We start from the raw sequence: 144,179 nt of genomic DNA on the forward strand, positions 1-144,179 counted from the left end.
GCCAGGGTACCCTTCCTGGGGACTCTAATGGCTTGCAAGACCCGCCGAGGTGCCGTCACACCTGGTCCATGTTTGTGGAAACGAGTGCCAAGCAGTACCTGGTTGAGGTCTTGTAGGTGCGACCCGGGGGCAGGGTGAAAGCGGTGTCCGGATATTTAAATTAGCCTAATACTCATTTAAATATACTGATAGTGAGGACGTGATCCAGATTCCAAGGGGTGATTCGCGATCAATCTGGTGCGGAGCCCAATTTAGAGCTCCCGCGAGATTTACTTGTTGCACCTAGCGCAGTGTCTGAATCGCGCCCATAGAGTTTGATTTGGCGATAGTGCAGCACACCCCTCTCAATGGTTCAAGCACTGAGGTTGCTCGCTGAGGATGCCAATGAAATGCTGCACTATGACCTTGCTGGTCTGCAGTGACTCCTCCTGAGACTTTGAATGCTGGTATTAGTCATGAGCCAACATTAGCAGGACATAACCTTGGTCCCCGAAAGCCAGATTTCTGTAGCTTTGTCCTTTCAAATAAACTGACAAAGGCACACTGACAGATCTCAGAAACTATTACAAACAAATGCTTTAATGTGTAACCATTTTTATTTAAAAGATTTAATTTGGCAAGTATTTTCTGCTATGTGTAACACAAGAGAAGGCAAATCATGGCAGGTTATTAACTCATTGTTAATTAATCAATTCTTTAGACTGTTATATATTGCAAGCATGAAACCTTTTTTTGTTCTAATCAGCTGAATGTTACTAGATGGCTGAAGCATGCATATCTGCTCATACATGAAATATTTTATATAATTTTACTCTTTTATATAATATTTGAAAGCTCTAACTTTATTAACATGTTCATTGATTTGTAAAGCATAAGAAGCAGCATAAAAGACTGTTTTCATATCCCAGGTTGTTAAAATATTCTAATATTTTTCATAATGTCTTTACAACAGTTTACATAATCTAAATTCCATTCCATCAAAATACCACACCAAACCTAGATATGATTTTGCTTCCACAATAATGTTTCAATTCAATTTGTATTTCTCCATTCTGTGCTGTGGATTTGCAAGTTATTTACCTTTTTCATGATTAACTCTGCCACGAATAATGATAAATTGAAATGACAATGCTTGTGTGAAATGGGGCTTGCAGCAGACATACTAAAATAGGTGGAAAAGTTTGAAGTTGGTCAGATGCCTTCTTTTATTCCCTGATAAAGAACCAATTCCATGTCAGCTAATCTTGAATTGAAGTTTTGTAGACCTCCGATGCCCTCTTGAGACGAGCAACAAAATGTCTTATTAAGCTTTTGCTGCATTTGAGAATTAACTGAGCTTTGAAAGAACTCCTAAATTTGTTTAGCTTTTAGCCACTGGGATACTAATAATATTACATGCAGTGTATACTCTTAACTCCATTTAAAACTCAAGTTCAGTGGTAATAGTTATCTAATCAGATAGCTTTAATGGAGAATATCGGTGATTTTTTATGGAATCATTGAATTTGTTTCTGGTCTAACATCATAAATTTTTAAAAAAAATTTTGAGTACCCAATTATTTTTTTCCAATTAAGGGGCAACTTAGCGTGGCCAATCCACCTACCCTGGACATCTTTGTGATGTGGGGGTGAGACCCACAAAGACACGGGGAGAATGTGCAAACTCCACATGGACAGCGACCCGGGAGAGGATAAAACCCGGGTCCTCGGCGCATTGAGGCATCAGTGCTAACCACTACGCCACCATGCCGTCCCTTAACATCATAAATTTCAGTACGCAATTTACCTTCCAGTAAAACAGAACCAGAAATATCATCCTCTTCCATAACATATCAAACAAATAGTAAATAATTCAAATATAAGCTTTTACTCCAACAGATGATTCGACGTAAATATACATAAGATATTCTATAACTGTTCAGGAATGCCATCAGCAGTTTTCCTTCAGTTTATATTTGAACTTAAAATTACTGTTATTACAGACATTTTGGGCGCGATCTAATAGCCACGCTATGCTGGAAAAGCAGCTCCCACAGCGCAGCATGGCCTTTGAAATCCGGGATCTACCCGGCTCGCAACGCCGCATCAGATTCAACACAATCACGCGAAACGTTACGATGTGAATTCTGCCCACTTTCTGGCACTTCCCGATCACTTTCTGGCAAATCTGCATGTTAGAGCGAGTCAGTAAGTCAATCGTGTCCAAATGTGTTCTCTTCATTACCATTGAGTTCTAACATTTGAATAATATGTTGTAAGATAATAAAATATGTCTACTTTAAGATTGGAATCAATATTTCATAAAATCAAACTCAACCAATACTAAAATATTTCAATTAATTCCTTTTTTTATATGCCATAACAGAAAGCAGGAAAAGATGTAGCTATATATATTTACTAAAGGCGGTACTAAGGAAATTATTAAAGAAACTGCCGAGTCAACTGTTGTAGAAATTCCGGCTGTCCAGTCTTCATAATCTGCGAGAGAAAATAATTTAGTTAAAACAATACCGATAATGCACTTTTAGGTTATAACAGTTATACAACTCACAGCTCTCATTGAAGACTATGGCCGAGATTCTCTGGGGCTGTCCACTAATAATTGAATTCTCAATGGTTAATTGCTAAATCCCACAGCGGGCCAAAATTGGGATTGACGCTGGGTGACAAACCAACCGCGATGCTTCCCGCCCTGCCAGCCATAATGGGCGGGATTCACTCAGCCCATGCCGGGTTGGAGAATTGCCGGGCCTGGTGCGAATCGCTGCCACTGCCCTGACGCCAGTTCGCCGATTCTCTGGTGAGCGGAGAATCGGCGGCATTGGCGCTGTTCCAGTCGGGAGGCGCTCTATGCGGCCCGCCTGCCGAATCTCCGCCCAGGATGGGCAGAGTGGCCGCAAAACAAATCCGAGTCCCGCCGGCGCCAATCACGTGTGGTCTTACCAGCGGGACCTCGGCGTGCATCCTTTCGGGGGCGGCTTGGTGGGGGGGAGGGGGGAAAGGAGGGTCTGACCCTGGGGGGGCCTCCGCTGTGGCCTGGCCCGCGATCGGGGCTTACCGATCAGCAGGCCAGCCTCTCGGGCTGAGGCATCTTTTGCTCCGCGCCGGACCCTGTAGCCCTACTGCATGTTGTGTTAGGGCTGGCGCGGAGAAGGAAGCCAACGTGCATGCGCGCAATCACACCGGTCACAGTGCGCGTGCATGCATTCCCGCCAGTCGCAGCATGCATGCGCAGACCCGTGGCGCCCATTTCATGCCAATATCGGCAGCTGGAGTGGCGTGGGTCGCTCCAGTGCCATGCTGGCCTCCTGTCGGGCTCAGAATCGCTGCTCCTGGGGGCTTGTTGATGCCGTCGTAAAACGCGACGGCATTTACGATGGAGTCAACACTTAGCCTCAGGATCAGAGAATCCCGCCCAATGTGTTTCCCAATGTCCTCGAAGGGCTTCCCGCCCCAACCCGACGGGAACATTCAAATAGCTCATTAGAGCTGTTTAACTCTTATTGATGGGCAAGATGACCAATTCATATGCCAACTGGGATGTTCCAACCCCGCCCTTCCCCACCCTCCCACACTTCCGAGAGTCCCGCTGGCATAAATTGATGCAAATACAGAGGAACGTGATCCTGGTGACCTGCAGTCTGAGGGATGGCAATGGGAGAAGCATCCTTCCAACAATTGCCTCCAGTGCTGAGGTGGGGGGGGCGTCCTTCATGGGAGGTGGGGGTAAGGGGGGCTTGTGCTGTGCTGGAGTTTCTCAGGTTGGGGCTCTTTCCTGCGAAGGTGATTGTTTGGCTACTCTCCCCATCTGCAGCCTTTAAACCTATTAAAAAGTCACTCAGTATCACAAATATCTCTCATAATTAAGTGAAAGTGATCCCATCTGTACCTCTGAACCCTTTAAATGTCTCTTAGCATGCCAAGTTTAAAGGTTTGTGAGGTGAAGGTAAAAGTAGTCCCTTTACAGTGGTGGAAACTTTTGAAGTGGTTTTCTCGCAGTCAATTTCATTTCCCATTAAAGTATTGAAGCCTGTGTGTGTCTGGAAGGCAAAAGCTTTGAACTACATTGTTTTAATTAAATTTCACGTAAAAATGTTTCAAAGGGGAGATTTGGATTGTTAAGTTACATAGCTCTGCAGGGATCCATTAAATCAGGGGAAGAAGTGGTTTCCTAATCGCAGTTAGTTTTAAAAGGCTGGCTCTTTGTTCTCAAGTGCTTTCTAGAAAGAGCAGGGGTTGCTCTTTTTCATATATGTCATTAACTTATAGTTATATATTTATGTATGAACAAATTATTCAGGATGGTCATTTATTTATTAATTATTTCATGAAAGCATTGTGGGGACAGCGCGGTGGCGCACTGCTGCCTCCTGGCGCCGAGGTCCCTGGTTCGATCCCGGCCCTGGGTCACTGTCTGTGTGGAGTTTGCACATTCTCCCCGTGTTTGCATGGGTTTCGCCCCCACAACCCAAAGATGTGCAGTGTAGTTTGATTGGCCACGCTAAATTACCCTTAATTGGAAAAAATGAATTGAGTACGCTAAATTTAAAAAAGAATATAAATAAATATACAATAGAAGCATTGAGTGATTATTTGGACATGTTGTAAGGGTGTTGTTAAAGTTTTCTAATTATCTCAAATTATCACAGCCAATCCGTAACAGTTATAAATGACAACAGAACCCAGAAAGCAAAATTCAGTCATAAATCCCTGCCAGGTCTTTTTGTATAAAAATATACAGAGTTTCAAATCTCAAATTCCTGAATTTCTAAACACCCAGGCGATGGTACAAAAGCAAAATACAGTTGGTGCTGGAAATCTGAAATAAAAACACAAAATGCTGGAAATTCTCAGCAGGTGTGGCAGCATCTGTGGAAAAATAATGTTAATGGGTGAAATCTTGCACTTTGTGCACAGAGTGCTGGCTGAGGCGAGGAAACTGGTGTGTAGCCCTACAGCTGCACAGCCGGGTTTCCCCTTTAGATTCTCTGGCATTCTGGGCAAAAAAAAAGTTGTGGCATGGTTTCCGCCAGCCCTGCTGGTGGGGCAATGCCAGCTCCACAGAGATTGGGGCATGTTTTTAAAGGGCACCTCGATCTGCATTAAAATGGTGAGATGGGAGGAGGTAAAAAGGAAGATGCATCATCCTTTTCACTTGGATGGAAAGGAGATGTGAAAAGGGGAGGGGTTGTGGAGTGACTGAGGAATGGACCCGGTATAACAGAGGCAACAATCCCTTTGGAATGGTTAAAGGGAAGAGGAAGAGGTATTGGAGGCTGGTGGGATGGAGGGTGACAGGGATTTGGGAGGGAGGGAAAAGGATGAAAGAGGAAATACAGGAAGCAGAATGGACACAGAATAGGGCACCACCAACCATACCCAGTCATCCTCCAGTCCCCTTCCTCACCTCTTTCTCGGGTACATTGATGACTGTGTAAGTACTGTTTCCCTATTCTTAACATGACTTAAAATGTTATTGAATTTGCTTCCAATTTTAACCTTTGTATGGTCTATCTCTGACGCTTCCCTTCTGATACTTGACTCCTCTGTCTCCATTTTTAGTGTTAAGCTACCAACCAATATTCACTGTCAGTCTGTTACCTCAAATCCAATTCCTTACATCCTGCTTCCTATAGGAATTCCAGTTTATTTTTCTAGTTTCTTGATTGCATCTATTCAGACACTGCAACTTCCATATTAGCTCTTCCAATATTTCTTTTTCCTGACTGTTGAATCCCAGAGAATATGGTTGATAGGGACCTCAATCATAAACGTTCTATTTATTTCATGCATAAGAATGTTCTTAATCTTCCCCTCCAGCCTGCCAAGCACATGGCACAAGATGCAACTCAGAAGTTATCATTAGATTTAGATTTAGTCCTTAACTCCTTAAACTCTACCTTTGAGATCTCAAACCTACTTCCACTGAAGCAAATCAGGCCAACATGTCTGCTTTCCTGCCTTTCTAATTAGATTTCCTACTTTTAGTTATGGTTGCTGAACAGCATCTGTATTTGTTTAATTATAAGATCACCCATTTCTTTCTTGCAGATTGCCAACTCCACAACCTCCTTTCTGGCCCTTTTTCTGGTGGTGTAACAACATTTCTCAAGACCCTGAATCTTAGCCAACCGTCTACCTCACACTTCAAAATAATGCTGTACTTGACTTTGGGCAATGATGTATTTAAAGATACTTTCAACTACTCGGGGAATCCCTTTCTCTCTCTCTCTTGACTGTGCAGGTGATCAGCCACATTTCCCCTTCTACACTATCCCCATGCAACACTGCACCTGGATGACCACATTTAGGAGACTATGGGCTTAATTTTACCGGCCCCTACGAGGCAGGCTGGGAGGCACAGGGGCCAAAAAAAAATGTTGGCACCAAGTCAGATCAAGTCCATGAAGTGGTGCCAATGTTGGGATATTTTACAATGGCAGGGCTGCAAATGAACAGACAGCCTGCCCCCCCCCCCCCCCCCCCCCCCCCCGGAGATGTCAGATAGCTAATTAACGTGGTTAAATATAGAACAAGAACATAGAACATACAGTGCAGAAGGAGGCCATTCAGCCCATCGAGTCTGTACCGACCCCTTAAGGCCTAACTTCCATCCTATCCCCGTAGCCCAATAACCCCTCCTAACCTTTTTGGACACTAAGGGCAATTTAGCATGGCTAATCCACCTAACCAAAGATCATAGTGAAGGCACTTTTTGCTGTCTGTGATTTCCCATGCATGAAGAGGCCACTAATCATATGGTCACAACTTCCCAGTGGTGAGGTTTACCCTCCAACACCCTGCCCCAAGAATTTGCAAAAATGTTTACTTCATCGGCCTGAAGTCTCTGCATACCTCAGCAACAGTCATCTTTCCTAATGGCTCTTCTGAGGTTTCAGAGCTGCCAGTCCTGTTATTTGGATGGCAGCATGGAAAGTCATCGAGTCATGGTACAGAAAAGGCCTTTCGGCCCATCACGTCTGCCTGCGCCTTCATTTGATGGCAGGCCCGCAGGCTATCCATTAGGTGGCCTCTTGTGATAAAATTGCCAAGTCCACCGAGTGCAACCTGGGAACCCATGTTTCACCCTGACATCAAGGCCTCCACTCACCTGATGAATTTAGTTCAATAACACAAAACCCTTCTATCTTACAGATTGTGCAGCAAATTGCTTCTTGAAGACAGAAATGCAGTTTTTCAGGGACTCAGGGTGTGATCCAGCGGACATAAATCAAATTCCACTTCCAGGCGTGTTTTGGCGAGGTGTTTCTCGGCAGCTGCAGCGCTATACACCAGCAGTCAGCCAGTTCTTTTGGGCCTCGGGGAGTTTCTACCCACACTTCAGCAGATTTCCTGCAAAGGCGCCTTGCAGATTGGGACACCATTTTGTCCAGCTGCCATTATCTCTGCACACCCCCTTTCAAGCCATCCCCTGCTTTCAGGACACAGCCCTTCACCCCTCCCCCTCCCCCAACCTTCCTGTGGCCCCTGGAACCCCCTTACCCTCCTCTCCCTGGGTGGTCCCTGAGCCTCACCCCTGGCAGTGCCAACCTGGGTACCTTGGCACTGCCAGCCTGGCACCTCAGCAGCCCCACCGTGGACACCAGGGTACCAGATATGCAGTGCCAAGGTGCCCAGGTTGGCACTGCCAGGGGTCAGGTGCCAGCAGAAGTGCCAGGGTACTACCCTGCGTTATCCTCAACCACCCGGGGATCACTAATGGCCTGTGAGACTCCCATGGTGCCATCACGCCTATTTTATGTTTGTGGACTCCAGTGTTAAACGGAGCCTGGTTGAGGTCCCAAATGTCAATGCGGAGATTGCGTTGGTTACGGAGGTCAAAGTCAACAGAATATCAAGCGAAACATCACCCAGGACGGAGAATGAAACCCAGACTGCCCTATATAACTGGCTAATGATGCACTTTAGGTCACCTTGAAACCTTGCCTTTGACCCACTTAGTTCTGGTATACACCACCACAATCCACAATGGGTACATAGGGGAACAAAAATAGGAGAAACATTAAGTCATTTTAGCATGTTGTGCTGCCAAACCACTTCAACACACATCTTCATTTTTAAAAAATTCTTCCAACGCAGATAACTTGAAGATAACCCATGAAAAAAATTGGATATATATTTTAAAAGGTTGACTCCCCGGGGCCGGGTAAAAGACGAGTGGCTCATTTAAATCTGCTGTTCTGGATCATGCGAGGGCAAGACCTAGATCACACTGGGCGGAGCTCCACTCCACTGTTGATCAACAGTTCTAGATCAAAAACCAACTGTCATGATATGCAAATATGCAGCTAATGAACACATAGAATAGGACACGACCAATGAGCAGTCAGGACACTCAGAGGTGGTATCTCACTATAAAAGGGATGAGGCACTCACACCCCACCTCTTTCCACAGACCAACATCTACAGAGTGAGACAGGGTGTATCCTCAGCATCACACCCCAGCACGTGGCTTAGAGCAAGGCTGGTTCAGTTAGACCGAGTTACTACATTTAGATTAGCAGAGAGTCAAACTCATTGAGAACTGTGCTAATAGTTCAATAAAACACACTGAACTCACTTCAAAGTCTGGGGAATTTTTTACTCAAAACCGCATCAAGTGGCAGCTTGTGTTATTCCAAATTACATAAGACAACATGATACCGGGAGTCTGTTCAATTTATTTAGTTCAACTCAGCAAGATCCGTGACCACCAGCGAATATATACCGGCACAATGGAAAAGATTCAGGCTCCTCACCAGCTCAGGACCTCCGACAATCTCAGTGCCAACTGGAGGACATTCAAGCAGAAATTTCAGCTTTACATCGAAGCATCAGACCTCAATGGTGCGTTTGATGCACGGAAGATAGCTCTTCGCCTCACCACAGCGGGTGATCACGCCTTGGAAAGATTCAACTCCTTTCACTTCGCCGAAGACCAGGACAAGACAAAGTTTCAGACCATCCTGGACAAGTTTGACAGCCACTGTGAGGTGGACACCAACAAAATCTTCAAGTGCTACATATTCCAGCAGTGATTGTAAGGTAAAGACGAATCCTTCAATTCATATTTAACTAACCTTAGACTGCTAGCGTAATCCTGCAACTTTGGTGATATCACTGACTCCATGATCAGAGACCAAATCATTTTTGGAGTTCACTCTGATCCGCTGAGAGAGCAGTTACTGAAGATCAAGCATATGACCCTGCCAGTCACGATTGAAACATGCACAGTGCATGAGCACGCTGAAAATCGCTATTCCCAGTCCAAAACAGCAGAAAATGATAAACTAGCCTCCCACGAGGCGAAGAGTGTGCAGGCCATCTCCCGGATGCAGTGCCTCAACATTGATGAAAGTGGCCATTTTGCACGCTCTTCCTGGGGCCCAACACGTGCGTGATTCGAACGGGAAAACGAAGCGGCCGAAAATCGCACTGCGCAGGTGCAGACATCTGAGAACCGCACTGCGCATGTGCAACGATGCATGGAGTGTCAGGACGCTGACGTCATGACGTGTCCGAACTGTGGCAACACCCATTTAAAGAAACAATGCCCTGCAACAGGCAGATGCTGTTTAAACTGCGGGAAGCCAGGCCACTATGCAGCCCTGTGAAGATCTGCACCACCAGTCAGGAGCCAGCGCTCCCAATTCCGACAACGGTGCATCCGGAGTGTGCAACAACGCTGACAGGATTCTGATCCCGGCAGTGCAACAGATCCAGATGATGAATGCCTGGACAACGCCTACCGAGTGGGCATTATTACAACGTGTGAATATATCACACCAGACTCATCGCAAGTCCAGTCAATCCTAGCTGTGGATTCCGAGGACGAATGGTGAGCAGTGATGAAGGTCAACCACTGCCCCATCCAGTTCAAGCTGGACACAGGTGCCTCTGCCAACCTCCTCTCACAGCAAACTTCAGACGCATTAAGAAGCCTCCCCACGGTCCCTCCAGCTGCCTGCAAGCTCCTGGATTACAACGGAAATACCATCACGGCACTGGGATCCTGCCATTTGCACGTATCCAACCGCCATACACAAGCATGGTTACGCTTTGAAATTGTTAAGCCGGATAGGGCATCCCTACTAGGTGCGCACGTCTGCAAGCAGCTGAACCTCATTCAAAGGGTTTACACCAAAACATCCTCCCATGTGGATCATCAGGCCGGCATTGGCGACATTCTCGCCCAGTATCCAGATATGTTCAACGGGATGGGCCACTGCCATATCGATATAAGATTCTGCTACGACCTGATTCCAAGCCAGTGGTCCACGCACCACGACGTGTCCCTACTCCACTGAGAGAGCGCCTGAAGGCATAGCTCATGGATCTTCAGCAAAAAGGCATCATATCCAAGGTCACCAAACTGACTGACTGGGTCAGCTCGATGGTGTGCGTAAAGAAGTCTTCGGGGGACCTGCACATCTGCATTGATCCCAAGATCTCAATAAGAATATCAAGTGGGAACACTACCCCATCCCGAAGAGGGAGTGAGATGGCACATGCGCGCTTATTCACTAAATTGGATGCATCACAGGGATTTTGGCAAATCCAGCTGGAAGATTCCAGCAGAAGGCTCTGCACCTTCAACATGCCTTTTGACAGATACTGCTACAATCACATGCCATTTGGCATCATCTCGGCATCGGAGATACTCCATCGCATCATGGAGCAGATGATGGAAGGCATTGTATGAGTTTGTGTGTATGTGGACGACATCATCATATGGTCCACGACCCCTGAAGAACATGTCTCCAGAAGGTATTCCGCCGTGTACATGCCAACGGCCTAAAGTTAAACAGGTCCAAATTATGTTTTGGTACATCGACGCTCAAGTTCTGAGGCGACCAGATCTCACAGCATGGTGTGAGCCCGGACACAGACAAAATCAAGGCCATCGAGGCGATGAAGGTCCCTGAGGACAAAAAGGTGGTGCTGCACTTCTTGGGTATAGTCAAATTTCTGGGCAAGTTCATTCCAAACATGGCCACACACACCACGGCCCTACGCAACCTGGTGAAAAAGTCAACTGCCTTTGAGTGGAAGGCGGCACACCAGACAGAGTGGCTGGAGCTGAAAGCCAAGCTCACTACTGCACCAGTCCTGGCATTCTTCGACCCGGACCATGAGACAAAGATATCCACAGATGCGAGTCCAGATGGCATCGGTGCGGTGTTGCTTCAATGAGATGACACATCATCCTGGGCACCAGTAGCCGACGCATCAAGGGCGATGATGCCCACTGAAACTAGATATGCTCAGATTGAGGAGTGTTTGGGTCTTCTCAAAGGCATCCTCAAATTTCATGATTATGTCTACGGCCTGCCGACATTCACTGTCGAGACGGATCATAGGCCTCTGGTCCACATCATCCACAAGCACCTGAATAACATGACGCCTCGGTTGCAGAGGATCCTGCTTAAATTTAGGAGGTATGACCTCAACTTGGTGTACACACCTGGCAAGGAGCTCATCATCGCTGATGCATTGTCCCGCTCCGTCACCTCACCCAGTGAGCCGCTGGAGATCATCCAGCACATAGAATCACAGGTGCAGCTGTGTGTTAGCACTCTCCTGGCAACAGATGAGAAGGTCTCATCTGTCATGAGACAGCCAAAGACCCCTTCTTGCAGCGCGTCATCCACAACCTCACCAGGGTTGGCAGAAAGGACAGTGTCCACAATTTTACAATGTGAAGGATGACCTGACAGTGATTGATGGTATCCTCCTCAAGCTGGACAGGATTGATATTCCACTCAGTCTCCAGAGCTTGGTGCTGTGCCAGATTCATGAGGGACATCTGGGCATCGCGAAGTGCAGATGCAGAGCCTGGCAAGCTGTCTACTGGCCCGGCATCAGCTGGGACATCACAAACATGGTCCTGAACTGTGCTACCTGTCAGCGGTTCCAGCCAGCACAGAGCAAGAAGACACTCCAACAGCATGACAGAGTGACCTCTCCGTGGTTCAAGGTTGGCATCGACCTCTTTCATGCAAATGGTCGCTACTACGTATTGATCATCGACTATTTCTCGAATTACCCTGAGGTGCTGAAGCTCCTGGACCTCACCTCTCGGATCGTCATCAAAGCCTGTAAGGAGATGTTCTCAAGGCACGGCATCCTAATCACCAACATGAGCGACAATGGCCCGTGCTTTACCAGTCGAGAATGGTCCATGTTTGCCAGGTAATACAATTTCCAGCATGTCATCTCCAGTCCGCACAATCCGCAGTCCAATGGAAAAGTTGAGAAAGGGGTGCACATCGTGAAACAGCTCATCTGCAAGGCCGTGAACTCTGCCTCCGACGTACACCTTGCACTGTTCGCATACAGGGCGACTCCATTATCCACTGGCATGTCGGAGGCTCAACTCCTGATGAACAGGGACCTGCGGACGAAGCTTCCAGCCATACACCTACCCAACCTGGATCACCTCCTGGTGCTGCAGAAGATGCAGCAGCTCAGTGCCCATACCACCAATCTGGCCGTGCTACCCCGGATGGTTGGTGATCTGCCCCGGCTGTCATTGTTATGGCGGATAGCTCCATTGTGAAAAGGAATCAACGGGCACTGCGCAAAGTTGCCTGTCTGCAACCACTTTCTCCTCCATTTCCATATGTTGAATTGCCACCTCCTGATACCTTGCACCACGGGACGACCAGTCAGGCTTCCATCCCGCCTGTTAAAGCGTCGTTGTCCCCTCCGCAACCTCTCCGGAGGTCAACCAGGATCAGATGCAAGCCTCAGAGACTGGACTTGTGAACATTTGTTTTGTTTGCTCTGTTCTGTTGTCCTCCGTCATTCACGTGTAAATACATTCACGTATGCCAACAAAACATTTTTAAAAAGGGGAGATGTCATGATATGCAAACATGCAGCTAATGAACACATAGAATAGGACACGACCAATGAGCAGTCTCACTATAAAAGGGATGAAGTACTCACACCCTGCCTCTTTCCACAGACCAACATCTACAGAGTGAGACAGGGTGTATCCTCAGCATCACACCCCAGCACGTGGCTTAGAGCAAGGCTGGTTCAGTTAGACTGAGTTACTACATTCATACTAGCTGAGAGTTGAACTCATTGAGAACTGTGTTAATAGTTCAATAAAACACATTGAACTCACTTCAAAGTCTGGAGCATCTTTTACTCAAAACTGCATCAAGTGGCAGCTTGTGTTATTCCAAATTACATAACACAACACCAACATACTGTAATTTAATCATAATTTAACTATTTTATATGATTAATATGCTTTAATGAATAATAGAACGTGAAGAGAGCTTTAGGCCCTCTGAAAGAATGAATGTCAAGTCAAATGAGGTTTGACAAAATTGATTTCAGATTAATTTCCTTCCACATCCATCCGTCTGAATGGAACTGATCCTGTCCATTCGAAAATTCACCACCATATCTGAATGATTGCTACGAACAGGGAGCATTAAAAGTAGAATACAGTAGATTATATATTTGAGGAATAGCGATAGACTTTTCTCACTTTGTTATTATTGTGTTCCTAAAGCATTTGTGCAATTCCCACTGATTTTACACACCTTATTTCCCGACTGAATGAGATGATGTTTTTGAATATACATTCTCAGGTGTACTTTGATAGATCTGAAAAAATTAAAAACGTATTGTGTTAATATCTTTTTGATTGTTTCAAAGAACATGTATGTAACTTGTTATAAAAGACGTTTTTTGTTGCAAATTGAACCAAAGTTGCTCTGCCTCATGGTCTTTCAGCCACCACACAAAGATCATGATATGCAGCTAAATGCTATCACGAGGACAACCCAGGGATGCATAAGTCCAATTCAACTAAATGGATGCTGGTGCTGTCCCACATTGCTCAGTCACTGTTCACGCTGTCACCATCGTGCCTTGTGCAACATCAGTCTTCCCATTCACAAAGACTTGAAAAACTTAGCAAGAAAGCATTTAAAATTTTACCGAAACAGAAACAGAAATTAATATTTATACAGCAGGAATTATCCCTTGATTTAGATAGACAGAATTGTAGAATGCAAACATAATAAAGAACCACCGCCTCATCATTCACCCAAAATTAGTTCCACTCTTTGACCTCGCTCAAAGATACTGTCCAGCATGCAACTGAATCTGCATGGGTCATGGATATTGCTGTCATGTGAGAGTACCTTTAAGAAATGGGTGCTTAAGAAATGTAGGTTTAAGAAATGGGTGTTTATCAGTGATGTCAGAGTGTGGGTGGAGCTGGGCTGTCCGTCAGCTTTTTACTTTTGTTTTAGGCTCTTTGCTGCAGGGTGTGTTTTAGTTTCATTTTCAGTGTTGGAGCCAAAGCCAGACCAAGCAGGTGTACTGCTGTTCTCTCTGCCATCAAAAGACTATCTCTCGATCATTTGGTGAATTCAGAATTATAAATGTTCTCAGTAGTGAATGTAAACCTAATGTGCTTCTGTTAAAAGGTGTTTCTTAAGTCCTCTGGATGTTGTTTGGGAAGTTATTAAGCATTACTTAGTGTTGTATTCTTTGGTGGAAGTATTTGAATTGATGGTTGCTCAGATGTTTTAAAAAAGGTTAACTTGAGTTCATAAAATAAACATTGTTTTGCTTTAAAAAATACTTTTCCATTTCTGCTGTACCACACCTGTAGAGTGGGCCGTGTGCTCCCCATACCACAATCTATTAAAAGTTGTGGGTCAGGTGAACTCTATGATACACTTTGGGGTTCTCTAAACCCTGGCCCATAAGAATTGCAGAGACTGCACTTCAAAAATTACTCATTGGCTGCAAAGTGCTTTAGGACTTTCTGAAGTCATGAAGGCACTACATCAATGTACACCTTTCTTACTTTTCCCAACTGGGTTGCCTATATGTTTAGGATAAGGTGCAAGCCTGAAAAGATTATCACTGAATGTCAGAATTGTTACAGCATAGGAGACCATTCGACCCATCTTGTCTGCACTGGTTCTCCAAATCTGCATGTTCCCCGTACCCCTGTACATTGTTTCTATTCAAATAATTATCTAATGCCCTCTTGAATGCATCAATTGAACCTGCCTCCACCACTTCCAGGCCGTGCATTCCAGACCCGAACCATTTGTTACGTGAAAATGTTTTTTCTCGCATCACATTTGGAGCTGACCAAACTATTGTCTCCCAAGCCAACAGTTTCAGCTTCCTCAGTGTTTCTCGGCAAACAGTAGGCTTGGAACACTTTTTGGACTTCTTCTGCATCAGGAATGGAGTGTGTGTCTGCCTCTTGCAAATATTGATTGTGACCGTAGATAGTACAAATTTCACCAGAGATGACATATGTCCATCCCATTTTGACAGGAAATATTAGTCACAGTTTCTCTGGGTTGAACAGCTAGAGTTTATTAACCCTTTCCCATTTCATATCCTAACTTGTCTTTGCCCACCTCAATCCCTAAATGATTTCCACAACATACAAATGAAATCATGCACTTGCATCATTTTAGCTGAAAGTTCTGTTCCAAGACTTTTATCAAGGCAATCATTTAACTTGTTCATCTTGTTACTTATGATGTAATTTCAGGTTTAGAAATAAGACTTACCATTGACTTCACCCGCTTTATGAAGGCTTCTCGTACCTACAATTCACAAAAAGAAGTAACATTTAAAATTAATTCTGAACAAAAGAAGCAAAAGTGCTTAAATTCACAAAAATGAAGCTCAAATGTTTTCACCTTGATCTCTGTGACACAGGCTGTTATTAAAATAAACAAACCCTTGAAGAGAAATGGTAATGTATTGTTATTATCATCTCCAGTCAAAGTTCATGTTATTAAATGCTACAGTATTGGCCCTGATATGTACTTTACCTGAATTGAGTTTAAGAGAACAAAAGCATAATGCTCAAAATCATGAGAATCTTCCGTCAGAGAAAATCCAACGATCCAGGTCAATCCAAAAGTTGGAGTGAGAATCAGGATGGCTTTAACGATTTTTGTAATTGTTTCTTTGTCCTCCTTGTTTCTTATTCCTTCTGATACAGATGGCCTCATTAGTTTCATAATGACCACTATCAGAATTAACATATTGAATCCAATAATGCATCCAACTGGTATGATGAATGTATAAAAGGCGGTGAATTCTCCAGACGGTTTGGCATTTAGCCAACAGACTTTATCCTTCTTATATTTCCCTTTGCTTATGAAGGTTGTGGTTGCAGCGATCACTATTGCGAGGGGGCAAACATAGCCAACAAAAAACGAAAAAGACATAAAGGTTGACTTTCTCACATGATGAAAAACAAAGAGAAGCCGGTAGAGAAGTGTTAGGCTTTGTGTCAGTGTCCAAAAGAATACTGAAAGGAAGAAAAAATGAGAGAATATTGTTGCAATTGTACACAAGGTTTCATTCTTTTTAACAGAATGGATCGCACCAATTAGAAAGAAACATTGGGCAAATAGCAAAGCAATCGCAGTGTTGATGAGGGTGGTGTGACGGAAATGGGTCACACTGGTTTTGACAACTGTCTTCCACACAACAATTTCAACAGTGATAAATAATACCAGGCACCCAATGGAAATCGCCACTCCTATGTAGGTAAGTTCGTCAAGAAATGGAATTAGTCGTTCACTGCGAGACATGAGCACAGAAAAGGGTGTTAAGTGATTGCAAGTGCAGTATGTTCCATTGACAGAAACTTTTGTTTCGCAACCTACAAGTGACCAGCCGCCTTTGTGATAATCCCAGAAAACACACCTTGCAGTTTTCAAATCACCATTTGGTTCTTTTGGAGGAAAAAACATTTTGATAGATACATTAATGTCTGTTTTCTTTCCGCTCGTGTTTACTTTCAACGTAGTCGATTGAACCCGGCTGTTTATGAAGTAATCTTTTGAAAGTCCTCCTGATTTTGTACTTTGGGGTAAAATGTCATCTATATTTAGATACAGGATGCTTGATATTTTGAAAGAATTATTTTTCATGCTTTCTTTCAAAGCTTTGGTATCTATCTCTGCGGTATAGTTTTCAGAAAACCTCTGAAAATAACTGTCCTCGGGTTCAACATCAAATTGTTTTCCTTTTAACTCAATGTTCGGAAATAATACGCTGAATTCTTTTTCAGGTGGCTCAAAAAAGTCACTGAATATTTCAACTGATTTCATTAATAGACTTGAATCAAACTCGACGTTTTCTCTGGCATCCTCTCTTTGTCTTGTTATGTTGCTTGCTATTGAGATAAAATCCTGCAAGGAAATAAAAGTAATACAAGAATATCACAGATGCAGAACCAGAATGATAAATCATAGAGTAAGATCTTCAATAATGTTTAAATGAGAAATCCACCCCAGTTTATGCATGCTATTTAGCATTTTATAACTGATTATCTTAGATGTGGCTGTTTTAATTTTAGTTAAATTTGTTAACTTCCGCTAGGCAAATTAGAGTTACCAAGCCAAAAATCAAAAACCCTTTTGCATTTTTTTAACCAACACATTACACTTACAAGACAAATATAGCACGTTATATGCAGGGTTTGCCTGCAGCAAATTTCAACCCCTGCCTGACAAGGGAACTCCCATAGCTCAATGGCAATACTACCACTCACAACTTTACTTAGACCATTTTGAACCAAATTTATTGCCAAATTAGTATCAAATTTAGATAACTCCATGCTATGCTAGCAAAGAATAATGGAATGATACAGTAAAGGAGGAGACCATTTGGCCCAGTGTGCCTGAGCAACTCTTAAGTACAATGATCTAATTAATGCCACTCCCCTTTTCTTATAGCTCTGTAATTTTTCCCTCTTTAAATATTTGTGCAAATCCATTTTCACCATTACTTTTGAATCTGCTTCCATCACCCTTTCAGGTAGAGTATTCCAGATCACAAAACACTCTGTGAAAAAAAAATGTTTGCCCAGGTCTCATCTGGTTCTATTTTTCCAATCGCTTCTGCACACCAACCCTTCTGCCAGTAGAAACAGTTTCTCTTTATTCGCTCTAAAAGAACCATTCATTATTTTGGACACATGTATCAAATCTTGTCTTTATCTCCTCTGTTCTAATAACAATAGCAACTCCTCCAGTAACTCCACGCAACTGAAATTTCTCAACATTGATAAAATCCTAGTAAATCACCTCTAAATCCTCTGCAAGGTCTGAGCATTCTTCCTAAACTTTGTTGCCCTGAACGGAACATAATACTCTATTATAAGCTCAATCAGTTCAGCATATCTAGGTTTTGCACCCGGTTACTCTATTAATAAGCATGGGATATATGGCACAGAAACAGGTCAATCGGCTCAACAAGTCCATGCTGGTATTAATGCTCCACCTGATCTTCTTCCCACTTTTTTCAACTAACTTTGTAATCATAGTCATCCACTTCCATCTCCCTCAAACACTTGTCTAAAGTGTAGGATCCCATAAGTTGTTAAAAGTTTTCTGAATGTATCCTGCCACCTTGAAAGATTTATGCACGTGCACCCACTTTTGTTCTATAAAATTGTCCTAATTATTTTACATTGCCTCTCATTATTCCTACCTAAATGTCTAATTTCACACTTCTTTGGATTAACTTTCACTTGCTATGTCTCTATCCTCCTGAAGATTTAATATCATCTAAAAAAGTTCAAATTATGCCCTGTGTACAAATCCAGGTCATTAATATACATTAAAAGACCTAGATTACAATTTACCAAATGTATTTTATATCAATTAATGTACCCAAAAGACGTTAGTTTGAGCTTAATTTGAAACTAGACAGAAGAACAAATAATAGCATGTTGACTCACTTAAAATTGTTCTTTTGAAGACAGCATATTTGAAAAAAGCAAAGTTTCATATTTCAAATGTACTTTTATCAGTTTAGATTTCTCAGTAATAGCATTACTGTTACCAGAAAATAATTCTGGTTAGGACTGACCTCGGGCGAAATTCTCCGACCCCACGCAGGGTCGGAGAATCGGCCGGCAGCGGCGTTAATCCCGCTCCCGCAGGGTTTTTAATTCTCTGACCGGCCAAAAACTGGCGCTGTGCAAATCCCGCCGGCAGCCTCTGAAAACAGCTGGCGCCGGCGGGATTTCATTATATTTTTGTTTCCACAAATCTCCGGCCCGGATGGGCCGAAGTCCCGCCGACGTGGCCCGAAAATCACAGTAGCTTTAAAACGGCGTCAACCATTGATGATGGTTGACGCCGTTCAGTGTCGGGGGGGGGGGGGGGGGGGGGGGGGGGGAGGGGGGGGGGGGGTTCCGGCATCGGGGGGTTGCGGCATCGGGGAGGGTTGCGGCATCGGGGGGGGGGGTTGCGGCATCGGGGGGGGGGGAGTTGCGGCATCGGGGGGGGGGGGGTTGCGGCATCGGGGGGGGTTGCGGCATCGGGGGGGGTTGCGGCATCGGGGGGGGGTTGTGGCATCGGGGGGGGTTGCGGCATGGGGGGGTGTTTGCGGCATGGGGGGGGTTTGGGGGCAGGGGCGTGCAGAGAGGGGGGGCGTCGGATGCCCGGGGCCAATGCACCATCGCCCCCCCCTCTGTACGCCGCTGCCCCCTACCCCAACCACCCCCCCTCACCACCCCTACCTCCCTCCAACGCCCCTACCCCCCTCCCCACCACCCCTACCCCCCTCCCCACCACCCCTACCCCCCTCCAACGCCGCCCCCTCTCTCAACTCAACACCGCAACCCCCCCCTCTCAACTCAACGCCGCAAACCCCCCCCTCAACTCAACGCCGCAAACCCCCCCCTCCTCTCAACTCAACGCCGCAAACCCCCCAACGCCGGGTCTGTCTCTCTCCTCCTCCCCCCCCCCCCAAACGCCGGGTCAGTCTCTCTCCTCCTCCTCCCCCCCCCAATGCCGGTCTGTCTCTCTCTCTCCCCCCCCAAAATGCCGGTCTGTCTCTCTCCTCCTCCCCCCCCCCCCCAAACGCCTGGTCAGTCTCTCTCCTCCACCCCCCCCCCCCCCCCAAATGCCGGTCTGTCTCTCTCTCTCCCCCCCCCCAAATGCCGGTCTGTCTCTCTCCTCCTCCTCCCCCCCCCCCCCCAATGCCGGTCTGTCTCTCTCTCCCTCCCCCCCCCCAAAATGCCGGTCTGTCTCTCTCCTCCTCCCCCCCCCCCAAACGCCGGGTCAGTCTCTCTCCTCCTCCTCCCCCCCCCAATGCCGGTCTGTCTCTCTCTCTCCCCCCCCCCCAAAATGCCGGTCTGTCTCTCTCCTCCTCCCCCCCCCCCCCCAAATGCCGGTCTGTCTCTCCCTCCCCCCCCCCCCCAAAATGCCGGGTCTGTCTCTCTCCTCCTCCCCCCCCCCCAAACGCCTGGTCAGTCTCTCTCCTCCCCCCCCCCCCAAATGCCGGTCTGTCTCTCTCTCTCCCCCCCCCCAAATGCCGGTCTGTCTCTCTCCTCCTCCTCCCCCCCCCCCCCAAAACGCCGGGTCAGTCTCTCTCCTCCCCCCCCCCCCCCAAATGCCGGTGTGTCTCTCTCTCTCCCCCCCCCCCAAATGCCGGTCTGTCTCTCTCCTCCTACTCCCCCCCCCCCCCCCAAACGCCGGGTCAGTCTCTCTCCTCCCCCCCCCCCCCAAATGCCGGTCTGTCTCTCCCTCTCCCCCCCCCAAATGCCGGTCTGTCTCTCTCCTCCTCCTCCCCCGCCCCCCAAACGCCGGGTCAGTCTCTCTCCTCCTCCTCCCCCCCCCCCCCCCCCCAATGCCGGTCTGTCTCTCTCTCTCTCCCCCCCCCCCAAAATGCCGGTCTGTCTCTCTCCTCCTCCCCCCCCCCCCAAACGCCGGGTCAGTCTCTCTCCTCCTCCTCCCCCCCCCCCCCCCAAACGCCGGGTCAGTCTCTCTCCTCCTCCTCCCCCCCCCAATGCCGGTCTGTCTCTCTCTCTCTCCCCCCCCCAAAATGCCGGTCTGTCTCTCTCTCCCCCCCCCCCCCAAAATGCCTGGTCAGTCTCTCTCCTCCTCCTCCCCCCCCCCCCCCCCCAACGCCGGGTCAGTCTCTCTCCTCCTCCTCCTCCCCCCCCCCCCAACGCCGGGTCAGTCTCTCTCCTCCTCCTCCCCCACCCCCCCCCAAAAAACGCCGGGTCTCACCACTTCCGCAGCTGGTGAAACTGACGCGTATCGCGTCAGTCCGCTGTTGGCCCCTCCGGGAACGGAGAATAGCCGCCTAAAAGAAGGCCCCCACGCCGGAATCATCTACACCAATTTTGCTCGCCGGAAATCGGAGTTACGACGGTCTGCAGAGAATTTCGCCCCTCAAGTGGGTTGTACATGACAGGTTTAGCTCAGTTGGCTTGACAGCTGGTTCATGATGCCAATTTTGTGGGTTCAATTCCCGTACTGGCTGAGGTTATTCATGAAAGGCCCCGCCTTCTCAACTTTGCCCCTCGTCTGAGGTGTGGTGACCCTCAGGTTAAATCATCACCAGTCAGCTCGCCCCCTCAAAGGGGAAAGCAGCCTCTGGTCATCTGGGGCTATGGTGAACTTACTTTATTTACATAACAGGTTGCACATCTTTTTATGCTGAAGATGGGTGCATTATAAATATAACTTGTTATATTATTCTGAGAATAGTTGTCAGTTTAATGTACTTCAGGTGCCAATTTCCCCTCCATGTGTCTTTCCCTAAAAGTGTTTTTATACTCTATTTTTATGCCCTATTTCTTCCACTCAGGTTTCCCACTTGGAACATGCTTTAAAACAGGCAGTTTTTGTCATTGAATTCATTCAAACAATAATGTAGAGCACACACACGGAATTACTTTATATTATAGTCCCCAAAGAGTAAATCAGAAATTCCTCGTCCATAATATTCTGTCACAAGCTATGGGTAGGCATTTTATTTTTAGTTAGCCATTCATTTATGTGAGGATACAGGTAATTTTACTTTCTTCCAGCTGCTATTCAGTCCCATAAGCCATTGACCAACTACTATGTGTGTTCGAGGCAAAAGAAACAGATCAAAATTAGACTATTCAATACTTGTAACTCAAAATAGCATCAGAAATAAGTCTGACACTATACTGGTTCAGGTTCTTTTTTCTTTGGAAAATATTTTATTGAGGCATTTATAATTTTAACATTTTCACATTTTAAACAACAGAGATCCATCACATGCAAAAACCACACAATAACAAAATAATATACTTGAAGAAGTCGATGAATGGCTGCCACCTCCGAGCGAACCCCTGCAATGAACCCCTTAAGGCGAACTTAATCTTCTCTAGCCGAAGAAACCCTGCCATGTCACTGACCCAAACCCCAAATTTGGAGGCTCCGAGTCCCTCCATCCCAGCAAAATCTGTCTCCGCCCACCAGGGAGGCAAAGACCAAAATGTCGGCCTTTCTCCCCCCCCCTGGGCTCCTGGATCTTCCAACACTCCAAATATTGCCACCTCTGGACCCGGAGTCACCCTCCCTTCCAGGACCTCTGACATGCATCTGAGAATCCCTGCCAAAATCCCCTCAGCTTTGGACACACCCGAAACATATGTACATGGTTCGCAGGATTTGCCCCACACCTGTCCTCAACCTCCTCAGCTGAACCTTGAACTGGATCAGGCTAAATCTGGCACACAACGAGGATGCATTGACTCACCTCAGGGCCTTCTCCCATAGCCCGACTTCCAATTCCACTCCCACTCTTCCTCCCACTTCCTCTTCACCTCCCCGATTGGGACCCCGTCCCACTCCATCAGTTTCTTATATATTTCTGAAACCCTCCCTTCCATAACCCCTATTTTGACATCACCTTATCCTGCAGTCCCCTTCATGGGAGGCGAGGGAAGCTCAGGACCTGCCTCCGGACAAAATCCTGTACCTGCAGGTACCTGAACCCATTCCCACCCGAACTCCTCTAGCTCCTCCAGGTTCGGGAAACCCGCCTCAATGAAGAGATCCCCAAATCTCTCAATCCCTGTCTGCTGCCACCTCCTGAAGCCCTCATCCAGCCCCCTGGAGCAAACCAGTGATTGTCACAAATCGGTGACCACACCAACACCCTGTCCAGTCTAATGTGCTGCATCCATTGCTCCCACACTACCACTACCACTGGGCTTGTGGAGAACTGCGCCAGTGAGAACGGCAGAGGTGCCGTTAACTTCAGACTCGTGCCCTTTCAAGATGCCGCCTCTACTCGCTCCTACACTGACCCCTCCCCCACTACCCATTTCCCAACCATCAAAATATTGGCCGCCCACTAGTAATTAATAAAGTTAGGAAAGGCCAAGCCCCCCTCCCCGCTCCCCCCACTCATGAAGGGCCTTCTTCACCCTCGGGTTTCCCGGCCCATATAAAATCTGAGATCGCTGCATTCATCTTCCTGAAAAATGCCTTGGGGATGAAGAATGGAAGTCACTGAAACACGAACAGCAATCTCGGGAGGACTGTCACTTTCACAGTCTGTACCCTCCCTGCCAATGACAACGGGAGCACGTCCCACCTACAGAAGCCCCCTTTCATTTCATCAATCAACCTACCCAAATTTAGTTCATGAAGCTGACCCCAATCCCTTGCCACTTGAATCCCCAGGTACGTAAAACGCCCTCACACCACTTTGAATAGTATCTCCCTCAGTCTCCTCTCCTGCCCCCTTGCCCATATTCAGTTTGTAATCTGAGAACCGACCAAATTCCTCCAGTATTCCCATAATTCCTGCAATCAACCCCAACGGGTCTGTTATATACAGGAGCAATTCATCCGCATAAAGTGAGACCCTATGTTCCACCCCCCCCTCTCACTATCCCCCGCCAGATGTTCGATGCTTTCAGCGCCATTGCCAAAGGCTCGATGGCCAGGGCAAACAGTAGTGGGGAGAGTGGACACCCCTGCCTCATCCCCCGAAACAGACTAAAATACTTTGATCGAACCCGGTTTGTCCTTACATTCGCCACTGGTGCCTGATATCACAACCGAACCCAATCCACAAATCCCTGCCGAACCCAAACCTTCCCAGGACATCCCATAAGTACTTCCACTCCACCCGATCATAGGCCTGTCCTGCATCCATGGCCAACACCACTCCGACCTCACCGCCCTCTGCAGGCATCATTATCACATTAAGGAGCCGCCTAATGTAGGACATCAGGTGTCATCCCTTAACAAATCCTGTCTGATCCTACCCTATTAACCCGGCAACACAGTCCACTATGCATGTGGCGAAGACCTTTGTCAGCAGTTTCGCATCCATATTTAGAAGGGAAATTGGCCTACAGCTCTCCAGATCCTTATCCTGCTCCAAAATAAGGGAAATCGATTCCTATGATAACATTGTGGGGAGCACTCACAGCTCCCTTGGCTCATTAAAAGCCTTTACAAGGAGCGGCCACAACAGCCTGGAAAGTTTTTTATAGAACTCCACCGGGTATCCGTCAGGTCCCGAGGCTTTACCCGATTTCATCGCCCCCCCTCCCACCCCCAGCCCGTCTATAACTTCCCCCAGCCCAATTGGGGCTCCCAACTCCTCTACCAACTCCTCATCTATCCTCGGAAACTCCAGTCCCCCCCAGAAATCGTTTCATACCCTCCTCCCCGGCTGGGGGTTCCGATTTAAACAATCTACTATAAAATTCCCGAAACACATCATTCACCCCCACCGGATCCAGAATTACCTTCCCACACTTTCATCCCTCACTTTCCCAATCTCTCTCGCCGCCTTCTATTTCCTCAGCTAATATGCCAGCACCATGCTGGCTTTTCCCCCATATTTATACACCGCCCCCTTCACCCTCCTCAGCTGTCCGTCCGCCTTACCTGTGGGCAAGAGCCCAAATTCCAGTGCAGTCTCTGACGCTCCTTCAGAAACCCGTCATCCGGAGACTCCGCGTACCTCCTGTCCACCTGTAAAATTTCGCCTACCAGCCTGTCCAACTCCACCTGCTCAGTCTTCTCCTTATGGGCCCGAATTGAGATGAATTCCCCCCTAATAACCACCTTCAGTGCCTCCCACACCACGCTGGCTGAAACCTTGCCCAAGTCATTGATCTTTATATATCCCCGAATGGCCTCTCTCACCCGCTCACATGCCTCCTCTTCTGCTAACAGCCCCACATCCAACCTCCATTCTGGGTGCTGGGCCTTTTCTTTGCTAAACTGCAAGTCTACCCAGTGCTGGGCGTGGTCTGACACCACAATTGCTGAATATTCAGCATCTACTACCTCAGCCAGCAGCGTTTTATCCATCTAGGAAGACATCTTATGCACATGGGAGTAAAATGAAAACTCCTTACTCATTGGTCTCGCAAATCTCCATGGATCAACCCCCCCCCCCCCCCCCCCCCCCCTCCATGCGCTTCATGAACCCCTGGAGCTCCTTTGCCATAGCTGATACCTTCCCAGACCTGGAACCCGACCGATCCAGCCTTGGATCCAGGACTGTGTTGAAATCTCCCCCCATAATCATTCGATATGAATCCAGGTCCGGGATCTTCCCCTGTACCTGTCTAATAAACTCAACATCATCCCAGTTAGGAGCATATATATTTACCAATACCACGGCCATCCCCTTCAACTTTCCACTAACCATAACATATTTATCCCCCCCCCCCCCCCCCCCCCCCCTCCCTCCCCGGGTCCGCTTCTATATTCCCCACCTCGAATGCCAGCCCTTTATTGACCAGGATTGCCACCCCACATTGTTTTAAAGTCTAATCCCAAATGAAACACCTGCCCAACCCATCCCTTCCTTAACCTAATCTGGTCCCCCACCTTCAGATGTGTCTCCTGCAACATGGCCATGTCTGCCTTCAGTTCCCTCAAGTGCGCGAACACACGGCCCTTTTGACTGGCCCATTCAGTCCCCGAACATTCCACATGACCAGCCTGGCTGGGGGCCAACCACCCGCACCCCCTGCCGATCAGCCATAACCTCTCCTAGGCCAGTCTGCGGCCCATGTCCCGCACCTCCCCTGGCCTGTCCTCGGGCAACTACCGTCATCAACCCTCCTCCTCCTCTACTTTGAAGGTTCCCTCCCGTCAGCAATCTAATCCCCACTACCCAACACTCCCATTCCCACACCCCCTCCAGCCACCCCCCCCCCCCCCCCCCCCCCCCCCCCACCACATCGATCTTCAGCTCACCCTCCACTTTGTTTCCGTGAACAAGCCCGCCCAGCTAGCCTGGCAGCCCTGCCCATGACACCTGGCATCTTACCCCCCACTGATACCCCTCACCCCGCTTTTAGTGCAACAGTCAAAATAAAGGCAACAAGTTAAAACAAACAATCCCCCTCAAGGTCCGAACACAATGCCCCACACTTCATCCCTTCACAAAGCACTGTATACCGGCCTAACCCCAAACAGAACCGAAGAAACGGAAAAAAACAAAAAAATTCGAACAACATAAATCCAAAGTTTTTCAGAACTTAGTTCAGTTCTCCTCAGTCAAAGTTCAAGATTCTCCTTCCCCTGTCAGTCCATTCGCCTTCATAAAGTCCTGCCTCCTCTGCTGAGCCAAAGTACAACTCCCTGCCCCCATAGCTCCTCCATTGATGAGCCAGGTACAGTAGTCCAAACTCAACGCCCTTCTTGTACAGGGCCGTCTTGACCTTATTAAAGCTTGCCCTCCTCTTTGCCAGCTCTGCTCCCAGGTCTTGGTACACCCGAACCTCGACGCATTCCCATGTGCATCACTGCATCTGTCTCGCCCACCTCATAATGCGTTCCTTGTCCAGTAACCGAAGCAATCGTACCACCATTGCCCTCGGTGGCTCCCCCCCCCCCCCCCCCCCCCCCCCCCCCCCCCCCCCCCCCCCGGGCTTGCACATCAGTGCGCAATGGGCCCAATCCACCTCCAACGGCTGGTCAAATGTACCTTCCTCAAGCACCTTCACCAGCATTTTACCAACATACGCACTGATGCGCGATCAATAACCACTGAAACAAAGGAGTAGTCCGAATTGAAGGCTTTAATCTACAAGATGTTTCCCCAGCAGCTTGAGTACAGAAAGAACGATGGCTGCTGGGAACCACGAGTTCTTATACCCCACCTCATTGGGCGGAGCTACCTTACGTCTTGACCAATGAGAAAGCAACACTTGGGCCAATGAGCAGCGAGCCTTCTCCACCAATAGTAGCTCACACTCCCAGGTACCGTAGTACCTCTAGTCATACTCCGACATGCACTTGCATCCAATCCTTTGATTCCCTCCGGCAGACCCACAATCCGAATGTTCCGGCTCCAAGACCAGTTCTCCAGATCCTCCATTTTCTCCAGCAGTCTCTTTTGCTGGTCATGCAGCATCCCAGTATCTGCTGCCATCAAGGTGGACTGTTCTTCCTCTCCCCCGCCAGCTCCTCCAACCTCTGGATCACCTGACCATGGGTCTCTAGCCTCGTCTCCACGCGGTCACCACCTCCTTGATCGAGTCCGCCGCCCGCGCCAGGGCCTCTGCACTTGCCTTCCGCTGTTGGGTGAATTTCTCAATCAGGAAGCTCACCAACTGGTCCATCAACCACTGAGCCGACAGGGTCAGACCCTGTCCGCCCTCCATCCCCGCGTGAGTTGTCCGCTCCTCATTCGCCACCGCTGCCTGGTTCATTCTTTTCCGAGTACTTCTGGACCTCAGATCCATAAACTAGGGGCCACTTTCATCTGCTCTCACTGCTGAACGTTTTTCCTTCAAAATTCCTGTGACAAATCAGCGTAAAGGCTCTCACTGACTGTATGTCCCTTCTCTCGCAGATCTCCATCCGATGGGGCCAAGGGACCACCTCGGAGTAGAGCCCCGTGGAGACCACCATCAATGCTTTCATCCACACCTTGCACCAGTGCAGAGACACACACACCTCAGTGGGCTACATTAGTGGACATGCTTCTGGGGCACAATCTGGTGAGCACTGCACAGATGCTGATGCACATCGGCTGGAGTCAAGGACCTCCAGGGGAGTCAGCAGTCAGAGGTCTGCAGCACCCCGGGACTCAGCTAAGTGCCAATCCGGTGCCGAGCTTCTGGACCAGGCTATCCCAGAGCACACGCAGTGGCTAGGGTGTGGCCATGAAATTCAGACGACGTTGTCAGTGACACTCCAGTGAATCTGTCGCCAATTGGAGGAATCTCAAAGGCTGCATACAGATGGCGCTGGCACTGCGTGGCACCAAGGCCAATACAGCTGCGGGTGGCAACTGCAGCGGAAAGCCTGGAGCATGATTTCTGCACCATGAGTGGAGGTGTCCAGTGTGTGGCTCAGTCAGTGATGGCCATGGCTGACCGCCTTGACTGAATGTCCCAGTCATTCAGGGAAGTGTCGCTGACACAGGGATATTGCTGAGGCACTACAGGGCATGTCCCAGTCACCAAGGAGCATCGCTGAGGGCGTCGACACCATGGTGCAGACAACGTGGAGCCTCCAGGACTGACAGCAGCAGATGGCCCAGAGGCCTCCGGAACTCACTCCAGCTGCCCTTCCATCCCATGGAGTCCCCCAGGGCCCATCCGGCACCTCAGGGAGGAGACAGCACTGGAGGCCAACTCAGGGCCATCCCCCTGGGAGATGACACAGCCTCCAGTTCTTCCGAATACTCCCCCCTCCTGATACCGGTGCAACCACGGGCATCGGGCAGAGGGTGGCACGGCGATCCTAATGGCACCAGAAGTCAGCCGTGATCCTCCGGCTAGAGGCCCTCCGCAGGACGTCTACCAAGGGTATCAAAGGTCACAGAGCATGGAAAGCAGCAGGCTGCCTCCACCTATGATGTGCATCCCAGGGTCACACCTAGACATAGCACTAGACCACGGAAGATCAAGGAAATTGAGGAGTACTGAGTGGATAATGGAGGCATTGATGGGAGAGAGAATAAAGAACAAGGAAAATTACAGCACAGGAACAGGCCCTTCGGCACTCCCAGCCTGCGCCGATCCAGACCCTTTATCTAAACCTGTCGCCTACTTTCCAAGGATCTACTTCCCTCTGTTCCCCGCCCGTTCATATATCTGTCTAGATGCATCTTAAATGATGCTATCATGCCCGCCTCTACCACTTTTGCTGGCAAAGCGTTCCAGGCACCCACCACCCTCTGTATAAAGAACTTTCCACGCACATCTCCCTTAAACTTTCCCCCTCTCACCTTGAAATCGTGACCCCTTGTAATTGACACCCCCACTCTTGGAAAAAGCTTGTTGCTTTCCACCCTGTCCATACCTCTCATAATTGTATAGACCTCAATCAGGTCTCCCCTCAACCTCCGTTTTTCCAATGAAAACAATCCTAATCTACTCAACCTTTCCTCATAGCTAGCACCCTCCATACCAGGCAACATCCTGCTGAACCTCCTCTGCACCCTCTCTGAAGCATCCACATCCTTCTGGTAATGTGGCGACCAGAACTGCACGCAGTTATCCAAATGTGGCCGAACCAAAGTCCTATACAAGTGTAACATGACCTGCCGACTCTTGTACTCAATATCCCGTCCGATGAAGGCAAGCATGCTGTATGTCTTCTTGACCACTCTATCGACCTGCGTTGCCACCTTCAGGGTACAATGGACCTGAACTCCCAGATCTCTCTGTACATCAATTTTCCCCAGGACTCTTCCATTGACCATATAGTCCGCTCTTAAATTGGATCTTCCAAAATGCATCATCTCGCATTTGCCTGGATTGAACTCCATCTGCCATTTCTCTGCCCAACTCTCCAATCTATCTATATTTTGCTGTATTCTCTGACAGTCCCCCTCGCTATCTGCAACTCCACCAATCTTAGTATCATCTGCAAACTTGCTAATCAGACCACCTTACCTTCCTCCAGATCATATATGTATATCACAAACAGTGGTTCGAGCACCACTAGTCACCTTTCTCCATTTGAGACACTCCCTTGCACCACTACTCTCTGTCTCCTGTTGCCCAGCCAGTTCTTTATCCATCTTGCTAGTACACCCTGAACCCCATGCGACTTCACTTTTTCCATCAACCTGCCATGGGAAACTTTATCAAACTCCTTACTGAAGTCTATGTATATGACATGTACAGCCCTTCCCTAATCAATTAACTTTGTCACTTCCTCAAATAATTCTATTAGGTTTGTAAGACATGACCTTCCCCGCACAAAACCATGCTGCCTATCACTGATAAGTCTATTTTCTTCCAAATGTGAATAAATCCTATCCCTCAGTGCCTTCTCCAACAGTTTGCCTACCACTGACATCAAGCTCACAGGTCTATAATTCCCTGGATTATCCCTGCTACCCTTCTTAAACAAAGAGACAGCATTAGCAATTCTCCAGTCCTCCGGGACCTCACCCGTGCTTAAGGATGCTGCAAAGATATCTGTTAAGGCCCCAGCTATTTCGTCCCTCGCTGCCCTCAGTAACCGAGGATAGATCCCATCCGGACCTGGGACTTGTCCACCTTAATGCCTTTTAGAATACCCAAAACCTCCCCCTTCCTTATGCCGACTTGACCTAGAGTATTTAAACATCCATCCCTAACCTCAACATCCGTCATGTCCCTCTCCTTGGTGAATACCGATGCAAAGTACTCATTAAGAATCTCACCCGTTTCCTCGGACTCCACGCATAAATTCCCTCTTTTGTCTTTGAGTGGGCCAATCCTTTCTCTAGTTACCCTCTTGCTCCTTATATATGAATAAAAGGCTTTGGGATTTTCCTTAACCCTGTTAGTAAAAGATATTTCATGACCCTTTTTAGCCTTCATTGCAAACTCCTGGGGTTAGACTTCAAATGTGACCTCCAGAGTCTAATATTTAAATTCGGCGGCCCTCACTGTCTGCAGCCTCGCGACCCTCAAGGTTATTCCCCCGTCCTTGTTTGCAAACCTCACCCCGGATTGCAAACCTGTCGCCACCAGGAACTGACGGTACAGTGCCCAGGACCGGACCTTCATCAGGTCCGAGGTCCAACGGCTTATGAAGGAAGGGGTCATCGAGGCTAGCAACAGCCCCTGGCGAGCACAAGTGCTGGTGGTAAAGACCGGAGAGAAGAATAGGATGGTCATGGACTACAGTCAGGCCATCAACAGGTTTACGCAGCTGATGCGTACCCTCTCCCCCGTATATCCGACCTGGTCAACAGGATCGCGCAGTACAAGGTCTTCTCCATGGTGGACCTCAAGTCTGCCTACCACCAGCTCCCCATCCACGCAAGCGATTGCAAGTACACTGCGTTCGAAGCGGACGGGCGGCTCTACCATTTTTTAAGGGTTCCCTTTGGTGTCACAAACAGGGTCTCGGTCTTCCAAAGGGAGATGGACCGAATGGTCGACCGATACAGTTTACGGGCAACCTTTCCATATTTCAATAATGTCACCATCTGCGGCCACGATCAGCAGGACCACGACACCAACCTCCGCAAATTCCTCCAGACCGCAAAACTCCTGAACCTAACGTATAACAAGGATAAATGTGTGTTTAGCACCGACTGCCTAGCCATCCTCAGCGACGTAGTGCGAAATGGAGTGATAGGCCCCGACCCGGAACGCATGCGCCCCCTGATGGAGCTCCCCCTCCCCCACTGCCCCAAAGCCCTCAAGCGCTGCCTCGGCTTTTTCTCATACTAGGCCCAGTGGGTTCCCAATTATGCCGACAAAGCCCATCCCCTCATGCAAACAGCCACATTCCCCCTGTCTATGGAGGCCCGCCAGGCCTTCAGCCGCATCAAGGCGGATATCGCAAAGGCCACGATGCGCGCTATCGATGAGTCCCTCCCCTTCCAGGTCAAGAGCGACGCGTCCAATGTAGCTCTGGCAGCCACCCTCAACCAAACGGGCAAACCCGTAGCCTTCTTCTCCTGAACCCTCCATGCTTCCGAAATCCGCCACTCCTTGGCCGAGAAGGAAGCTCAGGCCATAGTAGAAGCTGTGTGACACTGGAGGCACTATCTGGCCGGCAGGAGGTTCACCCTCCTCACAGACCAACGGTCGGTGGCCTTCATGTTTGACAATGCACAGAGGGGCAAGATAAAGAACGACAAGATCTTGTGGGGGAGGATCGAGTTGTCCACCTACAACTACGACATCTTGTATCGTCCTGGGAAGCTGAACGAGCCTCCCGATGCCCTGTCCCATGGCACCTGTGCCAACGCACAAGTGGACCGCCTTCGAGCCCTCCACGCAAACCTCTGCCACCCCCCGGGGTCACCCGCGTGTTTCACTTTGTAAAGACCCGCAACCTACCCTACTCCATCGAGGTCAGGACAGTCACTAGGGACTGCCACATCTGCACGGAGTGCAAGCCGCACTTCTACCGCCCCGAAAAAGCGCATCTGATTAAGGCTTCCCGCCCCTTTGAGCGCCTCAGCATGAATTTCAAAGGTCCCCTCCCCTCTACCAACTGCATCACGTACTTCCTCAACATGATTGACGGGTACTCCCGCTTCCCGTTCGCCATCCCCTGCTTTCTTAATCACCTGTTGCACCTGTAAACCAACTTTTTGCGACTCATGCATGAGCACACCCAGGTCTCTCTGCACAGCAGCATGTTTTAATATTTTATCATTTAAATAATAATCCCTTTTGGTGTTATTCCTACCAAAATGGATAACCTCACATTTGTCAACATTGTATTCCATCTGCCAGACCCTAGCCCATTCACTTAACCTATCCAAATCCCTCTGTAGACTTCCGGTATCCTCTGCACTTTTCACTTTACCACTCATCTTAGTGTCGTCTGCAAACGTGGACACATTGCCCTTGGTCCCCAACTCCAAATCATCTATGTAAACTGTGAACAATTAAGGGCCCAACACTGAGCCCTGAGGGACACCACTAGCTACTGATTGCCAACCAGACAAACACCGGTTAATCCCCATTCTTTGCTTTCTATTAATTAATCAATCCTCTATCCATGCTACTACTTTACCCTTAATGCCATGCATCTTTATCTTATGCAGCAACCTTTTGTGTGGCACCTTGTCAAAGGCTTTCTGGAAATCCAGATATACCACATCCATTGGCATCCCTATTATCTACCGCTCTGGTAACGTCCTCAAATAATTCCACTAAATTAGTTAGGCACGACTTGCCCTTTATGAACCCATGCTGCGTCTGCCCAATGGGACAATTTCCATCCAGATGCCTCACTATTTCTTCTTTGATGATAGATTCCAGCATCTTCCCTACTACTGAAGTTAAGCTCACTGGCCGATAATTACCCGCTTTCTGCCTGCCTCCTTATTAAACAGTGGTGTCACGTTTGCTAATTTCCAATCCGCCGTGAAAGTTTGGTAAATTATCACTAGTGCATTTGCAATTTCCCAAGCCATCTCTTTTACCACTCTGGGATGCATTCCATCAGGGCCAGGAGACTTGTTTACTGTTAGCCCCATTAGCTTGCCCATCACTGCCTCCTTAGTGATAACAATCATCTCAAGGTCCTCACCTGTCATAGCCTCATTTCTATCAGTCACTGGCACGTTACTTGTGTCTTCCACTATGAAGACTGACCCAAAAAACCTGTTCAGTTCCTCAGCTATTTCCTCAATTCCCATTATTAAATCTCCCTTCTCATCCTCTAAAGGACTAATATTTACCTAAGCCACTCTTTTTTGTTATATAAATGTGTAGAAACATTTAATATCTGTTTTTATATTCTGAGCAAGTTTACTCTCATAATCTATTTTACTCTTCTTTGTAGCTTTTTTAGTAGCTTTCTGTTGCCCCCTAAAGATTTCCCAATCCTCTAGTCTCCCACTAATCCGTGCCACTTTGTATGCTTTTTCCGTCAATTTGATTCTCTCCCTTATTTCCTTAGATATCCACTGTTGATTTTCCCTCTTTCTACCGTACTTCCTTTTTGTTGGTATAAACCTTTGCTGAGCACAGTGAAAAATCGCTTGGAAGGTTCTCCACTGTTCCTCAACTGTTTCACCATAAAGTCTTTGCTCCCAGTCTACCTTAGCTAGCTCTTCTCTCATCCCATTGTAATCTCCTTTGTTTAAGCACAAAACACTCGTGTTTGATTTGACCTTCTCACCCTCCATCTGTATTTTAAATTCCACCATATTGTGATCGCTCCTTCCGAGAGGATCCCTAACTATGAGATCATAAGAACATAAGAACATAAGAACTAGGAGCAGGAGTAGGCCATCTAGCCCCTCGAGCCTGCTCCGCCATTCAATTAGATCATGGCTGATCTTTTGTGGACTCAGCTCCACTTTCCGGCCCGAACACCATAACCCTTAATCCCTTTATTCTTCAAAAAACTATCTATCTTTACCTTAAAAACATGTAATGAAGGAGCCTCAACTGCTTCACTGGGCAAGGAATTCCATAGATTCACAACCCTTTGGGTGAAGAAGTTCCTCCTAAACTCAGTTCTAAATCTACTTCCCCTTATTTTGAGGCTATGCCCCCTAGTTCTGCTGTCACCCGCCAGTGGAAACAACCTGCCCGCATCTATCCTATCTATTCCCTTCATAATTTTAAATGTTTCTATAAGATCCCCCCTCATCCTTCTAAATTCCAGCGAGTACAGTCCCAGTCTACTCAACCTCTCCTCATAATCCAACCCCTTCAGCTCTGGGATTAACCTAGTGAATCTCCTCTGCACACCCTCCAGCGCCAGTACGTCCTTTCCCAAGTAAGGAGACCAAAACTGAACACAATACTCCAGGTGTGGCCGCACTAACACCTTATACAATTGCAACATAACCTCCCTAGTCTTAAACTCCATCCCTCTAGCAATGAAGGACAAAATTCCATTTGCCTTCTTAATCACCTGTTGCACTTGTAAACCAACCTTCTGTGACTCATGCACTAGCACACCCAAGTCTCTCTGAACAGCGGCATGCTTTAATATTTTATCGTTTAAATAATAATCCCGTTTGCTGTTATTCCTACCAAAATGGATAACCTCACATTTGTCAACATTGTATTCCATCTGCCAGACCCGAGCCCATTCACTTAACCTATCCAAATCCCTCTGCAGACTTCCAGTATCCTCTGCACTTTTTGCTTTACCACTCATCTTAGTGTCATCTGCAAACTTGGACACATTGCCCTTGGTCCCCAACTCCAAATCATCAATGTAAATTGTGAACAATTGTGGGCCCAACACTGATCCCTGAGGGACACCACTAGCTACTGATTGCCAACCAGAGAAACACCCATTTATCCCAACTCTTTGCTTTCTATTAATTAACCAATCCTCTATCCATGCTACTACTTTACCCTTAATGCCATGCATCTTTATCTTATGCAGCAACCTTTTGTGTGGCACCTTGTCAAAGGCTTTCTGGAAATCCAGATATACCACATCCATCGGCTCCCCGTTATCTACTGTACTGGTAATGTCCTCAAAAAATTCCACTAAATTAGTTAGGCATGACCTGCCTTTTACGAACCCATGCTGCGTCTGCCCAATGGGACAATTTCTATCCAGATGCCTCGCAATTTCTTCCTTGATGATAGATTCCAGCATCTTCCCTATTACCGAAGTTAAACTCACTGGCCTATAATTTCCTGCTTTCTGCCTACCTCCTTTTTTAAACAGTGGCGTCACGTTTGCTAATTTCCAATCCACCGGGACCACCCCAGAGTCTCGTGAATTTCGGTAAATTATCACTAGTGCATCTGCAATTTCCCTAGCCATCTCTTTTAGCACTCTGGGATGCATTCCATCAGGGCCAGGAGACTTGTCTACCTTTAGCCCCATTAGCTTGCCCATCACTCCCTCCTTAGTGATAAAAATCCTCTCAAGGTCCTCACCTGTCATAGCCTCATTTCTATCAGTCACTGGCATGTTATTTGTGTCTTCCACTGTGAAGACCGACCCAAAAAACCTGTTCAGTTCCTCAGCCATTTCCTCATTTCCCATTATTAAAACTCCCTTCTCATCCTCTAAAGGACCAATATTTACCTTAGCCACTCTTTTTTGTCTTATATATTTGTAAAAACTTTTACTGTCTGTTTTTATATTCTGAGCAAGTTTACTCTCATACTCTATCTTACTCTTCTTTATAGCTTTTTTAGTAGCTTTCTGTTGCCCCCTAAAGATTTCCCAGTCCTCTAATCTCCCAGCAATCTTTGCCACTTTATATGCTTTTTCCTTCAATTTGATACTCTCCCTTATTTCCTTAGATATCCACGGTCGATTTTCCCTCTTTCTTCCGTCCTTCCTTTTTGTTGGTATAAACCTTTGCTGAGCACTGTGAAAAATCGCTTGGAAGGTTCTCCACTGTTCCTCAACTGTTCCACCATAAAGTCTTAGCTCCCAGTCTACCTTAGCTAGTTCTTCTCTCATCCCCTTGTAATCTCCTTTGTTTAAACACAAAACACTAGTATTTGATTTTACTTTCTCACCCTCCATCTGTATTTTAAATTCCACCATATTGTGATCGCTCCTTCCGAGAGGATCCCTAACTATGAGATCATGAATCAATCCTGTCTCATTACACAGGACAAGATCTAGGACCGCTTGTTCCCTCGTAGGTTCCATTACATACTGTTCTAGGAAACTATCGCGGATACATTCTATAAACTCCTCCTCAAGGTTGCCTTGACCGACCTGGTTAAACCAATCGACATGTAGATTAAAATCCCCCATGATAACTGCTGTACCATTTCTACATGCATCAGTTATTTCTTTGTTTATTGCCTGCCCCACCATCTCGTTACTATTTGGTGGCCGATAGACTACTCCTATCAGTGACTTTTTCGCCTTACTATTCCTGATTTCCACCCAAATGGATTCAACCTTATCCTCCATAGCACCGATGTCATCCCTCACTATTGCCCGGATGTCATCCTTAAATAACAGAGCAACACCACCTCCCTTACCATCCACTCTGTCCTTCCGAATAGTTTGATACCCTCGGATATTTAACTCCCAGTCGTGACCATCCTTTAACCATGTTTCAGTAATGGCCACTAAATCATAGTCATTTACGATGATTTCTGCCACCAACTCATTTACTTTATTCCGAATACTACGAGCATTCAGGTAAAGTACACTTACGTTGGTTTTTTTACCTCTGTTTTGAATCTTAACATCTCCAGTTTTATTCCTTTTGTTATTACTGGGCCTATTCACTGAGCTCCCCTCAGTCACTGTACCTTGTACTGTCGCCCTTATGGATTTCTGACTATGTCTTCTCTGCCTTGCACTTTTCCCCTTACTTCCTTTTGTTTCTGTCCCTGTTTTACTACCTTCCAACTTCCAGCATTGGTTCCCATCCCCCTGCCACATAAGTTTAAACCCTCCCCAGCATCATTACACAGGACCAGATCTAGGATTGCTTGTTCCCTTGCAGGTTCCATTACATACTGTTCTAGGAAACTATCGCGGATACATAAGCACCGGCATCGGATGAAGAATACAGGGTGTCGTGTTAATGAGGTCAGTCCATAAGAGGGTCATTTAGGAGTCTGGTGACAGTGGGGAAGAAGCTGTTTTTGAGTCTGTTCGTGCGTGTTCTCAGACTTCTGTATCTCCTGCCCGATGGAAGAAGCTGGAAGAGTGAGTAAGGCGGGTGGGAGGGATCACTGCTAGAGGGATGGAGTTTAAAACTAGGGAGGTTATGCTGCATTTGTATAAGGTGTTAGTGAGGCCACACCTGGAGTATTGTGTTCAGTTTTGGTCTCCTTACTTGAGAAAGGACATACTGGCGCTTGAGGGTGTGCAGAGGAGATTCATTAGGTTAATCCCAGAGCTGAAGGGGTTGGATTACGAGGAGAGATTGAGTAGACTGGGACTGTACTCGTTGGAATTCAGAAGGATGAGGGGGGATCTTATAGAAACATATAAAATTATGAAGGGAATAGATAGGATAGATGCGGGCAGGTTGTTTCCACTGGCGGGTGAAAGCAGAACGAGGGGGCATAGCCTCACAATAAGGAGAAGTAGATTTAGGACTGAGTTTAGGAGGAACTTCTTCACCCAAAGGGTTGTGAATCTATGGAATTCCTTGCCCAGTGAAGCAGTTGAAGCTCCTTCATTAAATGTTTTTAGGATAAAGATAGATAGTTTTTTGAAGAATAAAGGGATGAAGGGTTATGGTGTTCGGGCCGGAAAGTGGAGCTGAGTCCACAAAAGATCAGCCATGATCTCATTGAATGGCGGATCCGGCTCGAGGGGCCATATGGCCTACTCCTGCTCCTAGTTCTTATGTTCTTATGTTGTTCTGTAGTTACATTGTATATCTTGTGTTGCCCTATTATGTATTTTCTTTTCTTCCCTTTTCTTCCCATGTACTTAATGATCTGTTGAGCTGCTTTCAGAAAAATACTTTTCACTGTACCTCGGTACACGTGACAATAAACAAATCCAATCCAATCCAATCCAAACCAATCCAATATCCCAGAGAAGTTTTTATAGAGCTCCACTGGGTACCCGTCTGGCCCTGGGGTTTTACACGACTGCATGGCCATCAGACTCTCCATTATCTCTTCCAACCCGATCGGAGCCCCCAGCCCTTCTACCAGCTCCCCGTCCACCTTTGGGAAATTCAGTTCCTCCAAGAAGTGCCTCATCCCCTCCGGCCCCGCAGGTGGTTCCGAACTGTACAGCCTGCTGTAGAAATCCTGAAACGCCTTATTCACCCCTGCTGAATCTCCAACCATACATAGAACATAGAACATTACAGCGCAGTACAGGCCCTTCGGCCCTCGATGTTGCGCCGACCTGTGAAACCACTCTAAAGCCCATCTACACTATTCCCTTATCATCCATATGTCTATCCAATGACCATTTGAATACCCTTAGTGTTGGCGAGTCCACTACTGTTGCAGGCAGGGCATTCCACGCCCTTACTACTCTCTGAGTAAAGAACCTACATCTCACATCTGTCCTATATCTATCTCCCCTCAATTTAAAGCTATGTCCCCTCGTGCTAGACATCACCATCCGAGGAAAAAGGCTCTCACTGTCCACCCTATCTAATCCTCTGATCATATTGTACGCCTCAATTAAGCCACCTCTTAACCTTCTTCTCGCTAACGAAAACAGCCTCAAGTCCCTCAGCCTTCCCTCATAAGATCTTCCCTCCATGCCAGGCAACATTGTGGTAAATCTCTTCTGCACCCTTTCCAATGCTTCCACATCCTTCCTATAATGCGGCGACTAGAATTGCACGCAATACTCCAAATGCGGCCGCACCAGAGTTTTGTACAGCTGCAACATGACCTCATGGCTCCGAAACTCAATCCCTCTACCAATAAAAGCTAACACACCGTACGCCTTTTTAACAACCCTCTCAACCTGGGTGGCAACTTTCAGGGATCTATGGACATGGACACCGAGATCTCTCTGCTCATCCACACTACCAAGAATCTTCCCATTAGCCCAGTACTCTGTCTTCCTGTTATTCCTTCCAAAATGAATCACCTCACACTTTTCTGCATTAAACTCCATTTGCCACCTCTCAGCCCAGCGCTGCAGCTTATCTATGTTCCTCTGTAACTTGTAACATCCTTCCGCACTGTCCACAACTCCACTGACTTTAGTGTCATCCTCAAATTTACTCACCTATCCTTCTACGCCCTCCTCCAGGTCATTTATAAAAATGACAAACAGCAGTGGCCCCAAAACAGATCCTTGTGGTACACCATTAGTAACTGGACTCCAGTCTGAACATTTCCCATCATCCACCACCCTTTGTCTTCTTCCAGCTAGCCAATTTCTGATCCAAACTGCTAAATCACCCTGAATCCCATGCCTCCGTATTTTCTGCAATAGCCTACCGTGGGGAACCTTATCAAACGCTTTACTGAAATCCATATACACCACATCAACTGCTTTACCCTCATCCACCTGTTTAGTCACCTTCTCAAAGAACTCAATAAGGTTTGTGAGGCACGACCTACCCTTCACAAACCGTGTTGACTATCTCTAATCAAATTATTCCTTTCCAGATGATTATACATCCTATCTCTTATAAACCTTTCCAAGACTTTGCCCCTAACAGAAGTAAGGCTCACTGGTCTATAGTTACCGGGGTTGTCTCTACTCCCCTTCTTGAACAAGGGGACAACATTTGCTATCCTCCAGCCTTCTGGCGCTATTCCTGTAGACAACGATGACTTAAAGATCAAAGCCAAAGGTTCCGCAATCTCCTCCCTAGCTTCCCAGAGAATCCTAGGATAAATCCCATCCGGCCCAGGGGACTTATCTATTTTCACACTTTCTAGAATTGCTAACACCTCCTCCTTATGAACCTCAAGCCCTTTTAGTCTAGTAGCCTGTATCTCAGTATTCTCCTCGACAACATTGTCTTTTTCCTGTGTGAATACTGACAAAAAATATTCATTTAGCATCTCTCCTATCTCCTCGGACTCCATGCACAACTTCCCACTACTGTCCTTGACTGTCCCTACTCTTACCCTAGTCATTCTTTTATTCCTGACATATCTATAGAAAGCTTTAGAGTTATCCTTGATCCTACCTGCCAAAGACTTCTCATGTCCCCTCCTGGCTCTTCTGAGCTCTCTCTTTAGGTCCTTCCTAGCTAACTTGTAACTCTCGAGTGCCCTAACTGAACCTTCATGTCTCATCTTTACATAAGCCTCCTTCTTCCTCTTGACAAGTGTTTCAACTGCTTTAGTAAACCACGGTTCCCTCGCTCGACCACTTCCTCCCTGCCTGACAGGTACATACTTATCAAGGACACGCAGTAGCTGTTCCTTGAACAAGCTCCATATTTCCATTGTGCCCATCCCCTGCAATTTTCCTCTCCATCCCATGCATCCTAAGTCTTGCCTCATCGCATCATAATTGCCTTTCCCCCAGATATAAGTCTTGCCCTGCATTATATACCTATCCCTTTCCATCAAACATAATCGAATTGTGGCCACTACCACCAAAGTGCTCATCTACCTCCAAAACTAACACCTGTCCTTGTTCATTACCCAGTACCAAATCCAATATGGCCTCGCCTCTTGTTGGCATATCTACATACTGTGTCAGGAAACCCTCCTGCCCACATTGGACAAACGGACCCATCTAAAGTACTCGAATTATAGTGTTTCCTGTCAATATTTGGAAAGTTCAAGTCCCCATAACAACTACCCTGTTGCTTTCGCTCCAATCCAGAATAATCTTTGCAATCCTTTCCTCTACTTCTCTGGAACTTTTTGGAGGCCTATAGAAAATCCCTAACAGGGTGACCTCTCCTTTCCTGTTTCTAACCTTAGCTCATACTACCTCAGTCGACGAGTCCTCATCAAACTTCTTTTCTGCCACCGTAATACTGTCCTTGACTAACAATGCCACCCCTCTCCCTCTTTTACCACCTTCCCTGAGCTTACTGAAATATCTAAACCCAGGCATCTGCAACAACCATTCCTGTCCCTGCTCTATCCATGTCTCCGAAATGGCCACAACATCGAAGTCCAAGGTACCAACCCATGCCGCAAGTTCACCCACTTTATTCCGGATGTTCCTGGCATTGAAGAAGACACACTTTAAACCACCTTCCTGCCTGCCGGTACACTCCTGCAACTTTGATTCCTTACTCATGACCTCACTACTCGCAACCTCCTGTATACTGGAGCTACAATTCAGGTTTCCAATCCCCTGCTGAACTAGTTTAAACCCTCCCAAAGAGCATTAGCAAATTTCCCCCAGAATATTGGTACCCCTCTGGTCCAGGTGTAGACCATCTCATTTGTAGAGGTTCCACCTACCCCTGAATGAGCCCCAATTATGCAGGAATCTGAAACCCTCCCTCCTGCACCATCCCTGTAGCCATGTGTTCAACTGCTCTCTCTCCCTATTCCTCGTCTCGTCAGCACGTGGCACGGGTAACAACCCAGAGATAATAACTCTGTCCTGGATCTAAGTAACCAGGTTCTCATCTCCGTCATTTACTTTCCCTATCTCCCTAGCTGCCTCCCTCTTCCTAAGCTGCTGTGCAAGCATTCTGCTGGCCTTCTCTCCATGTTCGTAGATCCCTCCCCCTCGCCTTTCTCAGCTGCTCCACCACCCTCCCTGTGGTCAGCAAGCTAAACTCTGTCTGTAACCTCTGCCGTTCCCTTAAAAGCCCTGCCTCTGGGGTCTCTGCATACCTCTAATCATTCTGTAGTACCTCCTTTACCAGTCGTCCGTCTCTGCCATGTCCACCTTCTCCCTATGGGCCTTGATCGAAATCAGCTCCCCCCTGACCACCGCCTTCAGTGCATCCCAGATCACCACTGCTGAAATTTCCCCGGTGTCATTGACCTGCAGGTAGCTCTGAATACATTTCCTCAGCCGCTTGCACACCCCTTCATCGGCCAAAAGTCCCACACCCAACCTCCAGTGCGGGCGCTGGTTACTGTCTTTACTAACCTGTCGGCCAACTCAGTGCGGAGCATGGTCTGAGATTGTGATCCACAAGTACCCTGTGTCCACCACCCCAGCCAAAAAGGCTCTGCTCAAAATAAAGAAATCTCTCCGGGAGTACACTTTATGCACGTGTGAGTAGAAGGAGAACTTCTTCACCCTCGGTTGCCCAAACCTCCATGGATCCACACCCCCATCTGCTCCATAAATCCTCTTAATTCCTTTGCCATTGCTGGCACCCTGCCCGTTTTCGAGCTTGACCGGTCCAAGCCAAGGTTCATAACTGTGTTGAAGTCCCCTCCCATGACCAGCCTGTGCGAGTCCAGGTCTGGTATCTTCCCCAGCATCCTCTTTATAAACTCCACATCATCCCAATTTGGCGCATACACATTTACTAATACTACCTGCTCCTCTCTAGCTTCCCACTGACCATAATGTACCGACCTCCCACGTCCGAGACTATTCTACCCGCCTCAAACATCACCAGCTTATTGATCAGGGTTGCAACCCCTCTAGTCTTTGAATTTAATCCTGACTGAAAGACCAGCCTTTCCTCAGTCTAACCTGGTCCGTTACTCTAAAGTGCGTCTCCTACAACATTACCACGTCTGCCTTCAATCCCCTAAGCTGGGCGAACACACGTGCCCTTTTGACCGGCCCATTTAACCCTCGAACATTCCAGGTGATCAGCCTAGTTGGGGGCTCATTGGTCTCCCCACTCCGCTGATCAGCCATCCCCTTTTTTAGGTCTGCCTCCAGCCCGTGCTCTGCGCCTACACCGGTCCATCCCCAGGCAGCCCCCGCCCCCAAAAGGCATCACAAACATCTTTCATAAAACGCAAAACGGGAAACTTTTTACAAACATAGAGAAACAAAAATTCTCAGTCCTTCGCCAGCCCTTTCTTTTTCGCAAAGTCCAACGCGTCCTCAGGTGACTCAAACTGGAAGTGCTGATCCTCATGCGTGACCCAGAGACGGGCTGGGTATAACAGTCCAAACTTCACCTTTTTCTTGAAAAGGATCGACCTAATCTGACCTGCTCTCCTCCTGGCCACCTCTACACTCAGGTCCTGGTAAACCCGCAGGATGCAATTGTCCCATTTACAGCTCTGTGTCTGCTTGGCCCACTGTAGAATACGCTCCTTATCCGAGAACCGTGGGATCTCACCAGCATTGCCTTTGGGGGAGTCTCCCATATGCGGCTTCCTCGCGAGTGCTCTGTGAGCCCTATCCACCTCCAAGGGTCGGAAGAATGCCCCATCCCCCAGCAGCTCAAAAACATATCTGCGATGTATGCCCCAGCGTCCATTCCTTCGGACCCCTCCGGGAGCCCGACGATTCTTAGGTTCTGCAAGTGAGACCTATTTTCTAGGTCCTCCACCTTCTAATGGAGCTTCTTCTGCTGGCCTCTCATTATCCCCACCTCCAGCTCCACCGCAGTCTGATGTTCCTCCTGCTCAGCCAGCGCCTTCTCCACCTTCTGGATCGCCCAATCTTGGGCGTCCAATCTATGCTCCAACCATTCAATCAACTCTTTTATCGGGTCCCAGCAGTCCCGTTTCTGCGTCGCAAAGCCTTCCTGAATGATTTGTATCAGCTGCTCCATAGACTGCTGGGTCGACAAGCCCGAGGTCCGAACCTCCGCCATGCTGTCTTCTGTTGCAACTACAGCCCAAGCCTTCTCTGTCTTTTTGTTTCTGCCCTTACGAACACCTAGTCCTTCTCTCCATGCACCGAAGTGGGAATTCAGTATACAATTGCCTCTGTCTTCAATTTTACAGTTCAAGTCCGGTAGAAAATCAGGGGAAAAGTTCCAAAAGTCCGACCCGAGCGGGAGCCACCAAATGTGTGACTTACTCCTTCATAGCCGCCACCGGAAGCTTTCTATTGTGTGCACTATTGAAACATGTTACACCTGATACTCATGAGACCTCTGTCACATTAATTTTCACAGTGGGCGTGCCTGCACTCCCACCCTTGTTGCCCTCTGCTCTTCCTCCCCCCCAACCCCCGGACCCCCCGACCTGGCCCCGATGCAGCCCCCGACATGGAAGATTTCAGCCCCGTGACCAAGCCCAACCCACCTGCTGGGGTGTTCCCCACTGCCCTCTGAGCACTTGGGCAACAACACTGGTGGTGCCATTAAGCTGCATGTCCGTAAAAGGAAATGGGTACTCACCTCCTCAAGTCCCCATAGCAGCCATTGTGCTTGTTTCACGTTTTTGGAAAGGAGTACTAAACAACTCTGGCATGATTTCTCACTGGGGAGCCGGTTAGATCCCAGGAGGCCGTGAGATTTGAATTCAATCTCGCTAATGACATTAAAATTAATGCAAATTGCGGTTTATGAATTTCTCGCGAGTTCCGGAACTCGCCATTGGGAGCAGGCCGTCAGATAGCAAACTGGTTCGCACCCGTTGCGAATCTCAATTTTGGCCTTTTCCTCGATCTAACCGGATCACCCAGACCCCAGCCAGTGATAAGAAACAGAAAGATTTTACTAAGTTTGTTGGGGACCCTCAAGGCATACTGAACCAACGCTTTACCCTAGGATACAGATGAGCAATGACATGATAAGATAAAATTATACATCAAATATTGTTGGAACAATTATCTTAACTTCGGCATATTACTTAGAACCAATATCCTTTTAGTTCCTTCAACATTGTATCAAATGCAGGTTTCAATTGGCAGCTTATGAGCTTTGGTCTTCAGTAGAACAAAACAAAATAACTTACTGATATAACGGTGCTATTAAATGTAGATTGTGAATACTCTGCCGCTAATGTAAGTTTATCCAGAATGTGAGTTGAAGCAATAGCATCTGCAGTATCATTGCTCTGAAGGTGAATGTTAGTTAGATTTCTCAATATTTCCGGCAGCTTTTCAGATGTTGAACCACGTCCCTCCTTCAGTTCCTGAAAAACAGTACAAACCAATTAAAATAAAATTATTTCTAGACTACCTTCGATGGCCGACATCTAAGTTTAGGCCTTTTACAATGAAGATCTCTTATGGTGTTTCTCCTGGGGAGCGTTATAACAATAACACCGTTTATGTCATGTCAGAGACAATGTCAAAGCCACTGATTTGTGTTGGCTAATTAAATCAAATTCCATTTTTATTAAATTACAGTTTGTCTTGCTTTACCTTGCACTATGTGGCCATAGCTCTGCTCATTATTTTGTGAAAATTGTAAATTAGTAGCCCGCATTAATATACCAATTGTACTCTTGTGATGTTGCACATTTTGGATAGGCTGAATCTTGGGGTCCTATCAATATCAGGAATGGAAGTGGGTGGGACCTCAACATTTGCTGGCTTCCCTACCTCATTCTCAGCATAAGATGGGCAGGCAATTAAACTCATAAAGAACCCTGTTAACGGTAAATTTAGAAGACCAACTGGGATTTTCCAGTTAGCCCCCTGTTTCCCAACATAATATTTTGAGGTCAGCACGGTGGCACAGTGATTAGCACTGCTCCCTCACAGTGCCAGGGACCCGGGTTCAACTTCAACCTTGGGTGACTGTCTGTCCAGATTTTGCACATTTTTCCTGTGTCTGCGTGGGCTTCCTCCTCGTGCTCCGGTTTCCTCCCATGGTTCAACAATTAGGTGAATTGTCCAACGTTTAGGTGAGGCTATGGAGATAGGGAGGGTGAATGGGTCTAGGTAGGGTGCTCTTTCGGAGGGTCTGTGCAGGCTCAATGAGTCGAATGATGTCCTTCTGCACTATAGGGATTCTATGATAGCAGGATGGGGGGTGGGGGGTCGCTGCAGATCAACTGCCCAGAGGTAGACACCCAGCATCTGGCTGCTAACAGAGGTAACATAGAAGGCTGATGAGGGTAATTCTGTTGATGTGATGTACAAGAACTTCCAAAAGTCATTTGATAGGGTGCTGCACACTTGTGAACAAAGTTGGAGACCATGGAATAAAAGTGCCAGGAGCACCATGTTTAGTAAACAAAGAGCAGTGTTGAAAGATTTCAGCCTGGAGGAAATTTATTGTGGAGTTTCCCAGGAACGGTGATAGGAACCCTATTCTTCCTGATATACATTAATGTCCTAAACCTTAGTGTACAGGGCACAATTTTGAAATTTGCAGATGATACAAAACTTGGAAGTATTGTGACCATGGGGAGGGTAGTTCAAAAGGATATGAATAGGTTGGTGGAATGGGAGGACAAGTAGCTGATGAAATTTAATGCAGAGAAGTGCAAATTGATTGATTTTAGTAGGAAGGATGTGAAAGGCAATATAAAATAGCGTGCAATTCCAAATGGGGTGCAGAAGCCTAGGGACCTGGGTGCATATGTGCATAAACCATTGAAGGTGGCACGACAATTGAGAGTGCCGTTAATAAAGTACATGGCATCCTGGACTTCATTAATAGCGGCAGAGTACAAAAGCCAGGAAGTTATTTTAAAACTGTATAAACACTGGTTCAGCCTTGTAATAACACTTACGAGACCCACAGGGATACACCAATCGATCTCTCTGTGAGACTCATAGGCCGGGATTCTCCGATCTCGCTCCGGGTCGGAGAATCGCCGGGGGGGGGGGGGGGGGGGCGTGAATCCTGGCACGTCGCTCCAACGCTGGGGCGATAATTCTCCGCCGACCGGTCGGGGGCCGTTGAAAGCGGGCCCCAGCCGATACTCCACGCTCGACGGACCAAGTGCCCGCCGAGTTCCAGCGGCATCATTTGCGTATGATCCTACTCGGAGGGACCTTAGCGTTCTGCAACCATTTGGCGGACGGGCTCATTCCGGGGAGGCCTATGATCCTCCACGCTGGGCCCCTGTAGGGATCAGCCATATTACCCAAGGCCAGCGCGGAGACAGCTGTGGAGGGCATGCACACCCGCGCCAGCTGTGGCGCGCATATGCGGACTCGCGCCGGCTGTGGCCGGTCGGCTTCAAGCAGCACACAGCACTCCAGCAGCGTTCTAGCCCCCAAGGAAGGGTGAATGCCTTTGCCTGGAGGATGTTGACGCTGTATTCTAATGCCAGGATTTCAGACAATCCCAGCCATAGAATACGAGCTTCTCCGCTAGTGGGTGGAGGCCCGCCCAGCTGGAGCTTATTACCTTACTCTCTAAAAACTGGCTCGGCCTGGGAATGGCAACTCAGTTAGTCCCGACCAGGATCGTTTGTGTTCTATGCCACCATGGTGGCCGCATGCTAAAACTAAAATAAAACTCCAGTTAACTCACCTTCTCCATCTCCAGGATCTTTATCAGCCCTAGCTGGTGTATTGCGACCAGTTCTGGGCACCACACTTTATGAAAGACGTGAAGGCATTAGAGAGAGTGCAGAAAAGATTTAGAATAATTATTCCGCAGCTAAGGAACTTCAGTTACATAGAAAGATTTGAGAAATTGGGAGTATTCTCCTTGCAGAAGAGAACATTGAGAATTGATTTGATAGAGGTATCCAAAATCATCCAAGGTCTGGAGCAGATATGGGGGAACAGTCCCTGTTGGTGGAAGGATTGAGAACTTGAGGGCATTTTTAAGATAACTGGGGGGTTAAAAAAAGCAATGTGACATGAGGAAAAACTTTTTCATTCAGTGAGTGGTTAGGGTCTGGAATGCACTGCCTGAGAGTGTCATGGAGGATGGGTCAATTAAGGCTTTCAAAATGGAATTAGATTATTATCTGAAAAGGAAAGAATACAGAGCTTTGGGGATAAGGCAGAGGAGAGGCACTCGATCAATTGTTCCTTTGGAGTGCTAGGACAGATATTATGGGATGAATGGCCTTCTTCTATGCTGTAACCATTCTGGCTATGGGCGCTGGTTTAACAAGATAGTGAGAACAAAAATTGTTAAGCAAGGATGATAAGTGATATAGAACAAAGTTGGGTAAATGGAGTTGAGGTACAGAACAGCCATGATTGAATTGAATAGTAGAATGGGTAAGACAGTCTATTTCAGTATCTATAATTCCAGAAGCGGAAGAAATGAAAGGAATAGAAGATGGATTCAGTGATTGAGCTGGTGTTCAATCGGGAAGTTGTAGAAGACACGGTCATTTAGTATTTCACCATTCCTCCTCCTCTAAACCTTCTCCTTTCATTCCCTCCCCTTCTCACTCTCTACTCACATTCCTGTCACCCTCATCCTCTCTATCTTAACCCGTTCTTTTCTCCCTTTCTTATTGTTATGAACAATGTATAATTTTAAGTTGAAACTTATATATGTATAATATATATAAATATATTACTTGTATGTTAAGAAAGGTAAAATGGTTCAGATTCAATAACGTTTTGTTTATTAACCTTGGTACTTGGGTGTCGGGATAGACCTGTCACTGAAAGTTCAGGTCTTTTGGGTTGTTTATAAATATATAAGTATATGTGAGCTTTAACAAACACAAAGAAGTGAAAGAGTTGGATTAAAGGGGTGGAAGTTCAGTGGTCCAGGAAACAAATCAAAACCAGGCAGGAATGTTGGTGAACGTTGTGCTCAGGTTGAATAAACTAACTTCTTGAATAGTTTGGACACTTTGGACTTATCAGCCATCTCAGTATGCATTGAACTAAAGTGGGAGCATGTCCTCCTCGATTCCAAAGGATTGCTGAAGAAGAAGGATGTCTCGCCTACTGTCTATGAGTAATCTGATTTTAAATAGCTGAAAATGACCTTCATAGCAATAAAGAATCAATTTCTAGTTACATTGATGCACAAAAGTCATTTTCTTAGTAAGTTAAGTAAAATCTAAATGTTTTTAAAACATGTCAAAGGAAATGCTTACTTTTCAGAGCCTTCCGGATCCTGGAACCATGATGGCTGTGATCAGCGGGATGGGGGGTGGTGTTGGGATGTGGGCAAGAGCAGTTCAATGGCTGGATCTGGCGTTTTTTGTGTAGTCTTTTTTCGAACAATGAATAGATAACAGAAGCACAATTTGTGCCGAACATAATTTGAAATTACTCCATTTTTTTGTACTGGCCTGGCGGAATTCAGAGGAATTGCACCAAAGCAAAAATGCAATTTTCTGTCCAAGATCTGTGGAACTTGGGAGCAGACGTAGGACCAAGTTTAAAGTAAGAGATGCCATGAAGTAATTCATGCAGCAAGAGGTGAACAAGTAAATCACGGCGAGAGCATCACAATAAAAAACAAAATACCTTGGCTAAATTCAATAATGTCACAAGTTTTTTTCTTGTACAGTTGAAAAACACCTCGTCCCATTTACCATCCTTTTTACAAAGTCTTATTATTTTTCCAACTTTTTGATCTTCACACGATTTAGTGCTTTCTGCATACTGGCTAGCTTTGGTAGTTATCCAAGAATGACCCCGATACTGTTCCTTTTCGCATGATGTGTCATTATCTGAGCAAATATTTAGAAGAAAAAATAAACAACAATGAGTGATTACTGTTTAGTTCCTTTTCTACTATACACATTTTTCATATCTTTTATTTTCTCCCTTTTGCTCACCCAGAAATTGTGCTGTATGAATTCTGTTCCATAACAGGGCTTTGCCTAAGGCAGGGGTGGGCAAACTTTTCCGTGCAAGGGCCACATTCAGAAATTCACAATTTTAAAGGGCCGCATAGTATATTAAGTAAAATAATTAATATTTAAAATAGCCAAAATAAAAGGTTTTTAAAGAAAAAAAAGCAATTAATTTTTATTAATTAATATTTTAAAGTAGAAACTTCACATGAAACACATGTTGTGCCGAGCAATGATCACCCTACTCAAGTCAACGTATCCACCCTATACCAGTAACCCAACAGCCACCCCCCCCCCCGCCATTAACCTTAAATAAAAAAAATAAAAAAAAATTGTTTTAAATTTTTTTTTTAATGACTTGATCTTGGTGGGCCGCATAAAGACCTTTGGCGGGCCGCATGCGGCCCGCGGGCCGTAGTCTGCCCACCCCTGGCCTAAGGTGATCTTCTTGAACACCTCCTTGGTTAATTCTACATCCTCCCACTATGTGTTACTGTACGCCTAAACATCAATGTGTTGTATTATGCACCATTAATATTCTAGTATACTTGCTATTCATTAAAAAGAAAGAACGTCAACACACTTAACATGTGTACCAATATTACAATGTATATTTGCTTTATTCAGATCAAGTCCAAGGGTTTCCTCTGTCTTATAGAAAATAATAGGAAAGATATTATGGGCACAATTCAGTGACCGCGTTATGTCTGACCCGGATCCGGAAGCAAAGGGTGAATCGCACAAGAGCCCCAAATTGGGCTCTGGGCCGGGCGGTGGGCCAATCAAGAGTCACTCAACTCGCTCCTCCTGCTGTAATCTAACCTCGCCATCAGGCTCTTTTAAAACCCAGGCCGCCAAATTCACCCTGCGCCCTGAACTCAATGGCCACACCTGGCAGACCTTGCTAGGGCACCATTTAACACTAGTCCACACAAATGTGGACCAGGTGTAATGGCACCTCGGAGGACTCGCAGGCCATTGGAGATTCCCGGGTTGTCGGGGACAGGGCAGAATGGCACTCTGGTACTCCTCCGGCAACTGGGCACTTTGGCACTGCCAGCCTGGCATCCTAGAAGTGGTACCCAAGCACCTTGGCAGCACCAATCTGTTACTGCCAGGTTGGCACGGCCAGGCATCAGGCCTGGGGGGGGGGGGGGGGGGCTTTCCAATTGGAGGGGTGTGACTGGGGGTTCCCAGGAGCCTTGACAAGGTTGGAGGGTTAAGCGGGAGGGGTTGATATGAGCTATGGGATCTGGTATCTCATCACTCAAGCGCACCGAGGCCACAGACCCGCAACCCATATATGTCTTTCACTTTAATTTTCAAATGTGGCTGAAAATGAGCACACTATAGCCCAGTATAATGTCTCACATTAAAAATGTAAAAATATACAAAACTTGACAATTTAATAAGTAAGACACATCGACACATTGTGATCAAGTTGAGTCGAGTAATTCAATGTGATAAGAAATTCTAAACCAAGAAAACAATGTGATAATTAGTAACTATCTAATTTAGGCCCAAGCAAACTGGTGCTCAGCAAAAGGTTTGAGAACTCTTGGGCAGGATTCTCCTTTCCGGAGACTAAGTCCCCACGCTGGCGAGAAAACCGGCGCCAACCACTCCGGCTTCAACAGCCCCCGAAAGTGCAGAATTCTCCCCACTTCTGGGGGCGAGGTGGACGCCGGAGGGGTTGGTGCCGCCTAGCCGGCGCCGAAGGGACTGCGCAAGTTCACGCATGCGCCGAAGGGGCGGCATGATCTCGTGCATGCGCGGAACCGCCGGCGTGGTTCCGCACATACGCAGACCGGCCTGCGTATTTCGGCACCGAGGGTTGTCTTCTCCGCGTCGACCGTGACAGAGCCTACAGGGGCAGGCGCAGGAGAAAGAAGTGCCTGCACGACACAGGCCCGCCCACAGATCGGTGGGCCCAATCGCGGGCCAGGCCACCATGTGGCCCCCCCGGGGTCGGATCCCCCTGTGACCCCCCCCCTCCCCCACCCTGAGAACCGCCCTGTGTGGGACCATGCCTAACCCACACTGGTGGGACTGGCCAAAAATGGACCGCCCCTCGGCCCATCGGGGCCCGGAGAATTGCCGGAGGGGCCCCCCGACTGCTAACGGCCTCCGACTGGCGTGATGTGAACCCTGCCCCCACCTGAACACCGGCACCGGACAATACAGCAGCCGGTGTTGAGGCAGGATTTGCGCCAGCCCACGGGAATTCTCAGACCCGGCGGGGGGTCGGAGAATTCTGCTGCCTGTCTTCGCTCCCTCTCTTCCCCCCACCCTCGCCACCACCATCCCAGCTTCCCTGTCTCGACAACAGCACAACCCCTAATAAGGTGTTTGAGACAAGTCTTAGGGGCTAGTTTTGCACAGTGGGCTAAACAGCTGGCTTGTAATGCAGAACAAGGCCAGCAGAGTGCAGGTTCAATTCCTGTACTAGCCTCCCCAAACCGGCACCCGATTGTGGCGACTGGGGACTTTTCACAGTAACTTCATTGAAGCCTACTTGGGACAATAAGTGATTATTATTAAGTCTTGGGAAAACAGGAAGACAGACTGCCCTCATCTTTGGCAGCTGCACAGGATCAGAGTATGTTTGACTTACCATTGAGGACAGTAATAACTATAGCCACAGATGTGTTCTGCTTTTTTGGATTCACAAATGTGCATGTATAATTAGTCGAGTTGTTAAACATGTTACTTATTTTAAGTTTTGAGCACATGATGTCTTTGCCAGTTGGCACTGATGCATTGACATCTCTACCTGAAAATAAAAAAGAATAGACTTGCATTTATATAGTGTCTTTTATATCCTGAGGATATCTCAAAAAATGTTACAGCAAATCACATACATTTGAAATGTAGTCACATGAAGAATCACAACAGTCAATTTGTACATTATCAAGCTCTCAGCAGACAGAAATGCAATAATGATCACATCATCTTTTTTGTGATTTTGATTGAGGGATAAATATTGACAAGGAAACCAGAGATAACTGCCCTGTTCTAATTCAAAATAATGGCATCAGATCTTTTATATCCACTTTTGAAAACAGACAGAGCATTGATATAACATGTCATTTGGAAAATTGCCTTTCAGACACTGTCGGACCCTCTCGAAACTGCACTGAAATGTTCACTGAGAATTGAACCCACAAGCTGTGACAAAAGTGTTATCAATGGACCTATTGCAGATGGTCCAAATAAACGAAAATATAATTATTATCTTGCACTAGTGATACACCACTACTCAAATTAATAGTGTCACAGACAGATTTTAGATGCTTTATTTTATTGGCTCATGAACATTTTATTTATATGGGATAATGTGTATTTCCTACCCTTAGGATCGCTGAGTCAATTTGAGGATCCCAGCAGCAAGTTTATGTGTATTTAAAATGAAGAGGGTATTTTCATGTCTCACACTTCCCCTGGAGATTAATCAAAATGTATATTTCACTCACTTGTCTCACCTACATTGTCACATGGGTGGCACGGTAATGCAGTGGTTAGCACTGTTGCTTCACAGCGCCAGGGACCCAGGTTCAATTTACAGCTTGGGTCACTATCTGTGCGGGGTCTGCATGTTCTCGCCGTGTCTGCATGGGTTTCCTCTGGGTGCACCGGTTTCCTTCCACAAAGTCCTGAAATATGTGCTTGTGAGGTGAATTGGACATTCTGAATTCTTCCTCAGTGTACTCAAACAGGCGCTGGAATGTGACGACTAGGAGATTTTCACAGGAACTTCATTGCAATAAAGCCTAATTGTGACACTAATAAAGATTACTTGTACATAATATTGGATACAGGTGAAGATATTTCAGTGTAGGCCTTAGGTTTTATAGTTAAGTTGATGATTTGGCTGAATGAAATGTTACGATCCTAGTTGATGTTACAACTTGATGGGAGGGGACTTCCGCTGGCATAGGCTAGCAGGGCGACCGCAGCAAGAAGAGCTCCTGCCGCTGGCCACGATTTGCGGCGATTTTGGGGATTTCCCCGAGTCATCACTCACCCCCCGACTATCGTCGGCCTTTGGGGCCACCACGGGCAGCTAGCAGGGCCGGTTTAAAAGGTGAGGTGTCGAAGGTAGTTGTCTGGGAGGCCCTAAAGGCTGTGGTGAGGGGTGAGGTAATTTAGTTTAAGACCAGGGTGGATAAAGAGTAGAGGTTGGAGCAGCAGAGGGTAATAGATGTGATGTTGGAGGTAGATAGGAGTTATGCAGACAATGGGGACCCAGCGAAGCTGGAAAAGAGGAAGGAATTACAGGCGAGCTGCGACCGACTGTCCACCAGGAAGGCAGTGCGCTAACTGAGACAAGCAGGGGGTGCAGTTTATGAACATGGAGATAAGACAGGTATATTAGCAGGTCAGCTCTGGAGGGAAATTCTTCAGGTGAAGTACAGGGCAGTGAAGTTGGTGGTGGCGCCGGAGCTGATTAACAAGGTTTTTGAGGAGTTTTATGAGAAGTTGTACAGGTCAGAGCCACCCAGAGGAGACCGTGAGATGCAGGAATTTCTAGATGGGTTGGAGTACCCGAGGCTAGGGGAAGGGGACAGGGCTACATTAGAAGGAGCAATAGTGGAGCAGGAGATAAAGGATGCGATTGGGAGGATGCAGTCGGGGAAGGTGGCAGGGCCGGATGGGTTTCTGGTGGAATATTATTTAAAAATTCAAGGATAAGTTGGCATCCCTGATGGTGGGGATGTTTGAAGAGGCGATAGGGAAGGGGGTGTTGCCACAAACCTTGGGGCAGGCATCGATTTCACTGGTTGCTAAAAAAAGATAAGGACCCGACAGAGTGCGGGTCCTATAGGCCCACATCACTTCTGAACGTGGACCCAAAAGTATTGGCGAAGGTACTGGCGGGTAGGCTGGAGGAGTGCCTCCCGAAGGTGATAGGTGAGGATCAGACAGGGTTCGTGAGAGGGAGGCAGCTTTTTTTGAACATTAGAAGGGTTTTGAATGTCGTTATGGCACCGGCGGAAGGGAAAGAAACAGAGGTGGTTGTGGCATTGGACGCCGAGAAGGCGTTTGACCGGGTAGAATGGGGGTACTTGACGGCAGTTCTGGAGCGGTTTGGGATTGGACCAAGATTAGTGATCTGGGTAAAGCTATTATATAAGGAGCCGTAAGGCGAGTGTCCGCACAAATAACATCAGCTCGAGATACTTTTCTCTCCACCGTGGGACGAGACAGGGATGGCCTATGTCTCCCCCCACCTGCTGTTTGCACTCGCGGTTGAGCTGTTGGCTGTCGCATTAAGAAGTTCGGGAGCATGGAAAGGAATAGTGGGGGGGAGGATAGAGCATAGGGTGTCCTTATATGCCGACGACTTGCTGCTGTATGTGTCGGAACCAAGTGCGTCCATAGGAGGGATATTGGAGCTACTGCGAGTATATGGGTTTTCTTGGGGTACAAGCTGATCCTGGACAAGAATGAGTATTTTGTGGTGTCTCGGCCAGGGGGTTGGGGCATGGGTTGGGGGGGCTGCAATTCCGTAGGGCGGGGACTCACTTTAGGTATTTGGGGGTGCAGGTGGGGGGGGGGGGGGGGGGGGCTCCGCAGGTACAACATCACTAGTTTGGTGGGGAGAGTGAAAGCTGATCTGGCAAGGGGGGATGGTCTCCCTCTATCACTGACGGGTCGGGTACAGACGGTTAAAATGAATGTGTTGCCGCGGATTTCTGTTTATTTTTCAATGCTTACCGATTTTCCTGCCAAAGGCGTTTTTCAGGGCGATTGAGGGGAGGATTACCTCATTCATATGTAAGAAGTCTTACAACACCAGGTTAAAGTCCAACAGGTTTGTTTCAAACACTATCTTTCGGAGCATTGCTCCTTCCTCAGGTGAATCACCTGAGGAAGGAGCAGTTTTGTGAATCACCTGAGGAAGGAGGGGGGGTTGTGTATATTAAGGGTGACTATGGGTGACTATGACATTCACCTGAGGAAGGAGCAATGCTCCGAAAGCTAGTGTTTGAAACAAACCTGTTGGACTTTAACCTGGTGTTGTAAGACTTCTTACTGTGCTCACCCCAGTCCAATGCCGGCATCTCCACCTTATTCATATGGGGAGGGAAGGTGGCCAGAGTGAGAAAGGTGCTGCTACAGAAGGGAAGGCAGGCAGGGGGTTTGGGCCTCCCGAACCTGATGTACTACTACTGGGCAGTGAATGTGGAGAAGGTGCGGAGCTGGGTCAGAGGGGTTGATTCCCAGTGGGTCAGAATGGAGGAGAGTTTGTGCAGGGGGTTGGGACTGAAAGCACTAGCAACAGCGCTGCTCCCGATGGCTCCGGAGAAATACTCGGGGAGTCCGGTAATAATAGCTTCATTGAGAATTTGGAGGCAGTTTCGCCAACACTTCGGGTTGGGGGCAGGGTCAAGGGAAATGCCGATTGGGGGGAACCACAGATTTGATCCAGGGAAGTGGGATGGAAGTTTTCGGAAATGGGAAGAGAAGGGGATTAAGACACTAAAAGATTTGTTTCTTAGGGGCCGATTTGCAGGATTGAGGGAGCTGGAAGCGAAGTACGGGCTGGAGCAGGGAGAAATGTTTAGATACATGAAGGTTCGAGATTTTGTCAGGAAGGAGATACAGAGCTTCCCGGAGGAACCGGCCTCCACATTGCTGGAGGAGGTGCTGACGACAAGATGACTGGAGAAGGGGGTAGTGTCAGCATTGTACGGAGCTATTTTAGAAAAGGATAAGCACCACTGGAAGGGATCAAAGCAAAGTGGGAGGAAGAGTTGGGAGAGGATATGGAGGAGGGGTTCTGGTGTGAGGTGCTCCTGAGAGTAAATGCCTCCACCTCGTGTGCGAGATTGGTGCTGATACAGCTGAAGGTGGTATTCAGAGCACACCTCACGAGGGCGAGGATGAGCTGATTCTTTGAAGGAGTAGAAGATGGGTGTGAGCGTTGGGGGGGGGGGTGGGGGGGGGGGGGGGTGGGGGGGGGGGGGGGGGGGGTGGGGGGGGGGGGGGGGGGATAATCACGTTCATATGTTTTGGTCCTGTCCAAAGCTAGAGGAGTACTGGAAGGAGGCTTTTAGGGCAATTTCCAAGCTGGTGCACGTGAAGCTGGATCCGGGTCCCCGGGAGGCCAGGATTGGAAACGTGTGCGGAGGCAGATGTTGTAGTCTTCGCCTCACTGATCGCCCAAAGGCAGATCCTGCTGGGTTGGAGAGCAGCCTCTCCACCCTGTGCCCTGGCGTGGCGGGGGGACCTGTTGGAATACTTGACCCTTGACAAGGTTAAGTTTGAACTAAGGGGAAGGACGGAGGGGTTCTACAATTCATGGGCATCATTCATTATGCACTTTCAAGAACTGGATAACATTGAACATTAGTTGGGGGGGGTGGGTGGGAGGGTTGGGGGGGGGGGGGGTTGTGTATATTAAGGGTGACTATGGGTGACTATGACATTCACCTGAGGAAGGAGCAGTGCTCCGAAAGCTAGTGTTTGAAACAAACCTATTGGACTTTAACCTGGTGTTGTAAGACTTCTTACTGTGCTCACCCCAGTCCAACGCCGGCATCTCCACATTATGGGTAATCCCTGATTCTTTTTTGTCATTTGTTTATGTAACATGCGGGCTGATGTTTGGGGGTTGGTGGGAGGATGGGATCGTTGTTATTGTTCTGGGGATTGTTACTGATTATTGTTTATTGTTGGTGGGTGTAAACTTGGGAGAAAATGTGAAAAAAGAGGAGAACAAAAAATATTTAAAAAATAACTGGATGGGAAGAGCCCAGAATGGAACTCTGGCTGAAAGATCGAGGGAAGGACTCTGGGTGGTATTCTCCATTTTAGCGGCAGAGTATTGACGCCGTCGTAAACGGCGGAGTGTTTTACGACGGCGTCATCTGGCCACTAGGAGCAGCGATCCCTCAACCCACAGGGGGCCGAGCACGGCCGTGCGGCGAGTCCGCACATGCGCGCCATGGCTGGCACGGGTCCCGCGCATGCACGTGGGTTGCCGTCTCCGTGCCGGCCCACACGCAACTTGGCGAGGTAGGACCACACGTGAACAATGCCGGCGGCACTCAGCGGAACTCGGCGGAGAATAGCGGCCCGGCGTCAAGTGGCGTGGTGGAATTTGCCGGCCGATTCGCCGGCAACCAATCGGCCCAGCAATTCCCTGACCCAGCGCAAGACCATAGAATCCCGACCACTGTTTCTGAGACTAAGGGCCCAATTCTCGGGAATATTTTTGACGTGTAATCGTGAGCGGGAATTGCCGCGTGCTTACAGGCGCTCGGCCCAGCGAGGCCGGCAACACAATTCAACGTTAATCGGTCCATTTAACGAGGCCTCATTCGCTTCTCGCAACAAATGAAGGCTCGTCAGCTGATTTGCCGGCACCGCACTTGCCAGTGCCAAGGAAATGTTAGTGGTTCGGCATCTGGGGCACAATTGGGTGAGCACCACACTGCTGCTGATGCACAGCAGGTGGAGGCAGGAATCCCCAGGATAGACAGCAGTCAGAGGTCTGCTGGATCCCAGGACCCAGATGGGTCCCAACCTGATGCTGAGCCTGTGGAACAGAGTTACCCGGAGCTGATGGAGAGAGTGGGGCCGGGACGTTGAGAGGGAGATGTCAGCGACATTCCACCAGATCCGTCCCAGACATACTAACCTCGGAGTGCACTTTAGTGAAGAGGCTCTTGGGACCACTATCTGGGTCACACCATACAACTGATCCGGTACAGCAAGTGGAGGTAGGAACACCCAAGGGGTGGACAGTCGGTGGGCAGTCTGACCCCAGGGACTAGCTGTCGCCCAGACGGGTTTCGGGCTTCTGGAACGGACAGTCCCATCGATTGTGGAGATGCAGTCACAGAGCCAGGGACTACATGCGGGGTTGTCGACGAGCATCAGTTGGAGCAGTTGGAGGGGCCGAACCGCGTGCAGCAGCAGGAGGTAGTCACCGAACCGTGTCACCGAAGCCAACACCGCACGGATGGCATCCGGAGTGAAGGCACTGGATGCAACAGTTTTGGTTATGGATCAGCATGTCCAAGGGCTGGAGCAATCTGTGCAGGTGCTGGCTGAGGCACAGGGCATGGCTGCCACCTTTCAGGCAACTGTGTGCCAGAGCCTCCTGGAGACTGCAGAAGTGCTTCTGAGTGTGGTCCAGTCACAGCGGGCTATGGCTGGGAATGTTGGTGGCATTGTCCAGGCGCTGGCCAACGTGGCACAGACATAGAGGGAGGTGGCCGAGTCCCAGAGGGAGATGGCGCAGTCACTGACTGATGTGACACAAACCCAGAAAGTGGTGGCACAGTCTATTGGTGATGTGGTGCAGTCCCAGACGGAGATGGTCCACTCCCTGTGCTCCATGGCCGTGAGCATGCAGACCCTTATTAAAACCAGAGCGGGCTTCAAGGACTGGCAGCGCCAGATCGCGGGCGAGCATCAGGGGATAGCTCCGCTCGCACCCCCGTCCTATGGAGTTGCCCGTGGGCCATCGCGCACCCAGATGGAGGAGTAGATGATGGGGCCCATGCCGGTGACTCCCACAGGGAAGGTGCCAGAACACCGCAACACCTCGGACTCTCCTCCACTCCTGTCCCTGGTGCATCTGGTGGCCAGTGGGCAGAACAGGGTGGCACCACGGTACCTAGGATTTCTGAGCAGAGCAGGACACATCCCGGCTCGGGCACTCCATAAGGCGGCCGCCAATAGGGATCCCGGTCGCAGGAATCACAGCAGGCCGCCTCCACTCCTGCTGTACCATCTGGGGATCCACCTAAATGAAGCATTACAGCCCGTTAAGGCCAGAAAGTTAGAAACTAGTTAGGTTGGCCTGAGTGCAGGGCACAGTTTAGTTTTAGGGGGCTAATGCACAAATCTGTATACACATTGTTTTCCCACAGTTACAACCTGCCTCGGTGCTCTGTCAGATGGGTGTGAGGGGTGGGCCTGGACTAGGTTGGCCAGAGAGGAGGGGGGTGAATGGGCATACGTTGGGGATGGCCTGGGGCTCTCACCCTCCTCCCCCCCCCCCCCACCTGTCCTGACCGTCCCCTCCCTGCCACCGCAGGGGTCCGATGGGACAATGTGATGGAATGGCCAGCACTCATGCAGGGATCACACAATGTGAACAGTGTTTAGTGCTGCCATGGGCAAGGGTCAGACATTGTCGAACGATGTGGAGCACAAAGCTCATTGCAGAGCGGGTTGTCATCATCCTCTATCCCATGAACCAGACCCGTGGTGTAACTGCCAACCAAGGGCCCACACCCCGTAATGTGGCAGGTATGTATCACAGAGAGGGGGGGAGGAGGCCGCCCCAATGCGGGCGCGACCCTCCTCAGCATCATACTGGAGGGCCTCTCCATATCGATCCAGGCACCTGAACCGCATCTTCAGCAGGTTGAAGCACCACTCAATCACACTCCTGGTTGCTATATAGGCGTCGTTGTAGTGCGTCTCTGTGTTGGTCTGTGGCCTCCGGATAGGCATAATCAGCCATGACCGCAGAGGATAATCCCTGTCACCCTGGAGCCAACACTGGTCACATATCAGCTGCAGTTCATCGAGTGGAACCCCATTCGGTTTGTATACAGCGTCCGTTAGCTGCAGATGTCCTTAAGGAGACGTGCATCCCGTCGACCACCTCCTGGAACTGGGGCATCCCTTCGATGGCGGCAAACCCTGCTGCCCGGGCATCCTGGTGGGCTCCGTCCACATTGAAATGGATGGATTGATCCGCTTGGGCCTATAGGGCCTCCGTGACAGCACGGATGCACCTGTGCACCGAGATCTGTGAGATCCCGGACAGGACCCCATTCGGCGCCTGGAAGGATCCCGTGGCGCAAATGTTTAGACCGATCATCCCCTTGATGGCCACCAGGAGCGAGTGTCCTCCCCCGTAGCCCCGGAGTGCCAAGTGTGCCATGGTCTGGCAGTTATGTCACACTATATCCCCCTGCTCAGCCGGATTCTTTAATGGCATGCCTGGCCCGGCAGGTCCTCGATTGACAGGTACTGCCGGTGCACACAAAGCCTCATCTGGCACCTCCTTTGCACCTCCTTCTTGGCCTTTTGGGTAGCCAGCCTCCATCTGCTGCAGCTTCCTCCTCCTTCTCGAGCAGCTCCAGCTCGTACAGCCACTGGGCATCTCCCAGGGCTCTGGCGACTAGGAGGAAGACCATCATCCAATATCCATTGTCTATAGGATGTGAAAGGCTAAATGTTAGCATGGTGTGTAGCCCCAGGCCCAACCAGGTCCAATGGGCTACATGGTGGCCCTGGTTGGCACTGCGGTTCTGCTCTCACATCCCATCTCTGCACCCCGGTCCCATTGTTGCCCGGCACCGTGGGGCACAGTGGGGGCCTCTGATGTTGGCACCATCAGGGAACCATCAGCTGGTACTCCTCTTGCACTGCGGCCCCCAATGTCCCCATAAGGGCTACAGTGGATGTTGCCCTGGGTGGTCCGCAGGTGGGTGGCTGCCAGGTGGGGGGAGTACGGTGGAGGGTTGGGTCTGGGGTGGTGGGTTTGATGGCACCATATGGCGGTGTCACTCTGCAGAACCAGGGGCCGAGGTTGGGTGGTCAGTGGGGTGCGTAGCAAGGTGGCTGCTTGCAGGGCCGCGGCAATGCGGTCCGTGGACCTGGACACCGCCACAGCCTCGTTGGGGGGGGGGGTCACCCTGGCCACTCGACCTGTTCACCGTCACTCTCCCCCTCCCCTACCTCTGGCAGGGCCCTTCCACCACAGCCAGCCTGGCCAGTGTGTGGCTGACAGCCCAAAATCATGTCTCTCCATATCGTACCTCCTCTTTCTTTCCTTTACCAGCCATGAAGCTGGTTTCACAATTTCTAAAAGCACAAGGAGCACTGCAGTCGGGAACTCGGCCCATCAGCGGAGGTGAATGCCGCGGACCCGGAGAATACCGGTGATTACTGTACGTACATCTTCTGGAACGCCATTGATGCGCTATCAAGGTGACGGAGAGAATTGTGATTTGCCATCAAAATCGGTTGCCGCCACAATTTTGGAGTCGCATCCTATTCTCCGCCCAATCGCATTTTTGCGATTTGGTTGTCAGTCCAGGAAAATTTTATTTTTTTCATAATCAAACATGGAGGAACTGAGTTACAGGACTGCTAATTAGTCTTAAAAACATGAAAAAAACGTTTATTACATGAAAAATTTGCTAATTGTACAAGACTCTGTTACTCCCCCTTTAGCGTACCAATTACACAACGGTTTTAGGATTGAGCAGGCCCCAAATGTGGTCCACATACGTACCAACACCATAGGTAGGAAAAGGGATAGGATGTAAAGCAAGAATTCAGGGAGCTGGGTGGAAACTTAGAGCTAGAACAAACAGAGTTATTATCTTTGGGTTGTTACCCGTGCCACGTGCTAGCGAGAGGAATAGGGAGAGAGAGCAGTTGAACACGTGGCTGCAGGGATGGTGCAGGAGGGAGGATTTCAGATTCCTGGACCCAATTGGGGCTCATTCTGGGGTAGGTGGGACCTCTACAACCGGGATGGTCTACACCTGGACCAGAGGGGTACTAATATCCTGGGGGGGGGGAAATTGCTAATGCTCTTTGGGAGGGTTTAAACTAGTTCAGCAGGTGATTGGAAACCTGAATTGTAGCTCCAGTATACAGGAGGTTTAGAGTAATGAGGTCATGAGTAGGGTTTCAAGTTGCAGGAGTGTACCGGCAGGAAGGAAGGTGGTTTAAAGGTGTCTACTTCAATGCCAGGAGCATCCAGAATAAGGTGGGTGAACTTGCGGCATGGGTTGGTACCCGGGACTTCGATGTTGTGGCCATTTCAGAGACATGGATAGAGCAGGGACAGGAATGGTCGTTGCAGGTGCCGGGGTTTAGATATTTCAGTAAGCTCAGGGAAGGTGGTAAGAAAGGGGGAGGGGTGGCATTGTTAGTCAAAGACAGTATTACGGTGGCAGAAAGGACATTTGATGAGGACTCGTCTACTGAGGTAGTATGGGCTGAGGTTAGAACCAAGAAAGGAGAGGTCACCCTGTTAGGGTTTTTCATAGGCCTCAGAAAAGTTCCAGAGATGTAGAGGAAAGGATTGCAAAGATGATTCTTGATAGGAGCGAAAGTAACAAGGTACTTATTAGGGGGACTTAACTTTACAAATATGACTGGAACACTACATTTCGAGTACTTTAGATGGGTCTGTTTTTGTCCAATGGTGCAGGAGGGTTCCTGACGCAGTATGTAGATAGGCCACACGAGATGGCTGAGGCCGTATTGGATTTGGTACTGGGTAATGAACCAGGATAGGTGTTAGATTGGAGGTAGGTGAGCACTTTGGTGATAGTGACCACCAATTCGATTATGTTTACTTTAGTGATGGAAGGGATAGGTATACCCGCAGGCAAGAGTTATAGCTGGGGGAAAGGCAATTATGATGTGCGATGAGGCAAGACTTAGGATGCATCGGATGGAGATGAAAATTGCAGGGGATGGGCACAATGGAAATATGGAGCATGTTCAAGGAACAGCTACTGCATGTCCTTGATAAGTATGTACCTGTCAGGCAGGGAGGAAGTGTTCTGGGGAATAATTATTTTTTAAAAAGGGCAGCACGGTAGCATGGTGGTTAGCATAAATGCTTCACAGCTCCAGGGTCCCAGGTTCAGTTCCCGGCTGTCTGTGTGGAGTCTGCACGTCCTCCCCGTGTGTGCGTGGGTTTCCTCCGGGTGCTCCAGTTTCCTCCCCAGTCCAAAGATGTGCGGGTTAGGTGGATTGGCCATGCTAAATTGCCCGTAGTATCCTAAAAAGTAAGGTTAAGGGGGAAGTTGTTGGGTATAGGGTGGATACGTGGGTTTGAGTAGGGTGATCATGGCTCGGCACAACAGGGCCGAAGGGCCTGTTCTGTGCTGTACTGTTCTATAAGTGGCGAGCGAGGGAACCGTGGTTTACTAAAGCAGTTGAAACACTTGTCAAGGGAAGACGGAGGCTTATGTAAAGATGAGACGTGAAGGTTCAGTTAGGGCGCTCGAGAGTTACAAATTAGCTAGGAAGGATCTAAAGAGAGAGCTAAGAAGAGCCAGGAGGGGACATGAAAGTCTTTGGCAGGTAGGATCAAGGATAACCCTAAAGCTTTCTATAGATATGTCAGGAATAAAATGACTAGGGTAAGAGTAGGGACAGTCAAGGACAGTAGTGGGAAGTTGTGCATGGAGTCCGAGGAAATAGGACAGGTGCTAAATTAATATTTTTCGTCAGTATTCACACAGGAAAAAGACAATGCTGTCGAGGAGAATACTGAGATACAGGCTACTAGACTAGAAGGGCTTGAGGTTCATAAGGAGGAGGTGTTAGCGATTCTGGAAAGTGTTAAAATAGATAAGTCCCCTGGGCCGGATGGAATTTATCCTAGGATTCTCTGGGAAGCTAGGGAGGAGATTGCTGTGACTTTGGCTTTGATCTTTAAGCCATCTTTGTCTACAGGAATAGTGCCAGAAGACTGGAGGATAGCAAATGTTGTCCCCTTGTTCAAGAAATGGGGGTAGAGACAACCCCGGTAATCTAGGCCAGTGAGCCTCACTTCTGTTGTGTGCAAGATTTGGAAGGTTTATAAGAGATAGGATGTATAATCATCTGGAAAGGAATAATTTGATTAGGGATAGTCAACATGATTTTGTGAAGGGTAGGTCGTTGCCACACAAACCTTATTGAGGTCTTTGAGAAGGTGATCAAACTGGTGGTATGAGGGTTTAAAGCAGTTGATGTGGTGTATATGGATTTCAGTAAAGTGTTTGATAAGGTTCCCCACGGTAGGCTATTGCAGAAAATACAGAGGCATGGGATTCAGGGTGATTTAGCAATTTGGATCAGAAATTGGCTAGCTGGAAGAAGACAAGGGTGTGGTTGATGGGAAATGTTCAGACTGGAGTACAGTTACTAGTGGTGTACCACAAAGACCTGTTTTGGGGCCACTGCTGTTTGTCATTTTTATAAATTACCTGGAGGAGGCGTAGAAGGATGGGTGAGTAATTTGCAGATGACACTAATGTCGGTGGAGTTGTGGACAGTGCGGAAGGATGTTACAAATTACAGAGGGACACAGGTAAGCTGCAGAGCTGGGCTGAGAGGTGGCAAATGGAGTTTAATGCAGAAAAGTGTGAGGTGATTCATTTTGGAAGGAATAATAGAATGACAGAGTACTGGGCTAATAGTAAGATTCTTGGTAGTGTGGATGAGCAGAGAGATCTCGGTGTCCATGTACATAGATCCCTGAAAGTTGCCACCCAGGTTGAGAGGGTCGTTAAGAAGGCGTACGGTGTGTTAGCTTTTATTGGTAAAGGGATTGAGTTTCGGAGCCATGAGGTCATGTTGCAATTGTATAAAACTCTGGTGCGGCCGCATTTGGAGTATTGCGTGCAGTTCTGGTCGGCGCATTATAGGAAGGATGTGGAAGCATTGAAAAGAGTTCAGAGAGAGGAGATTTATCAGGATGTTGCCTGGTACGGAGGGAAGATCTTATGAGGAAATGCTGAGGGACTTAAGGCTGTTTTCGTTAGAGAGAAGAAGGTTAAGAGGTGACTTAATTGAGGCATACAAGATGATCAGAGGATTAGATAGGGTGGATAGTGAGAGCCTTTTTCCTCGGATGGTGATGTCTAGCACGAGGGGACATAGCTTTAAATTGATAGATCGATATAGGACAGATGTCAGAGGTAGGTTCTTTACTCAGAGAACAGTAAGGGCATGGAATGCCCTGCCTGCAACAGTAGTGGACTCACCAACACTAAGGGCATTCAATGGTCATTGGATAGACATATGGACGATAAGGGAACAGTGTAGATGGGTTTAGAGGGTTTCACAGGCCGGCGCAACATCGAGGGCTGAAGAGCCTGTACTTGCGCTGTAATGTTCTATGTTCTATGTTTTCGTCACTTGCCTGGATGAATGCAGCTCCAACAACACTCAAGACGTTTGACACAGTCAGGACATCCAAACCGTTTGATTGGCACCCCTTCCACAAACACTCCCTCGTCCACCGACGCACCGCAGCAGAAAAGTGTACCATCTACAAGATGCACTGCAGGAACTCACCAGGGTCCTTAGGCAGCACCTTCTAAACCAACGACCAATACTATCTAGAAGGATAAGGGCAGCAGATGCATGGGAACACCACCACTTTGAAGTTCCCCTCCAAGTCACTCACCATCATGAGTTGGAAATATATTGCCGTTCCTTCACTGTCACTGGGTCAAGATCCTAGAACTCCTTCCCAATAGCACTGTGGGTGTACCTACACTTGGTGAACTGCAACGGTTCAAGAAGGCAGCTGACCACCACCTTCTCAAGAGCAATTAGGGGCAGGAAACAAATGCTGGCCTAACCAGCGACGCTCACATCCCTTAAAAATGAAAAGTCGACCATAACCTGTAAAAGCATGGTCCACGGACTCCACCAGGTCGCAAAAAGGATAGCTATCTTGGGAGCCCATGAATCAATGCAACCAATGGTTGTTTGGAACTGCTGCATGCAACACCTTCATGGTAAGGGGGAGGACTCCTCTGTAGAGGGAACTCCACTCCGCAAATGACAAGGCACCCGCAGGTGTGACCAGTTGACAAGACGAGGGCAAGGACTTGAAGAGTGAGCAGCAGCCAGACGAGAAACCCTTCTGTGCAGGTGGTGAAAGGGCATAAGGATAGCCAGTATTGGGCTGTGGGATTCGGATCTCAAGAGAACGTTCAGGGCCAATGTGAAATTCCATCTGAATGGGGCTGCACTCGACAGGAGTTCACCCCACACTTGCACCTCTTCAAGACCACTCTCCAGTATACCCCCCAAAAGATTTTATGCATTGTTCTGCTGCACCCTCCATAACTTGGTGCTGCAACGGGGCGAGAAGCTGGGAAACGGGGCGGGCGATGATGACAGATCTTGCAGCAATCAAATGAGAGTTGGGAGGCACAGAGAGAGAGCAAAAACTGATATGGAATACATAACATAGGTGCTCACATACTACATAAATGCTCAAAATCTAAAAGTTCCTAATATCATCTGTGCCCATGCTGTGGTGCCATAATTTCTTAACCTGCCCAACCCAGCTACTACATCTTGATATCTCCCCAGGATCCAAGCTGAGGTGGAGGCCTGCTGCCTACCATGCTCTGTTGCCTGAGATGACTTTGATGGGCGTCCTCTGGAGGGCTGAGAGGCTGAGACCTGGAGGGCCCCAGCCTGCCTTCAGGCAGCACCTGTGTGGTAATGCCACTCTGCTCGGTATGTGGGGCTGGACCTTTGTCGGTCACAGGAACGGGAAGTCAGATGGATGAGACACACTCAGGGTCACCTAGGTGGAAGGCCCTGGGCTGTGCATCAGCTGATCCTTCCTCCTATGTGAAATCAAGGGCCTCCTGAGTTTTCTCCGTGGGATAGCGGGACAGCTGGAGTAAGATCCAGAAGGCCCACCCTCCTCTGGTGCTGGCACGCGGTGGCTGTCCACAAGTGCCTGCAGCATGCACTTGATGTCCTGCATCATTGAGTTTGTCCTCTTGAACCATGGTGGGGACATACCCCATTATAGAGTGCAGGTCCTGCACCAAGGTCTTCATTGCAGGAGTCATCCTCACAGTGTTAGCCTACTTGTCTCGGAGTGACGGCACCATTTTCTCAGAAAGAATATGTTGTGCCTCCTCCAGTTACCCTTGCAATCCAAGTAGTGAGACAAAAATTCCTTCCTGATGTTCCTAACTACAAGTCCCTATGGATTGCACTCCTGTGCAGGACGCTGACCAGCGCTTCCACAGCTTCCCATGCTGTGTTTGGTGACCTTACTCAATGGCCTTCACCCCGATTGAGAGTATACCTCTCATGCTAAAGAATGCCACTCCACTGGTCAGTGCTCCCTCGAAGAACCAGCAGCCATCCCTTTGGCTAGACTTCGAACAAGTGCAGGGGAGGCGTTTAATATAGCGCCCCTCCCTCCCCGATTGAAATGCTGTTGATCCCTGAATGGGCACATAAGAGCCATCTCATCACTGGCAAGGCGTGAACATTAAAAAAAATAAGTGCTAATAGTCCAGTGTGAAACTGTGCCGATGGGGATGCCATGATTCCGGTTTCCTCGCCCACAGCAACACAGCCAAACAGATGAGAAAATTCCACTCTGGGACTCAGAAGATTATAAACTGTGACTAGTTGAAGATTTTCATCACTTTAAAAAAATTTTTTAGAGTACCCAATTCTCTTTTTTTTTCCAATTAAGGGGCAATTTAGAGTGTCCAATCCACCTATCTTGTGCATCTGTGGGTTGTGAGGGTAAAACCCATGCAGACTCAGGCAGAATGTGCAAACTCCACACGGTCAGTGACCCGGGGCCAGGATCGAACCCAGGTTCTTGGCGCGTGAGGCAGCAGTGCTAACCACTGTCCCATTGTGCCACCCTGAAGATTATGATGTGGCATTTCGAGATCACAAAATAGAAGAATTTTAACATTTTCATTTCAGACAAGAAATCAGAATATTTAACAGGTGTGCAAATATAAATAGAAAAGTATTCATACTTTGACTGAGAACAAACTTTACTAAAAACATGACATAATATATCCTACCTAAGCTTCCTTCTTTCCATATTACATAATACTTTTCTTCATCATTTTTGATGCAACATTTAACTTCCTCTTCTAATTTCGAGCCTGGCTTCACCAATGTATATCCTGCTTGAAATGGTGTTATTTCCTCAGGCAGAAGATAAATCGTTGAATCTCCACAAGCTTCATGTGTCAGTGCTCGATTTGAAAAATGGAATCGACAGCAATAATAACCTGGCAATACAATAGGAAACAAAGAAAACACATGCTCAGTAAAAGTATGGAAAAACTGGCATATACCCACCAAGAACAGAGAATACGATGGTCCTCCTTTGGGAATAACTTACCCTTCTCACTTTGCGAATCGCAGGTAAGCTTGATCGAGACATAAATTCAACTGATATTCACAATTGCACAGCATCCAAATGAGAGAAATAACATTGAGACGATCTCCTGCCCCCATAGCCTCGCCATCACTAATAATAATAATTGCTCATTGTCACAAGTAGGCTTCAATGAAGTTACTGCGAAAAGCCCCTAGTCGCCACATTCCGGCCCCTGTTCGGAGAGGCCGCTACAGGAATTGAGCCCGCGCTGCTGCCTTGTTCTGTATTACAAGCCAGCTATTTAGCCCACTGTGCTAAACCAGCCCCTACGTGCAGATGAAACCCTTACCTGTGCCATCTCTGGATTCGACTTTACCCAACATTCGCCACCCTCCAAAAACTTCATCCGAAAGTCTTGCTTCCTTGACCTATCCCCCACCAAGTTCCGTTCACAAATCGAGCCCTTCAAAATCTTCTCTAAATCTACAACTTTCTGAAATGTCTCCATTCCAACTACAGCCTCCTGTGCAGCCCCCACTACTTTCATCCCACATCTGGTGACCATGTCTTCAGCTGACCAGACACAACACTCCACAATTTCATCTCCAAACCTCACCCCCCCCGACCTCCCCATCGCCCCATCTCCCCCAAAACCTATGGGAAAACTCATCTCTTTGACCAAGCTCTCAGCTTCTTTCGCTCAGCATTTATTTTGTCTCATGATACTTCATTGAAGCACTTTGAATTGCTTTCCTCCATTAAAAGTCTATGGAAATGCACATTGTGTTGTAATGTGTTGTATGTGTCAATAAATAGTGTGTGTGTGTATGTGGACAATGTTCCTAACTATATGTATGGTGCAAAGATGTATTTACAGGACTATGTACAGGGAAACTAAGCTATATACAAAATAAAGGTGCCTGGTGCAGAGAAATAGTATGCAACAAAATGAACGAGAACAATACTATACAAACCAATAAAACGATCAAACAAGGCAGGGAAACAGCTCAGAGAGTCCTTAAATTTGAGAAGTTTGTAAATTCAGTCTCTGAGGTGGGCAACGAATTCTGGTTGACCGCCTCAAGGGTGGGTCGAGAGCTGCCAGTTCAGGAGCAGGCTGGACTGCATCACAGTCGGGAGGAGGCAGAGTGACAGGAAGCTCTGCATAGTCCGTGGCAGGATCAGCAGGAGGGCGAGGCAACACCGGAGGATCACGAGGCGATTGTGGAACGAGGCGAAGGGCGCGTCGATTGCGGCGCAGAATGGAGCCATCTGGTAGCCGAACCAGGAAGGAGCGGGGGGCCACCTGCCTAAGGACAACAGCAGTTGCCGACCAGCCACCATCCGGGAGATGGACACGAACATTGTCATCTGGAGTGAGAGCGGGGAGATCAGCAGCACAGGAATCATGAGTCGACTTGTGCTGCGCCCGAGACGTCTGCATTTTGAGAAGAACTGGAACATGGTCGAGATTTGGTACATGGGTAAACGGCACCATCGTCCTCAGGGTGCGATTCATTAATAACTGTGCGGGCGACAGGCCAGTGGACAGTGGGGCGGAGCGATAGGCCAGCAAGGCTAGATGGAAGTTAGACCCGGCATCGGCGGCCTTGCATAGGACTATGTGAACTCCCTTCTCTGCTTTGCCGTTGGACTGGGGGTACAGGGGACTGGATGTCACATGGGTGAAATTGGACCGGCGGGCGAAGCTGGCCCATTCCTGGCTGGTGAAGCAGGGGCCATTGTCCGACATCACCGTGAGCGGGATGCCGTGCCGAGCAAATGTTTCTTTGCACGCCCGAATGACTGCGGATCAAGTGAGGTCGTGCAATCTTATCACCTCCGGATAGTTTGAAAAGTGGTCTACAATCAGAACATAGTCCCTACTCAATGTGTGGAACAGGTCGATGCCCACCTTGGTCCAAGGTGACGTGACCAACTCATGGGGCAGCAGTCTCCCGTGGTTGGGCCGGCTGAAAGCGCTGGCAAGTGGGGCAGTTGAGTACTGTGTTGGCAATGTCGTCATTGACACTGCCATGATACGGCGGAGCCAAATTTGCCGCATGCAGTTGCGTCATTGCGTTTGTTGCATCACCACGCATGCGCGGTGCGATCAGGTGTGGTGCGCGCCTGCGCATTACGTTCGTCGACATCCCCTCGTTCGGTGCGCCCAAGCGCGGGAGTCCGTGAAAAGCGCGCGAAATGGCCGCCCTCATCCAGGCTGAGGCCCTGGCGTGGTTTGATGACTTGGACCAGTTCTGCCTTGTGCAGAGCTTGCCGCGCCGTTTCAGCGGCCTGGATGTGGGAATACCGATTAGTGGCGTGTTCATGCAGCACGCAGGTCTCGATCGCAATCGCTAGGGTGAGCTGCTTGACCTTAAGGAGCTGCTGGCGAAGGGAGTCCGACTGAACACCGAAAATGATCTGGTCGCGTATCATGGAGTCGGAGGTGGAACTGTAGTTGCAGGACTGCGCAAGGATACGGAGGTAGGTGATGAAGGATTGGAAAGGTTCGTAAGCGCTGCTGGAAGATATAGCGCTCAAAGCTTTCATTCACCTCAATGTTGCAATGACTGTCAAACTTGAGGAGGACTGTCTTGAATTTAGATTTATCTTCAACATCGACGAAGGTGAGAGAATTGAAGATGTGGATGGCATGGTCCGCGGCCATGGAGTGGAAGAGAGCAATCTTCCTGGCGTCTGAAGCAGCTTCCAGGTCTGTGGCTTCAAGGTAGAGCTGGAAGCGTTGTTTGAAGATCTTCCAGTTGGCCCCTAGGTTATCGGTGATGCGGAGCGGCGACGGCGGGCGGACACTGTCCATGTTGCAGGATGGCTGTATATTGGTGGAAGGCAGATCACTTGCAGGTAGGTCTAAGAAGTTCTAACATCCCTCAACTACTGGCACCATGATGTGTTGGGTGCTCTGGATCCATGAGACACATACAGGCCACCAACACTTAAAATAGTACAACACTATTTTATTAAACTATAAACTATTGAACATACTATTGCTGTGGGTTAACACGATGTTAGATTAACTAAAGACCTGAGCGTATCCGAACCAGTCTGATCACTCAGCACACGGTGAGAATCTGTGCTGTAAACTATAAGCTCTGTACTTCTGAAAGGCTGCATCCCGAATGAGCGGGAAAACTGATGCCCTCTGTCTTTATAGTGAGTGTGCTCTAACTGGTGATTGGCTGCGGTGTTATGCATGTCGATTGGTCCTAGTGTATGTCCATCAGTGTGTGTGTCTGCACCATGATATACTGGTGTATATTATGACACTTCTCTTTGTCCTGATGAGTGAAAGATGAAAAGTTTCAACAACGTGGGCAGGATTCTCTGATCCTGAGGCTAAGTGTTGATGCCATCGTAAACGCCGTCGCATTTTCCGACGGCGTCAACATGGCCTCAGGATCAGCAATTCTGGCCGCTCCAGTTGCTATTCCGGCATCAATTGGGCATCGCGGGGTCCACGCATGCGCAGTGGCACTGGCGCCAACACACACATGCGCAGTGGCTCCCTTCTCTGCGTCGGCCCCGATGCAACATGGCGTAGGGCTAAAGGGGCCGGCGCGGAAGAAAGGAGGCCCCCAGCCCGAGAGGCCGTCCCGCCGATCAGTGGGCCCCGATCGCAGGCCAGGCCACAGCGGAGCCCCCCCCTACCTGGGGTCGGTCCCCACCTCCCCCCACCCCACAATCCGCCCCCGGACCCTTCCACGCTGAGGTCCCACCAGCTAAGAGCAGGTTAGAATGGCGCCGGCGGGACTCGAGTTTTTCGGTCTGGCTGCTCGGCCCATCCCAGGCGGAGAACCCGTAGAGCGGCCCCCGGCTGGCGCCACGCTGGGGCCAATGGCGCTCATTCTCCATCGGGATAGCATGGTGCAATTCGCGCTGGTCGCAGCGATTCTCCGGCCTGGCCCCAGCTGAGAGAATCCCGCCCCATGTCTCTCATTTCAGGCGATGTTTCAGAATGCTGACTATTTGGCTACAGAGGCACTGAGGACACTTATGTTGAGTTCTCACTTTTCAGTTAAGTTGAATTCACAAAGGATTGTCTCAGGCCCAGGTACAGATAGACGCATGTTGCCTTGCGGGCGCTGGCTGGTCCAGCAGCATACTTCATTAACAGAAAATGATTCCACTCCCTGAATCTTTAACTTGTGTGCGAGCACCACCTCCAGATCAAGCACGTGTGAGTATGCACTTCCCCTGGAATCTGCATGACAGCTACATCCTGAGGCAGTCAGAGACCTCTAGCATCTTCACGGACACCTGAGGATGACCGGTTGACTCTGGAGGATAAAAGGTACCCATTTAGGATCTGGCTAATATTGCCAGTGCGGAAGCCAGTGACCGATGTGGAGACCCGATATAATGAGGCCAAAGCGGCCACATGGGCTGTCATTGAGGTTTGTATCAGACTGCTGAAAATGTGGTTCCAATGCCTCGTCCGCTCTGGTGGTGCCCTGCAGTACACCCAACATAGGGTTGGTGCCCTGCAGTACACCCAACATAGGGTTGGTGCCCTGCAGTACACCCAACATAGGGTTGGTGCCCTGCAGTACACCCAACATAGGGTTGCCTGCTGTGTAGTGGTCTGCTTGCCCTCTACATCTGGCACAGCAGTGGGGCGACGAGCTGGAGGTGGAGGAGGAGACACATGCGGCCTCGTCAGAGGTGGAGGACAAGGAAGGGCTGGAGGGCAAGCCCGGGAAAGGATCGCAGGAACACCCTGATAATGGAGGACAGGAGGCGGCAGCAAGGGTCTGGTATGCCCTGGGAGCCAGGGAGGCCCTCATTCTTGCCCACGTCTCATAGGACTTGGCTGCAGCCATCATTGCACCCCTCCCACCTACCCATCCACCATCCCACCCACCCACCCACATTCACCTTGTTCCGCCCTCCCAGGGTCTGTGTTACATCACTCCAGGGTGATGGGTCTGTGTTGGCACTGTCAGCGGGTTATGATTCAGGAGGGTACTGTTAACCCACCGTGAACAGAGCTCCAATGCTCCTCAGTCTATGCCATTGTCCGACTCCTGTCTGTCTGCTGACAGCGTGCTCACACCCATCACGTGCGCATGGTATGGCTTCGTGGGGGAGGTCCAGATCTAGGGCCACTGTGCCTGTAGCCGATAAGGTGTTGACGTTGAAGAGGTACCATCAACAGTATCATTCGATGCAGGAATGCATTGACTTGTGGAGGGGTTCGAGCGAATGAGGTTGGAAGTAACGTGGCGTCACCGGAGTCACCAGTGGTCTCCCAGTGATCGTCGAGTGCCTCTACACACTAGCTGAGGTCTGTCACATTGCACGTCTTGCATGGGAAGTGGAATGCTGTCGTCACTCGTATGTGCCCTATGTTGAAGTTGAATAATACTGTCTATACTGGTTCTGGCCAAATGCTTGCATCTGATAGGAATATGCCGTCTGGCCAGGCTGGGGTGCAGCAAATCCTGGGCTGTAACTAAGGCATCCAGTCAGTAGCGCAGATTGCGCTTGCTGTAGTCCTCCTTTGGTCTTGATTCCATTAGTGGGCAATCCGTAGTGCTGGCCTGTTTGAGAAGATGCTGCATAGACTGCTGGCTGCTGCATGCCTGAATACTGGGTTTGTCCAGCATAAGCTGTCATTGACTGCACTGCTGGTGTGGAAACAATGTGTGGGCATGGCTTGGGAGGATATAGCTGTGGTGAATATTGGTGTATTCCTCTTGGACTGTAGCATCTACTTGTTATTACTGACCCAGTGTAAGTGTCAAGTGATCCATCTCCTGTCGTTGTGGCATCTGCTGTCACCCTGAGCGTGCCGTCACTGAGGTTGCGGCACTCCCTGTCTGGAGTAACGTCCGGCTTACGTGAATCAGAGTCGGCGTTTGGTTGCTCCCCATCTGGAGTCTGGTCTGTTTCACCTGAGTCAGTGTTGGTTTGTTCATGCTCCCTGTCTGGAGTCTGGTTTGTGTCACCTGAGTCAGCTGTGGTTTGTCGGTGCTCCCTGTCCGGAGTCTTAGCAGGTTCACTGGAGTCAGCTGAGATTTCTTGAAGCTGCACGTCTGGAGTCGGAACATACAGGAATGCATTGACTTGTGGAGGGGTTCGAGCGAATGAGGTTGGAAGTAACGTGGCGTCACCGGAGTCACCAGTGGTCTCACTGTGATCGTCGAGGGCCTCTGTACACACTAGCTGAGGTCTGTCACATTGCACATCTTGTATGGGAAGTGGGATGCTGTCGTCACTCGTCTCACATACAGTGGGTAGAGCCTCAGTAGCTTCTTGTTGTTCACTTGGGCTGGGTAGACTATCAGAGTCATCTTCTGGTGGCTCATACAATGTGGGTGGACTGTCATTGTCTTGCTGTTGTTCTTCATTTGGGCTTTGACTGTCATCGTGGCTTTGTTCTTCACTGGAGCATGATAGACCGTCACGGTCGTCCTGCTGTGCACTGGAGCGTGGTAGACTATCATAGTCTTCTTGCTGTTTACTTGAGCATGGCAGACTTGCATCGTCTGCTGCTAGTTGGTCAGAGGAGGTTGCTAGACCCTCATGGTCTTGTTCCTCGGGACTGCGCGTTGAAGTCTTGCATTGCTTCAATCGTGGAGGCTGTCCACGAGCTCGCTGTGGAGGCTTGTGACACTGGAGTCACTTCTTGTTCATGCAAGGACTGCGGTGTGGAGTCTTGCGTGTCTTATATCGTGGAGTCGGGAACCCTTAGCGGTGTGTGGACCACTCTCTGTGTGGCAGCAGGCCGCTCTCTGTGGGCTTGTACCACTCTCTGTCTCTTGGTGTCAGGTCTCAGCATCATCCTGCACTCACAAGTCGGGATGTCGTATATGCTGGGCTGAAGATCCTCAAATGCGAAGACTGAATCTGCGTCTGCGTCGGATTCAGTACGGGGTTCGCCATTTCTAATGAAAAAACCTTCGTCTGAGTCGTAGTCCTCCAGGACCATATCATCACTGTTTATGTCGGAGCTGGCATGGGGCTCGCGATGTCCAGAGAATATATAAAGGTCGGTGTCGAAGTATTCAAGGTCTGAATCATCGGTTTGGGAGTAGGTAACTGCTTGTTGCAGGGTTCTTCGGAGGTTAATTTCATTTTCTGGTTCAATTTGAGACATTGTGCTGTCATTCCAGGTGAGAGAGGCTTGTTTTACGGCTTTAAGAGATTTTTTTCGGGATTAGGGACATTTCCCCTTTAAATGGGCATGGTCCAGGGCCTCTGACGTCATGCCGCATGTGACGTCAGACGTAGGAAGCGTTTGCACATGCGCATATCGCTGTTCCTGTACTGGGGGACGTTTTTGCGATTGCGCATGCACGGCTTCTCGCGCATGCGCAAACGGACCTTTCAGTTCTGTGCGGAATGTCCGCCAGTTTTCGCGGAGATCGCCGTGGCACTAGAGCCGCTGCGGAACCGGGATCTCGAACATCTCGCCTGGGTATTGTTGCTGGTTGTCACTGTACGCTGAATTTCAGCTATATGGATTGAAACAGTTCACCCCTAGTACCATGTCTTGTTATGCTCTAAGCGTAACATAAGCGGCTTCCTTGTGGAGCACTTGACAAAGGAAATAACTTCAACACGTTTATTAAACTATTTACACTTCTATTACTCGAGTTTGACACTACTGTTAATCCTTCTATAGCTACCCAGACTGACTAACCCGTCTGCTACAATCCACGTGGTGGGAGTGATATTGAATCAACCCTGTGTCTATACTCACTGACTGTCTCCACTGGAAAGAGGCAGATCATGTGTGTGGTGTCCTTTATATATGGGTTGGTGTAATGCCCTCCTGTGGTCGTGTCACCTCTGTGTGTATCGTGAATGTCCATTGGTCGTGTCCTATCGAACTGATATATTGGTTGAGTGTCTGTGTGTCATGTCTCTGGTGCTCCCTCTAGTGTCTAGCTAGTCTACATGTATTTACATTAACCCCTTGTGTATTTACAGTGATGCGCATCACCACAAATAACTTTATGAACATGCAGAAACCACTATCTGTCTCCCAGCTCCTTCGTCAGTCTGAGATCATCTGATCTAACATTCACTTATATACTAATGAGACTCCTAGTGGTCAGTCGGTGAATTACAACACAACCATGCTATCACTACAATCTGATCTCTTCACACATCTTCTCTACTCAGTAGTATTATACTCCTTCATGCTTCAGCCGGTGCCGGTGTCTATATATTTACATTGTGTATTTATGTTTGGCCAATGTGTTGTTTTCATGTATGAAATTATCTGTCTGGCCTGTAAGCAGAACAATACTTTTCACTGTACCTCGGAACACGTGACAATGAACAAATCCAATCCAAGCTGAGCCTGATGCTTTGGGAAGAAACTGCAAGTGACTCTTTTTGGAGTGGGGAGGTTAGGAAATAGGAGGGGAGAAGCTGAGAGCATCAGCCACAGTGGTTATTCAACTGGACTTTGGCCTAGTGGATGTGTTTGTTTTTAATATTGCAATTTCCTTCCAGCAGTTCTCTGCCAGCCCTTTGGAAAGAGCAGCATGTTGGTAATGGTGGGCACCATGCATTCACCTCTAAAGAGGTTAATGTTTCAGATGAGTAAGGGGGGGGGTTGTTCGGTTACGGGTATAGGGTGGATACGTGGGTTTGAGTAGGGTGATCATTGCTCGGCACAACATCGAGGGCCGAAGAGCCTGTTCTGTGCTGTACTGTTCTATGTTCTAATGTTTACTGCTGACATTTGCTGTTAAGAATTGAATGCAATCTTAAAATGAGCATAAGCGATAGAAATAAACCCTAAAACAAAATAGTGTCCACATCCTACAGAAAGTGGAGAAATGTCAGGAAATTATTGCATCGAATTTTGGAGTCATCAGTTAAGTATCAACATGTGATTCACAATTTATGTTTGCTGTAATCTTATTGCAATTTACCTTACCTTTCCAAATTGAAGTTGCATTTATATGAAGTGTGGACGTAGATTCAATATCGTTTGTAAATCTGTAATAACGATCAGAAATAATTGCTTCCTCATAATCTTCGCTTCCTTTGATGATCCAAGATACCTTTTCTACGTTGTCTTTAATATTACATGTTATCGTTAAAGGTTTGTTATACCAAACATTTGGGGAGATTTTCATCTTCACCAGTCCTAAAAGAAAATTGACATTTGTTGAAAGGGCCAATATTTCACCACAGCTTCTTAAAGCACACTTTAAAAATGACCATTCCTCAGCATCATCACAATTATAATTGTGGAGGCATTTCGTGGAAACTGGACTCGTCATATAGAGGCCTAAGTCATCAGTAATGGGCGGCACGGTAACTCACTGATTAGCACTGTTGCTTCACAGCACCAGAGACCCGGATTAGAAATCAGTCTGTGCAGAGTCTGCATGTTCCCCCTGTCTGAGAACGCGCAGGCTCCTCACAGACAGTAACCCAGCGGGGAATCGAACCTGGGACCGTGGAGCTGCGAAGCAACAGTGCTAACCACTGTGCTACCACTGTAACACTAACTGTCTGAGGGGCTGGGAGATCTCAAATTGAAGCTTAAACTGAGAGCATTCGGTATAACACAGCCAGAGTGTTGCTGCACAGAAATCAGGTAAACAAAATGCCTGCAAACATTCTGATTTAAAGCCCAGTAGTAACTCAGGCAGGCAGAGGTTCCATCTGGTGGTAAAGGAGTGGAAGCACATCAACCTGAAGCCCGTGTAAAGTTCCACCTGGTGGTAGAAGGGCAGAATTGCACCAACCTGGAACACTTGTATACAGCGTCATCTGGTGGTCAAAGGACAAAACTGCGCTGAGCTGAATCGCTTGAATAAATCTGTTTCCCAGAGGCTTGCAGCAGTGAAGATTAATCTGGAACCTTTTCCCTTGATCCCCATTTTTGAAATCCTCTCCAACCCTTATTATGCGTCTATCTTGTGTGTGTCTGGATGGAGGATGGGCCTGTAACTCATTGGACGTCGGGGGTTGAAGATATCAGAAAACACAAATTATTGGTTAATTCACTTATGTAGGGACTCTGGGGTCTGGAATTGACTGTGTACTCACGCAGGGTGTCATAACAAGATGAATGTGCTACACAGGTTCCTCTTCCTATTCAGATCCCGCCCAATCTTCATCCCCAAGGCCTTCTTCACTACGCTAGACAAAGCAATCATAGCGTTTGTGTGTGTGGGGAAGGGGGGGGGGGGGGGGGGAGAACTGGTCATGGCCCTGCTCCCATTCCCCCCAGCCAAATACTCAAGGAGCCCAGTGGTGGTGGCTACACTGAGAACATAGAACATAGAATGATACAGCGCAGTACAGGCCCTTCGGCCCACGATGTTGCACCGACATGGGAAGTCAAAAACTAAAGGCCATCTAACCTACACTATGCCCTTATCATCCATATGCTTATCCAATACTTTTAAATGCCCTCAATGTTGGCGAGTTCACTACTGTTGCAGGTAGGGCATTCCACGGCCTCACCACTCTTTGCGTAAAAAACCTACCTCTGACGTCTGTCCTATATCTATTACCCCACAATTTAAGGCTATGTCCTCTCGTGCTAGCCACCTCCATCCGCGGGAGAAGGCTCTCACTGTCCACCCTATCTAACCCTCTGATCATTTTATATGCCTCTATTAAGTCACCTCTTAACCTTCTTCTCTCTAACGAGAACAACCTCAAGTCCATCAACCTTTCCTCATAAGATTTTCCCTCCATACCAGGCAACATCCTGGTAAATCTCCTCTGCACCCGTTCCAAAGCTTCCACGTCCTTCCTATAATGAGGCGACCAGAACTGTACGCAATACTCCAAATGCGGCCGTACTAGAGTTTTGTACAGCTGCAACATGACCTCATGGCTCCAGAACTCAATCCCTCTACCAATAAAGGCCAACACACCATAGGCCTTCTTCACAACCCTATCAACCTGGGTGGAAACTTTCAGGGATCTGGAACATGGAAGCAGCTCAGGCACCACTTCGGACTGAGAGCAATGCCCGCCATGGCCCCCATCTGTAAGAACCATAAATCCCCCCCCCCTCCCGGTGACACACGATGCCACCTCCAAATGATGGAGACAGGACGAGAGGACGCTAATGGTAATGGACCTATACATAGATGACCGAGTAGCGACACTGGGAGATCTGACGGACAAACATCAGCTCCCGAAACAGAACAAGTTGAGATATATGCAGCTAAGGAACTTCCTCAATGAGGAGACAATAACATTCCCCTGACTACCAGGATACTCCCTACTGGACAGACATCTGACCGTGGGTGAACGAGGGGACGGCAACATTTGACTTTAGGAAATATTGTCTGATTGCCTCCACTATATGGTTTTGTTCTGTGGATGACTAGAAACATTTCCTGCTTTGCGGCTGCTTCAATGGTTTTGGTGCCACAGCTGGCTGGATTCCTGCCCGAATTGGTGTATGGCACTATTGTGTGCACTCTGCAGCCCCTATGAATCTTTTTCAGCACTACCTATGGCCAGCACTATCTACACTGTTAATTTAAAATTGATATTGACTTTTGCCAGGAATGGGCACTGTATGGCATAATTGCTCATGTAACAACTAACCGATGCCACTGTATGGTTAGTTAGGGTTGCTCCAAACTCACAATGCTTTGATAATTGCTTGAATTTAGTAATCCCATTTCTCAGATGCAGAGCTCAGGACCCCGCTGGTCGCCATGGAGGAGAGACGAGGCACCCAGTTCCCTGGATGGGAAGGAGGCTGCCACGTGCCGCTATACACTGGGTTTGGGTTCAGGTGGCAGGGGCTGTGAGTGCTGTGGGCCTGAACAAGCTGCACAACCACCTCAGGGTGTCTAAAGTGAATAACCAGCACCATGTCCCTGGCACCAACCCCTTTCTCACAAACTTGCAACCGCCCCCATCAACCCGGAGGGCGACCGAACCCCACACACCAGAGGTCTTCTCGCATCCAAGCCTGCACCACATGCCAACAGCCTTACTGCCGCCCTGGCCGCAAAGGCCACCAGCTGCCCACCCCGTGTGCTGCCAGAACTGAGCCCCCACTGAGTTGCGGTATCCCTACGGCACACGTGGCACAACCCCCACTACTCCCCCCTCTCCCACTACTCCCCCCTCTCCCACCACTCCCCCTCCTCATCCACTACTCCCCCCTCTCCCACTACTCCCTCACTACTCCCCCTCCCCAGCACTCCCTCACTACTCCCCCTCTCCACTACTCCCCCTTTCCCACCACTCCCACTCCCCCACCACTCCCCCTCTCCCATCACTCACCCTCCCCCAGTACTCCCCCTCCCCAGCACTCCCCCTCCCCCAGCACTCCCCCTCCCCCAGCACTCCCTCACTACTCCCCCTCTCCCACCACTCCCCCTCCCCCACCACTCCCCATCCCCCAGTATTCCCCTCCCCCAGCACTCCCCCTCCCCCAGCACTCCCTCACTACTCCCCCTCTCCCACCACTCCCCCTCCCCAGCACTCCCCCACCACTCCCCCTCCCCCAGCACTCCCTCACTACTCCCCCTCTCCCACCACTCCCCCTCCCCACCACTCTCCCACCACTCCCCCTCCCCAGCACTCCCCCTCCCCAGCACTCCCCCTCCCCATCACTCCGCCACCACTCCCCTCCCCAGCACTCCCCCACTCCCACCACTCCCCCTCTCCCAGCACTCCCCCAGCACTCCCCCTCCTCCACACCACTCCCCCTCCCCAACCCCTCCCCACACCACCCCTCCCCACCCCACCTCATTACTCCCCCTCCCCACCCCACCACTCCCCCTCTCCCACAACTCCCCCTCTCCCACCACTCCCCCTCCCCCAGCACTCCCCCACCCCACCTCACCACTCCCCCTCTCCCACCACTCCCCCTCCCCAGCACTCCCCCACCACTCCCCCTCCCCCAGCACTCCCTCACTACTCCCCATCTCCCACCACTCCCCCACCACTCCCCCTCTCCCACCACTCCCCCTCCCTCACCACTCCCCCTCTCCCACCACTCCCCCTCCCCCACCACTCCCCCTCTCCCACTACTCCCCCTCTCCCACCACTCCCCATCCCCACCACTCCCCCTCTCCCACCACTCCCCCTCCCCAGCACTCCCCCTCCCCCAGCACTCCCTCACTACTCCCCCTCTCCCACTACTCCCCCTCTCCCAGCATTCCCCACCACTCCCCCTCTCCCACTACTCCCCCTCTCCCACCACTCCCCCTCCCCCAGCACTCCCTCACTACTCCCCCTCTCCCACTACTCCCCCTCTCCCACTAGTCCCCCTCTCCCACTACTCCCCCTCTCCCACCACTCCCCCTCTCCCATCACTCCCCCTCTCCCAGCACTCCCTCACTACTCCCCCTCTCCCACCACTCCCCCTCTCCCATCACTCCCCCTCCCCCACCACTCCCCCACCACTCCTCCTCTCCCACCACTCCCCCTCCCCAGCACTCCCCCACCACTCCCCCTCCCCCAGCACTCCCTCACTACTCCCCCTCTCCCACCACTCCCCCTCCCCACCACTCCCCCTCCCCAGCACTCCCCCTCCCCAGCACTCCCCCTCCCCCATCACTCCCCCACCACTCCCCCTCCCCAGCACTCCCCCACTCCCACCACTCCCCCTCTCCCAGCACTCCCCCAGCACTCCCCCTCCTCCACACCACTCCCCCTCCCCAACCCCTCCCCCACACCACCCCTCCCCACCCCACCCCATTACTCCCCCTCCCCACCCCACCACTCCCCCTCTCCCACAACTCCCCCTCTCCCACCACTCCCCCTCCCCCAGCACTCCCCCACCCCACCCCATCACTCCCCCTCCCCACCCTACCACTCCCCCTCCCCCACACCACCTCACCACTCACCCTGATATATTTTGCCAACCGGGCATATAGAGCCTCCGGCTCCCTTCTGTGGGGTTACTGTGGGCATTACCCTTGGGTGGACCGCATGATGCCCTCTGTTGGGTGGTGTGTGGTTGTGGGTAGGGTGGGGGTTGGTGGGTGGAGGGAAGGGCTGTGGTGGGGGCACCCATATGGCTGATGTCGCAGTACTCTACCACGGGTCATGACGGGCGGTCAGTAGGGTATACAGCAGGATGGCTGATTGTAGCCCGCGGCGATAGTTGTCCGTGCCTGGACACCCAGGTCCCAGGGCAGGGCACACCCTAAACCCCACTGCCCATTGCCTGGTCACCCCCCCCCCCCCCGCTGCTCCCCCTTGCCTTGGCAGATGCCCCTCCCACAGCTAGCAATTCCAGCAGCCGGACCGGCAGCCCATGGTTGCGCCTCTGGGAACATGGGGCTGGATTCTCTGATTTGAAGACTAAGTGTTGACGCCAGCATGGGAACAGTGGTGTTTTATGCCCGGAAAATAGGCGCAAAAGCTGCACTGATCCTCCGTCTGGTGGGGGGCTAGCAGGCACGCAGCGTAAAGCCACCGGATTTAGCTATGGATGCGGCTGGAGAATTGCCGGGTCCTTGGCCACGCCAGCGCAAGGCGGCAGCCTTCAGCAGCCACACCGTGCGACATGGCGCTGACCGCGGACTGACCCAGCCTGGTAAAAACCTTTGACCAGGACCGCCACCCCCGGACCACCCCCACCAGTGCCCCAGCCCCCGCCAAATCCCCCCCCTGCCCGACTGTGGCGGCGCTGCCACAACGGGTTCACGAAAATAAATAGCATGAGTGACCCAGGCCATGGGGAACTCAGCCCATCGGGGGCGGAGCATCGGTGGAGGGCCTCAAGTGACGTAATGAGGCTGTCCCGATGGCGTACTCTATGAGTACACCGTTTGGAGGGGTGGAGGATCGCAAAAGCGGCACCATCCCTGATTTCGGCGGAAACGGGGATTCTCCGGCCGAACGCGATTTCGGCGTTGGAGACCGGAGGATCCCGCCCAGATCTCTTTCCCTCAGCAACCACTGCATCTGTTTCCCAATTTTAAAAAATTTAAAAACCATAATAAACCTCGCCATCGGGAATTTCTCCTGGCGGACACGGAGCATCGCGGGAGCTCCAGAGGATACTGGGTCTGACCCGTGAATGATATGCCAACGGCATTTACTGTACACGTGACATAGAACTCATTCACGCCGTTGTCGAGGCACCAGAGCACGGCACTCCATCGGAGCCTGGCGCCAGCCTCAATTTTCAGCTGATGCCTGATTCTCCGCCCGATCACGCCTTGCGATTCCGCAGTCGCTGGATGGTGAATCCCATTCCAGCTCTCCGTGAGGCAAAGTGGACATATTCACCCAAAGAGAGGCATTCTAGTGAGTATATTTTTTTCCACCAGTCTTCTGTTGAAATGCAATACTCTCAGGTGTATGGCTCAAGGCAGTACAATGATCACTTATCTTCCTCTTCAGATGTGCAAATATCGTGCTGGAGGCTGCTTAAGTTGAACAAATGCACTTTATTTACGTAGTTGCTTCATTAGCTGGATGCTTCAAGTTAGTCCATAGTACACCCTTTCTAACTAGGAAAACCTCTCCCCTTAGAGAGAGTCCTTGTACTCAGCATTTATTGGTTGTTCAGACCATGTGACTCTTACACAGTAAAGGCTGGTCTTAAAGTGACAATCACCACGACTTACAGGTAGCAACTTTTGACATTGCAGTAGCCACTTTCAGTCATTATAGCATAAGGTGCTTACCTGTTGTCTTCACTTTAAAGGATTTTAAATTCACCGGAATTATTTGATTGATCAGATTGGCTGCATCTCTGACATGGCGCATGAAACTTTCTGACTTTATCTCTCCATTGAGTGTAAGATTATAGTCCACTCTGCTGTCATTCACACTATAAAATAGAAAATGTGAATGCCTTTTAACCAAACATGTCTCAGCTTCAGAGAGCTTAATGGAGGGGATTTTAACACCCCCCTGCCTGATAGAAACTGGGCAGAGCTGTTTTAACACTGAGAATCTGTGATGTTCAGTGGCTCAGGTGGCCATCGCGCCAATGTATGAATTAGAATTCCTTTTGTTCAGATAAGAGCCAAAGTCAATTTTCTGCTGACTGGAACATCAGATGGTCTGACCATTAAAACAGGTCAAAGCAGAGGCGGAGATATCGAAATGTTAATAAAACGATTCTGCGAGCGATGCCAGGAAGAATACAGCTATTCCCAAGATTAGTTCCAGCACCTTTCCATGCATTCCCCCAAGAGTTAAAGTTTCTCAAAATAGAATACAAAAATTTCTCAAACTATTGTTGCCTCATGTTTTGATGCTAGATTTTATTTTAAAATGTAGAACAAAGAGAACTGCTGTCTCCAAACCCTCGCCCCCATGCCCCAACCACCTCCTCCTAGCAGTTTTGAGGAGTTAAGATAAAATAGCAAAAACAGTTACATTCAGACTCGTCACCAGCATCTCAAAAATGAGGCTCAGCATCATTAACAAAAAGAACACATGAATAAAAGAAGTTTTGAATTGATTTAGCTCAGGACTTAATTGTATCAATTGAAGTTAAGTGCAGTCAGATGGAGGGCGTTGATTGGATCATTACTTAAGGACATATAAAGAGACACACAGGTCTAGGCAACAGGCATTTGAGAGGGTTGCCTGAAGCGGATGACTGCCCCGCTATCACGGCTATGTTCGTGGGGAGGGAAGCACACGGTGTCAGGTCTTCCGTGACCAGTGGGCCCTGTGGAGGCTGGGGCGCATCACCATCCCTGTAAATGATGTGGAGATGCCTGCGTTGGACTGGGGGTGAGCACAGTGAGACGTCTTACAACACCAGGTTAAAGTCTAACATGTTTGTTTCCGACACTAGCTTTCGGAGCACTGCTCCTTCCTCAAGGGAATGAAGAGGAATGTTCCAGAAACATGTATATAGACAAATTCAAAGGTGCCAGACAATGCTTAGAATGCGAGCATTAGCAGGTGATTAAGTCATTACAGATCCAGAGATAGGGGTAACCCCAGGTTAAAGAGGTGCGAATTGCCTCAAGCCAGGACAGTTGGTCCGATTTCGCAAGCCCAGGCCAGATGGTGGGGGATGAATGTAATGTGACATGAATCCCAGGTCCCGGTTGAGGCCGTACTCATGTGTGCGGAACTTGGCTATTAGTTTCTGCTCGCCGATTCTGCGTTGCCCCACGTCCTGAAGGCCGCCTTGGAGAACGCTTACCCGGACATCAGAGGCTCTGCAAATTACCTGCAACTGCTCGCATTCTAAGCATTGTCTGGCATCTTTGACTTTGTCTATATATATGTTTCTGGAACATACCTCTTCATTCACCGGAGGAAGGAGCAGTGCTCCGAAAGCTAGTGTTTGAAACAAACCTGTTGGAGTTTAACCTGGTGTTGTAAGGCTTCTTACTATCCCTGTTAATGTCATTTTAGTTTAGTTAGTTAAGTTTCCTTTGAAGATTAGATTTTTTTTATTGCAGTACCCTACCAAGGGCTGTCACCCCTCTTTAATGTGTTCCTTTTATTGATCATTTTTTCTCTATAGCATATAAAGAGATACATACTGACAAGGGGAGATGGTGGCGTAGTCGTATTGTCACTGGACTGGTAAACCAGAGACCTAGAGTAATGCTCTGGCGACCCAGGTTCAAAGCCCACCACTGCAGATGGTGAAATTTGAATTGAATAAAAAAATCTGGAATAAAAAAAGTCTCATGATGACAATGAATCGATTGTCATAAATCCCACCTGGAAATCTTCCGTCCTTCCCTGGTCTGGCCCTACATATGACTACAGACCCATAGCAATGTGGTTGACTTTTAACTGCCCCCTCAAGGGCAATTAGGGGTGGGCAATAAATGCTGGCACAGCCTGTGATGCCCACGTCCCATGAACCAATAAAAAACAGTAGAGTCAGGATCTATACACGTGCAATATTTTAAACTATCTCAAGTAAAATAAATGCAGTTACTGCGGATACTGGAAATAAAAACAGAAATTGCTGGAAAAGCTCAGTAGGTCTATTGAAGGAAGGCCTGAAATGATAGCTTTGCGATGGAGGTGGAGAGGGAGTGAGTTGAGGTGGAAGGGTCAGTTTTGCGCTCGGGGATCTGGAAGAATGAGTTGCCCTCAGGCCCCTACTGAATTTAATGGAAGGAACTGACCACCATTTTTTGACTCCAACCTGACGGTAGCTGCTCATATTGAGTAGCTGGCAATCCACCTCCTGATGATAGGCTGCTTATCTGATCTCTGAAGGAGATGTGCTTCATCTAAGGAAAAAATTGGCAAAGAGGCAAGAGAAAAAGAAAAATCCCTGCAACAGCTGTCAAAGAGCCATTGCGTTAGAATAAATGCATGTTTTGTAGCCATGAACTTTAATTCAATCCAGGAAAAATTACCTCTGTATTTCGACACACACAAATCCAGTCAAGTTACTGTATGAATTGGCAAGCTGCAAACAGTGGAAATACATGACAGTTACTTTCAAAAATATAATTCAAATGTTTGTATTAAAATAAGTTATTGCCAACAAATATACATAGTTCAGAATAAAATCCCATTAATGTTAACCATAGTACACATGCAATAATATGAAGATGCCCAAACCTCCAATGCAGCCACTTGGAATTTCTATTGATTCTTTCATTTTTAATTTCATGTATACATTTTGGCAAAAAAAAGAGGAGAGGAAAAACATAAATGGTCCAATTTTAAAGGCGGTGCAGAAACAAAGAGACCTGGGGTGGGATTCTCCGTCCCTCCAGCTCCGTTTCCCGGCACGGTGCGGCCCCATCGGCAGCGGAATCCTCCGTTCCGGCAGCCGGCCAATGGGGTTTCCTATTGTGGCCACCCCACGCTGTCGGGAAACCCACGGGCACAGATGCGTTGCCGCCGAAGTGGAGGATGCTGCCGACGGAGAATCCCACAGCTGGCGTTTGCCCAGACAAAGCATTGAAGCTGACAGGAAAGGTTGAGATAACCGCTGAAATTGCATTGGCTTTTTCAATGGTAGTGCAGAAAGCAATGGGAGTTAAAATAGAAGCAATATATTGCAGATGCTGGCAATCTGAAATAAGAAACAGAAAGTGCTGGAAATACACAGCAGGTCTGGAGACATTTGCGAAGGTAAAAATAGAGCTAATATTTTGAGTTGAATATGACATTGTTTTCAGAACTGAAGGAGGGTACAAATGTAAGAAAACAGAAAATATTGGACAATCTCAGCAGGCCTGACAAAGAGGCATCCAGACTCTAAACTCTAGCTCCCTTCTCTCTCCACAGCTGCTGTCAGACCTGCTGCGATTGTCCAACATTTACTGGGGAGTTTTCAGATTCCAGCACCCGCAGTCTTTTATTTTTATCGGGTAGAAATGTGATGGGTGTACGCTGTTGAAAAGAGGAGGGGGAGGAAGGACAAAGGGAAGGTCTAGGATAGTTTTGAGGAAGAGATTGAATGACAAAGGTGCGATTGGAATAAAATGCAACGGGAGTGGTCATGGTTGTAGTCAAGAAGCAAGGCATTTGTCCAGAGTGAGCGTGAAAAGCAGAATAATGAACAGCTCTGTCTGAAAGCAGAAGCAGAAAGATCAAAATTAAGACTGGAGCCTGGCAAAATATCATCAACATGGGTTTGAATTTGTTGAACTCAGTGTTAAGTCCAGAAAGCTGTAAAGTGTTTAATAGGAATTTAAGGTGCTGTTCCTTTAGCTTGCATTGAGCTTTGGTAGAATGCTATAGCAGGTTGTTGAGGGCAGGAAGATTGAGAGCAAGTTGGTGAGTTCAAACTGCAAACAACAGAAGCTCTGGATTGTGCTTGCGGACTAAGTGGAAGTTTTCCGCAAAGCAGCCACCCAGTCTGGTGTTTGGTGTCCCCAGTGTATAGGAGACTGGATTGTGGTAGATGAATACAATATAGTAAATCGGAAGATTAAATTGCTGTTTCACCTGGAAGGTCCGTACTTCTGCTCTCATCCCTCCCCTTCCCTCCCAGTACTGCGATAGGGTTTTCCTTGATCTGGGGCCTTAATGAGGGTATGGTGGAGATTCAACAGAATATCACCAGGAAAATCTTCAGTACTGCATGGAGTTGAGATTGGGTTGCTTCACTTAAACCCAATAGGCAAATAAGAACTAGCATCAAGAGTACCATATGGCTTCCCAAGCTTGTTACACCATTCATTAAGGTTATGGCTGATTGTCTCTCTTAGGTAAACCTTCACACATTATCCCCAAATTTCTTGCTTCCTTTAATATCTAAAATTCTACCAACCTCTATCTTGAATATTGTATAGATCTGGACCGGAACCCCAATTTTAGTTAAGACGCTGGACTAGAACCCATCTGTATGCATTTGGTAAAACTGGAAGGAAATGATACTGTACCACAGGAGTAATAACACTAACCAGTAGACAGCATACATCTTAAACACAAACTTTAACTTGAACACAGAATTAAGCATTTTAGCAACAAAGAAATAGCTTAAGAGTTAACAGGTAAAACATCTTAATTTGCTTCCTGAAACTTGCCTCTACATTGCAATTAAGAAAACTCATATATTTCAGATACCATTTATGCATACAGTTACCAATCAGATTTTACTTGCTTATCATGGTGCAGAGCCCTTAAAGAGAGAAACCTGTTTTTAGGATCAAGCTGAAAACCTTCTGCTCAGCTTGGAACCCTGGAAGCAACTCCTTTGTCCGTTTTTGGCCAGTCCCACCGGCGTAGATCAGCGAGGTCCATACCGGCAAGACCTGGCTCTGCAGGCGGCCTGCAGTGTCCTTGGGGGGGACGCAGAGGGATCTGGCCCTGGGGGTGCCCCCACGATTGCTTTGGCCAGCGATCGGAGCCAACTGACCTACGGGCTGGCCTGTGCCGTGGGGGCACTCATTCCCTCCGTGCCGGCTGCTGTCAACCTCCGCCATGACGGCAGCGGAGAAGAACCCCACTGCGCATGTGCTGGGATGATGCCAGCACACGCTGGTGCTCCCGCGCATGCGCCAACTCGTGCCGGCTAGCGGAGGCCCTTCCGCACCGACTGGCGCGGCACCAACCCCGACGGCGCCGGCCTAGCCCCTGAAGGTTCCGGGCGGTCCGACGCCGGAGTGGTTCACGCCACTCCTCGGCGCTGGTACGGCCCGCCCTGCTGGGTAGAGGAGAATCACGCCCGTAGTCCCTCCCATTAGGTACACCAGCTGCACTCAAAGCACAGAACATTCCTTTCTTTCTTGTTAGAAGACATGTCTTTATTTGTTTAGCCCGGCTCAGATTGTTACAACATTAGCTCTCTATCTGCAAACAGGTGAAATAGCTTTTAATCACAGCTCTAGCAGACATATTGGGGGCGATTCTCCAATATTGGGCCCAAGTGTTTGCGCCGTCGTGAACGCCGTCGCGTTTCACGACGGCGCGAACTGGGCCCAGGTACGACGGATTCTGGCCCCCACAGGGGGCCAGCACGGTGCTGGAGCGGTTCACGCTGCTCCAGCCTCCCATTTGGTGCCGCGCCAACCCGCGCATGCACATGGGACTTCTTCAGCTCGCCGGCCCCGACCCAACATGGGGTTGGTCGCGCCAGAAAGTAGGCCCAGGGGGGGAGAGGCCGGCCCACCGATCGGTGGGCCCCGACCGTGAGCCAGACCCCATCGAAGGCCCCCCCAAGTGAAGGAGCCCCCCCCCCCCACAGCCCCCCCCCCCCCCGGACTGTTCCCACAGAGTTCCCACTGGCAGCAACCAGGGGTGAACAGCGCCGGCGGGACTGTCGTATCGGCGCGGCAGCTCGGCATTTCCGGGCCGGAGAATCGGCGGCCGGTGTCACGCAAACGGCGCCGATTCTCCGCACCTTGGAGAATCGCGCACCGACGTCGGGGCGTCGTGGCACAGTTGCGGCGATTCTCTGGCCCGGCGCGGGCCTCGGAGAATCGCCCCCACTGTCTGCAAGCATTTTAATCTAAGTTTGAATAATATTATTGCAAAAATAGAATGCATAAAGAATCACAATGTACTCAAACACTGAGCGTACGCATCCCTATGGAGCAGAGAATTCCAAATCTCTTAGTGAAGAAATTTCTCTTTATCGATGACCTAAATAGCCGATTCCTTATTCTAAATCTGTGAGTCTTCTAGATTCCCCAGTCAGGGAAATATCCTCCCAGCATCTACGCTGCAGTCAAGCCCTTAAGAATTTTATATATTTAATGTGTGATCACTTCTCATTCGTCCAAGCTCCAAGGAATATCGACACAGTCTCGCCTCACAAAACAGTCTCTTCATCCCAGCAACCAGTCTGGTGAAATCCCTCTCAGCCAAGTGTGTCCTTCCTTAGTTAAGGGCTGTATATAGAACTCCTGGTGTGGTTGAGAATCAGGAGAGTGAGGAGCACTCAGATTTAAACAGAAGCACAGCAGAGCAGCAACAGAGAAATGGCAGGGAGGTTCAGGAGAAGGTAAATTTAAAGCAACAAGGGAAATGACAAGGATATAGGGCAAGAGTAAAAGTGAACACGCCATAGTTTCAGATTACGCTTTCCCTTCGAGGGGTGATTGACTGGTGGTGATGTGACCCGAGAATCACCACACCTCAGGTGAGGGGCAAGGTTGAGAAGGCAGGGCCTTCATGAATAATCTCAGCTGGTACGGGAGTTGAACATTGTTGGCCGCACTTTGCATCGCAAAGCAGCTGTCTAGCCAACTGAGCTAAACTGAGATGGCAACTTGTGGGACTACAAGCAGTTTCCAGAGTTGATGTGCCGGAAACGCAGGATGCAGAGAGGTCTGGGGTCTCACAGGGGAGGCTGAGGTGGCTGAGGGTTGTGATGACAAGGACTGGTTCGGGCGAGCCCTGAGTGGGGCAAGTTTTGAGGCCATTAAATGACCACTTGAGGGCCTGAATTGGGGTTGCACTGGACCTCAACCCCTCATCCCACTTCATAAAATTGCAGACAAGTTGGGGGCAGCTGGTAAGATGACAGACAGGCCATATGAGGAATTTGATGTCCCCCCATCAATAACGGCCCCCACCCTCCCCACCACCAACCCGCCTGCAAACTTGTCAGCAGGAGCCCTTAAATTCTGCTCAGAATAAAGGTAAAGATATTCAATCCGAATTAAGAAAGCACTTGCAATGAAATAGATGTGTTTGCTTCGCAGATGAAAATAAATATCTTTGATCTGATAACCATTGTGGAGGCATGGTTGCAGAGTGACTTGGATTGGGCATTCAATATTTCCAGGGTACTTAACCTTTAGAGAGATAGGCAAAATGGAAAAGGAGCTGCTGTGATAATCAAGGAAGGGCTAAAACCAGTGAAGAGAAATAATCTTAATTTGGAAAATCAAGATGTAGCATCAGATGGGGTAAAGCTAAGAAACAAGGAGAGGCTGAAGAATGGGGCGAGCAGTTAAGAGGGCCCTTAGAGCAGTAGTGTCAGTGAGAATAAATCAGAAAGGATAATATTGTAATTTTGTGGTTCTTCATCTTCATATCGGTGGGAAAATCAAACGTTCGATTAATACTCTCGGCGCGAAAGGTGTTTTGTGTAAAATTATTCCCATAATGTCCAATTATTGTTTTTAGGGAAAGCCTAAATCATACAGCATGAGTTTTGGATGTACTTTTAAACTAACAATAAGTATCACAAAGATGATAAAGTTCACCCAAATCAGTCAACATCAAAAATATTGGTGATGCACTTGAATGAAACTATGCTTTGACAGCCGTGACAGCTTTGACAAAGAGTCATTGGACTCGAAACGTTAGCTCTTTTCTCTTCCTACAGATGCTGCCAGACTTGCTGAGACTTTCCAGCATTTTCTCTTTCGTGAATGAAAATATGTCTTTTCAAAGAAAAACCTCCACTATTAAAATTCTAATACTGGATCATTTTGTAAATTCAGAACATTTCTGATTTACTTGCTTAAGCCTGACTGTAAGATTGCCAAATAATTTAGCACAGACTCAGATTATAGGGGGCCGGATTCTCCGTGAGCTGACGCCGAAATTGCGAAACGCGATTGGGCGGAGAATAGGCTCCCATGCCAAGATTGCATGGGTGCAGATTTGCAAGGGTGCCAAAAGGCAATTCCCCGTCACCTCATCAGTAGCATCAGTGCGGTCAGGATTGCGTGTACAGTAAATATTGTTTGCATATCATTAGCGGGCATGACCCAGTATTCTCCGGGGCCTCCGCGATTCACCGTCTCTGATGGGCTGAGTTCCCGATGGCGTGGTTCACTTGTGCTTTTAAAAATCGTGAAACCGGCGTCGTAGTTGAAGAGGGAGAGAGAGGAGGTAGGATACTGAAAGGCGTGACCGTGGGCTGCTGGGCCGGACACTGGCTGGGGTGGGTGGGGTGCCTTGCCAGGGCTGGGGGAAGAAAGGGGTGATGGGAGAATGGGCCATGTGGCCGGGCTGATCCCGCCATGGGACTGGGGCGGTGTCCAAGGTAATGCTGGACTGCAAGAAATCCATCTTGTTCCGCACCTCACCTTGGCCCCTGGTTCTGCAGGGTGACACCAGCAGTGTGAGTGTACCTAGCCCCGCACCCCACCCTATGCCATACCCCCCCCACCACCCAAAACGGCTGCCACACGCTGGCGGGGCGTCAGGCGGCACATCCAAAGGCAACGGCTACTGTAGCTATTACCAGGGCACCGGGCAGAGGCTGCGGAGCCTACCCCTGGGAAGGGCAGTGCCAGACGATGGTACCCCTGGTATCAGGGGTGGGCATCAGGACCAGTGGCCCCTTCGGTACCAGCCACCGACAGAGCCAGGGGTGCGGGGATGCGGGGGGAGGGGGGGGGGGGGAGGGACATGCCGGGGCGTAGCCCGCAGTGCCAACCAAGGCCACCATGTAGCCCGCTGGACCTGGTTGGGCACAGGGGTATGCACCATGCTAACATGTTGGCCTTTCACCCCCTGCAGACAATGGATATTGGAATTCAACCAGCAATGGTGGCCTTCCTCCTAGTCGTCGCAGCCCTGGGGGATGCCCTGTGGCTATACGGCTCTGGCTGCTCGAGGAGGAGAAAGCTGCAGCAGCGGAGCGTGCAACAGAGGAACAGGAGGCAGCCACTCAGGATGCCCAACAGGCCGAGAGGGAGGAGATGCCAAGGAGGCGCCGCATGAGGCCTCATGTGTACCGCAGCGCCTATAATTCGGGGACCTGCTGGACCGGGCATGCCGTCAAAGACTCCGGCTGAGCAGGGGGAACAGTGTGACATATCTGCCAGATCATGGTGCACCTGGCACCACGGGGGTATGGGGGAGGACACCTGCTCCCGGTGTCCGTCAAGGTGTGGATCGCCCTGAACGTTTACACGACGGGGTCCTTCCAGGCACCGAGTGGAGACCTGTCTGGGATGTCACAGACCTCAGTGCACAGGTGCATCCATGTCCTATATGGCCAGGTGGCTCAATACATCCACCAGGATGCCCCGGCGGTGGAGCTCGCCACCATCGGCGGGATGCCCCTGGTCCAGGGGGTCCTGGACGGGATGCATGGTGCCCTATAAGCACCTGCAGATGACAGGCCGCTCTACACAAACTGAAAGGGGTTCTGCTCGGTGAATGTGCAGCTGATATGTGACCATCAGCTGCTCATCATAAATGGCTGTGCCCGTTACTCAGGCAGTGTGCACGACTCATTCATCCTGGTACACTCGATGACTCCTGACATGTTTTAGATGCACCCTGGCTGGGGGGTTAGCTCCTGGGTGGTGACAGGGCTTTTCCTCGCTGTCATGGCTGATGACGCCTATCCGGAGGCAAAGACCGGCTATATCGAACCCCGTACAGCAACCAGGGGCGTGATCGAGCGGTGCTTTGGCCTCCTGAAGCTGGGATTCAGGTACCTGGACCGCAATGGAGGGATCAATCAGTATGATGCTGAGAGGGTCGCCTGCATCGTGGCAGCCTGATGCGTCCTCCACAACATCAGAGGGAATGTACTGGAGGAGGAGGTGGAAAACCAGTTTTCGTTCAACGGGGGAGGGGGAGGATGGCCAAGACATGGAGCCCAGGCAGGCACAGGAGCCATACGACGTGAGCACCATGGCCAATAAGCACAGGACGCTCTGATCGCCTCCTGGTTCACGAACTTGGAGCGGGGGAGGGTACTGGCCAGAGGCACGGACACCTCATCAACCCTTTCGGCCACTACCCCCACCCCGCTCCTAAAGCTAAACAGTGCCCTGCAACCGTGCCAACTTAACTAGTGTCGACAGTGGCCTTATGGGACCTAATACAATGTCTTGGTGGATTTCCAGACAGTGCTGCAGGAGTACAGGCAGCCTGCTGTCATTCCTGCCCTACGTCCTGGGTCCCTATTGGTGGGCATTTTCTGGGGCGACTGAGCCTTGATGGGCCCGGCTGCTGCTCGGGTGCTGCCCTGTTCTGCCCACCAGATACACCAAGGACTGGCGGCGGGGGAGGGGGGTGAGGGGTGGGTGGGGGGGGGGGGGGGGGGGGAATCCAAGGAGTTGCGCTGTTCCGGTATCTCTCCTGCGTGAGTCACCGGCCTGGGCCATATCACCTCCTCCTCCCTCGGGGTGACCAATGGCCCCTGTGCTACTCCATGGGACGGGGGTGGGAGAGGAGCTATCCCCTGAGGCTGCCACGCCACCTGGCGCCACCAGTCCTGGAGGCCCGCTCCGGTCTCGACCAGTGTGTGCGCATGCTTGCAGCCATGGAGCAGAGGGAGTGGACCATCTCTGTCTGGAACTACGCCACATCACCCATTGACTGTGCCACCACCTTCTGGGTTTGTGTCACATCAGCCAGTGACTGCGTCATCTCCCTCTGGGACTGGGGCACCTCCCTCTGTGTTTGCGCCGTGCAGGCCAGCTCCTGGGCAATGCTGCCGACATTCTCAGCCGTAGCCTGCTGTGACTGGACCATGCTCAGAAGCACCACTGCAATTCCAGGTGGCCCTGGCATATGGTTGCCTGTCAGGTGGCAACTCTGTCCTGGGCTTCAGTCCCCGCCTGCACTGAATGTCCCAGGCCTTGGACATGCTGATCCATCGCCAAAACCGTCACCCCCAATGCCTCCGCCGTGGATGCCACCTGAGTGGCCCACATGGTCGGCACCACCTCCTACTCCTGCACACGGTTGGACTCCTCCAACTACACGTGCAGGTGCTGGATTCTTGTCGACAACCCCTCATGTAGTCCCTGGCTCTGCGACTGAATCTCTACAATCGATGGGACTGTCTGTTCCAGAACCCGAAACCCGTCTGGATGGCAGCTAGTCCCTGGGGTCAGCCCACCCTCCGACCGTCCGCCCCCACGGGAGTTCCTACCTCCACTTGCTGTACAGGATCAGCTGTGTGGTGCGTACCAGAGAGTGTCCGAGGAATCTCTTCACGAAAGTGGTCAACTGAGGCGAGTGTCTCTGGGATAGTGGAGGGTGTTGGAGACGTTGTGACGGGAAATCTGTGTCATCCTCAGACTCGGGCTCCGGGGTGTCCTCAGTCTCGGGTCGAGGGCTGCTGCACAAGCTGCTCTTGTCATCGGTGCTCAGCTAACTGGGGGACTCCAGTTGTGGCACTGGCTGGGGGCGGGGGATGCCAGATGGACCCGCCCCATTTCCAACAGCTCCTGCAAAACACATGATAAGACGCATGCTTAGACCGCGGGCCGGGGATGGGGGTTGGCAGGGGGGCTAGTGGTGGTGGTGTGGATGGGGTGGTATCAGATGAGGGTGGGGCTGAGGGTGGTGTGGGGGTGAGGATGTTGTGGGGGTGGTGTTTGGTGGGGGGAGAGGTTTGACACATGTGTCACGGGGAACTGTAATTGAGCAGGGTCTCATTTCCTCGCCCGCGGCCGAACTCCACCATGGCGGCCTCCCTTTCCTCCAGTCCACAACCATGTCCAGGGCCCTCTGCTCTGCTATGGGGAGAGGCCACAAGTCTGGTGATCCCCTCCAGTCTTCTCCGGCAGTTATGGGTGGAAGGGGGGGAACAGAAAACGACAGCGGCAGACAGTCCGACGCATGCAGCCCAGGGGGTGGGTAGCTGGTGGCCTCAGTGGCCAGCGCATAGTGGCTGGTATGGGTGCCGGCATTTGGTGCAGGGTGACGGTTTGGCCGCCCTCTGGGTTGGGGAGGATAGGGTTATGGGTGTGTGGGACAGAGGTTAGTGCCACGGGCACAGTGCTGCTTCCTCACCCCGGCCACCCTGAGGAGGTTGTGCAGTTCCTTCCGACACTGGACGGTGGTACTCACAGGGCTGACCGCCTCTGCCATCTACGCCTAGGCACGGTGACTGGTGGCATCTGGCAGGCTCCTTCCCGGGCTGGGGTACAGGGTTATCTGCCTCTTCTCCATTGCATCCACGAGGGTCTCCAGCTCTGCGTTGGTGAACTGCGGGGCTGCACTTCTTGCTGCCATCTTGTTGGCTGGGGTGGTGTGTGTGGGGGGAGTGCAGTGTGTCTGTGTGGCTGCAGCTTGTCAGCCTCCTGAGTGTCAATCACCAAACCGGTGAATCTGGCAGCGTTTCTCATTGGAATTGATTGTGTTCCAAGTGGTGCCAGTGCTGGCCCCTCAACAGTCACTGAATCAGTCCAGGTGCGGCACCAGTTTTGCTGTCGCGGAACTCCACAAAATTAGTGCTGGCGTCAACACATTGGGCTGGATTCCCCGATTTTGAGACTAAGTGCCGATGGCAGTGTGGGAACCGTGGCGTTTCACGACAGAAAAAATGGCGCAACAGCTGCACCCATTCAGCTACTTTAAATGGGCTTGCACCATCGCCACATGCGACACAACTAATTCCATCGAAAATGGTGCCGGATCCGCCACACGATTGGTGCACATGAGGCTCACACTCCGCAGCCGCAGTTAAACGATCCATTCCCCCCCACACACGCCGTCAACAATATGGCTGGAAGGAGAGCCACGCCACGTTCCAGGGACGCTGAGCTGGTCAGCCTCCTGGACACCGTGGAGGAGAGAAGGATGACCCTGCACCCCAGCCTGGGAGGAAGGCTGCCAGGAGCCACCATTCGCCGTGCATGGGCGCAGGTGGCAGAGGTGGTCAGTGCCATGGGCAACGTGGTCTGGACTGGCATGCAGTGCTGAAGGAAAGTCCACAACCTCCTAACGGCGGCCAGGATGAGTTAGCTGCACCATGTCCCCGGCACCAACCCAGCCCCCCCCTCCACCACACACACACACCGGTAACCCAGCCACCCCCCCCACCCCCCCGCCCGCCCTCTCCCCCCCCCCCCCCCGCCCGCCCTCTCCCCCCCCCCCCCCCCCCCCCTCCACCCAGGAGATGGCTGAACCCCCACCCAGCACCACACTTAAAAAAAAATACACTTAGAGTACCCATTTTTTTTTTCCAATGAAGGGGCAATTTAGTATGGCCAATCCACCTACCTGGCACATTTTTGGGTTGATAGATAGAATTTACTGTGCAGAAGGAGGCCATTCAGCCCATCGAGTCTGCACCGGCTCTTGGAAAGGGCACCCTACCCAAGCCCATACCTCCACCCTATCCCAATAACCTAGTAACCCCACCTAACACTAAGGGCAATTTGGACCCTGAGGGCAATTTATCATGGCCAATTCACCTAACTTGCACATCTTTGGACTGTGGGAGGAAACCGGAGCACCTGGAGGAAACCCACGCACACACGGGGAGAACGTGCAGACTCCACACAGACAGTAACCCAAGCCGGGATTTGAACCTGGGACCCTGGAGCTGTGAAGCATTTGTGCTAACCACTATGTTACCGTGCTGCCCACGGGGGGGAGGACAGAAAGAGACCCACGCAGACACAGAGAGAATTTTTTTAATGATCTTACATTGACACTACAATGAAGTTACTGTGATAAGCCCCTAGTCGCTAAATTCGCTCCTGTTCGGGTGCACAGACGGAAAATACAAGATGTACACTGAGGGCAAATTCAAATTCAAGAAGGGAAGCACGGTAGCATAGTGGTTAGCACTGTGGCTTTATAGCACCAGGGTCCCAGGTTCGATTCCCCACTAGTGCGGAGTCTACACGTTCTCACCGTGTCTGCAAGGTCCCAGACAGGTCCGCACTCGGCGATATGAAGGACCTCATCGCATTGAAGTTCAGGGCAACCATCACCTTGATGGACATCGGGAGTCCTCCCCCATACCCCTGCTGTTTCAGGTGTGCCATCATCTGTCAGATGTTTCCCACTGTGTCTCTGCTCAGCCGGAGTCTCCGACGGCATGCCCGGTCCAGCAAGTCCTCGAATGACAGGCGGTGTCGGTACACATACCGGCGGTGCCGGTACACCCGAGGCCTCATGTGGAGCCTCCTTGGCTTCTCCTCCTCCTCGCCTGTTGGGTGGCCGACCCTCCAGCCTCCGCAGCTGCCACCTGCCCCTCTGCAGCCCGTTCCTCTATAGCCCGGTCCTTTGCTGGCTGTTCTGCTGCCTCAGCTTCCCCTCAGCTGGGGGTGGGGTGAGAGGGTGGGCGCACCCATACGGCCCGTGTCACTGTGCAGAGCCAGGGGTCGAGGTGGGTGGTCAGTGGATGCGCAGCAAGATGGCCGCTTCATGGCGGACACAGCCCGCGGAACAGAACCACAAAAATAGTGCCACCCTTCGGCCGGCTCACCCACAGTGCCGCCAGCCCTGAATAAAGCCCGCAGATCGGCCTCCCCCGACTGTTGCGACGCTAGACTGAGTCCGCAGCCACCAGGCTGAGTTCCCGATCGGTAAGACCACATGTGTCCTACGCTGTAGGGAACTTGGCCGGTCAGGGATGGAGCATCGCAGGGCAGGCCTCAGACAATGGCCTGAGGCTGTGGATATGGTGTGCGGTGTACTCCTAGAGTACGGCGCCTTTCAGGAGACGGAGCATCGTGAAAGCAGCGCTGCCCCTGATTTGTGCCGCCATCGTGCGCATGCGCGGCCACAGACCCGGCAATGCTCCACACCGAATCGGCAGCTAGAGCTGGGAGCTCTACACTGCCTGGTCACCAGCCCCTCCCAGAGCAGAGAATTGGTGGCCGTTCGGAGCAAATGTTGCTGGCGTAAAACACCAGCGTTTTCACGTTGGCGTGGGGACTTACCAAACGGAGAATCCAGCCTACACAATCCAGCCCAAGATCTTTCATTTGATACGTGGAACTGGATTCTCCATTTGGGAGACTATTTAGCAATGGCCTGAGGCCGTGGAGATAGCGTGCAGCGTACCGCGAAAGCAGCGCCGACCCCCGATTCTGTCGTCAACGGGGATTCTCTGCCCCATCACCGAACTCTATTTCGGCGTCGAGGATCGGAAAATCCAGGCCATGTTTTTTTCTCAAGAGCCTGCCTCCTGGTTAGAAACTTGAGGTATCGGTCAATATGATAGAAATGTCAGAATTGGTGACCTTAAAAAGCATATATAATTTCCTTCTAAACTATTTAGACATTAGAGAATATCTTATCATCAAAAGTAATTAGAATTAGTTGTACTTACTTTTCAGAGCCGTATGAACTATATTATGTTGGAATATACATACCATTGTTGTCAAATTCATGGAGAGCATTGAACTGTTGCATGGAAGTTTACAAGTTTCATTGATTTCAAATGAACCTTTTGCCGTAACTGCAAGGAAACAATGGAACGAAGATATACTTTTTGCTACAACAGTTTTTTCAAACAGAATTTAGGTCTTAATACAGCTGAAAGCCTTAAATCCCAGTCTCCATTCCACCATGGAAGTTATTGGGCTGGATTCTCCGTTTCAGCGGTTAAGTGATTCCCGGAAGCTTTACGATGCCAAAATCGGTGCGTCACACAGTAAAACACCCCGCTCCCATGCCAGAAATGGCCGGAGAATGGCCAGGTCCATGGCCGAACATGTGCACAGCGACGACCTGCAGCAGGTGTGCCATACAACATGGCACTGGCCGTGTGTGGACCTGACCTGCCATATAGGGCCCCACTGGCCACCACCCCACCAGTCCCCCCAGCCCTCGTGGAAGGCCCCCTGGTCAGCGCACGGCTCCCGGCCGATTGTGGCAGCGCTGGGCCGAGTTCGCGGCGGTCACGCTGGGTTCCCGAGTGCTCAGACCACACGTCAACTGCGCAGTTGGGAACTCAGCCTATTGGGGGCGGAGCATCGGGGAAGGACCCTCCGATGACCAGCCAACGCAATGCGGCGCGCAATGCGATGATGCCATTTCAGAGGGGGCGGAGACTTGAAAACCAGCGTCAAACCGGCGCCGCCCCGGATTTGGCTGTGGGAAGGGATTCTCCGCCCGATCACATGTCTGACTTGTACCTTGAAGATAGCGAACAGGCTTTGGGGAGTCAGGAAATGAGTTTTTCAACTCCGGATTTTCAGTCTCTGAGCTGTTGCTGTAGCCACAGTATTTATCTGACTGTTCCATCGGGAGATTTGTTTGATATAATTTACATTCTCTGTATCTGAGAAATAGTTGCATTAAAGGTTATAAATTGCCACAAACATCTCCCTAGACCAATTAATGCAGCCTCGAGACACCCAATATAGGAGTTGGCATCATTCATTCAAATATCAGCAAAGTAGATCATTGTATTGAGTCAGCTCAGGATACCAAATCTCAGATATGTTGATAAAATACAAATCAATACAAAGTGACAATACAGACGAGCCTTATTGTTCATAATACATTTATACGCTATTCTTTGTTTACCAGAACCTCCATTCCCTGACCAATCACTATTTCCAATGCTTTGGATTTACATATTTTGCACATAAGCATAGTTTTAAAACATTGGCATGCTATCTGAAAATAGATTACTAAATAATATTTATTCCTTACTATTTGTAGTTGTTGTTACAGCCTCTTTGTGTTACGCCATTGATTGCTGAAATTGAGAAGCTTATTGGAAAGTATAGTTAAACTAAAAGGACGTTGGAGGAGCAAACACATCAAGAAACAGAGTTTAGGTGTTGTTGAGCTTCAATTACAAAAGTTTTTCTATTGATGTAGAAAGCAAAGACCGAGACAGTGGTTTCCTCTTGACGTAATCACCATTGAAGAATCAGTAAGGGTCCATGTTGGGATCCTTAATGCCAATGATCAGCCACGGCCACTTAGTCAACAACTTGATAGTTGACAAAGGGTCACCTGGACTTGAAACGTTGGCTCTTTCTCTCCCTGCCAGACTTGCTGAGACTTTCCAACATTTTCTCTTTTGGTTTCAGATTCCAGCATCTGCAGTAATTTTCTTTTAACTTGGCAGTTGAAGCAGTTGTCTGAAGCAAGATCATAGATCATAGAATTTACAGTGCAGAAGGAGGCCATTCAGCCCATCAAGTCTGCACCGGCTCTTGGAAAGAGCACCCTACCCAAGGTCAACAACTCCACCCTATCCCCATAACCCAGTAACCCCACCCAACACTAAAGGCAATTTTGGACACTAAGGGCAATTGATCATGGCCAATCCACCTAACCTGCACATCTTTGGACTGTGGGAGGAAACCGGAGCACCCGGAGGAAACCCACGCACACACGGGGAGGATGTGCAGACTCCGCACAGACAGTGACCCAAGCCGGAATCGAACCTGGGACCCTGGAGCTGTGAAGCGATTGTGCTATCCACAATGCTACCGTGCTGCCCCAAATGATGTATGGCTCTTTTAATTTGCTGTGTGCCATGCACTCAACCATCAGCAGCATGGTTGGTAGGGCTGAAGCGGCCCAGCACGTGGAAGTTTGAAATTGTTTCAGTCAGTCCCGGAAGAGTTGGCACGCTCTTCATAAATAACCTCGTCAGCCTAATTTACATAAAATCAACACGTCACAGATGCAATCGGGAGAGGGAGGGAGACAAAAGGGCACATCTCACCCCGCGCTAGCAGAAGGATGCAACTCGGTCATTTACACTTGAAGTCTGATTCTGCAGACCCCCATGATGCAGGGTAATGGAGATGCATTCAATTGTGAAGAGAAAGATAGATCAACAATCCACCAAGCAGGGTAATGGAGATTCATTCAATTGTGAAGAGAAAGATAGATCACCAATCCACCAAACGGCTGTCTCTGGAGTAATAAAACGGTCAATCACTGATACCATGTATTGCTTTGTGAAACTGCTTCGGGGCCCTACCCATTCAGTTTTTGTGATCACTTCCCCAATTAATTACGACCTTGTGAGTGGGATCTTAAAATATTGCCCGATAATCTGCCTCCAGGTAGCTCACCAACTGAGAGGAATCAAAGCCTCAGCAGTGTTCCTTGGGTAAGCAGTTCAAGGAGATCGGGAAGGAGGCTGATTGGGAGCTGGCAAGCTGGCAAGGCCTGAGTGGATGCCTATTAAATTAGGTGCTCAGGATGGCAGAGTGCTGGTCATCAGAAGGTGCTATTTGAAGAGGACAGAGAATATTTGAGTGGGGGGGGGGGGGGGATTATGAGGGAGGAACGCAATGGAGGCTATCAGCAGCCAACATGAGCAGTGCACTGGGAATACATACCCAAAGATGCTGGCCAAGGGCCGGTTGAAAATCAGGCCTAATTTACATAAAATCGACACGTCACAGATGCAATCAGGAGAGGGAAGGAGACAAAAGGGCACATCTCTCCCCGCGCAAGCAGAAGGATGCAAATCGGTCATTTACACTTGAAGTCTGATTCTGCAGACCCCCATGATGCTTTGACCCTCTCAGCCGGGATTCACGAGGGTGTGGATTGGTCCAGGTATTTGCAAGTGTGGCCCTGATGTGGTGGACCCTACGGTGGGTCAAAGGGGCAGTGCATGGCGGAGAGACCCCCAAAGTTCATCGGAAGCCCTCCCAAAGTGCTTTGACTTCCTCTTTTCACAGCAGAAAGCATTTAGCTGCTTTTGATATGCTGAGGACTTAACAAGCTCAGCAAGAGTGTTTATGAACATTGTGGTTCGCATTAAAGCAGGGTAATGGAGATGCATTCAATTGTGAAGAGAAAGATAGATCAACAATCCACCAAGCAGCTGTCTGTGGAGTAATAAAGCGGTCAATCGCTGATACAATGTATTGCTTTGTGAAACTGAATGGAAGATTTGCATTTCAAAGGCTATCAAGAGATTTCAAGCCCTTTGAAGTGCACTGAGCATTCGAGTAAGCCTCTGACACTTGCAACAGCTGCTGCTTTGAACACTTTTATCTTCTGTAGCAGATGTTAGGAAAGGGTAAGTGAAAATGCAGTGATTTTTCACTATTGCCTGGACTGCTCCAGTTTTCAGGCAGGGGTCTCTGATGGGACTATCTGATGGGGGTATCAGATGGGATGGTCTTTGTTGAGGGTCTCTGTTGGAGGTCTCTGATGGGGGTCTAATGGGGGTGGTCTGATGGGAAGGTCTCTGTTGTGGGTCTCTGATGGGGGGTCTGATGGGGGTCTTTGATGGAGCAGTCTATTTGGGAGTCTCTGTTGAGGATCCCCGTTGAGGGTCTCTGTTGGAGGTTCTCTTTTAGGGGGTCTCTGATAGGGGTCTCAGCTGTGGGTCTCTGATAGGGGGTCTCTGATAGGGGGTCTCATATGGGGGGGTCTTTGTTCAGGGCTCTGATGGAGAGGTCTGATGGGGTCATCTCCGTTAGGGGTCTGTTTTGGGATTCTCTGTTGCATTTCACTTTTGGGGTTCAGATGGGGGTGTCTAACAGGGGTCTGGATCATCCTTCTGTGTGCATGCTGTGGGGGAGGTGACTTGTTATTCCAGCATAGTTGGAAAGAGGATGCCCCTATTTGTCAGTGGAGGGGGGGGGCAGTATTTACATTGTGGGGGGAAGGGGGGCAGCTGCTGGATCTCGGTAACGGACCCCCGCTCGAAATGGCAGAGAGAGAATCACAAGCTGTGTCCCGCTCCTAGTGCCAGCGGAGATGATAAGCAATTCTATTCCAATGGAGCACTTAGGACGGATTCTCTATTCCCTGACGTCAATTTCGTAATCGGCGATCGGGCGGAGAATCCATTTTGATGCCAAAATTGGGGGCTGCGCCTGACTGATGCAGGTTTTGTATGCTCCGCCCCTCCGAAACAGCATCATCGCATCGCGTGCCGCACGCAAGCCATTGAGACGGCCTCAGCGCATCACTTGAACGCCCCTCCCCCCGATGCTCCACCACCGGTGTCCCGAGTTCCCGACCGCGTAGTTGCCGTGTGGTCTCAGCGGTAGGGAACCCGGCGTGGCGGCTGCGGACTGTGTCCAGCGAGGGCTGGGTGGACTAGTGGGGGGTGGCCAGGGGGTGGCCAGGCGGCACTGTCTGGTAGGACGGGTCCACGCATGGCCGGTGCCATGTTTTATGGTGCGACCGCTGCAGGTCGTTGACGTGCGCATACACGGCCACAGACCCGTCCATTTTCCAGCCATTTATTTATTTTTTATTTTTAACACTTTAAAAAAAAAAAATTTAAAGTACCCAATTCATTTTTTTTTTCTAATTAAGGGGCAATTTAGTATGGCCAATCCGCCTACCCTGCACATCTTTGGGTTGTGGGGGCGAAACCCACGCAAACATGGGGAGAATGTGCAAACTCCACACAGAATGTGACCCAGAGCCGGGATCAAACCTGGGACCTCAGCGCTGTGAGGCAACTGTGCTAACCACAGCGCCACCGTGCTGCCCCTCTGGCAGTTTATATCATGGAAGCCGGGGGTTTTACGCGGCATGGCTGCGAGCCCCTCACCGCTCGCAGGATCGGTGACGGGGCGCCGTTGATTTTTCTCACGAAAAACACCACAGATCCTCCGCACTTAGCCTCAGGAACTGAGAATTCAGCCCTTCATCTCCTGAACGGAGAATCCCTGCCCGATGGTACAAATCTACAACTTGAAATTTTAGTTCTTTTGTGTTGGATTTTATGATCGAATGTGCCTCAAAATTGAGAAACTTGAAGCTGCATTGCTCCACTTTCTATTAGTAAGGATTTTCACAGCAATAAAGCATTCTATCAGAGTTATCTTCATGTTGCTTTGGAATTTCTTTTCCTACTTTTAAACTAATTTCATCGAGTTTGTGAAAGATCAACCGAGCATTTAGTTTGTACTGAGGAATCAAAACTGAGGGATTTTCCTACTGAGCTACGCTGAATTCCATTGTAAAGGAATAGCTAAAATTAAAAATAAGTATTCTTCCCGACAAATGAAGGAGCTGCGTTCTGAAAGCGAGTGATTCTAATGATTCCAAACAAACCTGTTGGACTTTTAACTTGGTGTTGTGAGACTACTTACTGTACCCACCCCAGTCCAATGTCGGCATCTCCACATCATTCCTTACAAACATTATTTCATGCAGTTCAAAGAATTGAATGAATTACCTTTCTGAGTTAGACTTGTGACATTTGCAGGATAGAATCCTATTTTATCCATTTCCAGATGACTACTGTCACAGATGGTCACGTTTGAACAATTCATTCTTGAAGGCTGTTCACAGTGCTTGGTATTGTTCTGCACACTTTCATAGCAGATTCTGCACATTATTTCGTTGCCATTGTAATTACACTCTAAACAAATACAATGAACAGTCAATTATTAAAATCCTAAAACATGCTTTGAACCATTTTAAAAAGACAAGTGTATATTCTATTAGCAAATATGATTATGCTAATATTACATTCTATCAGAAATATCTTCAAATTGTTATACTTTCTTTCTTCTATAGTAAATTAATTTCCCTGTTAAATGTTACTGCCTCTTCAAACCATGAGGATATCTGTCATCAAACCAGTGGATGGGAAAAGTACAAGTCTATAGTCAGCCTAGCATCTTTTTAAATGTGTATATTTTCAAGGCATTTTTGGTTTGCACCAGGGTACTGATGTTGGAAATTTAACTTTTTTCTACATTTGAGGTCTAATGTTTACATTGTTTACCGTCAGTCAAGGTATCAGGTTAAACTCCTCCTGCTCTCATTGGTGTGCCATTTTTAATATCCTGTTTGCTGCATTTTAATTGAGATATTGGCTGTGATTTTCTGTTTCTGTTTGCAATGGGCATCATGGCTCCACATTGCCAGGGATCTGGTGCCACATTTGCCACATTTCCCATCGCCTGAATTTGGTGGGCCTGGCGCAAAATGAGCTTCCTGTGGTGATATGATTTGCATAGCTGCCTGCCATTGGTGCAGAACACCGGCTTACCATTGGCCCTGGTTGGTCATGTGCCTCTCGACCGATTGGTTGAGACCAGTCATGTGACAGCTCTCCGATTGGTCGAGAGGCTGAGTTAACCACGCCTCCATACCGAGGTATAAATAGTCGGAACGCCAGGCGGTCGTCCATTTTATTGTAGGCAACCGCAGGGCTAAGTTCTAGCTTATTAAAGCCTAACTTTTGTATAGCAACTCGTCTCTCGTGCAATTGATGGCTCATCACTTCCTGATTGCAGTTTCACACTGGATGGCTAATTGCCGGGCTGCCAGCATGAAATGGGCACTGAGAAAGGCTCAGTGTTGTCGGGGAGGGCAGGAAGAGTGCGGACTCTGAGAAAAGAGGGTGGGGGAGGGGGTGGGCAGGCACTTCTAATGGGCTCCCTCAACGGGACAACCACTGCAGAGCTCGGGGAGCTGGAGACCTTTGCAAATTAAATCCCAATGATGAAAGGTAGCACATTCAAACACAAACCTCAGACCCCAGGCAACTTTTAAAATATTATTTCAGCGCTGACATCTCATCCTGCCCTTTTGGTTTGAGGTTTCAGCTAAAATATAAAGGCTGCCTGACCGATTGACCCACCTGGCAACTGTAAATGTAGATGAACCACATAATTGGTTTCAATTGGACCCTTAATGGGCTAAATTATCTGCTTGATTACTGGCAGGCACACGTCCGATTCTCGGCAACACCTGCAGACCGAGATATCGCATGAGTGTGCTATTAGGTTGGAAAGAGCAATCGCCGTCTTCTTTCACAATTTCACATGCTTCTGGGTGGGGCACACATCCGCCTGAGCGATGTAAAATTTTGGCCTAAGAATTGGTGCCACAGGGCTGGGTGGGCATCCATGGCCAATGGCTGGGAAAGTAACTACCACACTGACCTTCTAAGCCAGTGACTACTTCTGTGGGATCTCTCAAGTGTCTTTGCACAAATGCATTCATGTGGTCACAGATGGTTTTTCTTGCCAAGGCTACAGTTACATCAACGTCAACAGAGATCAAGTAAGGCAGCACACCAGACTACAGCAGGCCACTGAGCCTCTCTGAGATTTCCAGATTCGCACAGGTACAGGGTGCCGTTGACTGTACTAACGTGTTTACAAGTGCTCCTTGGCAACAGGCACTCCAATACATAAACCGGAAAGGCTACCACTCACTCAATGTACAGCTGCTCTGTGACCATAATCAAACTTATCATGCATGTTTACTCTAGGTACCAAGGATGTACACATGACTCACACATCTTGAGTAAATGGCATAACTTGGACATCTTTGAGTGACCACACAGGATCCAGGGCTGGCTTCTTGGTGAAAAAGGCTACCCACAAAAGACATGGCTGATGGTGCCCATGCGATGGCTCACACCCATGCAAAGAGAAGGCATAACGAGGCCCATGCTGTACATGAGCATTGAGTCATGGCCAATCCACCTAACCTGCACGTCTTTGGACTGTGGGAGGAAACTGGAGCACCCGGAGGAAACCCATGCAGACATGGGGAAAACGTGCAGACTCCACACAGACAGTGATCCAGTGGGGAATCGAACCTGGGACCCTGGTGCTGTGAAGCCACAGTGCGAACCACTATGCTACTGTGCTGGCCACAAAGAACAGGCTTCAGCTTCAGTCCACCCTTGCTCCTATCCCAACATCTGAAACAATGTTGTGAATTTCAGGAGCACGCTCAAAGACTCTGTTGCCCACCACAAATCATTTGGAATTAGTACCAGTGGCCTCAGTGAGTGCTCAGGTGTAGGGGATGCACAGCGCCTGGCACCCTACCTTGTGATGAGAACCTTGTCCCCGCATAAGGCACAACTGCAGTGGGAGAGACACTCAGTTTTGGACAACTGAGTGCCTATAATGTGGCAGAGTTTCATCAAGGTACTGCCATTTTCTGGTGAGCTTAGCAGATGTATACTCTAAAAGTCAAAACCACGGTTGGCTAACAGCACACAGACTGAGTATGGGCTCATAGCATGGACTGGAGCAAGAAGCCTGGGGCGGGTTCCTTCCTTTCAGAGACTAAAGTGCTGTTGCTGGGACTGTATCGGCGATGCTCTACGACCACAAAAGTGGCATCAGTCCCGGAGCAATTCACGATCCATTAATTGACGAGTATCGGTGCCAGGTACAACTAGTGCAAATCCATGGCATCCAATTCGCCAGGGTCAGGATTGGCACTCAAGAGGCTGACAAGCTGCAGCCGCGAATAAACACACTACCTCCCACACACACATACTCATTCCAGCCAACAAGGTGGCACCCCGGAGAGCGGCACCTTGTTTTGCAGAGGCAGAGTTCGAGACCTTGCTGGACGCCATGGAGGAGAGGCATGGCTCCCTGTTGCCTGGGGTGGGAAGGAGGCTGCCACCCACCGCCATACACCATGCCCCTGGCACTGACCCCCATCACACACACCCATACACGCCCCTGCCACCCAAAGGGTGACCGAACCACACCAGCCGGCCGCACCCTACCCTGCACCACATGTCAACACCCATTCAGCCTGCCATGGACGGGTGCCCTGCCCACACAAACCAACAGCTTCCCAACCCCTGTGCTGCCCGGGTCCGACTGCCTAACACTGTGAATTTTCTGTCCCCCCTTGTCCCAGGAGAAGACGGCACACAATCACAGGGGGAGAGAGAAGACTGGAGTGGACCGACTGTTGCGGAGCAGCGGGCCTTGGATCTGGTCAGTGGGCTCAGCTGACAGTTGCCGAGGTGGAGGTCAGCATCGGGGAACCAAGTTGAACCCCTGCTGAGTTGTGGTGTCCCTATAGCACATGCACCATCATGATAGAAATTAGGTTTGAAAGGTGATGACCTTGAGAGGATTGTTATCACTAAGGAGGTAGTGATGGGCAAGCTAATGGAGCTAAAGGTAGACAAGTCTCCTGGCCCTGATGGAATGCATCCCAGAGTGTTAAAAGAGATGGCTAGGGAAATTGCAGATGCACTAGTGATAATTTACCAAACTTTACTGGACTCTGGGGTGGTCCCGGTGGATTGGAAATTAGCAAACGTGACACCACTGTTTAAAAAAGGAGGTAGGCAGAGAGCAGGAAATTATAGGCCAGTGAGCTTAACGTCGGTAGTAGGTAAGATGCTGGAATCTATCATCAAGGAAGAAATAGCGAGGCATCTGGATAGAAATTGTCCCATTGGGCAGACGCAGCATGGGTTCATAAAGGGCAGGTCGTGCCTAACTAATTTAGTGGACTTTTTTGAGGACATTACCAGTGCAGTAGATAACGGGGAGCCAATGGATGTGATATATCTGGATTTCCAGAAAGCTTTTGACAAGGTGCCACACAAAAGGCTGCTGCATAAGATAAAGATGCATGGCATTAAGGGTAAAGTAGTAGCATGGATAGAGGATTGGTTAATTAATAGAAAGCAAATAGTGGGGATTAATGGGTGCTTCTCTGGTTGGCGATCAGTAGATAGTGGTGTCCCTCAAGGATCCGTGCTGGGCCCACAATTGTTCACAATCTACATAGATGATTTGGAGTTGGGGACCAAGGGCAATGTGTCCAAGTTTGCAGATGACACTAAGATGAGTGGTAAAGCGAAAAGTGCAGAGGATACTGGAAGTCTGCAGAGGGATTTGGATAGGTTAAGTGAATGGGCTAGGGTCTGGCAAATGGAATACAATGTTGACAAATGTGAGGTTATCCATTTTGGTAGGAATAACAGCAAACGGGATTATTATTTAAACAATAAAATATTAAAGCATGCTGCTGTGCAGAGAGACCTGGGTGTGCTAGTGCATGAGTCACAGAAAGTTGGTTTACAGGTGCAACAGGTGATTAAGAAGGCAAATGGAATTTTGTCCTTCATTGCTAGAGGGATGGAGTTTAAGACTAGGGAGGTTATGCTGCAATTGTATACGGTGTTAGTGAGGCCACACCTGGAGTATTGTGTTCAGTTTTGGTCTCCTTACTTGAGAAAGGACGTACTGGCACTGGAGGGTGTGCAGAGGAGATTCACGAGGTTAATCCCAGAGCTGAAGGTGTTGGATTACGAGGAGAGGTTGAGTAGACTGGGACTGTACTCATTGGAATTTAGAAGGACGAGGGGGATCTTATCGAAACATTTAAAATTATGAAGGGAATATATAGGATAGATGCGGGCAGGTTGTTTCCACTGGTGGGTGAAAGCAGAACTAGGGGGCATAGCCTCAAAATAAGGGGAAGTAGATTGAGGACTGAGTTCAGGAGGAACTTCTTCACCCAAAGGGTTGTGAATCTATGGAATTCCTTGCCAAGTGAAGCAGTTGAAGCTCCCTCATTATATGTTTTTAAGGTAAAGATAGATAGTTTTTTGAAGAAAAAAGGGATTAAGGGTTATGGTGTTCGGGCGGGAAAGTGGAGCTGAGTCCACAAAAGATCAGCCATAATCTCATTGAATGGTGGAGCAGGCTTGAGGGGCCAGATGGCCTACTCCTGCTCTTAGTTCTTATGTTCTTATCACCTCCCACCACCCCTCCACCGCCCCACCCTAGCATCCCACCACATACCCAACCCGCGATCCAATCATGCATCATGTCTTGTGTTTTGTAGGATCACCTGACGACAAGGTGGGCCCTTCTGTGGCTGCCCTCGCCCCCCCCCCCCTCCCCAGCCACAATCTGAGGACATATCGAACACCAGCCCGCGACACCCCAGAGCACCATTCCGGGGACAACACCGACTTTCCATCCCAGCTGATTCCAACATCCTCCAGCATCCCAGAGATGGGCGTCTGGGGCACTATCTGGTGCGCTCAACACACCTGCAGCAGCACATCAACTGGAGGTAGGCACTCCTGAGGGGGCGGACAGTTGGATGGCGGCTCGACCCCAGGAACCAGCTGCCATCCAGACCAGTTTCAGGCTTCTGGAAAGGGCAGACCATCGATGTTGCCGATGTAGATACAGAGCCAGGGACTACATGAGGGGGTGTCAGTAACCATCCAGAGCCGGCAGGTGTAGTTGGAGGAGTCCAACTACCTGCAGGGGCAGGAGGTTGTTCCAACCATGGATGCTACCCAGGCCAACATTGAATGGGTCTGCGGTGGAGGCCTTGGGGGCGAAGGTATGGCCATGGGTCAGGATGTCTAAGGCATGGGTTACTCTGTGTGGGTGGTAACTGAGGCACATGACTGGGCGGCCTTGTCACAGGCAGCCATATGGAGATTGCAGCGACACTCCAGAGATTAGCCCAGTCATAACAGGTCATGGCTGCGGGCGTCGATGGTATTGCTTGGGTGCTGGCTGACCTGAGCCAGTCACAGAGGGAAGTGGCACAGTCCAGAGATAGGTGGCCCAGTCCATGTGCTCCATGGCTGCGAGCATTGAGACTCTTGTCAAGGTGAGAGCGGGGTTGGCGGGGCTGCCTCCGGAGCTCTTAACTGCCGCACATCCATCCCGAGGAGCTGCCCGAGGGCCTTCGGGTGACCCCCGCAGTGAAGGTGCTAAAACACCACAGCACCTCAGACTCTCTCCATCCTGTTGCTTGGTGCATCCAATGGGCAGTGGGCAGAACAGGCACCACACCACCTGTATTACCCGAGCGGGTCCCGTCAGCTCCAAAGGATGGCTGCCAAAGTGGACCCAAGTCACAGGGCGGGAATCAGAGCAGGCCGTCTCCACCCCTGATGTACCACCTGAGGACCCACCTAGATGGAGCGTTGGGGCTCGTAAGACCAGACCCTTTATTCTTCCTTCCAAAGGACATAACTTCACATTTTTATAAATTATATTCTATCTGCCAAGTTTTTGCCCACTCACTTAACCTGTCAGAATCCTTAACCTACTTAACCTACAGAATATAGATTCTTTTTGTCATCCTGACCACTTGCCTTCCTGCGTTGTTTTGTGTCATCCACAAACTTGGCAAGAGTATATTTAATTCCCTCAGCACGGATCCTGCTGTAGTTATAGGTTGCCATCCTGAAAATGTCCCTCATCCCAACTCTCTGTCTTCTATTAGTTAGCCAATCCTCTATCCATACACATATACTACCCCCTGAAACCATGGTCTCTTATCTAATTCAATAGCCTTTTGAGTGATACTTTTTGGAAATCCAAGTATATTACATGTATTGGTTTCCTTTCATCTATCCTGCTCATTACCAGCTCAAAGAATTCACATAAATCTGTCAGGCCATAATTTCCCCTTCATGAAGCCATGCTGATCCTGATTTATTATATAATGTATTTCCACATTCTTTATAATGCACTTTAACATTTTCCCAAAGACAGATATTAAGCTCACTCGCCTGTGTTTTTGTCTCCCTCCCTTCTTGAATATTAACAGTTATCCAATCAATGGTGGCAAGCATTGCTACCTCTCAGCACCAGGGACCCGGGTTCAAATCCGGCCTTGAGTGACCGTCTGTGTGCTGTTCGCACTTTCTCCCCATGTCTGTGTGGGTTTCCTTCAGGTGCTCCGGTGTCCTTCCACAGTCCAAAGAAGTGCAGGTTAGGTGGGGTTACTGGGATAGGGTAGGGGAGTGGGCCTAGGTATGGAGCTCATTCAGAGGGTTGGTGTAGACTCGATGGGTTGAATGGCCTCCTTCAGCACTACAGAGATTCTATGGCTTTGTCCTATGATTTAATCGTCAGGGACTTTTCCAGATTTTAAGAATTCTTGGAAGATTACAACCAATACTTATTTATTTCACTAAGTTAAACCATCGATTCTTGCTGATCTCATTTGGACAACATGTGTTTTAAAAAGAAATCCCACGAGCTTTAGGCAGTTGTCCTTACCACCTGTTCAACTAGGCAGGTTAAAATTATAGGTAGTTATTTCCAAGGTGGGTAAGTAATCTGAATGACTTTAACTGTCCACACGGGGGAGGTTAAATTCATCCCCAACTTAACAAATTTTAGCTCATGTAGTAACATCATTGTGCAGCAATAAACATAACTTACCATCCGTGATGTTCAAATTATGTATTGTAAGAATAGTCGTTGTTCCAGGGATATTAACGCTAAAAGGGAAAACTATTCTTTCCACATAGTCAGCAATGGTCTTAAAGTTAGTGTTTCCTAAATTCAAGTCTGCATAATAGAACCCTTTTGTATATTGGATGTCTGAAATATGAAAGAATGCAAAGAATGAGTTACCTCAATGTAAATATTACAGAAAGAAAATGGATGGGAAAATCATCTTGGAAAGTAGCACAAACTGGTCCAAAATAAATTGGTGGCACATTTCAAACACCACTCCATTTTCTTTTCCTTTGAAGTCAATTGAAGTATCAATTATAAGCTGATGTACGAACTACCAGATTTCACTTTTTGTATGAGACATTCAAACAAGACCCCCATCTGTAGCTCAAGTTAGAAATTCAATCTATCTAAATTAGAGCTGGGGAATTCTTACAATGTCACCACCAACATCTATCCCTCAGCCAATAGTTTTGATTAGCTTCTCATTTATCTAATTTGCTGTTGGCGGGCATTGCATTGTACACAAATTGCTTACCATGATTGCCGATGTTGCAACAGTATGCAAGTATAATTCTTAATTGCAATGATAACTAAGTTTCTCTTATATATTTATTTTGTTGTCATCGGTTTGCTAATGAAACATGGAATATGTAAACAGTAAGAAGAAATAAAGTTATCTGTCATTAAAATTATTGATCAGAAGAATCCTTTGAAATATCCAATACTGCATTTTTTGTGCTTTGTTATTTGACAGTGAAATTACTAGGCATCATGAAATTGGGCATGTATTTTATTTCTTACCATTTGTTGTCCTCTCATTTCCATCAGACTGTGCATCACGTGAATAACGGGAAGCCTGCAAATTAGACAAATAATCTTAAGAATGAGCAATGTGATTTTCAAAGATGAGTCATTCTCCTATGGCTGTGCTTTTCATATCCACCATTGAAGTTTCTTCTAATTCAGTGGCACCTGGAGGCAGTTTATATTTAGCAAAGGTTTTCAAGGAACACAAAGGACAAAGGAGGAGAAGTAAGGACTAGGGAATGTCGTAGCATTGGATGCAGGATAATCAATCAGAATACCATTATTTTGTTACTTTTAATCCGTTGATAATGATGAGCCTTTGGGGAAAGAGAGTTGGTATTAAATTAAAAAGTTGCTATAAGGGGAGGTGTAGCTAAGTTAAATATCGGGATCTGGGTTTAGACATGAATATGTAAATAAACTACTTATTTTCATTAGAACGTGGGCTCGATTCAGCTCTGCAAACAGCCCACTGCATGCAAATAGAGACGGAGAACAAAGCCAGGTCTACAGCACATCCTCTCGCGTCATCACTTCCTGGAAGGTGATATTTGGCCCAGGATGGTGATGGTAAAGGCTCGAAGGCCAGGTATAACAGAACTATTCTAACAGTTATACTAGGAATATTATATAGATATATATATGAAAAGTGATTTCTTACACTTGATTCCTGGGCTGAGCAATGCTGATCTGCCTCAACTTTTGAATAGGACAGGGGAAGCAAAAGGCAGTAAACCACAGTCACAAGGATCATATCCACAGTTTTGCTCTTGGTCTGAAAGAGAAAAATAAACAATAATAGGATGATAGTGTAAAAGTTAAATGTCAAGGCCACTACTGTCTTGTTTTATACTAATAGTTTTGGGCAGCAGGGTAGCATGGTGGTTAGCATAAATGCTTCACAGCTCCAGGGTCCCAGGTTCGATTCCCGGCTGGGTCACTGTCTGTGTGGAGTCTGCACGTCCTCCCCCTGTGTGCGTGGGTTTCCTCCGGGTGCTCCGGTTTCCTCCCACAGTCCAAAGATGTGCGGGTTAGGTGGATTGGCCATGCTAAATTCCCGTAGTGTCCTAATAAAAGTAAGGTTAAGGGGGGGGTTGTTGGGTATAGGGTGGATACGTGGGTTTGAGTAGGGTGATCATGGCTCGGCACAACATTGAGGGCCGAAGGGCCTGTTCTGTGCTGTACTGTTCTATGTTCTATGTTCTCACATGAAACTATTGAAGCATTGAGGAGAAGCAGGGCAATTGCGCTGGTGCAAGATTAGGTCAGAAACTGGGACAACTTGGTGATGTTATACCTGGAGTGTACACAGGCCCTGAGTTAAAGCATTTTCAGCCCTAGAATAGGGATACCCTTATAGGTGGCAGATGTGTAGCATGGTGGCACAGTGGTTAGCGCTGCTCCCTCAGCACAAGAGGCCCGGGTTCAATTACGTCCTTGGGTGACTGTCTGTATGGAGTTGGTGATGATAGGTAGATTATCATCTGTTTACAATATGAGTCGTTCACCATCACTGTAAATTCTATGACCTATGATCTGAATGTGTATGATAAGTTCTATGTTTTACAGTTGTAGTTCTAACACCTGACCAGGTGGGGTGAGTACGGAGTCCCAAGACCCGGATACACCATGGGGGCGATTCTCTGCTCCACGGACCAAGTGCCCGCGCCGTCATGAACGCTGTCGCGTTACACGACGGCGCGAACAGGGCCCGGGCACGACCTATTCTGGACCCCACAGGGGACCAGCACAGCGCTGGAGTGGTTCACGCCACTCCAGCGTCCCTCCGCGGTGGCAAATGGGTGCTGCACATGCCACTTGGGGCAGCTCAATCCTGCACTTGCGCAGTTGGGCCGCGCCATCCTGCCATGCGCGGGGAACTTCTTACGCGTGCCGGCCCCGACGCAATATGGCATGGGTGTTCAGGGGCCGGCCGTGATGGAATTTAGGCCCGGGGGGGAGGGGGGGGGGGAGAGGCTGGCCCGCCGATTGGTGGGCCCCGATCGCGGGCCAGATCCCTTTGGAGGCCCCTTCCAGTGAAGGAGCCACCTTGCCCCCCCCCCCACCAAAGGCCGCCACCTGAGCGTTCCCGCAGAGTTCCCACCGGCAGCGACCAGGGGTGGACGGCACCGGCAGGACCCAGTCGTGTCGGAGCGGCCACTCAGCCCATCCGGCGATTTTCCGAGTGGCCCGGCACGATTCGTGTGCCGCTGGTTTCGGGGGGTGCGAGAATTGTGTGCACGGGTCGGGGCGGTCTGGCGCGATTCACGTGGCACCCCGCCGATTCTCCCACCCAGTGTGGGGGAGGGAGAGTACCGCCCCATGAGTGGGATTGTCCGACACCGAAATCGCGTTCGCCGATTGGCCGGAGAATCAATTTTTACATCAAAATTGGGGGCGGGGTTGTTTTTCCAATGCTGACAGCGTGGGACACGTGTCTTCTCACTTTTTGTAAACCTGGCGTGGCAGCTGCGGACTCCGTCCAGCACCGCCACAGTCGGGGATTGGGGATTGGGGGATTGGGGGAAGAGGAGAAATGTTCCGCTGGCAGGGGTAGCTTCGGCAGGGGCTGGGGGGATTGGTGTGGAGTGGTTTGGGGGAGGCGAGGGGAATTAGGGGGATTACAGGGGGGCAATTTTTGGCAGGCCGGGTCCTTGGCAGAGCATCGGTGCAGGGGCCGCACCGGCTATTTGGTCATAAGACCAGACAGATCCTGTGGACATAGCCGCAGAATCGGAGAATCCAGCCCATTGTATTCTTTCAGAAGATCTTTATAAGGAGTTGATAATAGTCACAGATTAGAGCAGCTCTGTTGTATCTTAGTGTAAATTAGTGACATTTATTTCCAACGCTATTTATCTTAGATATTTTAGTTATTCATTGGTGTAGTGTTAGTAATAAATAACTTTGTTTATAAAACAAAGTCTAATATTCTTTGTTCACACGGCAATACCAAGATTCCACAGCAGTCCAATCAAAGAACATGACAGAGTTTACTCTATTATAGGGCGCAATTTTCCGCAAACATTTCTATGTGTGGTAGCGATCAGGAATTGCCGTCAGCTTCCCAGCGCTCGGCAGAGCGATGCTGACAAGGCAACGCAACGCTAACCTGGGGAGGCTTCGAGATGCCATGGAGGCCAGGGGGGATGTGCTATTTCCCCGAGAGTCCAGGAGAGTGAGCCAAAAAGCAGCCAGTGCTGCCTGGAATGAGGTGGCAGCAGCTGTTAGCTCGGGGAGTGTGACCTTCAGTGCCGGAAAAAGATCAACGACCTATACCGGGCAGTGAGGAGAACCCCTCCGAGGAGAGCTCCCCGTATTCACGCCAGAGCTGTCATCCCCGCCCCCCCACCAGCGCAGATACCAACACCTCGATGGGAAATGTTAGCGGACAGTCTTCTGGGGCACGATCTGGTGAGCACCACAACACTAATGATGCACATCAGGTGGAGGCAGGTGAGACAGAAGTTGGAGGTCTGCTGGATCCCGGAACCCTGCTGTGTCCCAGCCAGATGCTGAGCCTGTGGTACAGTTACCCGGAGCTGATGGAAATGAAAAGAACCAACTTGGACTTTCAGAGGGAGATGACATTCAGCATCACTCCAGCAGATTCATAGCCACTTGGAGGAGTCCCAGAGGCTAGTGGGTCGGTAATGAGTGGCACCCAGGCCAACACTGGAAGGGTGATGACCGCAGCGGAAAGCCTGGTGCACAACATCAGCACCATGAATGAAGGTGGCCAAGGCGTCGCGCAGTCGGTGACGGCCATAGTTGAGGGTCTTGGCAGAATGTCGGACTCATTGGGTAATGTCACCCAGTATCAGGCTGACCTTGTTTTCTCTCCTTGCAGATGCTCACAGATGGGCATGGCCGAGGCATTGCGGAGCCTGTCCCAGTCATAGGTGGGCATGGCTGAGGCGCGGCAGAGAATGGCCCAGACACTTAGGAGCATTGCCGTGGTAAGCGGCGCCATAGTGCGGACTATGGGGAACCACCAGGGTTGGCAGAGCCAGTTGATGCAGTGACAGCCGGGGCTCAAACCAGCTGCCACTTCATCCCAAGGTGGACCCCAAGGCCCTAAGGGCACCGATCGGGAGGAGTATGTGCCGGGTGCCAAGCCGGACCCATCCCATCAGCTTCCCTGAGTTCAATCCCTCTGATGAGGTTGCATCTCGCAGTCAACACACACGGGACAGGAGAGCACAAATGAGCCAGGGGGCAATCCATCCCCAGAGCCCGCCAACAGCAACGAAGACGATGGGGCGAGGTAAGCAGCTGGCTGCCTCCACCTCGGATATGGAACCTGGGGAAACATCAAGAAGTAGTGGTTTAGCTAGGAAGACAAAGCACGTTGAGGATAACTGAGGGGAGGGTGGAGGGGGGGTTAGGTAGGGGGTGGGGAGGTGTGGTGGGGGGGGCAGGAGTGGGGTTTGTACAACACATTAAACACCTTTTCGCAAAACCATTATGATGCCTCTGTCACTTCTTTCCACAAAGCATGCTGACCTCAGGACCCTTTGCCCATGTTTCCAGGAAAACTCACACCCCCACCACCCCATCCCCGTCCCCATGATGCTCACCCACCCTCCAGTCGTGGACATGTCCCCGGAGCTGTGTCCCATCTCCTCGATATTCAGATGTTTCGTCTGTTGGGTTGCCTCACCCAGTGTTCAAGCACAGTCTCCAGGCATCAAGGTGTGATTGGGATGCTAGGCAATGACTCCCACGTGCAACATGGCCCGCCCACCCAAGAGAATCATCTTGGCATGTGTCAAGTGCTCACTTAACAACGATTGCCAATTCCCTATTAGCAATACCCTGCACGGCCAGAGGCCTCGGTAGTCGGTGGGGATTATGAGTGGTCGTTGGGCAGACTGGCAGGAACAGGAATTCCCCCGGAATGGGTACACACGATCCAGGGGTTGGCATGGAGGTGCCCCAAACAGCAGCCGCCCTGTCCTCCCCACCACCGCACTTCCCCACCCCCCATGCCAGCCCAACCCTGCCGAGGGTACCCCACAGCCCACCAGGCACTGGGGTGGCAAGCACAATGCCCCCGGGCTCTTTGCCTGTGAGCAAAAATGGCTACTCACCTCCTAAGCTCCCCACCAGAAGCCCTTCCGCCAGAGTCACGTTTTTCAAAAGGAGCACTATAGGAGGAAACCCACGCAGACTCTGGGAGAAAGTGATGTGAGACAGCAGTGCTAACCACTGTGCTGACCGTATCTGTGTGGATTTCCTTTTGGGTGCTCCGGTATCCTCTCACAGTCCAAAGATGTGCCGATTAGATGGATTGGCCATGCTAAATTGCCCCATAGTGTACAAATATGTGTAGATTAGGTGGCGTTACGGGGATAGGACGGGGGAGTGAGCCTATATACGGTTCTCTTTCAGAGAGTCGGTGCAGACCAGATGGGCTGAATGGCCTCTTTCTGTATTGTAGGAACTCTATAGTGCCTTTGGGGTAGGTCTGGAGTACTGTGAAGTTTGTGCTGGCACAGATCAGGAAAGGACTGACATGACCAAGTGTTCTGAGTTTGGTTCTCATTTGGTAAGCAAGGTATACTTCTGGCTTGGCCTGTAAAGGCAATTTGCCAAAGATGACAAGAAATACTACATGCCATCAGTCCTTCAGATAATGCATTCATGTAGGGGTAAGTGGGGTCAAGTTTTTCAACTTTTCCAATATCTTTATGGGACACAATGTTTTGTGGGTGGCTAACAAATGTGGAGGCAGGAAATGGAGTTGGTGGGCAAGTGTTGAGCGGTACATGAAAACTGCCATTGTGAAGTGGAATTGCGACTGCATGAAGTGGGTACGAGGAGGGAAAACCATGGGTGGGATTTTCCGATCCCAGTTCGCCCCACCACCCCTGCCAGCGAGAACGGAGAATTTGGCACTCAGCCAGCACTCCGTTGACTACAACAGGTCCGGAGAATCCCATCGGCGTGAACAGATGGAGAATTCCAGCCATGCGAGCGTTCCCTTCCCTGAGAATTACATTGTATCATGCTTGTTTTATTCCCCATACTGGAAGCAGGCAAAGCATCGGGAGGGGGGGGGGGGGGGGGGGGGGGGGGGTATTCTCCACCCATGTTGCATCTGTCACACATCCCACTATTCGCAGACAATAACGGGGGAGCTCCAAAACGGGCTCATGCCACGTGCCGAATGTAGCACAAAGTACTCAGCCGGTGACACCTGACACAATCTGATTCATGCCCTCGCTTTAAATGAACAGTTAATTTTTTGTGGGTTTTAGCTCGAGTGAGACCGGCCGGAATCACTGCTGGCCCCCATCAACGGAGACCAGACATGAGCTGGAATTCTCTGTCCGTTCACACCAGCGGGATTCTCCGCTCCCACATCAGTGAATGGGATTTTGGCTGAGTGCCAAATTCTCCATTCTCACTGGCAGCGATGACGGGGCGATCTCGGATTGGAGAATCCCAACCCAGTTATCTGTTACACAAATCATTCTTTTTTTTTTAAATACTTATTCAAATTCACAGTTTAACATTTTGCAACACACAAACGCAGCCCCAATACCACCACCCCCGAACTGCCCACTAACCCTTGATGGCAACCAGATCCCAAAATGTAAGACAAGCAAACCCCATCTCTGGTGGAACACCTCATCTGCCCATCCCAGAGCACCTTTCACCTTCTCCACGTACAGGAACTCTATTAGATCCCCCAGCCACTCTGAGGCACAAGGGGGAGAAACTGACCTCCGCCCCAACAGAACCCGCCTGCGAGCAATCAATGAGGTGAAGGCAAAAACATCTGCTCCCGCACCCATCTGCAGCTCCAGCACGTCTGACCCCCGTTACATTCGCGCCACACAGGTGCCAGGCAATGACCATGTCCTACAAGAGAGGATCTAACCGTTGCCCCTTGACATTCAATGGCATTAACATCGTTAAATCCCTCACAATCAACATCCTGGGCGTTACCATTGATCACAAACTGAACTGGACTAGCCACATTAATACTGTGGCTACCAGGGCAGGTTAAAAGCTAGGAATAATAATAATCGCTTATTGTCACGAGTAGGCTTCAATGAAGTTACTGTGAAAAGCCCCTAGTCGCCACATTCCGGCGCCTGTTCGGGGAATCCTAAGGTGAGTAACTCACCTCCTGACCCACCCCCACCCACTCCCCGAAGCCTGTCCACCATCTACAAGGCACAAGTGAAGAGTGTAATGGAACACACTTCACTGGATGATTGCAGCTCCAACAACACTCATGAAGCTAGACACCATCCAGGACAAAGCAGCCTGCTTGATTGCTCCCCCTGTCTCAAATATTCAAATCCTCCACCACCGACGGACAGCGGCAGCCATGTGTACCATTTACAAGATGCACTGCAGGAATCCGCCAAGTTTCTGAGACGACACCTTCCAAATTTGCGACCACTACCATCTAGAAGGACAAGAGCAGCAGATACCTGGGAACCCCACCACCTGGAGGTTGTTCTCCAAGTCACTCACCACCCTGACTTGGAAATATATCGCTGTTCCTTCACCGTCGCTGGGGCAAAATCCTGGAACTCCCTCCCTAACAGCACAGTGGGTGTACCTACATCTCAAAGACTGCAGTGGTTCAAGAAGGCAACTCACCACCACCTTCCGAAGGAAGGGCAACTAGGTATGGGCAATAAATGCTGGCCTAACCAGCAACACCCACATCCCATAAATTAATTTTTTTTTTAAAAAAGTCCTCCAGTGGGCCCGGCTCCAAATCCATGTGCGGAACCTCAGACATAGGGCGGGATTCTCCTGAATCCCCCGATGGCCTGACGCCAGCATAAAAAAATGGCGCGAGCCACTCCGGCATCGGGCAAACCAGAAGTTGCGGAATCCTCCGCACGTCCGAGGGCTAGGCCGGCGGCGGAGGGGTTGACGCCGCGCCAACCTGCGCCGAAGGGCCGGCGTGAGTTAGCGCATGTGCAGAACCGCCAGCGTGGTTCCGCGCATGCGCAGACTGGCCGGCGTATTTCTGCGCATGCACAGGGGGGTGGTTTCTCCCCGCCGGCCATTGTGGAGCCCTACAGAGGCCCGGAGAATTGCCGGGGGATGGCTGCCAACGGCCCCGACCGGCGTGACATAATCCCCGCCCCTGCCTGAAAACCGGCGCCAGAGAATACGGCAGCCGGCATTCGAACGGCGGGGCGGGATTCACGCCACCCCCCCAGTGATTCTCCGACCCGCCGGGGGGTCAGAGAATTTTGCCCATAGTGTTGTAAAGCAATCCCCAAAGTTTCTCCAACTTCGGGCAGGACTAGAACATGTAGACATTGATGCGCGGTCAATCACTACTGAAGCAAGATTATAGTCTAATTGAAGGCTTTAATGAACAAATAGTTCACCCAGCAGCTCCGGTACAGAATGACTGCTGTGGGTGAAACACAGACTCTTCTGCTCCGCCTGCTGGGCGGAACCAGCAAGCAGGTTCTACCACTCATACTACAGTATGAGGTACATCCCACCGAGGTAGTACGATACCCCTAATATAGCCTACCACAGACATGATTGACTGGGCCTCTCCCACGCCCCTCGCAGCTATCCTCCAGCCCCTCAAACAGCCAGCTCTCCGTCACCTTCGTTAAGTACGCTCTGTACACCACTTTTAATTGAATTAACCCAAGCCTCGCACACGAGGTGGTGGCGTTAACCCTTCGCAACACTTTGCACCATAATTCGTCCTCCAACACCATCCCCAACTCTTCCTCCCATTTGGCCTTAATCCATTCTATGGACTCCTTGTCCTCCATAATCCTACCATAGATTTCCGAAATGACTCCACCTTTTAGCCCCCCCCCCCCCATTGGCAGCTCCTCCTCCAATAATGAGGAGGAGGGTACCACCAGAAAGTTCAGGAAGATCTTTCTTCTGAAATCCTGCACCTACATATACCTGAAGCCCTCTTCGCTGGAGCCCACACTTCACCCCAACTCCTCCTCTTGTGATCTGCCCTTCCAAAGTCAGGTCCTGAGTCTCTTTCATCCCTTTCTCCTCCCATCCCCGGAACCTTGCATCCACCCTCTCTGGCTCAAACCCATGATTCCTTCTTATCAGCATCACCCTGAAACCTGCCCTGAACTTGAAGTGCTGACGAATTGCCCCAAAATTTTCTGTGTGGCTATCATCCCAGGACTCACAAGATTATTCTTATGTTAAAACCAGATGAAATGAAATGAAATGAAAATCGCTTATTGTCACAAGTAGGCTTCAAATGAAGTTACTGTGAAAAGCTCCTAGTCGCCACATTCCGGCGCCTGTTCGGGGAGGCTGTTACGGGAATCTAACCGTGCTGCTGGCCTGCCTTGGTCTGCTTTCAAAGCCAGCAATTTAGCCCTGTGCTAAACAGCTCCTGTTTAGCAGATGTGACAAAGGCAGAAAAATTGAAATTGAAGGTGAACCTAACAGTCATGTTGTGCTTCAGATGTCGTAGTAGACTTTGACATAGCTGTGTTGATGCAGAAGCAGTTGTCCTCGGTTATTGCTGGGTAGGTGTGTCATTGGTAGTAAAACCAATGGTAGTGATCACCTGGTACTTGTGCCTGCTGATTTCCTTGGTATGTCCTTTATTTTTTGTTGCCTTTTAAATGCAGGCAACACTGCCAAGACCTGATTCATTGTTCATTTTTAGTCATTGTGAAAAAGTGGCTTTCTCATTGAACTACGACAGTCCTTCTGGTGATTGTGCTCCCAAATAGTGTTAGGTAGAGAATTCTAGGATATTGCTCAGTGATGATAGAAGATTGGCAAGTTATATTCAAATAGGGATGATGCATCACTTGGAGAGAGATTTGGAGATAGCCATATTTTGACAACTCTGGTACATTAGTTCTTCTCAGATTGGAAGCAAGAGTGAGGCTAATTATTATAAATCATTTGCATAATAAGTCTAAAGTTCAATATATTTGGTTATTCAAATTGGGAAATACAACATGCTGCACGAGAAGATAGAAAACATCCAGGAAGGGACTAAAATGGTAAAGAGATAACATGCATGCAACTGAGAGAGTTCTGTTTGTCTTGACTAAAAATAATTTGAAGCTGTCACAATGATGTTCAGTGGCAATGAGTAAAACAATCTGATGTTGGGATAAAAGCAAATTACTGTGGATGTCTAGCTTTGGCAAAGGGTCATCTGGACTCGAAACGTTAGCTCTTTTCTCCCCCTACAGATGCTGCCAGACCTGCTGAGGTTTTCCAGCATTTTTTCTTTTGGAATCAGATATTGGGAAATGTGAGAATAATTAGTCAATTATTTCTTCCGGTTTATAAATCATTGATGGGACTGCATTTTGAAGGCTTTGTACAGTTTTGGTCACAGCAATGCAAAAAGGATATGCCATAAAGTATCTGTTCCTTTAAGAGTTCCAACTCACAAAGGCAGAAGGGAAGTTAAGCCGTTCGAATTTACACTAATTTAGTGTATTAGTGAAATACCTCACACTTCTCTGGATTGAATCTTATTTGCTATTTTTCTTCTCACTTGACTAGTCCATTGATACATTCCTGCAGTTTACACCTTTCTTTCTCGATAAAAATTGTGTGGCCAATTTTGCTATCATCTGCTTCATCTTTATGTCTCCTATATTGAAATCTTCGTCATTGGCATAACCCACAAACAGCAAAGAAACACATGATTGAGGCTGTGGAACCTAAATGGAAACCGATTTCCGTACATGACATAATCTATCTATCTCTGCCTAAAAAAATATTCAAAGACTCTGCTTCCAATGCCTTTTGAAGAAGAGAGTTTCAAATTCTCAGAGAAAACTAAATTTTCTTCATCTCTTTTAAATAAACAACCCTTTATTTTAAATAATGATCCCTAGATCTGCATTCTCCAAGAGGGAACATCCTTTTCACATCCACCCTGTCAAGATCCCTCAGGATCATGTATGTTTCAATCGAGTTGCCTCTTACTCTTCTAAACTGCACCAGATACAAGCCTGGACTGTTTAACCTTTCCTCATAAGGCAGCCCGTCTGTTCCAAGTATTAGTCTGGTAAACTTTCTCTGACCTACTCCCAATGCATTCACATCCTTCCTTAAATAAGGAGACTCGTACTGTACACAGTACTCATGATGTGGTCTCACCATTGCCCTATGTAACTGCAGCATAACCTCCCTATTTTTGTGTTCAGTTTCCCTCACAATAAATAATAGCATTCTGTTAGTTTTCCTAATTACTTGCTGTACACGTGTACTAATCTTTTGCGATTAATGCACTATGACATCTCAGGGGCAGGATTCTCCAACCCCCCCCACCGGGTTGGAGAATCCTCGGGGGGGCGGCGCGAATCCCGCCCCGCTGCCCCGACGCCAGCTACCGTATTCTTCGGTGCCATTTTTAGGGCAGGGCGGGATTCACGCCACGCCGGTCAGGGACCGTTGGCAGCGTCCCCCCGCCCCGGTAATTCTCTGGGCCCCTCCGAGCGGCCATCCATTTGTGGTCAGTCCCACCGACGTGAATTACTCACCTCTGCCATCAGCAGGACCTAGCAGGTAGGTCCTGGGGGGGCGCGGGGGGATACAACCCTGGGGCGTGCCCTCACGGTGGCCTGGCCTGCGATCGGGGCCCACCGATCTGTGGGCAGGCCTGTTCCATGGGGGCACTTCTTCCTTCCACGCAAGCCCCTGTAGGGCTCCGCCATGGCCAGCGCGGAGAAGAGAAACCCCGCATAAACGGCAAAATACGCTGGCCGGTCTGCGCATGGCGGAACCACGCCGGCGGGTCCGTGCATGCGCGAAATCATGCAGGCCCTTCGGGGCATGCGCCAACTCGCGCCGTCCCTTCACCGCCAGCTAAAGTGGTGCCAACCCCTCCGGTGTCCACCTATTCTCTGCACTTTCGGCGCCTGTTGATGCCGGAGTGGTTGGTGCCGGTTGTCCTGCCGGCATGGGGACTTAGTCCCCAGAAGGGAGAATCCCGCTGCAGAGCTCCGAAATCTCACAGTTTTTAGATAATATGCTTCTTTTTTTATTTCTCCTGCCAAAATGGACAATTTCACATTTTCCCATGTTAAACTCAATTTTACAGATCTATGCCCACTCAATAAACCTACCTCTATTGTTGTAGCCTCTTTACTGCCTACTTTCCTGCCCATCTTTTTGTCATCACCAACTTTAGCAACTATACCTTTGGTCCCTTCTTCCAAATCATTTATATAAATGGTAAAACAATTGCGGCCCCAGCACTGACCCATCTGGAACATCACTTGACACATCCTGACAACCAGGAAAAGATATATTTATGCCTACATTTGTTTCCTGTTAGCTAGCCAACCTTTTATCCATGCCAATATGTTAGCCCAACAACATGAGCTTGTTTTTTGCAATAATCTTCCATGTGGCATCTTATCAAATGGCTACTGAAGATCTAAGTACAGTTTGCCCCCTGCACAGGGAGTGCAGTAAAGGTTTACCAGGCTGATTCCTACGATGGCGGGGTTGTCATTTGAGGGGAGACTAAGTTGGTTAAAATTATATTCACTAGAATTGAAAAGTGTGAGAGGGGATCTTATCGAAACTTATAAAATTCTAACAGGATTAGACAGGGTAGATTGGGAAAGAATGTTCCCGATGGTGCGGGAGTCCAGAACTAGGGGGTCTTAATTTGAGGATAAGGGTAAACCATTTAGAACTGAGGTGAGGAGAAATTCCTTCACCCAGAGAGTGCTGAACTACAGAAAGTAGTTGAGGCCAAAACGTTGTGTAGTTTCAAGATGGAATTTGAAAAAGGGGGAAGGCGGGATCAGGGTAGTGAATTGATGATCAGTCATAATCATAATGAATGGTGGAGCAAACTCAAAGCGTTCCTCCCTTCCTTCAATTTCCCGATTTACAACTATTTCTGTGAAGATCAATGTAATTATTCAATTCACCTGGCCATCTCTTTATTTTCCATTATTAATTCCCCAGACTCACTTTCTATTGGTTCATGCTCACTTTGTTATCTCTTTATTAAATATCTGTAGAAATTCTTACTTTATATTTCTGGCTAGATTTCTCTTGTACTTTACTTTTTCCTTCCTTATCAATCTATTAGCTGGTCTTTATATTTGTCCAATCTTCTAACCTGCCATCTACCTTTGTGCAATTATATGTTTTCTCTTTAAGTTTGATAATATCTTTAACTTTTTAAGTTACCACATAGGGTGGGTCCTTTTCTTGGAATATATCTATTCTGTGCATTCCCAAAGATCCACTTAAATGTTTGCCACTGCACCTCTATTGACCTATCCCTTAATTTAATTTGCCAGCTCACTTCAGCTAGTTGTTCTTTCATGCCCTTATAATTGCCCTTATTTGGTTTTAAAATGTTAGACTTAGACCCACTTTTCTCTCCCTCAAGTTAAATGTAAAACTCAATGGTATTATGATCTCTGATATCTAGAAGTGCCTTCATTATGAGGTCATTAATTAATCCTATCCTGTTGCATAATACAAGGTCCATGATAGCCTGCTCTCTAGTTGGCTCCAAATGTGCTTTTCTAAGAAAATATCCCCAAAACAGTCTATGAATTCCTTATCTATGCTATCTTTGCCCATCTGATTTTTCTAGTCTATATGTAGGTTGATCCCTCATGATTATCATCACAGCTTTCTGACAGCTCCCATTATTTCCTCCTTTATATCATGAACTACCATATGGTTACTGTTAAGGAGCCTGTACAGCACCCCTATGAGTGATTTATTTCCGTTATCATTTCCATCTCAATCCAAATTGCTTCTTCATCCTAGTTTTCTAAACATAGGTCATCTGTCTCTATTGTACTAATACCATCCTTAATTAAGAGAGCCACCCCTCCACCTTTTCCTAACCTCCTGTCCTTGCTGAATGGCATGTACCCATCAATATTCTGACCTCGGGAGACTGTGCTGAGTCTGCTGTTCTCCCCGTGTCTGCATTGGTTTCCTCCGGGTGCTCCGGTTTCCTTCCACAGACCAAAGATGTGCAGGTTAGGTGAATTGGCCATGCGAAGGGCAGCATGGTAGCACAGTGGTTAGCACAGTTGCTTCACAGTTCCAGGGTCCCAAGTTCAATTCCCGGCTTGGGTCACTGTCAGTGCGGAGTCTGCATGTTCTCCCCCTGTCTGCGTGGGTTTCCTCCGGGTGCTCCGGTTTCCTCCCACAGTCTAAAGATGTGCAGCTTAGGTGGATTGGCTATGCGAAAATTGGCCCTGGTGTCCAGAAAAGGGTAGGTGGGGTTACGGGGATAGTGTGAAGGTGTGGGTATAGGGTGGAGGTGTGGGCTTGGGTAGGTTGATCTTTCCAAGAACCGGTGCAGATTCGATGAACCAAATGGCCTCCTCCTGCACTGCAAATTCTATAAGTTACCCCTAAGTATCCAAAGGTTATGGGCGGCACTGAGGTGCAGTGGTTAGCACTGCTGCCTCACAGCGCCGAGGACCCAGGTTCGATCCCTGCCGGGTCACCCCGTGTCTGAGTGGGTCTCACCCCCACAACTCAGATATGTACAGGGTGGTGGATTGACCACGCTAAATTGCCCCTTAATTGGAAAACAAAAATTCATTGGGTACTTATTTTTTTTAAATGTCCAATGGTTATCTGGGGTTATGGGGTAGGGATGGGGTGTGGGTCTCGGTTGGGTGCTGTTTCAGAAGAACGGTGCAGACTCAATGGGTTGAATGGCCTCCTTCTGCACTGTAGGGATTTTGAACTATAGAGATTCTATGATTCTATAATATTCAGGCCCATATGTCATTCTCCAGTCATGTCTCTGCAACACCTGTCAGATTGTAGTTTTTTATTTCCATTATGCTATCAGTTCATCTGTTATGTTTTGCATGACACGTGCATTCGGAATCAGTACTTTTTTGTATTCTCCAGCATTATCTCCCTTTACTCCCTGCCCCTTCCTGTCCTCCATTCCTCACCAGGATGTTCTAGGGCTCTCTGCTTCTTCCTCAATCAGAGGACTGAACAACCCTCATCCAGCACCACTCTACTCTGTCTGGCTGAACTTATCCTCTCACTTAACAATTTCTCCTAACATGTCTCACTTCCTCCAAACCAATTATTAATTTTTGATTAATAAAGGGATCAGGGGTTAAGGGAAGAAGGCAAGAGAATGGGGATGAGAAAAATATCCGCCATGATTGAATGGCAGAGCAGACTCGATGGGGCGAGTGGCCTAATTCTGCTCCCATGTCTTATGGTCTTAATGTCTTATGGCGGCTGTGGGCACCCACATGGGTTCCAGTTTTGCCTTTCTCTTTATGGGGGATGTGGAACATTCCTTATTCTAGTCCTATTCTGGCCATATCCCATAACTCTTATCGGTACATCAATGACTGTTTCACTGCAGCTTCATGTTCCCATATGGACCTGAAAAATGTATAAATTTTTCTTCCAATTTTCACCCCTCTATCACCTTTACATGGTCCATCTCCAACTCTTCCCTTCTCTTCGTTGACCTTTCCATTTCAATTTCTGTGGATAGACTGTCCATTAATATCCATTACAAACCCACCGACTCCCATAGCTACCCCAACTACAGCTCTTCACATCCCACACCCTGGAAGGACTCTATCCCATTCTCTCAGTTCCTTCATCTCCGTCGCATCTGTTCTGATGATGCCACTTTCCAAATGTTGCTGTCAACATGTTTTCATTCTTCCTCAATCAGTTTCCCACCCACTATGGTCAACAGGGCTCTCAGTCATGTCCAACCCATCTCCTGCACCTCTGCCCTCACCCCCTCTCCTCTCTCCCAGAACCAGGATAGAGTCCCCCTTGTCCTCACTTTTCACCCCACCAATCTCCACATTCAAAGAATCATCCTCCGCCAGTTTGCCAATTTCAGTGTGATGCCACCACCAAACACATCTCCCCCTCACTCCCCCTGTCAGCATTTCGCAGACACTGTTCCCTCCAGGATACCCTGGTCCAGTCCTCCGGCACCGCCAACACCTCACCCACTTCCCATGACACTTTCTCATGCAATCGGAGAAGGTGTAACACCTGCCCCTTTACCTCCTCCCTGCTCACCATCCAAGAGCCTAAACATTCTTTCCAAGTGAGGCAGCTCTTCACGTGCACCTCCTTCAATCTGGTCTATTGCAGTTGTTGCTCCCAATGCAGACTGCTCTACACTGCAGAGACTAAACACAGATTGGTGATTGCTTTGCACAACGCCTTTGGTCTGTCCACAAGCAGGATCCAGACCTTCCTGCTCTCATGTCCAAATGTCCATCCTTGGCTTTCTGTAATGTTCCAGTGAAGCCCAACGCAAACTGGAGGAACAGCACCTCATCTTCCGATCAGGTACTTTACATTTCGGACTTAATATTGAGTTCAACAACTTCAGACTGTGGGCTCTCTCCACCACCTTTATCCCATTTTTATTTTGATCAACTTATTTTAATTATTTCCATCGATCTGTTTTTCTCTCACCATTATTTCCCCTACCCCCACCCCACTCAGATCATCTGTTCCCTGTTCCTAGTTTTTCTTTGACACACTGCTCATCTTTGTTCTGCCATTCACCTAATCTCTTCTTGTGCCACTATCAGCACTCTTCTTAGCCTTAATCACCCCCATTTACATTCCCTTTGTCTTTCGGTCCACAACATCTTTGTCAATCTCCATTTATCACCTGCCTCCTATCCAGCCCCTGTGCTCCACACCCCCCCCCCCCCCCAACAGTATAAATCTGACCCTATTTCCAGTTCTCCAGCTTTGACAAAGAATCATCCAGACTTGAATCATTAGTTCCCTTCTCTCTCCACAGATGCTGTCATACCTGCTGAATTTTTCCAACATTTTCTTTTTTTATTTCACATTAGAAAAGATGTGGAGAATAGTCCCTTTAAGTAGGTGGGCTCGTTGGACCACGTGACCACCTCGGGGCCAATCGCGCAGGGACGCGTGAACCCCAACGAATAGGGAGTTTGCACGGGGTCCTGGGAGCAGGACACCGGGCAGTATGGACCCCAGAGTTGAAGTGACTCGATCTGTTTGAGTTCTGTGCCTATTACTTATCTGCCTTTGCCTTTCACAATAAAACTCTTTGTTAACTACAGGAAGCCTTCAGTGTATGTCTCTAGCTATCACATTGACGATGAGGTAAAAGGCTCAATCGCAGTTGACAGTATGTCGTGAATTGAGTGGGAAAGGAAAGAGCAGTTAAAAATGGAAAGAAGCACCAACGAGATTCCAGACCCATTAAACCGTGAGTGAGAATGCCGATATTCGGTAACTAAACCCATCTGACCAAAGGGCTGAAGATTGGAGTTAGTACACCCACTGGCTCCACTATTGTTTTACCATGAATGGGATTACAGACGAGGGCAAGCAGAAGGTGATACGTCTGGCAGTTTGCGGGCTCCAAACGTATAATTGAATTAGGCACCAGCTCAATGACCTTTGACCAGACATTTAAGTTGGTCAAAGAACATTTCAACCCAAGGCCCTCAATTATCCTCTAACATTATGAGTTTAACTCTGCAGTGAGGGACCATAAAGAGTCAACCTTCATAGCCAGGCTTCGTCAGCTTGCTGAGCGCTGTGAGTTCAGGACCGCTCTTAGTGACATGTTGTGTAACTGGCTTGTTTGTGGGATCCATGACCTCAGTATCCAGAAGAAGCTTCTGGCTGAAAACACCTTGACATTGAAAAAACGATAGAGATAGATCAGGTGTTGGAGTGCACTGGGAAATGTGCCACTGAGCTCCGAAGTGTGGCTGAAGTGGAGTTCAATAAAGAATAAGGCAGTAAGGCCGCGTTGTGCGCTGCAGGATCAACAGGCACTGCAGAGAACCAGACACAGCCCGCAGGACAGGACCAGAATCAAAGCTCCGGGTAAAGGGCGTCAACCCAAGTCAGAGGTGGACTGCTATCGTTACGGGGGAGGACCATCCCCAAGGGACCTGCCATGTTTGTGGGCAGGATTCTCTGTTTCCAAGACTAAGTGTTGATGCCAACGCAGAATTCGTGGACTTTCATGGCACCTGGACTAATTCCGCTACGGTTAAGGGGCTAGCACTTCTTCCATGTGGAGCACAATCGATTCTAATGAGAAACGGTGCTGGATTTGCCGGTTTTACGATTGATACCCAAAGGCTGACAAGCTGCAGCGTCACATAAACAATTCTCCCCCCACACACACCATCCCAGCCAACAAGATGGTAGCGAGGAGAGCAACCCTGAGATTCACAGTCAGCGAGATAGTAAACCTTTTGGACGCAGTGGAAGAAAGGCGGATGATGCTGTACCTCGGCCCGGGAAGGAGGCTGCCAGATGCTGCCATTCGTCGTGCCTGGGCGCTGGTGGCAGAGGCTGTGAGCCATCATGGGCAACACCATCCAGACGGGCCAGCAGTGTCGGAAAATACTGCACAAACTCCTCAGGGCGGCCAGGGTGAGTAGGCAGCACTGTGCCCCTGGCACTAACCCCATCCCACACACCCATAACCCCTACCCCCCATCTCATCTGGAGGGTGCCCGAACCCCCACTCTGCACCACACGCGGGTACCCATACTGGCCGCCATGGCTGGGTGCCCTGGCTAGTGAGGCCATTACCTACCCACCCCCATAGCTTCATGTGTTGGACTGTCCAACACTGTTGTTTTCTGTCCACTACCCCCCGACCCGAGGTATAACCATGTGTTTTGTCTTGTGTCCTGCAGGACCTGCTGGAGATGGGACAGGTCGATCTGGCATGCCCCATCCCCAGCCAGTGCCACAACCGGAGCCCCCCCCCCCCCCCCCCCACCCCGCGTGCTGAGCAGTGACGAGGAGAGCAGCCCGGACACCAGCCCTCCACCCGAGACTCAGGACACTCCGAAACCCAAGTCTGAGGATTTCCCGTCACAGCTGTTTCCAACATCCTCCACCATTCCAGAGACACTCACCTCGGACGGGCACTTTAGTGAAGAGGCTCCTGGGACACTATCTGGTGCTCATCACACAGCTGATCCGGTACAGCAGGTGGAGGTTGGAATACCCGAGGGGACGGACAGTCGGTGGGCAGTCTGACCCCAGGGACTAGTTGCCGTCTAGGCGGGTCTCGGGCTTCTGGAACAGACAGTCCCATCGAATGTGTAGATGCAGTCACAGAGCCAGGGACTACATGAGGGGTTGTCAGCGAGCATCCAAACCTGCAGGTGCAGTAGGAGGAGTGCAACCACGTGCAGCAGCAGGAGGTGTTGCCAGCCATGTGTGTCACGTGCCATCCAGGCCAACACCGCACAGGTAGCGTCCGCGGTGGAGCCAGTGGGGGTAACGGTTTTGTTCAGCATGTCCAAGGCCTGTGGCATTTTGTGCAGGTCCTGGCCGAGGCCCAGGACAGGGTTGCTGCCTCACAGGCGACCATGCCCCAGAGCCACCTAGACATCGCAGCAGCGCTCCTGAGTGTGGCCCAGTCACAGCAGGACATGGCTGGGAACGTCAGCGGCATTGCCCAGAGGCTGGCCGATGTGGCACAGACACAGAGGAGGTGGCCCAGTCCCAGAGGGAGATGGCGCAGTCACTGCCTGATGACACAAACCCATAAGGTGGTGGCACAGTCGCAGCGCGATGTGGCGCAGTCCCAGACGGTCCACTCCCTGTGCTCCATGGCTGTGAGCATGCAGACCCTGGCTGAGCCTAAAGTGGGCCTCCAGGACTGGCAGCACCAGGTGGCAGGGGAGGTTCAGGAGATAGCACTGCTCGCACCCCTGTTCCATGGAGTAGCCTGGGGGCCATTGGACACCTCGAGGGAGGAGGAGGTGATGGAGCCGATGACTCTCGCAAGGGAGGTGCTGGAACACTGCAGCAACTGAGACTCGCCCCCACCTGCCCCGGGCACATCTTGTGGTCAGCAGACAGAACAGGGCAGCAGCACGCAACCTGGGAAACCCGAACAGCAGCCTGGCTCATCTAGGCCCGGTCACCCCAGAAGACTCCCGCCAATATTCTGCAGGGTGCAGGGCGGGAATCACAGCAGGCCGCCTCCACTCCTGGAGGATCCGTCCGTCCGGGGATCCATCTAGACCTACTGTTTGGGCCCATAAGGCCAGGAAGTTAGACACTAAGTACTTTGACATGGGTGCAAGACACAGTTTAGTTATAGGGGCGAGGGCACAAACCAGTATATATTTGTTCACAATAAACACTTGTTACCATTGTTACAACCTGCCTCGGTGCTCTGTCTGATGGGTGTGAGCAGTGGGCTGGTCTGGGCTGGTCGGCGGGGGGGAAATCGACAGACGTTGGGTGGGGAATGGGTGGACCCTATGGGTGGCCTGCGTCCACCCCTCCTTACCCCCCCCCCCCCCCACTCCCCTCCCTGATCGTCCCAAGCACTGCAACCCCAGGTATCCAATGGGACCGTGTGATGAAATGGCCAGCTCGTATGCAGGAATCACCCCGATAGACGGTGGAAATGCAACCATGGATAAGAGTCAGACGTTATCAAATGATGCGGAGCACCAGAGCTCATCGCAGAGTGGGTTGTGATCATCCTCACTCCCATGGACCATACCCCCTGTTACTGCCAACCCAGGCCCTCACCCTGTAGTGCGGCAGGTATGTATCATGGAGGGGGTTGCAGGCAGGGCGGTGGCCAGTTTGGGGGGGGGGGTGGGTGTAGTGATACGCATCACTGTATATACACAAGGGGTTAATGTAAATACATTACAACTAAGCAACCACTAGAGGGAGCACCAGAGATGTGTATATATATATATATATATAGACAACAGGAAGTCAAGGCACTCTTGACTTCAGGGGCTGGTTTAGCTCACTGGGCTAAATCGCTGGCTTTTAAAGCAGGCCAGCAGCACGGTTCAATTCCCGTACCAGCCTCCCCGGACAGGCGCCGGAATGTGGCGACTAGGGGCTTTTCACAGTAACTTAATTGAAGCCTACTTGTGACAATAAGCGATTTTCATTTCTTCACAGGTATGGCAGCTGGTGAGCAGGACACAGACAGGCAGCTCAGATGTAACATAGTATAAACGCTGGAGAGAGAACAAACTCATACAAATGAAGCATCTACTTCAACTGTAAGACTACTAGCTTTATTCAGACTCAAACAATAATACATGGTACCAGGAAACTTCAGAACACTTACTGGAAGGTTACACAAGATGCAGACAAAGCAATATCAAAAACAGAAGAAAACTTGTACGTGGGAAGACTTCACTGAGTCAATGAAACTTGTTGGAACTCCACCGCAGCTGAAATCAACTGGTAATTTAAGTCATACATGGAAAGTTTTTAAACAAACGTTCAAACTATATATTGTAGCTAATGATTTGAGCACGGCCTCAGTAGAAATGAAAATAGCACTTCTACTAGCAGGACATGAAGCTAGAGAAATCTATAACTGCTTTAATTACTTGAAAGGTGAAGACAGCACCAAATTAGAAGTAATAATGAAAAAATTTGAAGATCACTGAAACACCAGTAAAAATGTTGCTTTAAGACATTCAGTGCTTGGAGACCAAATTGTACAGGGAATGAGTGATGTGAAACTCAAACAATCATTATCAGAACAGAAAGGTTTAACGCTGGAAATCACGATTGACAAGTGCAGATCGCAAGAAAGAAAATGACTTTAAGTTTTTAACAAGACATAACGCCGATAAAGTTCTTTTCCATGGTTCTGGAGAAGTTAAAATGGTGTCTGAGCACATTTTAAACTGCCCGGGGAACAAACGACGCAAATCTGGGTCTGCGCATGCGCAGGAAACTGCACCATGCATGTACAATTGCAAAAAGATGTTTTGGGCGCAGATCATTCTGCGCATGCACAAGGCGTGCATGCGCAGCCAAAAGAAGATCGTGCATGCGCAGTTGGACAAAAAGAGCGCACAGCTCGAAGAGGGATCTGCATATGCGCAAGCCGCGATTGCGCAGTTTACGGAAAAGCCCACAGTAAAGGAAAATCGATTTGCTCATGCGCAAATGATGCCTACACTTTACGTGAAGATTGTCGTGATGTCAGAAGGCTTAGACCACGCCCACTTAAAGGGAAAATGCCCATAAATCACAAACAATAGTTTTAAAGCTACAAAACCAAAAATTTCAACTTCAAAAAGTACAACATTGCATGAACTTCTACCAGGAGTTGAAAATAACTTTAGCAACACCTGAGAACATGCAGATGGCACCACCCAAATGGAAGAGTACAATGACAAATCCGAAACCAAAGAAGATGATTTGTTCATTGAACATGGAAGAGCACAATGATAAATCAGAAACAAATAAAGATGATTTGTTTATCAGAAAATACTACTCAGACATGGCTTAGTTATTCAGCTAGGATGATCATAAAAGCATCAGCACCACGGTTGAAAAGCTCAACATGACTCGACTAATGGTAGATGGAACCAATACCATGATGCACTGGCAGATCATCAATACATTGTATGACAGCAACCTGTCAAATACCCAAGAAGAAAATGACGCCACACAGAGAGTACTGACCGACTCCGTTTGGAGAGCACTGATCGACTCCACAGAGAGAACACTGCACGACTCCACACAGAGAGCGATGAAAGACTCCACAGGGAGAGCGATACAAGCCTCCGCAGAGAGCTCGTTGACAGACTCGAAAATGGAAGCAACTCAAGACTCCATAGTGAAATCCATGCATGAACAATACCATGAAGGTCTACCCACCGTACCTGAGCAACCAGAAGCAGACTATGAAAGTCTACCAAGCTCACATGAACAAGAAAAAGACTATGAAAGTCGACCCAGCACACATAATCAACAAGAAGACAATGTAAGTCTACCCACTGTATATGAGAACAGTGACAATGTGATCCCAATCGACGTACAAGATGTGCAAGATCAGAGCGAGACTGACAATCAAAGTAGAGCAACTCATGAGTCCAGTGAGACCACGTCAATTGAAACCTCATGTACTCTAAACTACCCACAAGAAAATGAAACCTTGAAGATTTTGACTCCAGAAGAGGAGCACCAAGAAACCAAAGATAATTCAAATGAACCATAAATGACTCCAGAAGAGGAGCACCAAGGAAGCAGAGAAATGGAATCAAATCCACCTCAAATGATTGATGACAGCAAGATTAATGCAACATCAGATCATTCTCACAATCCTCAAGAAGAAACATTAAATGAATCATCAGATACCACAAAAGACACTGACACAAATAAATTTGAGAATGACTCAAATTATCCACACAGAACAGTCATCGAGCGCAACAAGAACAACAAAAACCACAAGAAACACAAGAGAAACAAGAAAAGCAACAGCAACAACAAAAACAACAAGAAGTACAACAAGAACAACAACAAATACTACAAGCACAACAACAAAAACTACAAGAAGAACAACAAAAATAACAACAAGACACATAACAAAGACAACAACAGCAACAACAAGCATGACAACAACGAGAACAACAACGAAAACAACAAAAACAGAAACAATAAATACGACAACAAAAATAACAAGGACAGAAACAACAACAATGAACCACCGACCTGTACAACATGGTACAACTCTGCACATGAAGGACAATGCAACAGCACACTCCAAAACAATGACAAGACTACAAACACACCATGGCATGACAGTGAATCTCACAAATTCACATTTGCTCCAGAACAAACAAGCACACCAGCTTTCAAGGCAGATAGCACACTAAATCAATACCACAAGCACAGAAAAAAGTTCACGTTCGTCAACATCAGCGGTTCGACCATTCGAACACCTTGTGATGATTTGTTGCTAACTAAAAAACAAGAACATTTACAACATTCACAAAGAAATTACAATATCAATATCACCACATCAACAACAGAAAAAAAACCTCAAACGAACAAATTCATAAAGTTTGGACTCATAAATTTTTTAATTCAGATTGGACTCATAAATATCAATTGTCTTTGTATAATCATCAATATCGTCACAACTTGTACATATCATCATTTATCTACCTGTTTTGTACAATTTTCTTTAACAAAGTACAGAAATATTTAAAAAGAAAAAGGGGAGGATGTAGTGATATGCTTCACTGTATATACACAAGGGGTTAATGTAAATACACTACACTAAGTAACCACTAGAGGGAGCACCAGAGATGTATATATATAGACAAACCGGAAGTCAAGACACCCTTCACAGGAACGGCAGCTGGTGAGCAGGACACAGACAGATATAACATAGTATGAGCGCTAGAGAAAGACCAAACTCATACAAGTAAAGCATCTACTTCAACTGTAAGACTAAGAGCTTTATTCAGACACAAGGAATAATACAGTGGGGGGGGGGGAGTTCGGGGGTTTGGCGTTGGGATGCGGCGTCCGTGCTGCTGGCTAGACCCCTCCCCTCTACCCCCCCTCCTAGTCAATGAAGCAGGTGTCGGCCATCGGCCTGTGGCCTCTGGATAGGCGTCAGCAGCCATGACTGTAGTGGATAACCCCTGTCACCCAGGAGCCAACCCGCCAGCAGGGGGGGGCATCTCAAACATATCAGGAATCGTTGAATTTTCCAGGATGAAGGAGTTGTTCACACTGCCCGGGTATTGGGTGCAGCCGTGCATGATGCACAGCTGATGGTCACGTATAAGCTGCATGTCATTGAATGGAATCACATTTGGTTTGTATACAGCATCCTGTTAGCTGCAGGTGCCCGTCGGGGGACATGCATTCCGTCGATCACCCTCTGGACCCAAGGCACCCCGTCGATGGCGGTGAACCCCACTGCCCGGGCATCCTGTTGGCTCAGTCCACATTGAAGTGGATGTATTGAGCCGCCTGGGCATATAGGGCCTCCATGATGGCACAGATGCACCTGTGCACTGAGATCTGTGAGATCCCGAACAGATCCCCACTTGGTGCCTGGAGGGACGCCGTCGCATTAAAGTTCAGAGCGACCGTCACATTGATGACCACTGGGAGCGGGTGTCCTTCCCCAGCTGCAGGACATCCCCAGGGCAGGGGCGACTAGCAGGAAAGCCACCATTGCTTTTTTTTCCTAAAATTTAGATTACCCAATTCATTTTTTACAATTAAGGGGGACTTTAGCATTGCCAATCTGCCTACCCTGCATATCTTTGAGTTGTGGGGGTTAAACCCACGTAAACAGAGGGAGAATGTACAAACTCCACACGGACAGTGACCCAGAGCCGGGATTGAACCTGGGACCTAGGCCCGTGAGACTGAGAGCAAACCACTACGCCACGCTGCTGCCCTAAAAGCCACCATTGCTGCTTGAATTCCAATATCCATTGGCTGCTGGCGGTGAAAGGCCCGCATGTTAGCATGGTCCCCCCCCTCTCCGTGCCCACCCAGGTCCAACGAGCTACATGGTGGCCCCAGTTGGCACTGCGGGCTCTTTCCCCGCATGTCCCTTCTCCTAACTCCACACCTGCACCCCTGGCCCTGTCAGTGGCTGGCACCATAGGGGTGTCTGGACCTGGTGCCTGTACCTGATGCCAGGGGTACCGTTGGTTGGCATTGCCCTCACCAGCGGCTACTGTTGGTGTTGCCCTAGGTGGGCCGCCAGTGGATAGCGGCCTGGTTGGTTGGGAGCGGGATTGGGGCGGGGAGATGGTGCGGCAGAGGGGTGGGGTGTGCGTGGGTGGGGGGGGGGCAACCCATGCGACTGGTGTGACTCTGCAGAACCAGGGGCCAAGGTCGGTGCCTGGAAACCGCCCAGTCCCGTGGAGTGGGGTGTCATCCCGGGTGGTGGGGGGGGTCACCCCGCCACTCAGCCCGTACCCCCCCATTCTCCCGGCCCTGGCAGGCCCCGCCCCCCCTCACCTCCCGCCCACCCCAGCCAGCACGTCCAGGCCGGCAGCCCACAGTTGCTCCTCTCTGTATCCTCCTTCCTCTCTCTTTCACTCATCAGCCACGATGCCGGTTTCACGATTTTTAAAAGCCCAAGTGAACCACACCATCGGGAACTCAGTCCATCGGAGGCGGAGAATTGCAAAGGCCGCAGAGAATACCGGGTCAGGCCCGCTAATGATGTGCAAACGATGTCTACTGTACATGTTTTCTGGCATGCATTGACGCTGCTGTCAAGGTGATGGAGAATTGCGATTTGGCATCAAATTGTTGCCTGTCCCGTTTTTGGCATTGAAACCGATTCTCCGCCAATCGCCTTTCCCGATTTTGGCATCGGCCAACAGAGAATCCCAACCTGTGTGTTTCCGATGCAATCGCAGAGGTCACATTCGAGTACATTTCCAGGCTAGGTAAAGCGCGTAATGCAAAGCAAAACATCAGCAGCAGCAGCCCACAGTGCCACTGATTATAGTGCAGAAGAGATCTGAAGAGGAGCATGCAATGTATTGGTTGAATGCAGTCCAGTTGAATAATATGGCCCCAATTGAAATTTGGATATCTTTATTGTCATGTGTACCGAGGTACAGTGAAAAGTATTTTTCTGCAAGCAGCTCAAACAGATCATTTAGTACATGAAAATAAAATAAAATAAAAAGAAAATACATAACAGCGCATCGCAAAGTACACAATGTAAATACATAGACACCGGCATGGGGTGAAGCACACAGGGGTGCAGTATTAATCAGGTCATCCTATAAGAGGGTTGTTTCGGAGTTTGGTAACAGTGGGGAAGAAGCTGTTTTTGAGTCTGTTTGTGCGTGTTCTCAGACTTTTGTATCTCCTGCCCGATGGAAGAAGTTGGAAGAGTGAGTAAGCCGGGTGGGAGGGGTCTTTGATTATGCTGCCTGCTTTCCCCAGGCAGCGGGAGGTGTAGATGGAGTCAATGGATGGGAGGCAGGTTTGTGTGATGGACTGGGCTGTGTTCATGACTCTTCGAAGTTTCTTGCGGTCTTGGGTCGAGCAGTTGCCATACCAGGCTGTGATGCAGCCAGATAGGATGCTTTCTATAGTGCATCTGTAAAAGTTGGTCAGAGTCAGTGTGGACATGCCGTATTTCCTTAGTTTCCTGAGGAAGTACAGGCGCTGTTGTGCTTCCTTGGTGGTAGCGTTGACGTGGGTGGATCAGGACAAATTTTTGGTGAAATTTGAAGCTGTCAACCTGTTCCACCTCGGCCTGTGATGTTGTACGAAGTAACTAATGGCATTCTGGGAAAACCGGTCAACTTTTGGTACAATGTAAGAAAAGCCGAGCTCACATAACCTAAAGCCTGAATAAGATCAGGAAAGGTCAAGTTGTTCCAAAAACTGCCTGAATCTGTAAACTCTGATTAAACTAACTCGTTATAACCCAAAGCAGTCTAACTACGACAAGATGGACCAGAGCTAGTCTCCACCGATAATTAAACAAGTCTGCTCCATTTCTTAAACATGCGATCAAAAGACAAGATAATGATATGAGACCCCGAGTCCTGGAAGGTCAGCAAGGTGACGCCAGTTTTATGATATTGCTTATGTTTTTACTTCTGATCGAATTCCTGACTAAGCTGTATTCACGTAATCTTGATTCATATAATGTATAAATATTGTCCTTTTTCTCTGTTACAGCGCAGACTTGGGAAGGACCCAGCAATTTGTATTTGACTGCTCTCCGACTCCAGGTTTCATCCATTTTTGCATGCAGTTATAATTCGCCAATAAAGCTTTGTTTTGCTTTCTTAACAAACGTTGTTGAATCTTTCTATCACAGTCCAGAAGCGGGAAAAATATTGACTTCGACAGGCCCCGTTGATGCAGACAAAGGTGTGTACAATACTTTGCTTCCTGAACAATTTGACATAATGACCGACCATAAGCCACTACTGGGAGTTTAAGAGAAGACAAGCCTATCCCGACAATAACTGCGTTGAGGATGCGATATTGGGCCTTGTTGCTGGTGGCCTACAATTACATTTTCCAGTCCTGGCCTGGCATGCAAATTGCCAATGCAGATGCACTGAGATGACTCCCCCCCCCCCCCCCCCCCCCCCCCGGAGATTCCCACCACCACCAATACCCCAGGAGATTATATTGGCTTTGAACTTCTTGGACGCCCTGCCAGGGTTGGCTGGACTCATTCATAACTGGGCCCAATGGCCAGGCATAGATAAAGCCATTGAAGAACTGGAACAAGCATACCACCTTTGTCAAACACAGCAATCCCTGCCTCCACCAGCCGCTCTCCTCCTTTGGGAATGGCCAAGTCACCCATGGACCTGGGTCCACGTTGACTACACATGCCCTTTTATTGGCGAGGTGTTTTTAGTTCTGGTGGATTTCAGTCTTCTTGGGTGTTGTTAAAGCTGGGGCTGGTTTAGCACAGTGGGCTTAACAGCTGGCTTGTAATGCAGAACAAGGCCAGCAGTGCGGGTTCAATTCCTGTACCGGCCTCCCCGAACAGGCGCCGGAATGTGGCGACTAGGGGCTTTTCACAGTCATTTCATTGAAGCCTACTTGTGACAATAAGCGATTACTACTACTATAACAACGGTAAACTTCACAAAACATTTTCAAGGGGAGATATAATTGTAAAAATGTAAAATGCATTGATATATACTGGCAAGAAGTTTCTGCTGCTGAGACACTGGTACTTTGGCTTTTTCTTAACACAACAAACATGGATGCAGCTAATGTTCCTTGAGTACATCTATTTAAAAATAGAAGTCACACCCATTTCAGAGGCAATAAAACACAGCAGAGTATGTTCAATTACAGGATTTTGGGTTGGGAGAACTTGGAGGAAAATTTGATAGAGCCTCAGAAGAACATGCCCAAGACTTTGTAGTTTCACCGTAGGAAACAATTGAAGAGTGAGTTTTTTTCTCAAAATTGAGAAGACATTATTTTACCCAAGAAAGCAAACTTTCTTTTTTATTCCATGCAATAATTTCTGAGAAATATTAAACAGAAAATTATTTGATCCAGTTGTTCAAAAAAATAGTTTGTACTCACATTTTTCACAATATCTTCAGATCTTTTTGACGGTCTGTTCAGTTCAGTTAAAAAAGATACGGGAGCCATGGTTCTCCATTCACTGGATTTACTAAATGGGTGCGATTTTGACCAACTCACTGTTTCCTACAGTTGCTGACAGTTACATTTGATGCACTGATCTAGGTAAATAGTTGGACTTTGTGTTCATATCACCTGATAAACTGTTGAGAGTCAGGCAGGAATTAATACATTTGCATGTTGAAAGTAAACAAATGTTGGGACAGAACTTCCTGCGGTGGGGCATTGCACAACGTATGCTTTTAGTTAGTCTGTCCTCAGAGTGCTTCATTCTTCACACAAGCGATTGTACCCTGTAGATTCTGGAAGAGTGAGTAATGGGACATCTGGGAATTTTGTGAAGGATGGAGCAAGCAATCTATCTTTAAAAACTGAAAGTTAAAATCTGAGAAACAGAGGGATGACAAAGGGATATAAAATAAAGTGGGTGGCTATCCACTACCTTCCCACCCAACCCCAACCTCTTCCCTCATATTACAGGGCTGGCCAGGGTGATATCAGATGTTGCTCTTTAGGTGAGCTGGAACCAGGCCAATCTGGGTTGTAAAGGTTCTAATGGCTGTTTCTTCATGGCCACTTTGAATGTCTGGATGGCCGTCTCAGCCAGTCCATTTGAAGCAGGGTGGTAGAGAGCAATCCAGATAGGTTGAATGCCATTGTTCCACCTGAAACGTTGGAGTTCACCACTAATAAAAGCAGTCTCATTATCTGAGACCAGAACCTCAGGCATCTATGGGTGGCGAATGTCTGTTGCAATTTCTGTACTGTCGCTGATGAGGTCATGGAGTTTATTTTGCATACTTCTAACCATTTGGAGTGAGCATCGACAATGAGCAAGAACATGGAGCCTATAAATGGGCCCTCAAACTCAACGTGTAGTCTCACCCAGGATCGATCTGGGCACACCAACAGGTGCATGAGTGCCACGGATGGCCAGTGTTGCTGCATTTGACACTAGTCACCTTGCTTGACATGATTCTCTACGTCTCGGGCCACCACACGTAACTACGTGTGAGCATCTTCACTTTCGTCATCC

At 49.0% G+C, this 144,179-nt stretch overlaps 1 protein-coding gene across 1 annotated transcript; it reads right to left on the reverse strand.

Moving 5' to 3' along the window:
- Positions 1 to 2,217: 2,217 nt before the first annotated feature.
- On the reverse strand, positions 2,218 to 105,794 carry LOC119967535 (adhesion G-protein coupled receptor F3-like). The gene is made up of 14 exons (XM_038800216.1): positions 105,649 to 105,794; positions 99,890 to 99,975; positions 86,804 to 86,856; positions 84,137 to 84,282; positions 77,434 to 77,646; positions 68,212 to 68,424; positions 52,245 to 52,403; positions 49,299 to 49,504; positions 44,900 to 45,079; positions 15,837 to 17,210; positions 15,702 to 15,743; positions 15,570 to 15,605; positions 13,563 to 13,626; positions 2,218 to 2,478 (listed from the first exon to the last, which is right to left on the reverse strand). Exons 1-13 carry the CDS (start codon positions 105,743 to 105,745, stop codon positions 13,564 to 13,566), a joined length of 2,868 nt encoding a protein of 955 aa, XP_038656144.1. The 5' UTR covers positions 105,746 to 105,794; the 3' UTR covers positions 2,218 to 2,478; position 13,563.
- Positions 105,795 to 144,179: the final 38,385 nt, after the last annotated feature.

This window comes from Scyliorhinus canicula, chromosome 6 (assembly GCF_902713615.1).
Source record: "Scyliorhinus canicula chromosome 6, sScyCan1.1, whole genome shotgun sequence".
Lineage (NCBI taxonomy): Eukaryota > Metazoa > Chordata > Chondrichthyes > Carcharhiniformes > Scyliorhinidae > Scyliorhinus > Scyliorhinus canicula.

Bases quoted from the DNA above. Each gene is read 5' to 3' on its own strand.
- LOC119967535 (XM_038800216.1), bottom strand. From the start codon at position 105,745: ATGAATTGTTCAAACGTGACCATCTGTGACAGTAGTCATCTGGAAATG. The intron at 49,505-52,244 runs GTAAGTCAAACA...ATATTTGCTCAG, and splicing joins AGTTATTACTGTCCTCAATG to ATAATGACACATCATGCGAA. The intron at 45,080-49,298 runs GTATTTTGTTTT...ACTGTTTTTCAG, and splicing joins CATTATTGAATTTAGCCAAG to GAACTGAAGGAGGGACGTGG.